Source organism: Channa argus, chromosome 16 (assembly GCF_033026475.1).
Source record: "Channa argus isolate prfri chromosome 16, Channa argus male v1.0, whole genome shotgun sequence".
In the NCBI taxonomy this organism is placed as follows: domain Eukaryota; kingdom Metazoa; phylum Chordata; class Actinopteri; order Anabantiformes; family Channidae; genus Channa; species Channa argus.
This window is the reverse complement of record NC_090212.1, coordinates 12283631-12426246: the sequence shown is the minus strand read 5'-3', so window position 1 is coordinate 12426246 and position 142616 is coordinate 12283631. Positions and strand designations below refer to the sequence as shown.

General features: G+C 38.2%; 9 protein-coding genes, 1 long non-coding RNA gene and 4 other non-coding genes across 24 annotated transcripts; 4 read left to right on the top strand and 10 right to left on the bottom strand.

Moving 5' to 3' along the window:
- Positions 1-25957: 25957 nt before the first annotated feature.
- LOC137101949 (uncharacterized) lies at positions 25958-29199 on the bottom strand. Its single transcript, XR_010911128.1, has 3 exons — positions 29026-29199; positions 28537-28640; positions 25958-27943 (listed from the first exon to the last, which is right to left on the bottom strand). It is a non-coding gene; the product is annotated as an uncharacterized lncRNA (long non-coding RNA).
- A 20717-nt stretch (positions 29200-49916) lies between these two features.
- Positions 49917-53310, bottom strand: rpl13a (ribosomal protein L13a). The gene is made up of 7 exons (XM_067480352.1): positions 53149-53310; positions 52208-52280; positions 51854-51919; positions 51538-51639; positions 50883-50968; positions 50594-50653; positions 49917-50168 (listed from the first exon to the last, which is right to left on the bottom strand). Exons 1-7 carry the CDS (start codon positions 53293-53295, stop codon positions 49959-49961), a joined length of 744 nt encoding a protein of 247 aa, XP_067336453.1. The 5' UTR covers positions 53296-53310; the 3' UTR covers positions 49917-49958.
- Positions 50382-50455, bottom strand: LOC137102003 (small nucleolar RNA SNORD50). Its single transcript, XR_010911160.1, has one exon. It is a non-coding gene; the product is annotated as a small nucleolar RNA SNORD50 (small nucleolar RNA).
- On the bottom strand, positions 51075-51151 carry LOC137102004 (small nucleolar RNA SNORD50). Its single transcript, XR_010911161.1, has one exon. It is a non-coding gene; the product is annotated as a small nucleolar RNA SNORD50 (small nucleolar RNA).
- Positions 51718-51798, bottom strand: LOC137102000 (small nucleolar RNA Z195/SNORD33/SNORD32 family). The gene has a single exon (XR_010911157.1). It is a non-coding gene; the product is annotated as a small nucleolar RNA Z195/SNORD33/SNORD32 family (small nucleolar RNA).
- LOC137101999 (small nucleolar RNA Z195/SNORD33/SNORD32 family) lies at positions 51995-52079 on the bottom strand. The gene has a single exon (XR_010911156.1). It is a non-coding gene; the product is annotated as a small nucleolar RNA Z195/SNORD33/SNORD32 family (small nucleolar RNA).
- A 678-nt stretch (positions 53311-53988) lies between the features above and the next one.
- Positions 53989-56189, bottom strand: atp5if1b (ATP synthase inhibitory factor subunit 1b). Its single transcript, XM_067480353.1, has 3 exons — positions 56031-56189; positions 54797-54909; positions 53989-54295 (listed from the first exon to the last, which is right to left on the bottom strand). The coding sequence occupies exons 1-3, from the start codon at positions 56100-56102 to the stop codon at positions 54154-54156; spliced, it is 327 nt and encodes a 108-aa protein (XP_067336454.1). The 5' UTR covers positions 56103-56189; the 3' UTR covers positions 53989-54153.
- Positions 56190-57065: 876 nt separating this feature from the next.
- Positions 57066-61983, bottom strand: zmpste24 (zinc metallopeptidase, STE24 homolog). Its single transcript, XM_067480256.1, has 9 exons — positions 61319-61983; positions 60318-60464; positions 59952-60155; positions 59662-59814; positions 59323-59464; positions 59038-59213; positions 58692-58796; positions 58388-58531; positions 57066-58312 (listed from the first exon to the last, which is right to left on the bottom strand). Exons 1-9 carry the CDS (start codon positions 61424-61426, stop codon positions 58088-58090), a joined length of 1404 nt encoding a protein of 467 aa, XP_067336357.1. The 5' UTR covers positions 61427-61983; the 3' UTR covers positions 57066-58087.
- Positions 61984-62510: 527 nt separating this feature from the next.
- rlf (RLF zinc finger) lies at positions 62511-74205 on the bottom strand. The gene is made up of 8 exons (XM_067479997.1): positions 73977-74205; positions 71316-71470; positions 70398-70479; positions 69327-69462; positions 68987-69189; positions 68516-68652; positions 68193-68334; positions 62511-67644 (listed from the first exon to the last, which is right to left on the bottom strand). The coding sequence occupies exons 1-8, from the start codon at positions 74154-74156 to the stop codon at positions 63013-63015; spliced, it is 5667 nt and encodes a 1888-aa protein (XP_067336098.1). The 5' UTR covers positions 74157-74205; the 3' UTR covers positions 62511-63012.
- Positions 74206-76226: 2021 nt separating this feature from the next.
- Positions 76227-77861, top strand: znf593 (zinc finger protein 593). 2 transcript variants are annotated; one of them, XM_067480670.1, is made up of 4 exons: positions 76227-76290; positions 76635-76837; positions 77181-77243; positions 77474-77861. In XM_067480670.1, the coding sequence occupies exons 2-4, from the start codon at positions 76638-76640 to the stop codon at positions 77598-77600; spliced, it is 390 nt and encodes a 129-aa protein (XP_067336771.1). In that variant the 5' UTR covers positions 76227-76290; positions 76635-76637; the 3' UTR covers positions 77601-77861. The 2 variants fall into 2 exon arrangements, with proteins under 2 accessions (XP_067336771.1, XP_067336770.1); XM_067480669.1 differs by lacking the exon at positions 76227-76290 and having other exon boundaries at positions 76304-76837.
- Positions 77862-80324: 2463 nt separating this feature from the next.
- On the top strand, positions 80325-86052 carry selenon (selenoprotein N). Its single transcript, XM_067479002.1, has 12 exons — positions 80325-80752; positions 81378-81495; positions 81603-81733; positions 82152-82364; positions 82457-82581; positions 82950-83087; positions 83176-83257; positions 83470-83658; positions 83752-83857; positions 84431-84543; positions 84678-84779; positions 84899-86052. The coding sequence occupies exons 1-12, from the start codon at positions 80564-80566 to the stop codon at positions 85064-85066; spliced, it is 1674 nt and encodes a 557-aa protein (XP_067335103.1). The 5' UTR covers positions 80325-80563; the 3' UTR covers positions 85067-86052.
- A 376-nt stretch (positions 86053-86428) lies between these two features.
- Positions 86429-96364, bottom strand: si:ch211-15d5.11 (oxidation resistance protein 1). 5 transcript variants are annotated; one of them, XM_067478997.1, is made up of 16 exons: positions 96208-96364; positions 95253-95475; positions 94484-94680; positions 94134-94213; positions 93158-93292; positions 92541-92708; positions 91585-91716; positions 91322-91506; positions 90864-91237; positions 90626-90785; positions 89359-89542; positions 89088-89204; positions 87940-88092; positions 87741-87836; positions 87566-87639; positions 86429-87441 (listed from the first exon to the last, which is right to left on the bottom strand). In XM_067478997.1, exons 2-16 carry the CDS (start codon positions 95351-95353, stop codon positions 87306-87308), a joined length of 2292 nt encoding a protein of 763 aa, XP_067335098.1. In that variant the 5' UTR covers positions 95354-95475; positions 96208-96364; the 3' UTR covers positions 86429-87305. The 5 variants fall into 5 exon arrangements, with proteins under 5 accessions (XP_067335098.1, XP_067335099.1, XP_067335100.1 ...); XM_067478998.1 differs by lacking the exon at positions 96208-96364 and adding an exon at positions 95850-95870; XM_067478999.1 differs by lacking the exon at positions 93158-93292.
- A 1370-nt stretch (positions 96365-97734) lies between these two features.
- mtfr1l (mitochondrial fission regulator 1-like) lies at positions 97735-103431 on the top strand. Its single transcript, XM_067479003.1, has 7 exons — positions 97735-97889; positions 98893-99038; positions 99192-99299; positions 99371-99480; positions 99857-100068; positions 100855-101239; positions 101469-103431. Exons 2-7 carry the CDS (start codon positions 99024-99026, stop codon positions 101584-101586), a joined length of 948 nt encoding a protein of 315 aa, XP_067335104.1. The 5' UTR covers positions 97735-97889; positions 98893-99023; the 3' UTR covers positions 101587-103431.
- A 10357-nt stretch (positions 103432-113788) lies between these two features.
- On the top strand, positions 113789-141724 carry stac (SH3 and cysteine rich domain). Of its 6 annotated transcripts, XM_067478992.1 has the most exons (13): positions 113789-113941; positions 115065-115357; positions 116622-116654; positions 118372-118705; positions 125085-125218; positions 129496-129577; positions 129788-129894; positions 130633-130714; positions 131241-131308; positions 134130-134227; positions 137550-137601; positions 138325-138462; positions 140223-141724. In XM_067478992.1, the coding sequence occupies exons 2-13, from the start codon at positions 115244-115246 to the stop codon at positions 140319-140321; spliced, it is 1341 nt and encodes a 446-aa protein (XP_067335093.1). In that variant the 5' UTR covers positions 113789-113941; positions 115065-115243; the 3' UTR covers positions 140322-141724. The 6 variants fall into 6 exon arrangements, 5 of the variants coding, with proteins under 5 accessions (XP_067335093.1, XP_067335094.1, XP_067335092.1 ...); XM_067478993.1 differs by lacking the exon at positions 113789-113941 and having other exon boundaries at positions 114841-115357; positions 118378-118705; XM_067478991.1 differs by lacking the exon at positions 113789-113941 and having other exon boundaries at positions 114842-115357.
- The last annotated feature ends 892 nt before the right edge of the window (positions 141725-142616 follow it).

Below are 142616 nucleotides of genomic sequence, written 5' to 3'. Positions count from 1 at the left end.
CCATTTTTACTGCTTAACATGTTTACCATTTTAATGTTGAAATGCTAGCATCCATGTACAGCTTAGGCTGGTGGGAATGTCCTCAGTTTTGCAGGTATTAGAATTGAACAAACTAAGTTTTATGTGAATATCTCTACAGAATTTCATGGCAAACTTTATGGTGGGACCAGGGTAAAATACCATTTGTATTATTAACTGTACAAGGTGAAAGGGTACAGACACTACATGAATTATACAATACATTGTTTGAGCTGCAGTCTCCTTTTGGCTAGTGGTCCCTAAAGCTCACACCCCAATACCTTCTGCACATATAGTTTTAGTTCCACATGATGCTCAAAACATTGAAAATATTTGAACAGGAGGATACTAGATTGCATCACTCGTGTTTATCGTGTATTTACTGTCAGTGTCCGTCTTCTCTTCCTGAAACAGTTTTTAGCAATCGTAATTTTTCATGTTCTTAAAGTGTGGCGTTTGCAAACCCATCCACTCTCTTCAAACATACACTGTTAGATTTCACAGCAAAAATGATTTGAGGAAGTCGAGGCATCTGCTGCTACTTATTAGCAATCTACTGTAAATAAAGTAACATTTTGATCACTCTTCGATGTTAATAAGGAGGCAACTACATACTTTAAATCGTCCCCACACTTAAATCACAGAGTGTAAGAACAAATAACCTTTTCATTATGAAACATCCTACAAACCTAACTCTCCTCAGTCCGTTGATGAAGGCAGTGACCTTTCATCTTAAACCACTTCCACAAAGATTGCCTTAATAAAAAAGGGCTTCCAAAACCAAATTAAAAGGAATATCTGCCTTTTATGCCATACCACCATGACAACAGACTCAAAAACAAACATTTTGAAGTGAATGTAGAATTAGTATTCAAAGAAATAAAGTGTTGTTTTTATAACACGCCACACCATATATATCAATCTGGGCCTATCACTGGGACACAGCAACAATATGCCAGAAAGCCATCAGCATACATTCTGTGCAAAACTTGCTGTCATGTAACATCATGCTATATCCATCAGTGAATGTGTAGGAGCTGTAGTGAGAGGGGTGCAGCGGGGAACTTGGTGGCTGTCCCCATCTCATTCCCCTGACAGGCCAGAGAGCAGCTTCATTTCCACTTTCACTTTACATCAGAAAATGATGTCTGGGGAATTGACAAAGAAGGGAATAAATGGTCATATACAGCTCCACAAATTTTCATACCTTCCTACAATTTGAGATTATGTTCCAACAGTATATGTGACAGCAAGTGGTGTGAGGAGACGAGTGGTGAGCAGAGGGCAAACTCCTCCGCATATATCTAATTTTCTCATACATACCATTTAATAAATAATACATGGCAAAATTGCTGCAGTGTATATATTCACCCACTATATCCACTCCTCCACATACTTTTACATAGAGGGGAGAAATGAAACTTTTCTAGTTCTTGTTTTATTTCATGTCAGCATTGGTGTGACATATTAATATATTAATGAGAAAATCTTTGATGCATCCCTCTTTTGAAAAAATCCTTCCACAGGTGCACCAGCAGAGTTTTTTAGTCCTCGGCTTGTGCTCAGATGGCTAGCTGTTCTTCTGGCTGATGCTTTTCTTAATGCCTTATCTGGCTCAAAAGCTAAAGAGATGGAGTGGACTGCAGAGCCCCTGCATTTAACCCCAAATGGCATGAACCCATGTCTCCAGTTGCTGTGACAGCAGTCCCTGACAGGAAGCCTTGTGCTGTATGATTTTCTTCCTAAAAGGCCTTGCTCAAATGCTTTGCCTCAGGGATTTGCTTTTCTAGCAGGCCATCTTGCTTCAGTCCATCAGTTTACCAGGTGTTACAATGGTGCTTAATCTTTGGGAAAACTAGAAAAAATTCTCCCAGTTTATGAAAAAATGATATGTGCAAAAGAAGAGGTTTATATAGTGAACCTCGTACAGGTTTCTTGATACCTTCATGCACCAGGAATGCACCAGCTGACTGTGCTGTGCCCCACCTCACCTTTTATCCAAAGCGACTTACAAGTAAGGTACAAGGCAAGCAAAAATCTAAGTCAAGGAGAAAACATCAAAGCAAATCATCAGAAAATTGTTCACAGTTCACGAGATGCAAGTGCGAGAAAGAGCAGAAAGGATTTTTTATTTTTTTTAAAAAGAGATTTAAGTGCATAGGAAGACGCGGAAGAGTTCTGTTTTCAGCACCTTTTTCAATATTGGGAGAGATTCAGCTGAGCGTGCAGCGTTTGGTAGCTCGTTCCACCATCGTGGGATCATTGCGCTAAACACCAGCGGTGTCTTCTGTGTGGTGCTGGGACCACCAGACGTCGTACGTTGGCAGATCGCAGCGGGCGAGAAGGATTGAAAACTTGAATGAGTGAGTTGAGGTAAGCGGGAGCTGTCGAGTTAACCACCCTGTGAGCAAGAGACAGAGCTTTGAACCTCACCTGTCAACAGGTGCATTTATTTTCACACATTTATATCAGTCCTCTGTCATGCAATATGCAATTCAGTCAGTGACACTTACCTCATAAATTGAACATTAACAACAAATATTTATACAGTTACGTTTGGCAGAAAAAGCTCTGTTAGTTGAGGAAGTACAGTTTTTGGGCAGAGAAACCCACCTGGTCTCTTAAAAACTTTACCAACACTTTATCAACACGGCTGGTGTTTCATTCCATTCAAATCTCACTCAAAGAACTTTCCTCTTCCTGATTGATCGCTGTGTGTTTTGGATTTGATCTACGAAAGGGATCAGTGAGTTTCATCTTTTCTCTCTTCTGTTCCACCTCTTATTCCTGTCAGAAACACGTTGATTGTTTTTCCCCAGTCCTTCTTTAATCTCCCGGCGATGAAATGTATTTTCTCTTAAAGACCCTGGTGGCAATCTGTCAACTCAATCCCCTCCAACCTGTGTGTGTGTGCTGATGTGCTTGCTCTTGTATGCCTGAAATCATTGAACTATCCGAGGCCACCCATGATGGTCGCCATCTCTTTTCACAGCTCTGTGAGCTCATCTGCCTGTGAGACTTCTTTGCTCCCTGTAACATCTGCAGGGTACTGATGATAAGAATTACTACATGAGGTTACAACCACTATTAACTGTGGCTGACAGACCAGGAACGGCACTGGGGAAGATCATTATAAAACTCTACAGAGAGGCATGACATGAAGGCATGACATTTATCAAAGCAAAGACGTGAAAGTTAAAAATCTTTAAATGGTCAAAAAAGTGTGTTAAGCCTCACACAACCTCCCCAAGTGCTAAACCATAAAAGTGATAAAAAGCTGCTGCTGAATTTGTTAATACAGCAAATGATTCATGTAGATACAGAGTCACCTTAAGTGATGTGGTCATACAAATCGACAGGCCTGTCCAGAACTAGAAATGTATGAATTACATTTTAGGGAGAACAAAGTTACTCTATAATCCCTTACCACAGAAAATCAGCACTCATGATTGGAGTTGTTCTGCATCTGTGCACATGAATCAGTCACATGGAGGTTGTTGCTATCTCCTCTCCCTGCTCTCCCATCTCTCTCTCTGTTAAACATTTGTTAAAGAATGTAGTGTTTTTGTATATGAATATATCTAAAGTTTATTTTAATCAACAGTTTCAAGATGCACTCCTCTGCAAATCGTCTGGCTTGATTGATTTTTTTAAATTTACAGTAATTACATGATATGATTATCTTTCATTTTTAACAAACTTACATGCAACAGAATAATTGAAGTGTGTTCACTCAGCTTGAGGTTATTTTACCCTTTGTATAAATCTCTGTATAAACTTGTCAAACACAAACCGCAATATCTGTCTGTTCAACCCAAACTGACACAGATACAGTATAGTATTTCCTGTAGGAACCAGTCGCTCTCAACTTTATAAGTAAACACAAAACAGGGTGAAGAAAGAGGAAGACAAGTAGGCTGTGGTATGTAATATTTAGGGCCTTAAATAAGTTGTGTGCAAGTAGAGCACATGGCTTGAAATGTCATGCCCTGTTGCTGATATTTAACATATTTGGTTGTGGAGAATAATAGTTTGCACACCTGCCTTCTTTTAATGTCTGTTATTCAGCTCTGGATGCTCTTTATTCTTTTATTTGAGAGGCACCCATGTCATAAAATCGCACACAAAAAAGAAAAGGTTAATCACCTCTGAGGTCTCACTTCACACTGTGTGTTACTCACAATGTAGAGTTTGTATGCCTCAGATTCCTCTGGGTTTGAAGCTCCCACAGGCAACATCTTGTCTACCTTGACCTATTAACAAAGCAATGTGTAGAAGCGCTGGAGGCCTCAAAGCACAGGCAACACTGCTGCAACACTCCTTTAATTCAGATGGATTGATCTCACAGAGGCTAAAGCACAAGCTCCTTGGACTTGACCTAAACTGAGTCACACACTATTTAATGTGGATATGTATCAGCAGTATTGTTTTTAATGTCTGTTCTATTGAGGATCACATGAAAAACAACTTTTGTTTAAACCCTATTTAATTTAGCTTTACCTACTTCTTTTCAATGAGAGCTTTGACCTATGTGACATTTTAGTTTTCTTGTCTCACTGATTTTAATACAAATTTGAATCCTCACTTTGGTTTTTAGATTAAAGTTACATAAAAGCAGCATTGGCGTTTGAATCAAAATCTCTTCAAAGAAGTGAGCCTTTCTTCTAAAAATGTGAGTGACTGCGGATGAATAAAACTCAAAACTTATTTAATGACTTCTTTTAGGAAAGAAAACTGTTAAACCACAATTGTTCTGCAATCTCACTGTCATCACCTTGGCTCTTGCAGAGAACTGTGGCACTATGGAAGAAAACCTACACATTAGTTTTTTGGGGGGGGGGTTTGTTTTGTTTTTTTGCTTTACTTGATGAATCCAAACCTGAACAAGAATAAGTTCTTTTATCAGCAAGAATATTTTCCTATTACCACTATGCATCTTATAATTTCAAGCATAACTAAACAGATACACCACACCCCAGCAGTGCTTTGATGCCAAACACAGATTAAGTAGGCATTATTATCTTCACTGAGCCTGAGCAATTTGTTTGGTGTCATTGTGTTGGCTCACCTGCATTTTACATCAATCATGACAAGCCATATGCAAATTATGAAAAGATGCAAAGAAACATAAAACAGATACGTAACCTGGATTTACTAGTATAAACTGGCATGTAAACATTTTCCATTGCACAGTTATTGTTACAGCTGGTTTATTGTGGAGCCATGTAGCTTTCTAAGCTGTGAGAATCTAATTAATAAAACCCCTTAAAACAAAACTTGATTTGCTGGTGGTGCTGCAGGACATGGGGATTAAAGTCATTAGGATTTATCATTAGGGAACCATGAAGGTCTAAACAAATGTTTTTCTTAAACATTTCACCAAATAATCCAACATGTCATTCTGCTGCTGGCATTATATGAAAAATGGCTTGTTAGTCAAGTTCATGACATCTTTAGTATGAATCCTCTAGAGGGCTTAAATAACTGTATCAGATCTCATGGGAATCAATCCAATAGCTGCTGAGCTATTTCACAACAAATCAAATATGTTAACCTTTTCGTGGTGCAAGAGGAAAAGCCAGAAGATCACTGAAATCTTTAGTATACATCCTTCAGGCAGCATGAAGGTCTGCACACACTTTCTGGTAATGACACAGAGAAAGCAGTAGACGTCATAAAATGAAAGGAGAAAGCTATTGGTGAGATGCAGGCCACACTCTGCAGAGTTAAAAGTAATTCCCACACTCATGCATTTGTAATGCAGTGAGAAACAGAGATTACACATGTAGAACACTCAGCATGTCTTTACCCTCATGTCAATCTGAGATTGAACAAATGTCACAAAGGAAATTATTATAATTCTAATCTAAAATTGCTCTATTTGATTAGTTTTAGAAAGCAGAACAGATGCTGACCAGCCAGAGCCCTGCCGTCGTTTCCTATTCCGTTAAGTTTGCCTCAAAAGGAGTCCTGATTGTGTAGAGGTAATATTTCTCCTTTATGGTTCCCAAAGTTTGCTAACTGATGAATTCTAAAAGCAACACAAAGCTAATATTGCCCATGTAGGTGGAAACAGACAGTAAAGTGGGACTAATGGGACAAACATAACCCTTCTGTCAGATAAAGCACCATTTAGATTAGTAAATACAGGGAGCAGGGGCCACATCTAGCTTTCTGGTCTAAAAAAATTTATTACTACTACAGTCATACCTCTTTGTTTTTGTCTTTACGGTCATACATGTATATGTTTGCACATTTGTTGTTTTTACCCCTTTCTCCCAGTGCTTCAGACAAAAAGCCTTGTTTTTAAAGTGCACCAGTGTATTTTAGTGAAGAAATTATTAATTACCTAATTAATTTAAAGTGCTGGTGAATCTGTTGAGCAACATGGGATTGGGATTCAAGATTGTCGAGATTTCTCAGCTTGTCATTTCACATGTCTGGAAGCAGCTGCTCTGAGTTCAAAACTGACAAGTTAGAAAAGACTTGGAGTGAGGGAGAAGGTACAGTAAGTTACAGTACAGTACTGCCTTTATTAGGTTATTTTCTTTTGAAAACATATGTTCAGTTTCAGCAATAGCTGTGTCTAGAATGTTTCAAAGTATGGACACAAAAATGTAAAAGGGAAAAGATGAAGAATTTTTCAAACACATCTAGACTGGCAACAATATCTGTCCAGCCTGATTCAGAGTAGGTGTTCTAGCATTTTAACAATCAGGAGTTTAATTCCAGTGTGAAACATTTGCTGTTGTTGTTGTTGTAGCAACCAGCCACATGATGTGTGACACATTAACATTAACATTAAAGGAGTACAGCTTTTTACAGCAAAGTACAACTTTATCATCTTTACTTAGTGCCTAACCCCAACAAACTGCTGTTTGAGTGTTTAGTGCAAAAAGTGTAAAATTCAACACCTATTTCAACTTCAATTTCAATGGCTTATTGGGTCTAGAGAGAAGCTGAACAACATAGCCATGAGCACTAAGGTTGGAGGGCAAAGTACAGAAGAGACATTTGATTTGTCTGTGTGTTTGTGTCTGTGCTTGTGTCTGTGCTTGTGTGTGTGTGTGTGTGTGTGTGTGTGTGTGTGTGTGTGTGTGTGTGTGTGTGTGTGTGTGTGTGTGTGTGTGTGTGTGTGTGTGTGTGTGTGTGTGTGTGTGTCTATGGGCAGAGTTTATGTTTGGAGGGGGGCATGAATATATTTTTAGGGGGGCAAAGCCAGAAAACGGGAGGAGATTGGAGGCTGTTTATAAGAGATGCTCGTTCTTTATAACAAATGTTTAGAATAATTGAAGATCCGTGATAATCTACAGTGAGCAGCATGAAGTAAAATATAAAGCAGCTGATCAGGAAGAGAAACACTCTAAGACTTAGTATCCGTGGGAAATTTAACTGAGCTTCTTGGCAACTAAGAATGATATACAGAAACCTGAACGGCTGTAAATTTGCTGACTGGATGCTGAGAGAAGGAATAAGGACAGAGAAAGAAAAATGAGAGAGTAGGTGCCAGACAGATTCTTCAAAAATGAATGAAAATGAGGAGGTAATTGGCAGTGATTTGTTTATTCTTATTATTGTTCCTCTCTGACCCCATTTTAACCTGTAATGATTTGTACAATCTGTAGTGCTGGCATCTGAAGACTCTTTCATTACCAACACAAACTGTTAAAAAATCCTGTTTTCATCTTAAGTATTAGTAATTGATCAGGACAACTTGTTTTTTTTATATTTATGACAATTGTTGCCTTAAAGCAGCATTATTTATTTATTCATATATTTTTGACTGCTTGAGGCAAATGAACAATACCCTAACAATGTATTATTTGAAAAGTTTTGCAAATGTTTAACAGATTTCTGTTTCAAGATCCTTCATGGGTTTTTTTCATAGCATACTCAAGTGAATGGAAATGAATTATTGCCTGGGAGGAAATCTATATGTGGCCAGCACCATCTACACAACCATCTCATTCCCATAACTCCAGAACATTACAGCAACATCACACCTTCTGAATGGGAAACATTGATATAAAGTAATCTGAATAGAAATGTATTTGCCCCCTGTACAATAACAGAGTTGCTATCTGTGAGTGCATTGGGTGGCGGTGTGATGGTAGGTACATCAACGTGGTAGTTATGCGACATTGATCGGGAGATTATTCTTGAAAAATCACCCTGTCAGCATCATCACACTGAGCATATAATGGCAGTGAAGGAGCTGGTCACTTCGGAAGTGTCCCCTGAAGTGTGCAGCTGGGGACACACTTTATCAAGGAGTCAAGGATTATGTCAGCATCATCATTCATGATCATTACAATGAGAAAAGTCACCCCTACCTTTTTCTTATGATGCCTGGAATAGAAAAATCCAAATGAGTGATTATTTTATGGATTGACCTGAAATGTTCTTTCTAAAACAGCTGATTTAACACTCTTTTTCTGATGGTGCTGACTCCTCCAGCAGGGTGATTAATGATTTATTAAAAGTTGGTAGATTCCTTCTTTACAAAGAACAGCAGATGCTGAGCTCTCCCTGCAGAAGGAGTTTAAAAGAATGAATCAAAAAGCAAGAAGGTAGTGAAGGTGGTATTTTATTTTAGAATAGAACATTTCAGAACTTTTTTATTTATTTGAATATTATTTTTTGTTAAAATACAAAATAAATGCATTATTTTATTGGGAAGAGATTTAAAGAAATCTGAATATGTAACTACATTTCCTTTATTATTGCTTTTTAAAAAACTTTTTCTTTTTACATTTACTATAATAATAAAGAAATATGTAATATTTCTTTTTCTTCCGCATGTTGATTTGGCACACTTTTTACGCTGGATGCCCTTCCTGCTGCAATCCTCCCCAATTTCTACCAGGCTTGGACCGGCTGTCTACAGCTGGGGATAAAATCAATATATTTATAGTAATTTTGTAACATATAGTATGCTAAATTGACTGAGTGTGAATGTGTGAATATGCTGACTTATATTATATACATTGTGTTAATGTTAAAGTTTATAGCATATGCAGGTTTTCTGATCTGACTTGGGAGCAGCTGTGGATTAGCTGGTAAAGCAGTCATCCACAAATCAAAAGGTCAGTGGTTTGATTTCAGGTACATCCTGGCCACATGTCAAAGTTTCCGTAGTCAAGACACTAAACCCCCAAGTAGCGGTGGAAGTACAGGAGCAGCTGTCCACAGCAAATTTCTCCATCAAATAAATCTGTCAAATGTTCACTGCTCTGTGTTTTACAGTTCACATTCACATTCATAGTGGCTACATGGATACATTTAAGTCCCCTTAAGAAACTGAAGTAACTTGCAATTTGTGGTTGAAAACAATCAATAAACACGATGCGAAGTAAAGGCAGGTGTATAGTGGTATCAAAATAGCTACATACTCCTAAATTGGAAGCAACAAAGGCCTGAAGGTTAGTATAATGTGCTATTACTAGTCGGTCCCTTTGCCTGTGTTGGCCTTTCCCTGACAGCAGGAGGAGAGGAATGGGGTGGAAGTTTCTCATGTTAAATGTAATGACTATTACGTGTGGCTGGTAGAAGAATTGCTTTACCTTTCCGATAAATGAAATATATAGACATTTACATCACATAGCAGAAAGAAATCTGTCCATGCAGAAACAGGACCCTAAAGAACTGACTGTTGGGAACATTAAAGCCCTGACAGATTGCTTGTGTGTAGACTTTTCAAACTGTTGTTCAAACTTTTGACAGGTGGGGAAGGGGAAGTTTCCATTTGACTTGCTTCATTTTTATATTCCCTGGCAAGTTTTCAGCGTTCTTGCTTTCTGTGAGAATTTTAATGCCTCTGCAGGGCTGACCCCCTTTCATTGTCAGGCTTGTCCTACTAATAGGGTGCTCTATCTGGGACAGCCCTGGGACCCTGACTTCTGAATCAGGATCACCCATCAAAATACACCAGCACATTACACAGAGGAGAGAGACAGAGATTGGTAATAGACAGGGGTGGGTATGTGTCTCTGAATGATTTGTTGATAAGAAAATAAGAAATGGTTCTGCTGCCAGGTGAACTGGGTGAAAAACAGTGCAGCTTTTATTGACATAATGTCAATCTGCCTTTAATTCTGAGAAAGGAGGGGAGCTAAGGAGAGAGCAAACCACTGTCAGGAAAAAAGCAACATCTCTAAAATAATGAAAGAAACTAGATGCAGCAGCAAATCGATTCGGCATGAAGCAGCCACTGAAAAGAGGCTGGTCAATCTCTTTTTCTGCTCTGCTTTCTCTCTCACACACAAACATACATAGCCAACATGTTTTAGTTCTTTCCAAGTACAGTAGTGTCTCTCTCTGACAGCAGTGGGTCATATTCCAGCTGTATGTTTCCTTATTTATAAATAGAATGAATAATTTGACAGTTTGTCTATGCAACACCTTTGGCTGTCCACATATGCGTCAAACTCCATATCACTGTGCGCTCATGTACTAGGGCCAGTGCATCCTACTCCAGTTAAAGGCAAACAGGCACAGGCACGCAAAACATGTACATCAACAATACATAGTAGACTTTAGCTTAATGCTTTCTGTGGGGTGACACCTCTATTACACAGACAAGTGGAGCAAGTCACAGACCTGGGTCAGCTGAGCAGGTCTATACCTCTCAGAGGCATAGACCTGCCACCAGAAACAGAAATAGAGCTGACATTTCGGGAGAAAGGTCATAAAAATACAGTACGTTTTCTCAGGTGTGAGAACATGAAGAGGAAAGAAGTCTTATAAATGAACTACTTTGGTGTAATAGGAAACCTAACTGTAAGGGGTAGGTTTTACGATTAGACCCAATAACACACCAGACACTAGTGCTCAGTTAAAGAAATGTATTTAAAAGAGAAGATAATTGGCAAAAGCAGGATGGAGATGTAGTAAGCCCTCCGACTCGCTGGATGGTGCTGTACTCCAGTCTAAGAGGAAGAATAAACAGGTGAGTAATTCAGCAATGACTTGTGGGATGTGGAGTATATATTCTCTATGGCAGATGTCGAGGCACGTAACTGTCTCTATGAGCTCCTGGAGAGTCTTAGGTTTAGGCTGCTGGGCTGATGCATCCTTAAGGTGATCTGTTAGCCCTCTGTAGAATGTGTCATTTATTGCAGCGTTGTTTCATTCACTATCTGAGGCCAATGTACAAAAGTCAATGATGTAATTATAACTAGGCCAGAACCTCCACCTCTTGGCCATTCCCAAAGGATTCAAAAGTGGCGTAACAAGCCTCCTGGTGTGACAAAGCAGTTGTTCCCCAAAGGTGGGTACAACCAGTGAGCATGGCAGGATTGAGGCTACTTTGGCTTCCTCCAATAGATGAGATGAAAGTTGCAGGTGGAACTGAACTTTGCATTGTGTAAAAATGTCCTGCAGGTTCTTGGTTCCCCCCATAATGCTCAGGGAGTGGAATCTTGGGCTCCCTCTCAAGGTGAGAGGAAACGTTTGTGGGTGGAGCTGTGGCGGAAGCCTCAGGGGGAGAATGTACGATGGTGTTGGCAGTAGAGATAGATCCTATGATGCTGCGATGATGAGTGACTTAACAAGTAAATAAAAAGAGTGGTGGGGAATTCCCTGAGAAAGATGCTGTGGTCTGGATCCATAGTAATGAAACAGGCTTGGTAGTGAGTGCGTGAGTCACAGCAATGATAAGTATCCAATCCCTGAAAAAATCCCTATAATGACACAGTGGCAACAACTTTGCATAAAGACAAGATTAGTCCTTTAAGTGTGGGCTCCCATGAAATACTACAGTGAAATAAACATGGGCACACATCAAAATCCTTCTGCAACCTCACAACAAATTTCTTGGTACACCAGGAATTTTTGCTGAACTAATGAGATAAGCTGCAATCATTTCAGAAAATGTATGAATGGAAGGATAGTCTCACCTTCTGTTTTCAATTATGTTATAATATACTATACTACAGTTCCACAGCATGTGCTTGTGTTTATTAGAGGCTTCGGATGTGAACAGAGTGCAGATGGCATCATGTTGGCGCTGCGTGTTCCCTTCATTTAGAGGAGAAAACAACCTCCTCCTGAAAGACAAAGCAAGAAGAAACCTGACTGTATATATTCTGACTGTGCATTTAAATGCAGCTCAGCCAAGTTGGAAACATAAATTTAACTCGTCCCTTGAGAAAAACAGCCATTTACAGCCAGTGTACCAGCAAGAACATGTGTGTAGGAGAAAAACATTTGTACCAACAACAGGCTTGAAATCAATAACAGAAAACAACTGTATAAGGCTATAAGTTTTAAATTTATCATTTCCAAAAACCATGTATTGTAATAGTAAGTGGCTCTGCATGTATTCATGTATTGTAAGGGAATTTGTGTGGACGCATGTGTTTTGGGCGTCCAACTCATTTGCGCTGCTCCTCACGGGCTTCTTGGCACTGCTTCACCTCAAATGCTATTAACTCTGTCTGAGCGCAGCAATTTATCATTTGTAAGATTCCCACAGGGTGTTTTCTTTTTATTTTTTAATCAAGGGTTGGATCCCACGCTGAGAACCTTATTCAGCTGTGAAACAAGGCCCTGACGTCCTCGGCTAACGATACGCATCCTTAACAGACTGAGCTGCTCACTGACAAATTAGGTCCGCTCGCACACCAAATGGATTCCAGAAATGAACAATAGGACAGACTTGAAATGGAGAAACATTGCTTGATAGAAACAGAGTCCAGATGGACCAGCTTTATCACATAGCACACCGGTCTGTTTATGCATCACTGAGAAAGTGCAACTTCTGTTTGCACAGCACAATAGCAGGTATTATATTGCTGATTAACCTGTTGGTTATTTTTCAGTAAATCGTTAAGTTTATGAAAGGTTTGAAAATTCTGAAAGTTAAAAACCCCAAGGTCTTACTTTTTTGACAACTAATGTTTCCAAACCCAAGTATTTGCATTGATATTTTGTACACTAGAAATTGGCTATAGGGAGAGCAATGAATGGGCTGTGAAATGCTACACACAGTCAGGCCTTAATCATAGGTGCAAATCAGCTAGAAATTGAATGAATAAAGTTTTGTCTTTTTAAAAAACGACCAAAAAAGTTCATAATGTTGTAATATTTATTTATCTATTTTTGACCGAAAATTGTGCAGGTCTCCAGTAAATGGGGGGTCACTGGTTTAATCCTTTCATTATTCAGTTCAGTCTCTTTTGACTTTTTCCATCTTTCGATGTGTCAGTAGGCATGAGATTGCTCTGGTGACGCATAAGCCAGTGTTTTCCTAGAGACATTTGAAAATGTATGACTTTTGATTCACTAAGGAATCATGAAGTCTTCTGGCTTCAGAAATATTAAACTAGCTTCAAGTAATTATGCAAAAATCCAAGATAGTCAGAGGAGTTGTCTGTTGCCCAGTCTGAGGGATAAAGGAGTTCATGCGTCCAGAGAGCAGTGGACATCAGTTATTTTCTGTGGCAGGTTTGCCACGCAAGACTGAGGCTCTTAGCTGCCAGTAAGACAGTTTGACTGATTCACTGAATGAGCACATCTCAATATGTCACCAAGTTTTGTAGGCCATGATGAGAGCAATCAGCAGAAAACTTGAAATTTATGACACTTGAGGGGAGGAGGAGGAGAAGCCAAGGCCTTCACCATTCCAGTAAATAAACTGACTGCACAAAAATAAATGATCTAAAAGTTAAACAGAAACACGATTTTACACTATCGTGTTTCTAAGACCACACTAATCTAAGACAACACTAAACTTCTATATGTTTTTGCTGGTCCCACTACATGTATGTATGCAACAGAATGAGGTTATAACTACATGTGCTCAATACATTATATTAAAATGTTTACTTTCTTATGATATCTTACATTTTCAAATTCTTCTTGACCAACTAAAATATTAACATACTGCTCTTGTGAAACTACATTAGGAATTATCCATTACTTAGTTAATGCTACTACCTTAACGGGATTTTTCCTCCCAGTGCCCTCTGTTTTCTAATAAGTATTCACATTTCTTTTGTCTCCACCGACTCCACAGGGAATATCTGGTTCCACTATGTTCATAACATATAGTTGCTGACTTTGTCTGTATGGTTTCTTGCTGACTAAGTAGCATAAATATGGTTTTTAAACTTACTTTGTCTCCAAAAAACCACTAGGCTTTGCTGCTGTTATGATGAGACTGGACCAAAAGACGAAAAGAAGAACAAAACAATGAGCTGAAAGATGTTGAAATATTTCAATAATTCTGTATTTATTGTTACTGTAAAGATATTTAGTTGTGGACACACCACACCACTGTAGGCTTAGGCTTTTTGTTGCACTTCATATCATGAAATGTTTATTGAAATGGATGTTGTTGTTTTTTTACAGGTATCTTTGTAAGCTCAGTGTATGAGTTCCTCCAGGAAATAGCCAAATGCTCACGCTCTAAAATTTAACACCTTCCAACATCTTTCACCTTCTAGCTCCTACTTATATTTTACCTATATGTTACCAAACTAACTGGCAACCAAACAACCCTTAAAAACTCACCTAAGTGGCTGACTGACACATTTTCTATGTCAACAGGCAAACTGTAGACTCCGTTAGCTATTACATATTAAACTTAATTCCTGCTGCCTGCAGACTTTACACAGACTAGCTGCTGCTTGATTAAGTTAAATAATGTTTAGTGCCAGTCAGTGTTAAAGATTGTTTTATGTTTTGGTTGAAATTTTGTGTTTTATCATCTCCTAGTCATTTCCTATATCTTCTACTCTTGCACATTTAAATTTGTATATTTTTGTTTATTTTCTGTAAAAATAGCAGACACATTGCATAAACACTATCATCACAGTGGGTACAGTAATAGGGCATAATTCATTTGTGTAATTGACAGCTTAATATATTTGGAAGGTAATGATACATTTGTTGAATTTTTACTGGATACTAGCAGATGTAAAAGGAGTGTTATTCATTGATGATGGTCCAAATGTGTTTATTGCATATTACACTGGATTGTATTTGACAGGTTAATTAGTTAAATATGGTTATTTAGGTTTTTTTAATATAAGATGTCATACAGATCCTTCCAGTCCATGTCAACAATTACCCAGCAGTCCCAATTTTGTTTGTTTTGTTTTTTTCAACAGCTGATTTATACAGCATTGTGTATCTAAAATCTTTCCATAACCATAAAGATATTAGACAGGTTATACATTAGATTCATTAAAATTTAGCAGCTTGTCATATATGATAATTAGAATCATTTATTAATGCTGTTGCTAAAAATGGTTTCACCAGTAAATAAGAATGTTTACAATTTACAGGATATTAATCATCAACAAAAGAATATGCTCTGGTGCACCTGCAGCATTGATTGAGAATCATCATTTGAATAAAGTATAAGCTACAGTCACTGCCCACTTTATTACGTACACTTTTAAACCGTAAATAAAAACACATTGCAATGATTTGCAAATCTGATCAACAGCAGTCCAGAGTTTTCAGCGATAGAAAACATTTGGCCCATCATAAAATGAAAAATCCGGCAACAAAAGCCCAGGACTGTTGAGGAGCTAGAATCCTGGCAATAATGAGACAACATTCCTCTCTTAAAACTCCAGCAACTGGTCTCCTCACTTCCCAGACATTTACAGGCAGTTCTTAAAAGAAGGGGGATGCTACACAATGGTAAACATCACACTGTTCCAACTTTTTTTGAGATGTGTTACTGCCATTAAATTCAAAATGAGCTAATATTTTCCATGAAATGGTAAAATTTCTCAGTGTCAACAGCTGATATGTTCTATTGTGAATAAAATATGGTTTTATGAGATTTGCAAATCATTGCATTCTGTTTTGTGTACATTTTACACATCTTCCCAACTTTTTGGCGTTGAACTAGTTTTGTTTATTTATTTATTGTTTTTTATTTGTTTATTTATTTTTATTTATTGTATTATTTATTTTTTCAGTTGAAATGGAGAAATTACTACAGTATTACTCAACTTCTTGTAACAAACTCACGGCACCAACAATTTATAAAAATACACCTTCTAAACAGAGCTTCATTCAGAACGGGGGTTCTTGTACAATAGCCATCAGGTATAGGACTTATGCACCAGTTCTCTGGGGGAAACTTTCTGAGAGCTCATTATGGTTCTCTGAACCTTATCATTGTGTTGATGCCAGTGGCCCAGGAAAACATGACAAGCTATTGTCCACCAACAGCCCTGTGGCCCTCACACTGAAGTCACATTCATTATCTGTTTGTTGCTCTGGATGAGAGATACAGCTTGATGCTTAAATATTTATGAGCTATAGGAGTGAGCATCAACAATAGTTCTTGTCTTTCTTACTTTTCTCTTCAGTGATTTGCAAGCACTAGTATAGCTAGCTGTCACACGTGGTCTACTATATAGTTGCAGTGTGACACTTTGACATTTTGTGTCAACCTGAAATTTGAGGTTCCTCCCCTTATCTGCATGAAAATGGGACCTACAGTATTACCACAGTTATTGTGAATGTGTTTCTATTATAAAATCATGCTTTCAACATATCATTGTGAGCAGTACCAGGAACTATCAAAAGGCCATATTATTATAACTTGTGTGGTGTGCTACAAAAAACATTCGGGTCAATAGAAATGCTGTTTTGTTAGATCACCCGTGATTCTGAGCTTAATTTCAACACTTAAGCCACAGCAAAAAATTGGCTGTGTAAACCTGCAGGCAGAATGTGAGCTTGTCTTGCGAGATCCAATGAAATATTGATGCCCATGTATCAACGCGTTGTATTAGCAGGGGTCTTCAATAATCTTTGAATCTGAAAAGTTGAACACACTGCATGGTGTTTCGCCTTTATTCAATTCTTCATGTATGTGGGGAGACATGATAGATTTCTGTACTGCGCATTAAAAGAGTGTAACATTGTATCTGCAGTGTTATTATTTTGTCTCTAAAAGCCTTTTGCAGCATTCATTTCCAGTGTGTGTGTGTGTGTGTGTGTTCTTGTGTTAGGGGGGTGTGCAGGGTTGTGTACAATAGTCTGTGCTCTGTTTACCCCTCAGCTAACAGGAAATTAACCCCCTGCTGATCACTGGACACCCAGGAACGTCAAAGATGACTGTCTTATTAAAAATGTGTCAGGTAGTTTTGATTCAGAAACATGTTTGAGCTTGAGCTGAACCGACAGCACATCTTGCCAGCATCTGTTTTGTTTTCAGAAAACATATTTTCCCCCTTTTTGTATAGGCCTTTGTGTGTGTGTGTGTGTGTGTGTGTGTGTGTGTGTGTGTGTGTGTTTGTGTGTAAAACTATTCAGTGATTCAGTGATTCGTTACCACAGTTCAGTCAGCAGGACTGATATCAGCTATACAGGAAGAAATAAGCTTTGCAGCTTCACCTTACTGTTTACCTCTGTCAAACTGGACAGTAGGTTTCAGTTGTCATATAGATATTATTTCATCTTAAATTTTTACTCAGTACGTTTATTATCTTTTTTAACAGCAGGACATATCTGGAAACTGCTCAGTGCTCAACCTCCATCCGTTTTATGGTGAATAAAGCCCCTCTGCAGTTACAGCAAAGCTCTACTGAATCAATAGAAACTGTTTTATTTCACTCAAACACTTCTCCCAAAATTCTTTTTATCTAATCCAGAATGTATTCATAATACAGTGCATGCTGGATATTAGCCCTGTGGGACATGTAGCACATGTTCCCATGTGCTACTCCTTTGCTCTTTAGCAGAGGGGGACGAAGTTAGCCAGTCATGCATTTGCCAAACCAACCGGCTAATTTTTAAAGTCTTTTTTCCTGTAAAAGTAAAACTTTTTTTTATTTAAATTTTTTTTCTATAAACTTACACAGTTTACATTTTAAAACTTAGTTTTACACACTCTGACCTGACGTTTCAATTCCCTTTTCTTCAGTGTCAGTGTTTCTATTGTTTGCCGCTGTCTGCCTTAAAGATAAAGGTTGATTTTTTTTTTTACCCTACAACTGCAGACAAAGACATGCTTCTAAATGCCCTCAATACATAGCAATTGTAGCAATAGAACATTTTTATTTTGTGTCTGCACTTTTCTTCTTTTCCCCTCCCCAACCTCAAAGCTGCCCCTGGCCTGAACTTTTGATGGTTTGCCTTTGATGGTTGAATAAAATTGAGTGCAGTTAACCTTGTGCAATATATAAAGAGTATACAGAGAGTATAAAGAAAGGAGAATTTTAATGTTCTCCTTCTGCTGGTATAAAACCATAATTCTGATTTCCTGAGATGTTATACCTGAAATTTAAAATGCAGAAAATATGAGTGGCTGTGCACATTGTTGCAGTGAGTGGATCTTTTTTTATCACTTTCCTCTGGCCTTTCACAGCAGATGATTCTCCAAAGTATATTATTTAGTTTGTTGTGTGAGGATGTGCTGCCTCAAACTAGAAAAACAATGATAACCCCAGTCACCACTTTCTGCAGAATTCTAATTAATTACTAAATAAACAAGCCAGAAGAGTAGCTGCAAAATAAATAAATGCCCAAGAACGTTTTGGTGCAGTGACTCAAACTGTGTTGACTATAAATTATATATCTACGAGTGACAAAGTTCACTTCCTACACTGTTGTTTCCAGCTCAAATCAAACATTAAATTGGCATTTAATACGATTTAATGGAAAACTTCCCACCTGGTTAACCTGTCAATCATTCTTGTTCAGGACACCAACAATGTTTCAGTGGGTGAAAACAATGATTATGTAACAGCTGGTTACAATCACCACAAAGGTGATTGTAGGCTGCTTCTGCTTCCCACATTTCTTATCCACCTGATTATTCAGCCATCGTGATGACTCAAAGCTTGTTCCATGGTGACTTGGCACAATGTCACACCCACACTGCTGTCAGATGAAAGCTCCTCTTTCATCAAACTTTAGATTTCTGAGAATTACATTTTTTTTAAGTAAACCTTATATCCATAGATTGCCTACAACACAGATTAGCATTCTAAAGCCAGGCCTAAAACGCTTTGAAGACCGACATGAGAATGATGCAATCTGTGAAACACACTACTTTGCTCCCTACACACGTACAATCAAAATACTTCATTTAATTCACCTCAATAAAACGCTTGAAAGCTCTGCTTCCACAATGAATGGCGGCAGTGTTTACAAAAATATTGCCTGTGGCCCTTATGTCAGCAGTCATTAGGAAAATAAATAGCACTTTAAACTTTTCACACAGATCAATCTGATTAATCAGTGGAAAGGATCAGAAACCTAGAAATAGTGTTTTCCTCTCTTTGATGAAGATCAGAAGGCTTTTTGAAGGCTTTTTGTTGCTTTGTTTCTTGACCTCTTCAGACCTAAAATAGGGGTGAAAAAGAAAAAAAGATCTTACCCATCTCTTTCATGTATGTTTATGTGACAATTTATTCTCCATGTTTGTCTGTGGTGCAAACCTGCCCCATTGTGTTCCAAGAGCAGATACAGTACCTGTATCCATCATTTTTAGAGGATTTAGTGGAATTCATCCTGTACTTATTGTGATGACATTATAGTTGACTTAAAAATTTACCGAAATAAGATGTGATCTTACACTATGTAAGTTAATAAAAAAATGTTTTAGTAATGAGAAAGTATCTTGCAAATGTCTGTGAGACACCACAGGTTGCTGTGCAAAAAATCATCAGTAAGAATACATTATTGTCCACACTTTTTGGAGTCCATGATTCCTCCTTAAATGTTCACCGGCTGCAACATAAGGAAGTGCTGCATATGGTCCAGCCTGGAGACTGACAGTTGCAGGCTGAGTGGAGAAGATGTCGGTGTTTGCTTCAGTGTCTGTATAGTGGTTGTCGGTAATACGATTGATTTAGAAAATGAGTGAAGTTATCCTTTAAAGCGCTTGTGTCTTCATAGGTTAGTTAAAATCCTCAGATACATATAAACATTAGTGGACATATGTATGCTCCCAGTGGACTCACTAGCATACATGATACAACACACCCCATCTGTAACTGCCTGGTGAGGATCTTCATTTTTAGGTGTGCTTCTAGATTAAACCTTTCTCCATATTCATGGTTCGTATTTGGTTCTTTGTTGTTTTAATGGCTGCCATCTATTTGCAGTCAAGACTAAGGCTCTACATTTTGGATTCCTTTAGCTCTTTGCTATTCAGAAAAGCAGAGAAGATAAATCCTGCCAGCACAGATAAGTGTATTATGAGTGACTGCCAGTCAAACTTGTTTTTTTTTCCTCCCATGGGCTTATGTAGTGCACAGTGATGGGTCAAGAAAACTCTCCAATTAATAAGAAGTCTCTCTCTCCATGTGACTTTGTGTTTACAGCTGTGAGTTTGAATGTAGACATCCTGAGCCCTGAACAGAGTGACTCCTTTCTGCTTTGCCCAGAACCAAAAAAACATACATATAAGTGTGAAAACTACCACAGATGTTTGAATGTTTCTATATTTTCTGTCTGTGAAGTTCCAGTGTTCGAGGAAGCCAATACAATAACAGATACTCACAGTAGTTTTATCATTTAAACCTGTGAATGAAACAGACATTGTGATTATTGCTCTAAGAGGTAAGAAACTACCGATGAAGATGCCTACACATGAAAAGTCACCCAAATAAAGGCATAGTTTGTGTTTCAAAGTCTTGGCAAAGGCATATTCTATAAAAGACTATATTTGTTCAAATAAAAACACACCTTGATTTGTCTCAGAGATGAAAACAGGAATAACATGCACAAAAATGCACCATGCAAATTGATGAATCTGTGGTCATATTTACAACAGGGCTCAAATAAAAAGAGGTTTCAAAATTGGTTGAAAATGGGTTTAAACAAACATAATAAGAACATAGCTCACGCCTCCATGTGCTGGAATGTGCAGTCTTACTGGCTCTATTTGCAGACATTGGAAAATGTCCTTGGGCTGTTGAAAAAACAGTGTATTAGACATTTTCCAAGACAAATCAAATCTCTTTAGTTTTTTACCAAGCAGTGGTACTGCAAACACTAATGAAAATATTGATATGCTGATAACAAGAATAACAAAAGTTAAAATAGATTTTATACATTTCCTAAAAACGAATCAAAATTGTTCTCTTTATCACTTTCTAAAGTGTGTATGTACAATACATACAGCTTAATTAAGGGATTTTTTTTGTGTCATTTTCAAAATTAATCATACTGTTCACAATCATTTTATAAATGCTAAAACCAAAAATGAATCTCTCAAATTCACATAAGGTTTATGTCAGTTTGCAACCTGGATTAGCTTGTTCATCTTTGTTGTTGAATTCTACTGAAACATTAACAATACAGCAGGCACACGGGTGTCATGTTTCCTCATTCCTAAACATGTGAGATTCCAACACACATGGGGATTCAAGCGCATGAGTCAAGACAGGACAAGAAGTGCAGAAGAAGATTTATTGACTATGAATATAAATTCAAACTTACAGCAGGCAGGCAAAGGAAATAAAACAAACAGAAGACACTCACTGCCAAAACTAACTACTAAAACAAACTAACAAGACTAACTTATGCATCAGGATGATTCTAAAGTTGGTGTTCGAGAAAACAAACAACAATAGGGATAACAGGATACATGGGAGCCACACTAGCAACAAACAATAGGGGTATAGTCCTCATAAAACGAGAACAAATGGATGATTTGAAACAGGTGTGTTGACCATTGCCAGCTGAGGAACGCAAAGCCAAGAGGGACTGGGGACAGACTTAGGTGGAACTGAGTGGTGGGAAGCCTCAGATGGTGGGGAGGAGAACACATACAGACACAAGATGAAAAAACAAAAGACACAGGAACAAATGAAATCTAATTAAAGAAACGAAAAACCTAACTTCTGACAACATGTGAATGTATTTTTTATAGATTTTTAATAAATACTTTCCAAACTGATGCCTGGGTTCTTGCACAAGCACAGTTCACCAATTTACAGCAGACCAAAGTAATGAAGATTTGGAGCAATGGTGGCAACATTTGTAAAAAAAATGTCTTTCACACATTTTAGAATGAAATATTACCCAGTGGAGCATTGGGTCTGGTTGATGTGTTTTCAATTGTTTTAGTACACTAACAGAGAGACTATGGTGCAGGCGAACAAGTTAATCCAGGCTGCACGCTGACAGATACTGAACATGAGTAGAAAAGCTTCATGGTTGGTTTTAGCACCTGAACATGGTTTTAAACTGCACAATTCATTAAGAAATGGACCAAAATTGTCCTTTGACTTTCTTTTCTCCTTTATTCAATTGTACAGTATGGGCTGAGTATAAGTTTCCAGTATGATGTTTTATTCCACACCAAAACCAGTACAGGCAATGCACAAACCTGGTTAAATGTATCGTTTATAAAATGTTAATTTAACTAACACACCACTTAGATCATAGTCAAAATACAATTTCTGTAAGAGCATAAAAATGGTTAAGTACAGTTCAGTTAAACAGCCACTGTTTCATCTAGAGCAGGACATTGATTACTCAAAATCCATTGACTTCAGAACCATATAATAGTAGTTAACCAGAAAAATGTATTTCAAAATATGCAAAAAAGATGTCTTTTTCTTCTTTCCTGTGTTTTCAGTGTATAAGGTTCACTGAATCATAAATGAGATGATAAAACACGCTTAGTCACTTTCAGACTGCACGTCTGTTTGACAGCCTCACACTTAATATCTCTCACAATTACACAGCTCTGGCAAGATCGGCACTGCTGGTGTGAAAATCTCTGAAGGCTCAGATGATATCTCACTGACTTACCCCATCAGACATGACACACATAAACCAAGGTTGATGAGTTTTTCATTCATGCATTTCCATACACACATTATAAAATTTCATCCCTGAAAATGATGTTGTTCACTCACTGTGGAAAATGTTTACACTTACCAATACTCTTGGTCAATGTGAAGGTAAAATCACATTGAATCCTTGTACTATATTGCAGCATCAGTCTGACACTGCCTGTTTTCAGTCTCGTCTACTTTCAGGGTTAAAAAACACATTTCTCATCCTTTCATATGGGGAGAACGTGATTTGCATTTTAAGACATGCTCATTTCAGGATATTTCATGAGCCTGCAGGGTGTCAGGGAGCTCAGGACAGAGGAATAGTCTCAGTGATTCAAACTAATTGGGCAGAGAGGCAGTCTCTTTATTTTTTTTTCAATTATCAAGTTCATACATTTTCTGACTTTTTAAATGTTTCCCTAAAGTTTAAGAAACTTGCAACTGGCGCATGCTAAATAATGTACATGATAGATAATGAGTCAACTACTCTGCTCAGTGTTGTCTCTTGTTTGTTTTATATGTAGTTTAAGAAGCAGGAGTATTGTTTTACCAATTGAAGCACACATTTTAAGTAATGTTGAATAATTTTGTATGCTTTATATTATTTATCTTACATTTTAAAAATATATGTCGTGCAGTGGCCTACTACAGTCGGCCCATAAGCTGTGAGGAGAGGTGTGTCACCCGGCGAGAGATCCTGGCTGTTGTGCTGGCATTTCCACCCATACCTGCATGGGAACCTACTGCACACCGACCATGCTTCACTTACCTGGCTTCTGACTTTTAAGCAGCACAAGGGTCAAGTGGTACTCCAGACCTATGACTTTGACATCCATCATCGACCCGGACAGCAGCATGCAAACGCTGATGCTCTATGCTCTCTCGCCCCTGTGCCTCGGCTGAGTGCCACTCTAAGACTCTCCACCGTGCTGGGGGCCGCTTCTACTGGATGCTGACAGGACATTGAGTGCTACATGCACTGCTGTGACTCTTGTGCTGCACAGAAGGCACCAGCTCGACACTCACATGTCCCCTCTGTAGTAATACTTGGTGGCCCTTTTCCTGTCACAGACTCTGGCAACCCATATGTTCTGGTCGCCATGGCCAAAGTGGCCTGGGGCATATGCGGTGCCAGACCAAAGTGCCACTACGACACTGGTTGTGGAGATTTTCACCCACTTCAGATTGACCAAGGGTGGAACTTTGAGTCTTCAGCGAGGTTTGCAGGCTGCTGAGTGTAAAGAAGACACGGACCACCCCTCTTTACCTGCAAAGTGATGGGCTGGCAGAGAGGTTCAGCCACACCCTCGCTACCCAGCTGGTGATCCTCATCGACTGACAACAGAGAGACTGGCGAGGGCTGACCGAGATTGAATCAGGTTTGTCCGAGGTGGGGCTGCCTGGCGGTGCTGCATTGGGAAACCTCTGTGTCATGTGACTTTGTCCAACAGAATGTCACAGTACAATAAGTGGATAAAATCCTGGAAAGTCTTCCTGTAGCAGTGGAAATATAAAAAGCTGAATTACATTTTGGTTTTCCCTTTGTCCCTCTGTTGCTGCTTCCATCATTTGAATTGTCAGAGAGGATTCAACTGTACATTTCCCAGTAATGTTTTCTTGTAAGACAAGCCGTTATAGAGCCGGATAAATGTAAAAAAGTGACACAGCGGGTTTCCATGTATCTCAGGCTGGCCCCAGTATTCAGCTGCTTTGTATTATTCTTTGTGAAATGCGGAAATAAATAATCTCAAGAAAAAAGATGTTGGTTGGTCACAGAATATGCACTTCTTGGTTGCTCGTTTAAATTAAACAACTGTTAACTTCTGATCTATCTGCCTTAGCAGTGTAATACTACAGTGAGTTTTCACCTTTTTCAAAAATATTTACAGCAGTACAATTATTATGAACAGGCACATATACTCACTGAATTAAAGCTTTAACATCCTTGAAAAAAAATTGCAAACAAACTGATGCACGCAAGTTACTGTATGCACTAGCTGAGGAATTATGATACGAACAGCAACAATCTAAACGTGGTGGAGGCAGTGTCTTAACCCATAGTTTTTGAAAGAATACAGTCTGAATATTTTTTAAAACAGATATCCAACATGAGATCATGAGACTCATCAGTGTTTTCATTTCAACTAATTTCACTTATTGACATCATGATTTGCAAATATATGCATGAGATTTTAAGGTAGTAGATGTTTTTTTCTGCCACCGTATGTGATCTGCAGGAAAACAAAGCTTGCAAAAAGCTTTGGCCAAACAGGCTTCTTGAATCTCAACTTAGTCCTTTAGACTGTCAGAGGCTTTTAAAGATGATTCGCTTTGTTATTATTCAAGGTCAACCAACTGTGGATACTTGTTTCCTCCTGCTAATAATGTATTTATCTTGATTTAGATTTGGTGCCATGCTGCATCCAGAGTGTACTGAGCCTCTGTTCACCAAACGCACACATGCACTCGCTCACACTCCAAGGATACATTAGCAGTTGCATCCAGTTCAGGTCTTCAAAGTGAATCAAAAATTGATGTGATATTTAAGCCTTTGTTGGTCTGAAAGTGAATCAGCATTTACTTTACTGTAAATTGCTATGTTTAATCTCAAGCCAGCCCTCGTCTTGCTTTAGGGTATGTGTGCGTGGTTCCAAACCATCAAAGCGTTTTCTTGTTAACAGCAGCTGCAGTTTCAGAACTCAATTTTCTATCATTTATGTTAATGACAACTGACGTCCTGTGAAGCGAGTGCAATTACTTTTTAACTACTATATTATTGACAGTGAATTATTGTTTTGAGGCAAGTGCTTTTTCTTCTGGAAGAAACAGACCATCTCGCTCTCTGCCACGGCTGCTTTGCAAATCCAGTCACATACAGAAGCGAATAGGAAAGAGGAAAACAGTGAGAGGGAAACAGAGAGAGAAAGACAGACAAGAGAGAGGTGGTAATGAGAATGTCACAGAGAGGAAAGCAATTTGAGGTGTTCGCAATGCAGACCACAATCAGCTGTCATGATTAATGGTCTGAATTTGTTTCTCTCATCTCAATGCACTTCTCTCTTAATGTTCATAGTTTAAATAAATACGTTTCATCACAAGAGCACCAAAGCATCAATAGAGCCAAAGCAACAGCAAAAAAACAACTTCACAACGCATGTAAATGAGCTTCATATTTATGTATTTAATTATTATGTATTTTTATGTATTGAATAAAAATGTAAACAATCACAAATTCAAACATACATTGGTCATTTTCTAAATCGGTTCCATTTCCAACAATGTCCATCAAAGCAATGAGTTGCCTCAAGTGGGTGTCAGCCTGCAACCTGATTAGTTTAATCCTTCATGCTCTGCAGACTCTGTTGTCGTCCAAAAATTTCAAACACCCCGGGCCACACACACAGTTCCGCATGTTTCAAAATTCCAAAATGTTTGTTCAAATTGTCTTTAAAACAAAATAATCTGAATCACCACAGTTCAACCAGAGATCTCACACATGTGCAGTTGGTTGACTAGGGACACTCAGGACACTGGACCCATGAAAACAGAGCGCTATAATAATCAACATTTTTCCTGAATCAATTCATATATCAACATATTCTCACTCTTATAGTTTTACGTTGCCTTTGACATCTTGAAATTATGTAGTTTGCTTCATGTATTCATTTTTAAAAGCTTAATATCCCCCCAGAAATACATTTTAAAATATCCTCATCAGTTCTCGTAGATCTGATGTCTTTCATCAGCAGTAATCTTTTGTCTTTTCAGTGAACATCTTAGTCAGTTCTGTTTTCACTGCTCCATTGTCACTATTGGTTTCTCAATACTTTTCCATCTCAGTCAACCAAAAAAAAAAAACCTTGAGATACTTTATCTTCAGTGTAAATATACAGTCATTTAAATTGCACATTAAATTGTTAATAACAAATACAGTGTTGTCTGTGGATAATCCAGAAATAATAATTCTTAAAAGACAAGCTGCAGAAGCATTTTACTATAATGGTAGCTTGGATTTATGAAGACTCATTCCACTGCAATAAACAAATCAATCTTTGGTCTTTTCTAAAACCAACTTTCTGCAAAAGCCTAAAACTACGAAATGTATTAATCTGAAAGGCCTTCAATTACATCTCTCACTTCTGTGTCTCCAGGCTAGAGGTGAAATCCAATTCAAAGCTAAACATAATAGTGCAGCATCAGCTTTTTACTTCTCTACAGTTTGGAGTTTTCTATGCCTTAGAAAGAAGAAAAGGCCATTAATTTTAACCATTAGGGATTTTTATTCTTTTAAATTGGCAATGCAAAGATTAATGCAAAGGATCTTGAGTTACAGAGCTGCGAGAGAAGAACTACTCTCATGGACCAACTACATTTATATTGTAGTTTGTATTGTTGTATTGTAATTGTAATTTATTCAAAAGTAATAAAGACATCCGGTGGAATTTACTTTAATAAGTCAAGAGATGGCATTGTGTAGGAACAAGCAAAATATGTTTTTTTCTGCAGCAATAGTTCACTTAACAAGAAATGTGCCTGGTTCGTAGCCATCACTCAGAGTTGTTGTGCGTGTTCTGTCAGTGAATTTTCAGATGGAGGAAAGGGTGAGAGAGAGTCAATGGTGTGATTACCAACACTTGTCGTCATCTTGTTTGTTTATGCCCAGACCCTTCAGAGACGAACAATAGATCCTTCAAAAGCCCTCCCTGCAATCCTCACGTCACAGATTATGATTAAAGTCTCCACTGATGCCTGGGGCGCCTTGCTTTTCCTTTTACCTCTCTTTCCTTCATGCACAATATTAACTAAACATAAGTCCTACTTCTTACACCTGATCATTTGATGTCTTCGGGGGCTTTTGACATAGAACTGAAGAAAAAGGAAAGATAAACATCAAATGTTCCGGAGGATGAAGTGAGAAGTGAGAAGTTCGATTTGAAGTTACAGTAATGCAAAGGAGCTGGTTCAATGTCTCCAAAATTTGCCCTGAGTCACAGAGAGGGAGAAGTTTCAAGATGAAATACGCTCATGCCAATCCAAATGTTTCTCAGGCTGAGTTGTTGACTCGCAAGTAACTCATGTCACTGAACTCCTTAGGGTTGTGTCTCCTTCTTAGTGTGTAGGCTGTACAGTCGGTGCTAGTCAGCACTTTCCAGCTTGCAGAGCAATAAATATATGAGAGATTAAAAAATAAAAAATAAAAATAAAATAAAAATACAAATTTTAGTACCCATACAGTCAAACCTGTTAACTTCTCCACTGCACTGCAGTTTCCTGACACATTTGCTCCCAATCCTGAGCTAAATCTTATATAAAATTAGCTCTACGACCTGTCAGGTTCTCCATTCTCACACAGCTAAGGCAATTTACAACTACTGTGGCACATTTGCTGTTATACTGTTTCTGCAAACATATTGCGCATGCGTGTCATGCAGCCAGTATGCTACTATTTTAATAGTCTCGCTATCCACACTACCTGCATATTGGCTAACATATCTCATGCAAAAGTGTTTTTTTAAACTTCAGGTCTATGTATTAGATCAGGACAGATAAAGCACAGCATAGAGTTAACAAACCAAAGTATTTACTGAAAAAAGACAATACGTCAAAAAAACACAATTGAAACACATAATCCTTAACATCACTGCTACTATTAAACATAGCCTACACTATTTTAAGTGTTGTGGCCAAAATTGCCCAAATTCAGACAGAATAAATAGAAAGCAGATGCAATAAGAGTAACTTTCACCTGACAGAGTCCAACCAGATTACAAACCGGTCAGGGGAACGGGAGGCAGTCCAAAACCTGCAGAGGTGAATACGGCAAATCATCCAAGCATGTGGCAAACAGTCCTAGTGGAACCAGTTGGGAGACAAAGTCCAGAAAAACAAAGTGTGAATCCAAATACATAAGTAAATAGTCCAAAAACAGGTTACACAATGCAACAGGGGAAACGGGCAAAATTTGTTTAATCATGCAGCCTGGAAGCTTAACAAATGAACTGGCAAGGACCAAGGAGAAGCTGGCAGGACTTGATACTAAGCAAGTCATCAGGGAGAATTGAACACATGTATGTTTGCAGGTGGAGACAGAGTCAGAAGACATCTGGTGGCAGAATGGCATGACACACATTAACTGGCAGCAGTGGGCTCAGCTTGTTTAAGGTATTAGTTCATAAACACAACAACCACAAAAATGAAAAAGCAAGTTTCTTTTAAACCAAAGGAGTGAACATACCTGATGGTTGCCGGGACAGCAGCTCACAAAAAAATTTAAAAATGAACCTCTTCACAAGTTACATAGGTGCTAGTCCTTATTTATTGACTGCTTTTAGAAAGAGCCTCCAGAGACTGAAGAGTACCTGTCAAATTCATTTTATAAGAGTAATGGCTTTGAGGATGAGGACTACCATTGTGTTTAGCAAATTAAACATTAATTAAAGTAAAAAAAAAAAAGAATTTACCCATATTGAATCAAATTTAGGACAGACTTAATCTGTGATTGGACAGTCGCTCTTCAAGGGAGGGGTTTAGCCAACAACTGCATGCAACTTATATTAAGAGGGAACAAATTGACAAGTTTGCCTGTATGAGAATCCCAATGCTAATGTATTATTTATTGACAAAATCAGCTGATGTGCTTGTATTTTGCTGTACAATCTGTAATGTTTTCTTTGTTCCTGACCTCAGGCACAGCTGGCCTACAGGGAGCTTCAGGCTGACATACCGTTCCTGCTTTTGTGCTTGTTAAGAACTGAGTACTGGAGTCTCAGAGGAAATCCATATAGAAAAGGTTGGGATCCAACTGAGTAAACTGCTGATGTAATGCAAGAGATAAGGAGGGGGGGACAAAGCAGGCTGAATTGTAGGAGTTAGAAAAAAAAACAGATTAATTGTGCTTTGTGCATGCATAAATACCCTTCTGTGTTTATCTCCAAAGATTTGAGAAGGACCACCACATGTAATAAATATGTATCATCTGTGTCAATTTTACCCCAGGTAAGCTTTCAGTTTCCCGTGGGTTTTCCCAGATTTGAAAGAGCTACATTTCATCATGTCATTAGACTTTTAAAGATTCTATTCATACAGCAACTGACACAGAAGAGAGCAGATTGAGACTGAGAGGAAATGTAAAATACGGAGATATTAAGACAGGTTGGAAGTGACACTGTGGCATCCATCTGATTATCTGCTGCTCTCACGTCCTTGAAAACCAGCACTGATTCTTTATTTCTGTCTGTCTGTTAGCCACAGTCTGTGATTAAACAACTCCCTGTTCCCTTATGGTAATTGGATCCAAGCTGGACAGAGGAGCCGGTCACACAGTTGGCTCCATACAGACTTGATGATGCATTTCTTATTCCTCCTAATTGGCTACTTGAGGTAGATACTGTAAGACACCAAAGGGTTGAGGAGAGGGGCTTAGTCCGAGTCAACCAGACACCTTCTGAACTCTGCACATCCCCCAGTAGAGCCACTAAAAGGTTTTTCAGCTTTAAGAGGTACTTGTTTCTTTGGAATTTACATGCCTAAAAGAAAAAGACTTAACAGCAGTGGGACACAGAGGAATCAATGTGGGAATACAGCTATACTTACTAATAACTTTACCTTTAAGAATTTGCATATGAAATTGTTAACCATGCTCTGTGTCGAGGTATTATAGCATCACAACTAATTCTATATAATGTATAATGATGTATGATGTATGTCAGTGAAAATGGGGGGTGGGCGGCTATACTGTTTACGTTGGACAAAACAGGGATGTAAGTTTAATGCTATCCCAGGTACAGTGGGCAGTGCCTGCTCACCCTCTCATCTTCATCACCTTGCCTCTTTCTTTTTCTCTCAGTTTTCTTCTTTAATTAGTGCAGTGACACATAACACGGCAAACACTGACAAAGGTCGCAACCTCAATAGACACAGACACATAAATAATTCAGACAAAGACAAAGGGAGGAATTAGGTGAATAAATAAATGCACTTGGTTAGTCACAAACGTTTACCTAAAGGTATTTGGTTGGGTGGCTGTGTGTCATGATTTAGCCTTGGACTGCATTTTGTCACATTTACCCAGCTACACTTCCTGTCCCAGACTTTTATTTTGTAGCCAGTCTTTCCTGTCCTATTGTGATCTCAGCCACTTCACACACCTCATCACTTCTGATTAGTTTCACCTGTTCCCCTCCACATTTAGACACAGCTCTACGCACAGTTCCCTGCCAGATTCTTGTCATCAATGCTTCTTGTTGTATGCCCAGCTTCTGATTCTGCCTGATTATTTGGTCTGAGGTTCAGTCTGTTTCTCATCCTGTCTCCTAGTTATTTTTCTGTGTGCATGTTTTTGGTTTGCATGTAGTCTCTGTAAATTCACGTATGAATACTCCTATCCACAGTCTTTGACTTACCATTCAGGTTCATGTTAATCTCCTGTTGTCTGAATTTGATTTTTGTCTTGAGCCGTACATTACCTGTCTGCAACCGAGCTAGTTTTCATCCTCCTCGTTGGAGCGAGTTTCTGTTACTCTTACCTTGTCTTTTCTTTCCCTATTGTTCTATAAATTTTGTTTTCTTGCCACAATTCTTTTCGTCTTCTTGCACTTGGGTCGACCCTTAATACAAAACGTGACGCTTTGTGTGTCAGCCTTGGCAAGACTTTAATTCTTGATACTCAAAATAAAACAGCCATTGTTTCATATGTCAAGCTACTATGTTATTTTTCTCTTAGCAGAATGTACTAGTTCCAAATACTGTGCTCATAACTGAAAGAAATGTTTCCCAGCATCTACCTGCTAATGCACCACTGAGAAACCATACTTTGTGATAACTAATTCCAACCCCAGGATCAATGAGTTCTCTCATTTTTTGTCCGCTGGCCATTTTCTCTCTCTCTTCTGTTTCTCTACGAGCTTCTTTTCCCCAAAGTCAAAGCTCCACAGAAATGACGGGGGCAGGGGAGACAGGCTACTGGGAAAGTAGTGATTGATTCCCGGGCATTTCCAGCGGAACATCATGAATAAATTTAGAGTTTGGTAAGCATTCATACGCGGCTCTATGATTGTTCAGTCCTACGCCCATGGAGGAAGAAGAGGGGTGTTACTGTTCAGGGTATGTTCATGTTTTATTCTTGGAGCTTCTCAGGAAAATAATACAGCTTGTATTTTATAGTATTTATGCCATGAAATAGACATCCCACATGGACCATCAGTGTTTTCATTTTTATTTTTTGTTCCAAATTCCTATATATTTATCAATGATAGATCAAACTTAACTAGCTATATACTTGCCAGTATATTATAGGTACACAAGTTTGTCTAATGCTTAAAAATTTTTAGAAAATCTTTTACAAAAATAGTATGATTTAGAGGCCACCTTTTAAGCAAATTCTGTAAATATGAGAATGGGTCTTAGGTGTAAAAAGCATGCATTTGTTCACTAAAAGGTTTTTTTTTTTTTTAGAGAGGTCGTGCAACATTCACTTCATATGATCAACATCACAGAAAAATGTTTCATTTAATAGTAGTTTTATCAATTATATTTAGTGCTCAGTAGAGCAAAAACCCTATCAACAGTGGACGAACTCTTTGTGACCAACACCATTACAACCTGGTAACTTGACACTGAAAAGACTTACAGTTCTCTAGTAATCAGATTAACCTGAGCTCCACTGAACTGAACATTGAATTGTTTATCAGCTTGGCAAACAATTTTTATCACAATCATGGGGTTAGATCACACCAGGTTCTCCTTACAACTTTTACACAGACTTTTATAAAAACAGTGGCTTTAAAGCTTTAACTAGAATACAAGATATTACAATTCATTTGTGGGAACTCTTGGGTTGATAAATTTAAACTTGGTATGTGTGAACTTACCAACTCAAAGGAGATGTGGCTATATGTGACAATTAGTAATTGTCAATTCTGATTTAGTTTTTTGTTTTTCTTTCACAACAAAAAACAGTACAGTTAACACTGTACAGAACATAACAGCTAGTACAAGGTAAGACAAATTCTGTTTTTCATTACTTTCCATCATCGTGTATTGTACATTATAGATCTTTGACACTACAGTAGGTGATCACTATTTTCACATGGTTTTTGCTGATAAATCAGTTATTCATTATTTTCAAGAACATAATTGTGGGATTAATTAATATAGAAAACAATCATTAATTGCAGCCATGAACTCCATATTCATTCATCAAAGTTCTAATTCAACAAAGCCACAATATGCAACAGTTGGATATCAATCCAGCTGTAGCATAAGACTCTTACCATTAAACTAAATCAGTCCACCCAGTGCATCAAATACTGACACTGTGTCAAAGCCTGTGAAAAGGGCGAAAAACCTTCAGAGTGGAATATCTCTGCCTTTAATGTTCTGTGAATCTGTGTCACAAAAGGCATTGAAAGCAACTCTCCACAGTAAGATATGTTATGAAGGATGTTTATATTTTCAATATATGTGCCAAAAGTTACATTATGCAGTTTTAATATAAGACACATTATTCTTGCAAATTGAGTACTTTTATTTTTGACTTTTTATTTTTTTGAATAGTTTTACTATTTTTACTTTCAGCAGACTAAAAATGAAAGAATAAGATAGTATGCAGACGGTAGAACTGCTAAACAAAAGTGCTTGCATGACTTAGTAGGCAAAAGATTTTGAAATGTACCCAACTATCAGCTCAGCGTAGACATCCTTATTCTCAAAAAAACATTAAACATTTCCTCTGGTGTAATGGAATAATCTCTGCTCGTGGAAAAGTCAAATACTGTTAAACAGTTTGATGTGCTGAGGTAATTGGCTTCTTCAATAATTCGCATACTCTATCCTCAGTTAAGGAGTTCCAATTACTTTAGAATGAACACTTCAAATCCCTTTGTCTTTTGCTCACACTCAGCTTGTCTCTCCTCCCAAAGAAAAGAAATTAGACAAAGTTACAGCAGTGATACAGCTCCGTGTGTGTGTGTGTATATATATATATATATATGTGTGTATATATATATATATATATATATATATATATATATACACAGAAAAGTGGGTTATTAATGAGGCTTAAAATAACTCAACAGCAGCTTCGTCATAAGAGGGGAGAATGAAAATGTTTTAAAAAAAAAAAACATATAATGTTGGTTGTTTTATGTAAACCAGTATCATTTTAAATCAACTACACTGTCAAAGTTCATGGGTGTTCAAAGCAGCCTCGGCTGCTCCACTAAAACATACCATGGCATGATATAAAAGCTGTCAAAGTTTCAGCATAACCCTATAAAGTTTTAAAATTAACGATTTTCTTCTAAATATTCCTCATAGCTGCACTCACTGCCCTGCACGCATACAGTACAGATTGGTTTAGAGAGCTTTGGATGGCCTGCAGTGCCGCATCCCCCAGGCAGGTTAGGGTTCAGTGTCTTGCTTCATAGCATTTTAGATGTGATGGTGTTTACTGTAGACATAATACCACCCACAGAATAGACCTTACTGCTCAGAATTCAGCTGCTTTGACTGTTTTTGCAAAGTCGTGTACAATAAAAACAAAGTTATCATTGAAATCAGATAAAGAAAATGCTCCAGAAAGGCCAGTGCACAGGAGCATTGAATTTGCTGTTCCCCTGTTTTAACAAGTTTACAACAAAGCTCCCACCTTAAAGCGGTGCTTTAAACTAAATCCACAGATGGTATTTACATGTTCAGAATGATATAATGTTCAGCAAGTATTGGACAATATTTATTATAGTCACCATCCTACTTAGAATTTAAGCATGTCTATATTTGTTAATTAGAACACAACACAAAGTACGGCTGAGGCTGATCACAATATAAAGTATGGGGAACATTAATTCTGTCTAATCTGTCTTCCGTCCTGGAGTTTTGCCTCATTACATTATTCAATGAAAATCTTTTTCCATGCTAGAGTTAAAAAAAATATTTACTAATGCTTTATAATCAATAAGACATTCAGGCCCTCAGGGAATACTGCACTAAAAACCGACACAATACTGTTGTAGAAATTATTGTATAGGCTCAGGACCACCTCTGAAAATGATGGTCATTATACACAGTTCATAGCTGCCTTCAGAAAGGCAAAAACCTCCAACCAAAAATGCCACAGCCGACTCTGAACCTGAGCTCATTAAAGACAGACTGGTGAAGTGGAAAGTGCCCTGTGGTCTGAGGAATCAAAATTTGAATTTGGGGGTTAAACTTATTCATGTCCAGAACTGTCATCTATTGACAACATTTGGAGCGTTATGAGGCACAAAGTTTTACGAGGTAAAATCCCGTACCAAGCGAGAATGGGATGCTATTACAGCAACTGATCTCCTCAGTTCTCAAAAATTGACCGTGTTGTTAAATGAAGAAATAATGGTCAACATGCTCCTTTTGAGAAATGTTTCTGGCTTAGGTTTGAAATCATTTGAAAATCATTTGGAAATAGGGGTTTGTATTTCAGAGCCACAGAATCCTTCATTAAAGCACAGCCTGCGGCGCTCTGTCTGTTAACCCACCAATGCAATGACGAGAACATTTAAGTCAGTCCTGGATTTTCCTCAGGTCATTGTGAAGCCTGACACTGTCCAGGCTTTAACTGTAAATGATCAAATGAGCAGCTGCACTATGTGGACTCTGTCCACGGGTTTAGAAAGTTTCATAGTGAACACAGAAATACACCCCAGTGTCAAATAGTGTCCAGTTTTCTTAAAGTTTAATCATTAAAAAGAAGCTACAGATTTAACTTGAAAACTGGTTAATGGAACTACTGTGCAGCAAGAAGATGGAAAATGCAGTTCTCTGTACTTCAGGACACAGAGACACTTCTGATCCTCTCATACAACCTGTCATGGAAAGTCTTCAGTTTCATTGGAGACAACTACATACACTGTGTGACATGAGAGAAAGTCAGTACTGAATGTGTCATTTGTGCTTATCATGGTCAATTTACAGTTGCAGGAGAGCTTCTTTACTCTGCTTTATATGTTCTAATAGATGTTCCTACTGGTTACAAATGAAGGAAAATACAGTCAATTTCAAATATATTTGGATAGTGAAACTTTCAATGTCAGGTTCTTTTTAAAGGTTTAGTAGGAAATACGAGAATTATTACGGTCATTTCAATGTATTGATCACTATTTTTGGAGACTAAAAAAAAAATTGGACTAAAATAGTTATAAATTAAATTTTCTGTTTAAAAACTTGTTGCAAATTATTTGCATTTAATGAAGTCTGGACCTCACAAGACCAGATTCCGGGCTTCTTCCCTAGTTCTGCTCTACAAGGCCTTTACTGAGCAGTCTTTAGTTTTTTGCTGGTTTTTGGGAGTGTTTCATGTTGAGTTTTTTGATTTCAGACTTAGCAGTAGATCACACCTTGCAGTAAATCCTCTGCATTTACTGAGTTTGCTGAGTTGTTGGCATTGGCACACAAACATCCAGCTCCTAAAGGGTATTCTTGATCCTGCCAAAGTGTTTTTCCACACTGGGGAAAGAAATCTTTTGTCATCCACCATATGGATACATATGGTGTGAATGACATGTTCAAGATGTTCACGGCAACACTATGTGTGTTTTTTACTTTTAAAAGTGTATAACATAGTTGATTTGGCCACTCCTAATGTTTTTGCTGTCTCCTTTAATGAGTTTGTTTTGATTTTTTTTGGGCTAATGACGTCTTGCAGTTCTTTGGATGTCATCCTAACAGTTAACAACAGATCCAAAATGCAAATGGCAAACATCCCACTTAAAATCAACTCTAAAGCTTTTATCTACATACTTGTAAACTAACTAATGTGGGAAAACACAAACCTGGCCATTGAACAGCTGAGCAGCCAATTGTCCAAATATTTCCAGGCACTCAATTTTGGAGCCTATGAACGCATTTCCTACATGGTTCATCCAGTATTTTTGAACAAACCCTTAAATTAAAGCTGCCAATCTATAGTTGAAACAGCAGTGGTGGTGTACAGAGCCAAAACTATTAAAATCCTGTCACTGTGGAAATATGTACGAAACTAAGTATATAATTAAAATGCACTTTTAAAGTTTTTTTCAGCTCACAGGTGGATGTTTAGCAGTGGTGTCTTACAAGAACACACCACTGTTCTCAAATGCACTGGCCTCATTAAAGAAGTTCATCACTGTGAGGGTATGTAGATTCAGACATCTTTCTATTCACTCTTTACTTCTGTGTCTTTTAAGGTTCCCTTTCAAGCTTTATTCAGTGAACAGGAAAAAATTGCAGACTTTGTCTGCAGCTTAAAGTCAGCTAAACTCTTCTCACGAAACTGCAAAAGCTCTGACTGGTTTGTTTGGCTTCCAAAGAAAAATGCCTCTTCTCCTCAGGTGTTTGGCATCTGATTTGTCTAAAACCCCATACAGGTTGTTATTGGATATCAGATGCCTGGATGTAGAGTCTTTGGGTTGGATTATACCTTTTCAGATTTTAGCAATGTCTTTTCTAAACCAGAACTCTGGCCAAGGACACACATAGACACACACACACATATAACTGCACTTATTCATGAGCTGAATTAGGTCTTACAGCTGAAGTTCATGTAGGCATGAAGCAGTATGGACAGATGTGGAGTTGGAAAAACTAGGCTTTCTGGACAAGTTCTTGCCCTTGGACATCTTTTGCCTTTTATCTCTGAGTTTGCACTTCTGAACATTCTGGACGCAGCCATTCGTAAAAATGATGAAGGCGGTGCTGTAAATCTCCCTCAGTCTAAATCTTTTCTAGATCGGTCACTTTGTATATTTCTCTGTATATTATACCGTATATTTCTCTGGTGGTTTAAGGCAAGACATATGTCAAAGTGTCCCTAGACAAGATAGTTAACCCCCAAACTATCCAATAAAAGCATTGCACAAGAGCTTCTTTCAACTGATACGGACAGAAAGATGTGAGGTCCCCATCCAAATCAGTGGACACAGTTGTGCAAATATCTAACTGCTTAAGTAGAAAACCAATTGCTGTCAACTTGTCTGCAAAAAAAAGGATGTGGACGTTTATCAGTGAATAAGGACATATTTCTCGGACATCTACTGCCTCTCGTGTGATTTCAGGCCATTTCAAAAGCCTCCGTAAAACTATGAACTAACAAAATAACAATTTTACAGTTCAAATTGCAGAGATCAGATTGATTCATTAGAGAAAGAATTTGCTCTCGATCAGCTACATTAGTCAGGCTGGGTAGTGTGTCTCGGTGTCAGTGTCTGTGTCTGTGTGCTCAGAGGTGATTTGGCTGCATCTAAAGCCCTAATAGCTGACATGCTGTGCTGCTGAGAGGTCTGCTGTGTGGTAGACACATACCTAATTAGTTGTTCAAATGCCAGATTTAAAGCCTTGTTCATATTCAAAGAGATTGAAAAAGGCAATAGCGAAACCTTCCAGATGCCCATGGAAAAAGTATTACCTCCACATGAAATGCAATTGTTTCACATAACTCCAAGGTTATGGTCAGCTATGTCGGGGTATTTACTTGAGGCAACCCACTGAATGTGTGAGCTCTGTCAAGTGTAATGTGGCATATATTGAATCTGTTGTTTCATTATATAAAGTTTAATGCGAGAAAATAACTTCTGTCTGCTTTCATAATCCTACATGGTCGTTCATTACTTTGACTGTGACTGCATAATAAATGCAGCTGTGCAGAACAATCAATGATGCCAAACTATTAAATGCGAAAACAACTTGGGCTACTCTGCTTTTTAGCTTGTAACATTATTGCTGAACTCACAAAGGTTTGCCTTGGTCCTTTAGTAGACCATTTGTATCACATTCATTTTCTTCTCAATAATGAGAAGAAATGTGTTATGCTTCATCTTCTGTCATCATCTTCTTTTGCTTTCGAAAACTGAGCTGTGTTTTTTAATGCATTTTGACTGAGACTGGGTCACTACAAATTGTTAGGAAGAAGCCATTTGAGGCACAAGAAGCAAATTAAGTCACATTATTAGTAATCTTCTTCAAAGGTTACATATTTGGTTCAGACTACAAGAAAAGACCAAACGTCAAAAATATCTTTGATTATAATTGAATACAATGATTAAATGTTAGTTGACAGTTTTGGAAGACCTTTAAAGATGTTTACTCAGGTGCAAGGTACATAAAAATTGATTTCACATAAAAAGATCACATTTGGAAGACGGTAAGTGGCTTTTAGAGTAAGAAGTGACAGTACAGTGGCCCTAGTAGACTAGTTCCAAATTAAAGCTCACTTACAGTATGAACACAGTTAACTAAACAGTAGATAACCAGCACTAAAGACAGAAGTTTCCAGTGAACTGAATCAATAATTCTGATATACTCTTAACAACAAAGAGCACATTGTGAACATTCAGTTTTATCACTGCAGTGTTTAAATATATAAGATGATTTTATAGATCAAGGTGCACTTGGACTTTGTAAATAATGTTTCACTAAGGATGTTCTTATACTCCATGATGATAGATAACATGACCTCATAGACAGCTAAAGGAATTCCAGGTGTTGAGTTGTTTCATGCTCAGCATGGTAAAATCAGGTGCTAATTGCCATAGCTAAATATCACAGAGAGATTTTGGGTCAAAGAGTGCAAATAATTCGATATGGGAACTGTTTTCTTTGTGCTTTCCTCTCCGACACTCATGCTTCTTTTACTTAAAGGAGGTGCTGTGTCGACCCTTTTTGCTCAAGGGCACTTTGACATTGGCTGTCATAGTGGGAAAAAAATGTAACCTTTACCCATGTCTCTCCTGGCCTTGCGGATTAAACTTACGCAAAGGTGTGTATTGTGTGTGTGCATCTGTGCAGGCTGCTCTAGCATGACTGAATGAATTAAGTAGCACTACTGTCATTCTAAGTCATTTCAATTACACTTGGAGGTCGGGGAACATAAACGAGGCGCGGACATGCCCTACTCCATTTTGTGTTTATGAAAATGCATCATTGTGCTGCACACCTAGTGCATTCATCATGTAAAAGGGGCTTTTTGGCAGGTACTTATGACCTGCCATCAACAGTTTTGTGTGGCTTGAAAGATGAATGTGTTTGTGTAAACTGATAAGCATGCTCGATCGAAATCTCATATGCATTCTTCTCGGCCTATGTTACTTCGCACTTGAACCATAGTTACCAGTGGGTACATTAAAAAACTATTTCACAATTTGATTAGTTTGAAAAAAAAAACACTAATGATTTCATTAATTAAAAATACATATTAACATACTGACTGTGTAAAAACTATCAATAAGGTGATAGTAAAAGTATTAATGGTTAGGGCTCAGAGGTTACTTCAAGTAAGGGATATGGTTAAAACAGATTTATATGTAATGGATAAATGTTTAAAACAGATAAAGCAAACAAAGGGCAACACTTTAATAAACAGGTTAGATAAAAGTAATGGATAAAATATTCGGCTTCTGTCACTTATAGTAATGATAAACTTGAACAAACAAAGCTAAACACTGACATTTTAGTTGCTTGGAAAGAAATGTTAATATAATATTCAGTTGTATATCATATGCAATCCAGTTTTAAATATTTAAAGATCATCCAAATTTAAATCTGACAGCAACATGGTTGGTTATTTTTTTAAAGTGCTGTGGTTTTTTACGAATTTATATCAGTGAAATGTCATGAACGGGACATCGTTGTTTTGTTCTTGTCCATACACGATCAGCCAGCCAGGTTCCATGAATGTTGTAGCAGTTCAGTGTGTTGGTGCTTTATCACCATATCAAAGTGAAGGAAGAGTGAAGGAAAACGACCCAGGAATGAACCTCATTCATCCATGAGGACAATTCTCTGTCTCTTTCTGCAGAACAGGACAGTCACTGTACATCAGCAGTAGTGTCGATTGTCCTACCACCATTCTGGGTAGAAGAATAAATCTATTAATCTTGATAAAGTACTGTACCTAGTGTATCTGTGGATAAACAATATGAAATATTATACATTCGATTCTTGGGGCAGTTTTTTGTAGAGTAGAAACTGATTTATGAGTGCTCTCTTTTTGGGGGGTTTTCTCATAGGTATTGTACTGCATGTCTGACCAACTCCAACTTTATCTTTTTCTCTTGCTCTTTATCTTTTTTTTACTCTCTCAAAGTCTTTGAGACTGAGAATAAATGTGCTTCCATTCAAGGGTGACATCAGCAGAGATTGGAAAAAACTTCACACAAACTGTTCAAAAAGGGATTCTACTCGCCCGTGGCACTTCTATATAGAGCCACATGCCAAGATTTAGCTAAGTTTGCATCAGGAATGAATTAGATATGTTACACAAAATGTGCACCCTGACATGCTCCTTTTTGCTAATCTGATTTTAAAGCTATCTTTGGTTCGCCAACAACTCAGCAGCATAAGCTGACACAGACAGTGGAAATGAAGCATCACTAAAACATCAAATGAGAGCTTAAGTAACTAATCTGCTCATGTCGGTGCACTTATTAAAGCGTTTTTATCATTCTCATTACTCACACTCATTTTGAATGCACAAGATTGTAGAACATCAGGTTAGCAACAATGAGGTCATTAGCTGTTTCTTAGTCCCATCATTTTTATGGCGCATTAGTAGCTACAGTTCTACATGATTCAAATTTAAATATAAGATGCAACAAAAGAAGTTCATAACATAGGCAGACAGAGTATGCAGGAGCTGCTGAAGACTTGTAAGGTATTGAAGAACATGCACCAAAAATACAGAACAACACAACACATTTGTTCTTCAACCCAGAACCAATGTCTTTGTCCTAAAGTAGTGAGATGCTACACAATGACAGTCAGTCAGCACGCCACAAATGCAGAAGCTCTCAGTTGTCAATCACACGCAGCTGTTGGAACAACCATCTAGATGCCTGAAGCTTGCAAATAAGCTGCAAATAAGTCAAAAACATGAAGTCACATGAAAAATTGTATATCCTGTTCTGAAATTAAAATGTATACAGTTTTTTTCAATGAATATGTATTTCTTGACTGAAAACCTGTGGAAATTTCAAAATGACCTTCCCACACAGACAAGCACTCCCATTCAAAGACTGAACACTAAAACACCAGCCAGTGAGTGGAGGAGGAGGATGTCTATAATTGTGGGAGCCCATAATAGGCTGGGCCTGCAGGAGCAGTTTCAGACTACCCAGGTCTTTTCAATCTGCCTCAGATGGTGTGATTAGAGAGCAATCTACTGCAGGCAGCATCATCCAAAAATCTCATCTTTGAACCTGTCACAGTGATTTCTCCATCTGTTTGCTGGAGACACCACATCCCTCTTTAACGCAGGTAGACGGGCCTCAGAGGCCCCCTGCCTGATCCTCAGTGGGCCGTGCTTTTAGGGAGGGCATGAATGTTTTGCCGCCTTTATACACCATATGCTTTAATGAGGAAGATAACCAACACTTCATCGTCACTAGACTCAAAATGCCATATTACACAAGTACAGTGCCCACACATGTACAATTAATCACTTTAGAACAAGATGCTTAGAGACAGTATTGAGGCAGGTGTGTGGAGAGGTTTTTGTTAATGAATGTGCTTCACTATAAGAATCCAAGTACTACAAATAGACAGGAGCTACAGTGGCTTTGAAGCTGTCATGTTCTAGTATATTAAAAGCAATCCTCCCCACACATGGCCTATTATGGCTAAAATGAGATTAAAAGGAAAGATTGAAAAGCAAAGAGAGGAACCAACATCAGAATGCAGATTATCAGCATAAAGAGAAGTCAGGGCTAATTGGCACAGCATACCGTGAGAAGGGTTTATATATTCAGCAGATATGCAGGCGGATTATCTCAGCAAGTATTTTTATGAACCAAAACTTCACATCCTCTTAGTTTTCTGTTATATTTTGTTTAACCGTTTAGCAGAACAAAAAAGAACAACAACAGAGCTTTATGATTTAATAGCCAGTAGACTATGGGCAACTGTGACCCCTTAAAATTAAGCTTTAAATTTCCTCATAAAGTGTTATGCAAGTTACTAATTGCATATTCTTATTGTACCACAACATCTGGACAACATGGCCAGACGCATGGTTACTCACACTCCAACTCCAACAAAAACAAAGAGTCCTCAATGTTTGCATATCTGTGCCTAACAGCTGCCAGGAAAACACAACATTTAAACAATAAAATATTAGAATTGTTTGGAGTTTGCAGTTCTCCTCTTTAAGTAGAGGCTACCATCTATTTTGCACGTTCAACCATAATCTGGACTGGCTGTAGCTAAGTTGGTAAAGGCAGTCTTCAATGGACCACAGGGTCAGTGGTTTGATCCCCAGTCCCTATATGTCGAAGTGTCTCTGGGCAAGACACTTAACCCCCAAGAGCCCGTTCCCATCCCCAGCTGTGCACTGATGTTCCAAGCCCGGTAGAAATTGGGTTGGGTTGCGTCAGGAAGGGCATCCCGCGTAAAAACTGTGCCAAATCAACATGCAGACAATGTTCCGCTGTGGCGACCCTGAATTTACGGGATAAGCTGAAAGGGCAAAAAAAAAACATATCCTGGACTGGTCTACCCACTGAAGACAAAGATCAGATATTAATAATCCAGCCAACTCTTAGGAACACAGAGAACAAACAATGATCCACAATGTTCAATCTTGATTAGTAATAATTAATAATTAGTAATCATATTACTGTAAAGAGTTGCTGACCAACACTTATTTGTGGCCCCTTGCCAGAAGTTGCATGCAATCAAAATGTTGATTCATGACAGAACAAAAACTATTCTGAAGGTGAAACAATTTTTTTGAGCATTACTCTGAGGGTGTAATCAAGCACAGTGGTGTTGAGAACAAAGAACTAACATCGGGCAGCAACATGAACACAGTGCTCTAATATTGATGGATAACCAATATGTTACCATCATAACCCATAGTGTGTTTTTTAAATGGCTATTTTAACCCAAAGATGGGACTATAAAGCAAATCCAGGGTCAGAATAGCTGCTAAGGTGCAAGTATAACAAAACCAAATTTCATTGAAATTCATCCAGTAGTAGAGACGTTTCAATCTGGACAAAAAGGAGGGACCCACTGTCATCGTCCTTTGTATAGCAGAGCTAATCTTTTTCCTTTCTTTTCGCATTAATCACCTTGCAATGCGTTTGATTTATTTCATAACCTCTTAAAGAGGCCTATAGTCTACATCTGTGGTCAAGGACACCCCTCATTAAAAAAACAGACCTGCCGTTCCTCCTGTTTAATCTTCCAAGGAAACCCAGGATAAAGATAAGAAAAAAAAATGTATTACCTTTTTAACTATTTCTTGTAAAATACGTTATTTTTCCTCTTCCAGTTTAGAAATCCTTCATGTGAAAATGACATAAAAGCTGAGGAACAGAGCCCCACACATAAACCTGCAGCCACACCCTACAGCAGAGCGGGGGCACCAGTCAGTTTTTCTTTTTCTTTATTTTTTAAATACTTCAATGTACATGTATAACACACATGACAGTGCAGATAAGTGAATCACAGTGAGCATTCGTCAGAGCAGACAGAGCTATGGAATCTGGTTTGGGGTTAGTCAATTTACTACTCAATTTACTCTTTTCATGATATTTTCAGCCAACCAAAAAAACAACAAAACATGCTACTCATTTTATGGATCGGATCAATTCATTTCAATTCAATTCAACTTTATTTATATAGCGCCAATTCACAACAAAGTCATCTCAGGGCACTTTACAGAATAAAGTCAAGATTATAAAGATATATAAAGAGAACCCAACAATTCCCCCTGGAGCAAGCCATAGGCAACAGTGGAGAGGAAAAACTCCCTTTAACGGAAGAAACCTCCAGCAGAACCAGGCTCAGGGTGGACGGCCATCTGCCTCGACCGGTTGGGGTGAGTGGAAAGGGGAGAGAGAAAAGAACAGAGCAACAAAAAGCAACAACAAAAAATCGGGCAGATTGGTAGGACCAGTAGCTTCACGCTGGAAGACACACAGCTTCAAAGCCGGGGGACACCTGCAGAAAGGGACAGAGAGAGGGGGACAGAGGAGGACAAAGACAACTACGGGAGAGAACACACAGAGTTAATGACATACAGTGGTGACAATTGGGGGATGAGAGGAGAGGAGAGGAGAGATGGTCAAGAGGAGGAAAGGAGCTCAGTGCATTGGGGGGTGGGTCCCCCAGCAGTCTAAGCCTATGGCAGCATAACTATAACTAACTATATGCTTTATTAAAAAGGAAGGTTTTAAGCCGAGACTTATAAGTAGGGAGGGTGTCTGCTTCCCGAATCTGAACTGGTAGCTGGTTCCACAAGAGAGGAGCTTGATAGCTAAAGGCTCTACCTCCCATTCTACTTTTGGAAATTCTGGGAACCACAAGTAGGCCTGCATTCTGAAAGCGAAGTGGTCTACTGGGATGATATGGTGCTATGAGGTCTTCTAAATATGATGTCTGACCATTCAGAGCTTTATATGTAAGAAGCAGGGTTTTAAATTCTATTCTACATTTAATTGGAAGCCAATGGAGAGAAGCTAGTGAAGGTGAAATATGATCTCTCTTGCTGGTTCCAGTCAGCACTCTTGCTGCAGCATTTTGGATTAATTGCAGGCTCTTTAGGGAGTTACTGGGGCATCCTGAAAGTAGGGAATTACAGTAGTCCAACCTAGAGGTAACAAATGCATGGACCAGTTTTTCGGCATCACTTTGAGACAGGATGCTCCTAATTTTGGCAATGTTCCGTAGGTGGAAGAAGGCTGTTCTAGAGATTTGTTTTATATGTGAGTTAAAGGACAGATCCTGATCAAAAATAACTCCAAGGTTCCTTGCAGTAGTACTGGAGGCCAGACTTATGCCATCTAGTGTAACAATATGGTTGGACATCATATCTCTGAGATTTTTGGGCCCAAATACTATGACTTCAGTATTGTCTGAGTTTAAAAGTAAAAAAATTGTGGGACATCCAAGCCTTTATGTCTTTTAGGCATGCTTGAAGCTTTATTAACTGATTATTTTCATCTGGTTCCATAGATAAATATAGCTGGGTATCATCAGCATAACAGTGGAAATTTATGGAGTGTTTTCTAATAATGTTGCCTAAAGGAGACATATATAAAGTAAAAAGTATTGGTCCTAACACAGAACCTTGTGGAACTCCATAGCTAACCTTTGTGTGCATGGAGGATTCATCATTAACATGAACAAATTGAAATCTATCAGATAGATAAGATTTAAACCAACCTAGTGCAGTTCCTGTAATTCCAATTTCATGTTCCATGTCTCTGTAATAAAATGTTATAATCAATGGTATCAAATGCAGAACTAAGATCTAACAGAACAAGTATAGAGATGAGTCCAGTATCTGAGGCCATGAGAAGATCGTTGGTGACTTTTACCAGTGCTGTTTCTGTACTATGATGAACTCTAAATCCTGACTTAAAGTCTTCATACAAATTATTCCTATGAAGGTGATCACATACTTGTTTTGCGACTACTTTTCAATTATTTTAGAAATAAAGGGGAGATTAGATATTGGTCTGTGATTGGCTAAAACACCTGGGTCAAGACAGGATTTTTTAAGTAATGGTTTAATTACAGCTACCTTATAGGCCTGTGGTACATAGCCTGTTTCTAAAGATAGATTTATGATATCTAATATGAATGTATCTATTAAGGGTAAAGCTTCCTTGAGCAGCTTAGTTGGAATAGGGTCTAGCAGACAGGTTGCTGGTTTAGATGAGGTAATAATTGAAGTTAGCTCAGAGAGATATATGGGTAAAAAGCAGTCTAACAGGGAGTGGGGCCTTATCGATGACTCTAGCACTGCTGTACATGAAGAATTATCTGTAATTTTGGGGGGAAGGATCTGGTGAATTCGTTCTCTAATAGCTACAATTTTATTCATAAAGAAGGTCATGAAGTCATTGCTGCTCAAAGTTAAGGGAATAGTAGGCTCAACAGAACTATGGCTCTTAGTCAGCCTGGCTACAGTGCTGAACAGAAACCGGGGGTTGTTCTTGTTTTCTTCTATTAATGATGAATAATGTGCTGTTCTGGCATCACTGAGAGCTTTTTTGTACATTTTATTTTTTTGGACATTTTGAAACTATTTTTCCAGGCTAAATGAGATTCTTCTAACTTTCTGGAACGCCACTTCCTTTCTAACTTTCGTGTTTCCTGTTTTAAGTTGCGTGTTTGTGAACTATACCATGGAGATCACCTCTGCTGGTTTACTTGCTTTCTTTTTTAGAGGGGCAACACTATCGAGTATTGTACATAGTGAGGCTGCAGAATTATCAACAAGATAATCTACTTGTGCAGGAGTAACATTAAGGAGACTACTTTCCAGTGTATTAACATATGGTGAAGCAAATGATGAAGAAATAATTTCTTTAAATTTGTTGACAGCTTTTTCACTTAAGCATCTGCTATAGTGGAATTTTTCCCTAACTGCTATATAGTCCGTTATTGTAAATTCAAATGTTATTAAAAAATGGTCAGACAGAAGAGAGTTGTGAGGAAATATGGTTAAATTATCCGCTTCAATTCCATACGTAAGGACAAGGTCTAACGTGTGACTAAAACAGTGAGTGGGTTTATTTACATTTTGGGAAAAACCAATTGAATCTAATAATGAATTAAACGCAGTGCTCAGGCAGTTACTGTCAGCATCTACATGAATGTTAAAGTCACCCACTATAATGACTTTATCTGTACTAAGCACTAAATCAGATAAAAAATCAGAAAATTCTATCAAAAACTCTGAATAAGGGACTGGAGGACGGTACACGATAACAAATAATAGTGGTTTTTGAGTTTTCCAGTTTGGGTGTGAAAGGCTAAGAGTAAGGCTCTCAAATGAGTTATAACTATGTTTAGGTCTAGGGTTTATTGATAAGCTACAATGGAAGATTGCTGCAACTCCTCCACCTCGGCCTGTGCTTCTAGGAACATGATAATTAATATGACTTGGCGGGGTTGACTCATTTAAACTGACATATTCTTCCTGCTGCAACCAAGTTTCAGTGAGACAAAGTAAATCGAAATGATGATCACTTATTAAGTCATTTACTAACAGAGATTTAGAAGAGAGAGATCTGATATTTAATAATCCACATTTAATAGTTTTGGGGTTTTGTTCTGTAAGAGGAGTAGTCTTAACTTTTATTAGGTTATTATGATTAACTCCTCTTGTTGTCATATTTACTTTATGTAATTTAGGTCGGGGAACAGACACAGTCTCTATAGGTATGTGGGAGTTGTGGGGGGGTAACGGTTGTAAGGACACTGCAGAGAGGCGTGTAGGACTGGATCTCTGCATCCTAGGCTCAACTCTGGATTGTCATACTTTTGGTTGTTTAATAAAACCAGCCATATTTCTGGATAAGAAAGCTGCACCATCTAAAGTAGGATGGATGCCATCTCTCCTAATCAGCCTAGGTTTTCCCCCAAAACGTTTCCAATTGTCTATGTAGCCCACATCGTTTGCTGGACACCACCTAGACAGCCAGCGGTTGAATGACGACATGCGGGTGTACATGTCGTCACTGGTCAGATTTGGAAGGGGGCCAGAGAAAATTACGGAGTCCGACATTGTTTTGGCAAAGTTACACACCGATTCAATATTCATTTTAGTGACCTCCGATTTGCGTAATCGGGCGTCATTAACTCCCACGTGAATAATAATATTACTGTATTTACGTTTATCCTTAGCCAGGAGTTTCAAATATGATTCAACGTCGCCTGCTCTGGCCCCAGGAAGACATTTGGATCACTGATGATTAATAAAAGCAAGACAAAGAGCAAGTAATGTTGTTGGTAATAACCTTGGCTTCTCACCTATTTTAGGTTGAGGAAATATGGAAAAGTATGGAAGTATGGAAAACTCAACAAAAAGTTGGGGTTCATTTTCTTCCATAATGTCAGTTATTTAGTACAAATGTGCAGCTGAATTGATTAGATTATTTCAAACCACCCAGGAGGAATTTGCATCTAAAAAAATTAATTAAGAAACAAATCTTTGTTTGATTACTTTTTACATTTAATTGAATTGACTGTATTGTCTGGAAGATGACTTAAAACCATATTAATGTAGAGGTAGTCTATTTTAACAGGATCTTAAATTGTTTGATTCATAATTCGTCAATTTTAAAATGACTCGATTCTCAAGGGTAAAACTGAGTCGATTCTCAAGGGTGGTGATCTATTTTCTTCTTTGATTTCAAAACAAGTGAACAGAAAAAAGCTCAAATTTCTCTTTTGGTGTTCATGTTTGGTAATCAGTGTTTTCTTAATGCAAGGCATTTAGTAAGAAGGCTTAAATCATGTTTCCAAATTTACTTCGCACAACACTGACCCCAGCTGCTATAAAGCATGAACTGCAGTAGCAAAAGAAAGTCATTTAAATGCAATTATTTAAATGCACGGTTGTAATTCTGGCGTATAACTCGTCTAAGTAAAATAAATACTACAGCAACCAACTCTTTTTAAGAACAGAAGAGTGAAATTTACCTACAAAAACTGCAAAATAGTGAAACAGATGGAAAACTGATATTAAAAGGTACAAAAAGAAATGTATAAACAGCTAAAAGAATTTAGTTGTTGGTAGCTTTTTATATGGTCTTATTCCTGCTTGACTTAGCTCTATGATACAAGTATTAAAATTAAGGGTTAGTATAACATTAAAAACACCTTGTCTGAAACAATGTTTCCCTTAATGCTTATTTTCTTTGACAATTTTCATGATGTAGATTTTAATCAGGCTACTGAAAGCAAAGTCGATATACAGTATATATTATGTACTTTTAGCTTGGAGTTTGTCAAGCAGATTGTTGCAAATTACCATCTGTGCTGCAACTAAATTACTACGCCGCATTATTGGTACACATTATTTTACTGAAGCTACAGCAGTGAATTAAGTGCTACGGTTTTAAAAATGTGCATTTTTTTAAAATCAGGGATGTGGCAATACAGTTAAATTGCATTCAAGTACATATTAAACCACGTAAAGCTCAACCGTCATATTTCTTGAACACAACTCAAATGTTAATTATATATATTCAAAGCAAAGTCTTGGCAAATTAAGTGTCCCTGCTTAATAACACCAATTTGATAAGATACACTCACTATTAAGATGTGTTTGACTACAAATTAACTCCCGTGAGTGCCTTCAGTGATAATGAATAAGTCCACACACTTTGTATAAACATTTATTTCTTTAATGGCCAGAGAATATTCTCAGACAAGAACTCCATATTGTTTAAGAACATCTGTGTACTTTGCAATTTTGCCCTCGACGTTCTTCTCTGCCTGCTTGGTCAGCTTGATCAGTGTCTTTTTCTTGGTGTAGCGGAGCTTGGCCTTCTCCTTCCTTTTCTCTTCCAGGGTGGCTGTAATAGCCTGGTACTTCCAGCCAACCTCATGGGCCAGGCGGCCAAGGAGGGCAAACTGAAGGGAGTAGAAAATCAGCATGTTTCAATATGAATCACTGACAAAAAGGTTATATTTTCATCACCACCATCTAAAAATCTAAGTTTGATACACCATATATTAATTTATAGACTTGTGACTTTTTGCCAAATCATTTTCTTTAAATGGCATAAAGCTGCATCAAAGTATAAACATTTAAAGCTTCGACTGAAGGCACAACATCCCTGACTTGACTCAGTAATCAGATCCGTAAAACTTCTCATCAAAAGATTATCAGTTTCGGGATAAAGAGCTCATCTCTGTCAAGTAAGAACTGTTGTGGTTAGAGGACCGAAGCATTAAATTTAACAAAATCTGCAAATTTACTAGCAAATTTTTAAATTTTTACTCAGAACTGCGACGCAATCGTTAATTCCACCCTTGATTACATATTTAAGGCTCACCTTGCGTGTGGGCTTCAGACGCACAATCTTAAGAGCAGCTGGGACAACCATGCGCTTCCTCTGTTGAGGAAAATCCAGATAAAAGTAGTCAGAAGTCAGATAAAGAAACAGGACCTAAACACTGATAGGACAGCCTGTCTCAGACATCGTTTCTTTTCAAAGTCATTACTCAAACAAGGTAGGTTAAGGGATAAAGAGCAACATCACAGACAGCACAGTTAAAAGCACATGTATTGGCCACACAGTTTAAATACGATGTGGCCACTGCCTATTATTTGAGATTCATCACCTTGTCATAAGGTGGGGGGATACCATCAAACACCTTCAGCCTCTCCAGAGCAGCCTGTCCCCTCTTGGTTTTGTGGGGCAGCATGCCTGTTTAGGATACAAAAATATAAGACAAAGTTCAATCTATGTTCAAGGACGAACCACTGGAGCTCTATCAACTGTTTTGTCCAAGCACAAACGTACACCAATACTCAACTCAGCAATCAGATCCGTAAAAGTATGTTTCATCAATCGATGATCAGATTTAGGATAAAGAGCTCATCACTGTCAAGCAACTTACACCTTGTGCTGGGACAAATAAATACAGGCACCTGATTTTGCTGCTGATGCTCTTGCACCTTTGTTAGCTGCATCTTTTTGCCGATTTAAAATTAATGTACTTAAGTTGTTCTTTTAATTGATATTTTATATTTTTGTAGGTGTGAGGACTTAAAATTGCACCACTGGATTTCCTTAAATTTTAGCTGTCCTGTCACCACTATAGCAGTCAGCAAGGTGCTCAAGTAGCATAGCAAGTTGGATCTCTAATGTGCCACATTTGCATGAATCAATTTCATTTACAGTAAATGTGTCCACTGTTCATATAACTGTTATTCCATTCTCAATAGAAGATTCTTTTGTGCTCGTGTGAGAAGGTATCCATGCTACAATCTTACCTCTAACAGTCCTCCAGAAGATCCTGCTGGGAGCTCTGAAGTGGTAAGGTCCACGGGAGGGATTGGTGTTCATCCTCTTGCGCAGAAAGGCCAGGTACTTCACTGCAGAAAGAAATTTTAGGAGAGTTATTAATACTTCTGTCATTAAGCAATAAAAAGATTACCCCAGTATGTAATGCTGATGTCTCAGATGGTAGTGCATGTAAGGTATTCTCATGGTCAATGAAACTCGAAATATTGAGGTAAAACATCATTGACAACAAGCATTTTTAAAAAACATAAAAAAGGCTCACTTGAAGACATATGCTGTACTTACACTTGTTGCGGTAGAAGTTGCCAGAGATGTTAATACCTTCACATCTTACCACCACTACTTTGTGTCCTGAAAATGAAAATAATAAAATAAATAAAAATGTAACAATGTCTTAGCAAAAATAGCCATGTGAAAGATTTGTGTTCTGTCTCAGATGGTAGTGCATGTGAGTTTTTTTTTCATGGTCGTTAAACTCAAGCAAGGTGGATACCTGATCATCACAGACAACACAGAAGCTGAATATATGATATGATATGATATGATATATGAATATGGCATTCATGGAGCCTGTATCCATAGCTTTAGCAGAATCTTTACTCAACATTCACAATTTTGGCACATAATTCTAAAACTTACCCAGCAGAACCTGTTTAGCCACAAGGGCAGCAAGGCGGCCAAGCAGATGGCCCCTGCCATCAAGCAGCAGAACCTGCAGGTTTAGAAGAATAGTTTTATTGTTAATGTAAACTCTAACCAATATACACATTTTTATTTTGCGGGACAGGTACATCACCCAATTCTGAAGGATGGCTCAGAGTTTAAGAGTCACGTTTGCCATAAAACGTTAAATTAACTAGGAGTTTAAACACAACGTCAATGCTACTCAACTTATACAACTTGGATAACCGTTACGGATGGTTTAACATGTCATTTGGACTTTTTTTTGTTACAAACGTTTCGCTACTTATCCAAGAAGCTATATGGCTAAGTAGGGAAACGTTTCTAACCAAGATAGAGAAGTCCAGTTGATATGATTTAATATTCGGATAGACGAACCTGAATGACTGAGAATCTTCACTGACATATTGGATAACCGCACTGTTCGCTCCATACAGCTCTACAATACCTAACACACTACTATCGTGTTGCCGGTTGACAAATAGCGTTAGCTTAGCATAAACATCTAACCATGCTGAGACGTTAAGACTAACTGGAACTCAGACCCGATAACGTGGGTAAGCAAAGAAAACACTCATATTTTATATTAAGAATATAAAGCTACGTAAGAAATTATAATAACTTCGCTGATCCGTTACCCGGGCTTAGTTTCATGTAGGTAACACTAGTTTAAGCGAGTAAGCTAACGGCAAGGAAGCTGCCATGATGAAGGCATGTCCACTGTGCTACAGCTAGCAATCTCTAAACGGTTTCAAAATCCACCTTTTTAGAAACGCAGAGCAGAATCACGTTTATAATTAGTTGTCCCACTGGTTTTGCATGTAGCTTAAATATATAAGCCGTTTTATTCTTTGATCAAAATGCCAAAAAGCGATTATTATCCCGCAGCGGTCCCTCACCTTATTGAACCGGTCCGCCATGACGTGCGAAAAGAAAGACAGACGGGGTTGCTCGTAGTAAAAGGCAGGGGCAGAAGGAAGTGACGACATGTACACTTCTTTCTCAGGGGCAGTGCGCAGATATAGTCCGCTGCAGACATGTACCATCGCCACCGCTAGAGTAGTTTGAGACATTATAGTAGCATTGCAGCAATTCCGATTTAGTTATGTCTCAAAATATTGTATACTCTCCATGTTTTTTTTTTCGTCAGCGTTAACTAACTCCAGGCTTTACTTAAACATTAAACTGGGACCTGTTCAGCAGAGTATCTGTGCTGTATTTTAATACATTACTGTATGCTGTTTGTAGTCAGTTCATTTAAGATGGTCTTATATGAACTGTAGAAAGATAACGTTATTTTTGTCCAATTTTTATTTTTTCTAGTCTACAGGAAACTTGTTTGTAAACTTGTTAAAATTCTCCTCATGGTGCTCTTTTAGTTTAGCAAGCTGCCGCTGCTCTGTTCATCTTATGTGCAGATAAAAAGCATTAAGTGTTAACAATGAACACAAAAAATTAACTGTGAAAGAACAGTGAAGGCAGAGGTCAGCATGAAATTATTATTTATAATTTAGGCCTTAGAAAGCCTTACCTGCAAGTTGTACTGCAGCCAGGCCCTGATCAAGGTCATTTCAGCATTATAGTTTCCTATTAAGGCACCTGTCAAAATTACTAAATTATAAATTTAAGCCTATGCATCACACAAGAAGATGTTTACATATAAAGCAATACCGCATGTTGACTGAAAAAGGGGGAAACAGCTGAAAAAGTTGTATCACAGCAAGCAATGAAAACAATAATAATTTTTTGAATAGCTTTATTAACTTTCAAAAGTTTTACAGAGCAACCAGCCAAGCATTCATGACTGGCCTGGTGACACAGTACATGCAGCGATCAGAGAATTCACTCGAAGTGCTCGGCTGTGATGGTGACAAATTTTGGAACTTTTCTTGGGAAGAGTTCATTCAGTCGTCATGTTTAAGCTTCCTAATCTTTCCCTTGTGGCGGTCAATCTCGCGCTGCAGACGTTCAATCTCCTTTTTGTGGTGATCAATTTCCTCCTGGTGGTGCTGTCTCAATGCAGCCAACTGCTCCTGCTCCTTACGTCTTATGTGCAGACAGAATCAACAGGTAATAACATGTAGAATAAACAGGAAGCAGGGGTCAGAAAAAATGTGACTTTTATGCTTGGGTCTGTGATTAAATTTGCAATATGCAACTTAGCATGAGATTCAGAATTAATTGATTCTACTCAGCCCAGCAATTGTGCTTTCTGGTCTGCTTTGATTCATCACTGTCTGCTCAGCACTTAATGCTTTTTATGAAATTACAATAAATGCCCTATAACATACTAATCAAGCATAAATACTTTGTTTGCTTGTTGATTGGTTAGAAGGGCAAATCCTGCTCAAAAATCTTTAGATGCACATATCTACAGTGCAGACAGTGGTGTTCAAAGTGTCCAAGACTGTGACTGCCCTCCATTTCAATATATGTTTTGGAGCATAGTTCTAGTAAAATGCAATTTTTTTTAAAAGTTACATACTATGAGAGTTAAAGTTAACACTCTTTGTCTATAATTGGTTGCTGTGAAAAAAAGAAACTTACTTGAAATACATCTCCTCCTCAGCAGCCTGCCTCTTCCCCATGCCTCCACCTGCTTCTCGGATAGACCCTCCGCCTCCACCACCTTTGCCTGCACCTTTTCCCAGCTCACCCAACTAAAGTAGAACAGATTAGTGATCCAAAGAGAATTAACTTAAAACAGTATATACATTTAGCAACTAGTTATAATTACTCTGTACATATTAAGAAACAAGAGACTTTATATTCAATAGTTCATCTACTGAAAATGGTGGATCATTAAAAATAATGATATCCTAATCTTTAGTAATATTATTGTTATTAACTTACTCTCATAACTTCCTTTTTTCAGACATTTATTTGGTGGCTAACTACTTTGACTTACTTTCAGCTAGAAACAACAAACTTCAAAACGTTCAGCTTATAAAGGACATTATTCCTTGTATACAGCTTTTTAATATCTTTTGTACTTTTTAAGATTGTTATACCTTTATACTTTCCAATTGTGTCATTACATAAAATTATTGCCCTGGCAGTTTTCAAGGGTAACTGGCTTTGAAGTTTGCCTAAGCAGTATATACTAAGTCAGCAACATTTTGTTTCAGCTTATCAGCAAAAGCAAAACTTTCAGCTATTTCAACTGTTTTTTCAGCTTTGTTTTGTGGTATGCTTTTTCCTAGTTATACTTGTCAGCTTGTGTTATCTAGACTTCTCTGTATATTATATACTAGCATCAGTTGATCCCTGTAAAAAAAAAAAAAAGTTTTAAGTTCAAGATTAAGGCTATTTCACAAAGGTGGGGAGATCTCTTCTTTGTTTGCCTGGTGATAATAGAGAGGTTTTGGGATGAGACTACAAAGAGTTCCATAACCAAGAACAACTAAAACCACAGAGGACAAAATAATTCATAAGGCTGATTTACTTTCAGGCTATAATTGGTCTGACAAGCAACTACTGGTGTGCTATGTTGACAAAACATGATGTAATTTAAATGAAACGCAGCTAACCTACCTGAGCATTGTTGCAATTGTGTTCAAAGCTCTACAATAGCATTACAACAGATTATCACTACTGTGTTAAATATTACTAACATTACTATCACCAATGTTACTACTACTGACCTATAATCATGTCACCAGTAGTTGTACGTCAGGCAAAGCTATGAAGCTAACGCAGATTTATTTTGTATTACTGACAATTAAACGCCTTTAAATATTAGTGGTTTAATCGACTGATGCGTTTAGAAGTCGTATCTTACCTGGTCGGATGACATTCTCAGCTGTGTAGTGACAAAATTTCTGATGTTAGGCCTCAAAAACCTCGCCATCATTATCTCTCATATACGAAAACAGCAGTGACTGTGGAAGCTTGCCCTTGTCCACGAAATTACGGAAGACCACAGGAAGAAGCCATTACAGAGATAACAGGGGTGATGACACGAACAATACATTGGTGCAATAAGAAACGGAAATTCTTCAATGATAATGGTATAGTGATTTGATTGACAAAATGCTATGAGATGCATTTTATATACTTCCAAGATTTGAACTAGAATAAGAAGAAAATACAATGCCAATACATTTTTTTTAAAAAAGGGAGGACCCTTTTTTAAAAAAACAATGGTATCGTCTCAAAGAAAACGTGATACCGCGATATTGTAAGTTTTTTCGTAGCCGTTGAGCAGACGTTCATAAGGAATGTATAAATTTGTTATTTACAGACAGAATTTACCTTATAACTGCAATTTATTTGTGATCTTAACAAAATACTCTTCAGTAAACTTCAGTCTATTTGTTAGTTCTTTAATGTAAAACTACAAGAAAAAGCATACGATAGATGCTTTCAACGAAAGATACCTGCAGGCCTACAGCTTCATCTTATTTACAGTATGCATTTATTTATTCTACCAAAGACTTGCTTTTATTTTAACTATGTAAAGCTTTTAAATGTAACCTTTTAAGTCTATTGAGCTTTTTACATAATTGACTGCACATTATTTTTTATCTGTATGTGAAGAAACTACTAAAACATTTCCCTTTGCAAATAATGAATTACAACATATTCACACACAAGAGACCCAAGACAGCAAATTCAGATTTAACTGAAGTCTAAGAAAACACAATGTGCACATAATTAAATAAGAAAATGTGCCGAATTACTGTTATTACTAGCATAAAACTTAAACCAGTCTTGTCACAAAAATACTAAAATTAAATGTCATAAATGGTGTTCTACAAGAAATGCTCAGAAACTATTTAAATGTATATTTTGAAAATAGCACTTAGGACAGAAATGCTTTTGAGAATTTTATTCAATGCTGGAAATAAAAGTATACAGTCTCCTCTTCAAACAAACCAAATGCTGGCTTATGTGGTGAAAGGAACCTCACAGACCCCCTCCAAGTCCTCTATAAATATTTCACTTGCTAGGCAACACTGGGCCCAAAATCCAACAGATCAAACTAAGTAACACCATGTCAACTTAAAATTTCAAATCACATTCAACATTTTTTTCCCCAAAATTCACTTCATATGTTATTACTCTACTAATCAAAGTTACATATGTACAGTTACAACTGGACCCTTGTTGACAAGCAAGTGTTTCAGGAGAATAAAACTACCCCCATCAAGGCATGTAAAAAAAAAAAAAAAGAAAAAGAAATCACAAGTGCAACCTAAATTGATTTTCTGGATTGTTTTGTTCATAAAATATCCATTATTTGAACAAACAAAACAAAAAAAGGATAATTTGAGGCACTCTTTTTACTGATAAAGCATCTACTTAGTTCATCTTGCAAAGTTGAGAATTTGAGTTCATAACTACATTTATATGGTCTCTTGTGCTTGCCTGGGGATACTACTAAAAAAGCCACAGTTGCATTTGAAGGACAAGCCAAGTGCGCTGTGGGGATCTGCAAAAAGCATTGCCTAGAGTGGACATGAAATATCCTTTTTTTTTTTAGATCATTATACTGTAAGCTCAAACAACTCATAAGCGTAAAAAAAATTTGCATGCTCTTTCACAGATGCACTGCTCATGGCAAGTGGACATTAGGTGTCTTTAAATAAAAAGCAGAGACTTCAGGTTAGGCTTACAACTGTTTAGGCTGCCTTGCATTGATATGTTTTGTTTTGGTTTAAAACAAAGGCTAAAGGGAACAAAATGAAAAGTATGGCAAGTGAAGACTAAAACAAGATAAAACAAGATGTGTGGGGGCAATAGGTAGAAAAAGACCAGGGTGGATCACAGAACCAAGAGTGGTCTGCGGAGGCCCTTTGGAGGAGGCAGCGGACGCTGCTCCCCCTTCCAGCCACGTCAGTCCTGCTTCACATTGCCCAGCTCTCTGAGGCGCTCCAGGAGGGGAGGGTGGGAATAGTGCCACATGGAAAACAACCAGTCAGCTACAGGGAAGCCCAGGTTGTCCTTGTTGAGCTTGATGAGAGCAGAGTAGAGCTCAGAGGCTTTGCCCATGCTACGTGCAAAGGCATCTGCCTGAAACTCAAACCTGCGACTCAAGACCGTTAGACAGAAGGACAGGAGCTGCAAAGACAAAATGCAAATATGAAGTTGTGAAGATATGTTGTGATTTGTTGTGTTTCTGCATCCTATACCCACCTCATTGTATGGTGAGAAGATGAACTGGAAGATAATCATCAAGCCTATTAATGTGGGTTGGTTGTCAGTAAAGCCAAAAGCTACAAACAGCTCCTTACGTCCAATCAGGACAGCAAACAGGAAGAAGCACAGGAAGGAATTCATCTGAAAAAAGAACACAGTCAGCAGGTGTTCTCTGCATATCAACTGAACAGCTGAATTTTTATATGTGGTCAGATTTAAAAATCAGGCAAGCTTGTGTGTATTGTGCCAAAATCTTAAAAAAAAAAAAAAAACAGCTAAAAACAAAATAAAATTCTTTCACTTGACTGATGACGATATTCTTGATGGTGTGGCCAAGCTTCCAATGGCCGAGCTCATGACCCAAAACGGCAAGGATCTCTGGGTTGTTGCATCCTTGTTTCTTGTTCTGTGCAAATATTTGAGAGAACAATGTTCATGCATTTAAAGAAAAATAGTACAAAATCAATAAGAAACATGATAGATGATCTCATATTTTGAGCTGAATCATCCATTACATGTTGTGTGTACTGTTAGAGCAAGGCACAAAAGGATTCCCAGCTTAGGAAACAAAAACATGTAAAAGATCCCTGGTTTATATCTGTATATCTATTAAGAACTTTTCCCGAACAATCTCATGACTATGTAACCTTTGGCTTGGCTTTTGACTCGTTGGATGTGTCATCACTCTCTGGCTGCTCAGGCTGTGGCTCTCCAGTCTTGTTGAGAGGTGAGTAGTCCTCCAGCAGCGTATCAAACAGCACAATACGCTTGTTTTTGAAGAACCCATAAAAATATGCATTGCTGTGTGATGATCGCTTGGAACCTGGAAATATGTAAAACATGTTATTTTAAATTGTGTACCTACTGTACAGCAAACTTGTCAGAACATTTTAACACACTGAGATATGGATGCATTATAGGTTCAGCTTTACCTTCTACAACATAAACCTTAGTGAGGGGGAAGCTTATACTCTTGGCCATAGCCTCAATGTCGGTTTTTAACTCTCCTTCTGGCAAGGGAGTAAACTTGTCAAACAGGGGAGCTATGTAATCAGCATAGATGGTTACAAGTACCTGAGAACACAGAAGAGGATATAGTGAATTGGTAGGCTCAAACAACCACCTACAATATAACAATTGATCTTGAGAGTTTGAGTAATACTTTGGGGTCACTCCCTTATAACCAAACTACACATTCTCTATTAGGTAAAAATGCCTTTTTCTTAGTTAACACATTGTTTCACAGCTGCTAATGTGAATGCAACACTGACCAGAGAGACAGCCAGAGTAAACAGCCAGGCATAGATGAAAAAATAGTCTCCACCAATCTTGATAATGTACAAAAGCAGTGAGGTCACAGGCAGCAGGATACACTGGGTCACGACAAACTTCTTTATAGCATCCTTGAGGAAGAATCCCAATGTCTAAAAGGAAGATCATGTAACTAATGTAAACAATATTGGATTATACAAAAGGATATAATCAAGCTCATGACATCTGCAGTTCTGAAGAAGCAAACTACAAATATTTAAAAGCCACATTTCAAGCCTCAAACAGTTACCTGCTGATTAAAGCCATGCTTCTCCTCAATGACAAATGTGTTGTACAAACTCCAGGGAAGGCCAGTAAAGGCACTGAACAGGGTGGCGAGCATTAGGAACACAAGAGACTGTGTGATCTCGTACTCTGAACTGAATCCAAAGCGAGCTATGAGAGTTCCTGCAATACTCCACAGAAACGGGATTCCACCCAGAAGCAAGATCAACTAAAAGTCAATGAAATCTCAATGAATAACATTCCTGGCGAGACAAATACAAAAAAGTGAAGACACTGACAGAAAGGGTTGACCCTTTTGTGGTCAAACAAGGTATCACATTCTCAGTAAAAAGCTTAATTTGAAATCTTACAATGTACTGGTTGTTCTTACCGTCCCTTCAGTCTCAGAATAGAGTCCAGACCAAAAGCTGAAGTTGCTTTTATCTAGCTGATAAAGACGTGACTTCTCAAATGTTTCAGAATCCATGATCTTCCCTAGCTCCTGTGGCACATGTGTAGTTGTCCTGTATATCGTCCTCTGTGAAAGAGAGAGAGCTCAGTGATTGCCCAAATGTTTAATTCAAAAAGCACTTCTTTAGCCTATTCAAGTTTTCATTTTTTCAGCTCTAGTGCTTAACTACAGCTTTGCAAGACATACCCATCGTGTTTTTTTTTCTCCAACGCTGCCTTGCACTTTTGCATGGGGTGTGAAGCAACCTGCTATTAACAATATTGTAATTATTCAAACCTAGTTTATTCTTTTCAGTTACAGTGATAATCTATTTAAATGTACTTACACGTGTAAGCTAGGGCTATTTACCTACCAGCAAATGCCCTGTCTGCACCTCATCTGGCACAGTGAGATCTAGGAAAACATGCAGTCAAGTTCTTGTCTACACACTTGACTAATCCAGTCTAATACTTATACTAATTCTCACTTCTCATGCAGCCTTTTCTGCAATATGTTCTGCCTCAATTCCTGTTTCTAGAGGAAACCCAGCTATTGCCAGTTCACTGCACTTTCACCAAACTTGATAAGAAAACAGAAGAGTTTTGCAATTCAGAAAGTACAGAGTGGCATACTTATTCCTAAATGTTTAAATGTATTATAATTAAGTGTGACACGTTATATAAACTGGATTAAACAATAAAAATCTATATACTATTAAACATTTACTTTGTATAGACATTTTGTAAAATGTACATGCTCTGTATGTAGATATTTGAAAAGGTCATGTCAGTGGTCATAATACCAATGTATTTATATCAGAACTGTAAAACAATGTGTTAAGTGACCTTTATATATTCCTCTCATTCCAACTTTTACAAGATGTATTTATCACTTTGATACTCGTGGATAAATGTATTTTAGCCTATTATTGGCTAACTTACCTGTCTGAAAGAAAGGTATGCCTCCCATAGATACACTGTCCACGAAAACCCCAAAACAGCATAAAATATCTGATTTTCGACCGGGAGGTCAAATACAGTTTCAATCATTTTTACTCCGTTTTTGCTCTATGTCGTTGAAGTAGCTCTCACTAGCTCGTCAGGCTAAGAAGCTAACGGATATATTAACGTTAGACTGACTGGTGGTTTCAGGCTGGTAGCTAACTGCTTAGCTTCCGCTCTACACTACAAAGTTGAATTAAGGCAAATCTTTTCCCACTTCTAATCGACAGATATTAACTAAAAATGTTAACATGGAACTCTCTGCATATAGTTTCCATTACTAAATCAAGGCTTTAAATGCTAATATCATTCCATTCATGCGCATTAGCCAGCCCGTCGGTAAATTGTGGCAACGACTTGTGCCCCAGTGAAACGTCTACTTTAACTTTGGTTCCGTTGCTAATGAACTCTCGTCAGTTAGAATATAATGTAAGCAAAACACGGGTTAATACCAATCCCTGTCATTTACATGTTTTAGGTATAAAATGTAATTACTTTAAACAGTGTAGTCAAACAAACAAGCGTATCAAATCAAATCCTACTCCCAATGAAAGCTTTTAGCGTCAATCGACAAATGTATGAACCCCTAAAACAGTACGGTTTGCGCTTTGTTGACAGCCAACCATTCACACAGTTACGTCACTGTTCCTATGGACCTGTGAATAAAGCATGCGTCACCATTACACCTATTACACATAAAAAACCGGACTGTGGAATTCAGATGGTTTCCAAACATGAGCGCCTTCAAGGGGGCGCTAGAGTCCACACCTCCGGAGAAACAGTACCACACCCTGTTCCTGCAGAATACCTGAAAAACTCCTGAGGTTAAGGTTTACCACTGTATAGTATGGTGTAATGGAAATGAAATCGAATTGTATACAGGGAAAACTTAGCTCTCAGACCCGTTACACCAGGCTTCTCATTGCAGTCCCATGCAGCAAATACTTCATGTAAGTAATGTGATTACTACCTTAATCATTTAGTGATATTCACTATGTATACTCAATATCAGGGAAAAAATTGATTGTTATTGAAGAAATACACAAAATTAGTCAAACTCCACAGATGCCATTTAACACAACTTTATAAATCTTACAATCAAAAAAAAAAATTACACACACTAATCAGAACATTTCACTTATTTACACATTTATTTTATTAGAAAGTATTACATACATGTCTTCCAACATCTGTCCACTGGATCTCAACACTGATTTCATATAAACTGAGGTGAAAAATAACCAAACATATTCCCCAAGAACTTTGTAGTAAGGAAATGTTTTTAGTCACGTTTTCACACTTGTGGAAAGGTCTTGCATTATGCTACGGACCATTTCTACCATTCTGGAAATCTGTACATTTTTTTGAAAACTACAGTATATACACATAATAATGAGTTACAATGTTGTTACCTCAATGTCTTCATAACAGATGTCTAAAAAACCCATAATCTTCAATCTGATGTTTAAGCTTCTTTTTATCTTATGCTAATTCTTATAATGCTTCAGTTTTACAACTTAAAAACAAAACAAAAAACTATACAATTAATCTGGGAGAAAGTAAAGTACTTGTGCACAGCTTGAGAAAATACAAAGTCATTTGCCATAGCCAAGTTAAAAAAGTGCTCAGTTAAACTAACTTCCAAGAAGCAGTTTGCTGTTGGTGTCTGATGGGAAGAGGTCAGGCAGGGTGGTGGTGCACACAGGTCTCCCCAGGACCACCACAGGTCTGAGGTACTGAAGCTGTTTAATGGCCAGGTCCCCACACCCAGCCAGGGCTTTGTCCAGGATGGACTTCAAGTTTTGGACTGATGTGAAGTCTCCAGTCATCGCATGGGGCTTCAACAGTGGGGAATGAGTGCGTCTGCTGCGGGTGTGAGAGATCCCCAACTGGTTGTTCTCCTTGACAGAACAACTGCGTTTAAATGAGTCTCGCCGTTTTAAAGGCATCGCATTTTTGTCCTTTGGGGTCGTCTCTTGTATAAATTTCAGGAACGAGGACTCAAAGCCCATTGGCTTGTAGGCAGCTATGTCAAAAGGGCGTGGAGAAGGGCTTCGAGGCTGAGGGTCTTTCATGTTTGACGGCTGCTCAGACAGCTCGTTCTTCCGTTTAAGTGGCTGTCGAACAGGAGGACTGGGCAATGCTACTGATCCATTCAACATTTTACCACCATCTTTGTTGGTTGATGCATCTTGGAAGGACTCTTCAGCAGTAAAGCGCAGTGAGCATGGTGTTGAGAGGTCAACAGTAACTGGACGAAGAAGAGGTTTGATTTTATCCAAGCTCAGTCTCTCTTCTTGTTTCTGACTGGTCTGTGTTGCGGCAGTTGCATCTTCAGAGTGTCCACCAGTGCTTGGTTCACCGTACAGGACCTCATCTGCATCAACAAGGACACCATTTCTCTCAACTGGTGGTGGCCCTTCCTCTTCCTCCTCTGGGAATTCCAGTGGATCTTGATTATCCTCACCCTGTGGGTCTGCCTTGATGGAGAGCAGGCTCATGGGTGCAGGCTGCCCCCCCGTGTTTTCTGGGTCTGCCTGATACTCCATTTTGCGAACCCCATTAGGAGCACTAGCTCCTGCAACAGTTGGCCTGGCTGACTTTCTCTGAATCAATTCCTCCAGCTGCTCAGCATTAAAAACAAGTTTAACTTCATTCTTAAATAGATCTTCTCTGCGCATGCGGTGAACCCTTAGGTAGTGACGATGTAAACTGTGTAAATAAGTGACAACAGAATCACAATCCTGGACCATGCATGGGTAGGCCACACGCAAACAGCGGTCTTGACACATCTGTAGTGCCTCTTCTTGAGATCTGAAGACAAATCGGCTAAAAGCATTTCTTTTAACTTTCTTTGCTCCTGGCACCTTCTTCTCTTCAAGACACCCGGTGCCCTTTTCCTCTGACTGGGTAGTTACTACAGGCTTGGGACTTTGTCTCTCTGCATGTGTGGTGGTTGAACTTGATTCTTCTTTCTGAGGACTCTGTGGAGTGACAATAAGCTTTTTTTGGCATCCAGTTATTGACTTTTTGTGAGTGCTCTGTAGACGTACCACCAGTGAATCATAGTACTCGCAATGACTATAAAGTGTGTGTTTTTTAAGTGCATCATCATGACTGAACCCTCTTGTGCAGCCCTCATACTTGCACCTTACTAGCTCTGGTGGTTGAGAGTGGCAATCACGAGTGTGACGCACGAGGCTGCTTTTAAGGTGGTAAGAGGCGCTACAGTTGGCAAAGTGACATTTGTATTGGGGCTGAGGTTCATCTGAGTTAGGGAGAGGTCTTTTCTTGGCAGGCTCCTTTCTGGCTTCATGACTGTGATGCACATCAAAATCTTTTTCCAACAACAGTTGAGAGCGATTATAGTGATGTATTAACTGTAAGTGGCGCACAAGGCCTCCCTGGGTGGAAAAAGCTGCATCACAGTTTTTAGCTACACAATGAAAGGGTTTACTAAATTTATCTAATATATAGCAGAGATTGCTTTTGGCCACCAAACGTCTTGTAGTTCTGACCTGTTGTTTGGTACTATTTCCATTTTCTGCCTTCTGCTCTCCAGCTTCCTCCCTCCCACCTGCTTCATCTCCTTCCTCTTCATATTGAGAAGGATTGTCAAAGTTTTGTCCATTTTCACTTAATATGTCTGAGGATTTTTTTTCAGGGTGATGCTGCAACTTAGGAATCTCTTTTGCCTTCACTTTTAGAACTTGGTTTGTTGAATGCAGAGTTGTTTGCTTTGCAGGGTTTCTATTTCCCTCATATCGTACAGATCCACAGCTTATTTTGTCAACAAAAGCCTCACTCAGATTATGTACCTGAATATAGTGGGCCCTCAACACATTTTTTTGTCTGTGACTCTTAGAACAAAGTTGGCACACGTAAGGCTTAAAAGATGTGGTTTTCAAAGAAGTCAACCTTTTGGCCTGTTCAATGGTACGGCCATGTCTGGTGTTATAGTGTCGAAGCAAGCTGTAGCTCTGTGCAGTCCTAAAGCCACAACTTTTTATCTCGCAGATATATGGCTTAGCAGTGGCTAATGATTCAACATTGTCTTCTTCAACAATTGCAGTTGCTTGTTCAGTTTTGACTTTTACTTTTTCCTCAGACATATGTGGAGGTCTCTTATGAAGCAGTACAACGGGAGGTTTTGCCATGATTGCCTGATGAAGAGAGATTTGTGATGCATTAGATTCAGAGTTTGATTGAGAAGGCTCACTGGGCACATTGTAAGGTGATGAGGAATTTAGGTCTAGTTTACGGAGTCCAATAAGAATTTCTTTTAGTGCATCATTTTTTGTTTGAAGGCTTGTGAAATCTGTTTCATTGTTTTTGGGATTAGCAAGTGCTTTCCTTTCTTTGCCAGTTTCCACAGGTTGAACTGGAGCTGAGAGTTCATTTTCCCCCCTTTCCTCAATGTCTAGGTCAGGGTCAGTTTTTATCCCCTTTGACTTTAAGTCCCGGTCTTTGTCATGTTTGTGTTCTTTGTTCTCCAGTTTAAGGTGATCTGGGTGAGCACATTTTAGATGTCTCTGAACATCTCTGGCTCTAGAGAAAGTCATGCCACACTTTTCAAAACCACAGGTAAACTTACTTCCATCAAAACACACAGCCACCAAGGTCATTGTTGCTTTAGGCTCCTTGATGTTGGATTCTTCCAAAGAGGAGGCACAACTCACAGAGGAAGCGTTTGGGACATCTCTATTTACAATCTCTTGTGGCTCTGCTGACTGATTAAGGTGGGGTGTCAATTCTGTAACAGTCTTAAGAAGCTTCTGCTTTGCTGTCCTTTGAGCCTCAAAGTCTTCTTCAGAAAAGTTTATGTTGTGTGTGGATAAATGCTTCATAAATTCTTTTTTGGACAAGTAGTATTTATTACATTCGGCACTAGAGCAGCTAAAGGCTGCGTCTCTGAAATGCTGTGCTTCATGGTGGTAGATTTGTCCCAAGTCAGAGTAAGTGATGTAACAGCCTTTGAGCTCACACTGGTAGTTAAGCTGATAGCCATGGGTCTGTTTGTGTGCAACAAGTTCGTTGGAGGTACTAAACTGAGCACCACAGCCTACAACCACACACATGTAAGGCCGATCACCATAGTGAATCCTTCTATGTTTGCGGTGATGGTAAGCGGAGACAAAATGGCGTCGACAAAAAACACACTTTTCTCGCCTGTCTCTCATCTGATGAAAATGTTTCACATTCTCATCACCAGTGTGCTCTGATTTTAAGTGGACATACAAGTACTTAGAATGTTTAAAAATCCGTGCACATCCAGTTCCGGGACACGGATATTCATCCCGGTTCTGCACTTTGAAGTGCTGGTCTATGTACTCGAATGTCACATGCTCGTCGTCGTCCACCCGCTTCTCTTTCACAGTTTTGGCTTGTTGCACAATGTGGTGCAGCACGTCAGGATCATGTGTGGATTTGTAATAAAGCATTAAAGAGGGGTCAATAGTGATCTCTCCTGGTTCAATCTCATCATCATCTTCCATGAGTTTCTGCAAGTCCTCTTTTTTAATGTTTTTGGAAAGATCTGTTTCACACTGAATGTGCTGTTTCACGTGAGGAACGAGTTCCTTTCTGCTCTTAAACTTTTCCAAACAAACAGGACAGGGGTTGATGTTGTCCACTGCATGTCGTTTGGAGTGATGAATGATCTGAGAGTCAGTGACCGACCTCTTACAAATCTGACAGCAGAATTTGTGTTTCTTTGTTCTGTATTCTCCTTTAATTTCAGGTAAGTTAGAAGACTGTTGCTCATAGCCATCAAGACTTCCATTCGTCCTTGTTTGATGTTCTGATTCTACTTTTACTGTGACTCCATGTGGCTCGTGTTGTTTAAGCTTCTCTTGTTTGTCCACCACCTCCTCCTCTTCCCCCTCTGACTCAGGCATCAAGCCTAGCAGGGAGATGCAGTGATACTTGAGAGTTTTCCAGTCCCAGAATTCTGGGTCAAAAGGCCAATAAGCTTTCAGTGCTAGTAGCAGCTCACAGCGTAGTGAATTGGGAATAACCTCATTTTCCTGGTCATACTTTTGGTCTGGACGTAAGTAAAGCTCTTCAAGGCAGCCAAAGACCTCCTGGCTGGGGCCAAGCAGAAACTCTGTGAGAAGGCAGGCACGCAACACTTCAAGGTCATCTGGAAGAAGGCAGGATACAGTTTTACAGACAGAGATCCTTGTTTCTGAGTCGTCTTGTTTTGGAAGCTGAAGGGCTTTGACACAGAGTTCTACAGATGCAGGTACTCCTCCTAAGCCTTCCACCTGAGAAGAGAGATCCATGGTTATCATTTAACATTGCCACAAAAAAGTCACTTTACATATAATGATCAGAGTCATTTAAAAAGATAAGAATCATACTTCTAAATTCCACACGTTCTTAAACGTCAAAGGTAAAATGTCCATTATCTAAAATGCTCATTCAGTTTAAAGTTCTGAAAAACTGGAGCCAATTTCAGCCATCATAGGGCAAAAGTGAGCTACACCCTGTACAGATTGCCAATCCTCTGTGGTTGGGTTAAAAGGTACAGTACCATTGTCTCAAACCTCTGACCACATTCAATATTATAGCTTGGTGTGGTTGTTGAAGCCAACATCAGCTTTCTCACAAAAAGCATAGTGAATTAGATTACATATTAGTTCAGGTGTTAAAAAGGAAAACATAGTTTCATAGTCCCAGATTATCTCCTGATTATCTCCTGAGGCTCTGTACCTGTTACCTGGAACTATTTGGCTAAAAACTCCCATTAAATGATCACTGCATAAATTCTCATCCAGTATCAAAAGTGGTGAGGATGGTTGTTCATGCTCACCTCTGTCTGAATCACACGGACCAGGTAAAGCAAATGGTGGACTGTTTTGGCAATGGCACCTAGCTGAAGGCATCGATCCAGCAGAGACTGCAATGAAGAGTCAATTCTCCTCTGTAGCTTACTCCACAACAGAGTCAACTCCCTTAAGAAAAAAAGGGAGTCATTTTGTCTTTCTCTATAATGCAGCCCATTTTTGATTTTCTCTTTAACTACCAGACACTTACTAGCAATATAGTCCTTAGTACTCATAGTTCGATTTTCTGCAAATGATTTACTTTTTTACTGTTTTCATACACGCATATCATGTAACAATGAGTACTCACCAGGAGCAGTAAAGGCTCTGCTGCTGAAGCTGCTGAGTCAGAAAAGTTGTACACAAGATGAAGGCTGTATTCTCCTCCCCCTCTGTCTCCAAACTACATGTGATCTCAAGCACATCCTTGCAGTCAAGTCTTGATATCTGTTTAGGTATTACATATGGTTACTGATTATTAAATAACACAAGGACAAATCTACAGGCAATTAGGATAAAGTAAGCTTTTAACATATTTCTTTACATTGAAGCCCAATCCACTTCTACATCCAAGCCAAATCACCCTATAATGCAGTTAACTTCCATAGCTGATGTTTGTTGGAGAAAATAAGCAAACATGCATTGTTAAAAAAGTGCAAACTAAGTGAAATGGTGGTTTGGGAATGGTTCTGGTTTCTGATGCAATTTTCCAACACAGCCCTGACACAAATGCATCTATTGGTGAACAGTGTAATGCCAACTACTAAAAGCATAGTAATACCTCCATGATGGCTTCTTCACTGGGCAGCAAGTGACAAAGAAGGGAGACATATGTCTGACGAAAAGTTGCTTGATTTGAGATAAAGCTGCATTCGGTGCAAGCTTTGGCCAGTACCACAGCCTTGGCAACTTCACCCATCTTCTCCAGATGCTTCACCCGCATCTCCATGAAGCCTTCACCTTCCAAGCTGATGTACGCATCAACTACAGACAAATTGCAAAGACAGCGTTATAAGCAAACTACCATTACAAGGACAATGTGACAAGAAGACTTAAGTTAAAGCCTGGTAATGACATCTCTAAAAACTAAAATAACCTAGATAAGTAAACTGGACTCCAACCTTCTTCTGGGTTGGTGACTTGGCCAGTGAGAAGAGTTGAAAGGACAGGGTTGCTCCATGCTCCTCCCTCTCCTGTGATCTGGAGTAAAGCTTGGAGGTCTGTGCTCCCATACTGCAGCAGGGTATCATGGGCAATCTGCAGTAAATAGAAATGAAAATTAAATAAATCACTATGTTTCTTCCTCTACTTAAACATCAGCAACGTCCATCTAATAGTGTTATGTATTAATGCCACGTGATAATAACTTTCATAAAAAAAAAAAAAAAAAAAAAAAAAAAAAAAAAAAAAAAAAAAGCTCAAAGGCCATTAATTCCTATTACCACAAAACTGACTATAATATGTTTTTCTACTCTACACTCGAGCTCAGCTCAAATTGCAGTAGAAGTGTAATTAATTTTCTTTGCTGACAACACATTACATGTTTTTTTAATTTGAAGTTAACTTCATACAATGCAATTCTTGGACCAAGTCCAGACAGATTTTACAGCATGCTTGAGTCTTTGTAGTAAATAAATATAGTACAACATTCTTTGAAATCCAAGGCCACACAAATCCCCCTATGAGACTGAGATGTCCTTAATCCAGGAACTGCTGCTTTTAAAAAAAGTATACAAACTACCTGTTAGATCATTTAATCCTTATGGACTATTTACATATGGTATTTCAATCTATAATTCATAAATTTGTGTACCTTCAAATTGTACAACCTCCAAACAATGAAACACTGATGGTTTAATCTTCAAATGGCAAAGAAAAAACCCTGCTATTCACAATAGTTTGGGGCTCACTGACTTTTGGTAAAATCCATTGAGGCACAAATGTCCATGCATCTCTAGATCACACTATCAGCACCATGCTTGGCTATGCATGATATTTGCATTGTGGACATCTGCATTTGGTTTACAGCAGACGTAACGTTACCTAAGTTTTACACTTTCCCTGTCCATAGAAACTTCTCTCAAATGTTTCAAGAGATGGCAAGGTGGGTTTGTGACTCTGAGACAAGCCTTCATGCTTGTCTGGGTTAGCAGTTGTAGCTGGGTTACCAGTGTCTTAACAGGTCTTCCCACCTGAACAGAGTGGTGGAACTGGACCCAGGCTTCATATGGGATTTCATTTTCTGGCACTGACAGCAACAGTTCAAAACAGCTCCTGCAAAGTATGAAAACAATATTTCAGTGATTGCTAATTCTAGACAGATCTATTTTTGTCAATAAAGCATTGGCCGGTTTGATATAAACTACAAACATTTTTGAGATGACCTAAATTTGATGCTTTACATCTTCATACAATAAACATGTCAGAAAGCTTTGTTTAAAAAGAACAGAGATTAAAGGTTCTCAGAATGACTCTACCACATTATCACTACTTGTAAATTTGGCAAGAGTATGGCCAAGAAAAACTATGCATGATATTCACCCAGCCCTGGTGTTGACTGAACTTTTATTTGCAAACAAGTCCTTTCAGACAGATGAAAAAAAATTAAATAAAACATAAGCATTACAAGACATTAATAAAATAGGAAACAGTACCAGTCATTTAAACACAGCTGTCCTGTTTTTGGACATTTGAGAACTGGGTGAAAAAACAAATGACAACCTATCCAAATTTGCATTTATCCAGTCAGGCATATAAAAGGGTGCACTCTAATGTCTAAGAGAAGAAAAGAGATTTAAATCATGTATTGGATTAGTCAAATTCCTGAATGGAAATTACTAAAAGCAAGATCAAAATCATAAACCTGACATGACAAGATCAGAGGATTTCAAAAACAAATCTCAAATCTACAGTGACTAACTGACTAAACTTCTTAGTGCACAGTCAAGACTGAAACTCCAAACAGGTGCATGAACTATAGACACACTCTGACAGAGATATGTGTATTTATGTCTACAGGCAGTGAGATGTTTCTTTGGAACCATGTTTAGTAATATTCAACAAAGTCTTGTATACTGTATGTTCTTACAGAAATGATTTTCTGTACTCACAAAGCCAGTCTCTTTAAAACCAGGGCAACTCTGTCAGACTCTGCAGTGAGATGGGATCGAGCTGCAGCAAAGCAGTTTATGGACAGACAGTAGACTTCCAAAAGAGGCAGACCATGCTCCATGGAGTTCCTGCTCCCAGCATAGTGCATCAGTGCCTATAAATACACATACAAATCATAACATGTTAACAATGAAGGTATAGCTTTAAAACCATGATCAGAAGGGGTCAGATACTATGAGACAAATTTTTCTACCACCTGAGGGACATACTGGTCTATACCTGATTGGTCCCAGCGGACACTGTCTGATGTGAGGAACTTTTGATTAGGCCTAAGGGGACTTGACTTTACAACATATGACAACCCAGACCTTCAATAGTGGCCTCAATACTTAACTTTTAATTATTCATCTCAAAGATGATGATTCAACCAATTATGTTTTTTAGTGAATGCAAACCCTTACAACATTTTATCAAAATATTAAACATCAAATGCATTTCTCTGATTTATACTATTTATTATAATTAATAAAAATAATTCTAATAACATACATGTAAAGTAATACATAAAGCACTTTTTCTTATTAATTATTTGCCATTAACAGAGAGTACAGAATAGTTTGTCTTAAATACTGTCTTAACTGTCAACTATCACCAGGCATAGGAGACTCAACCTCAGTGTGTCACCTGTATATGGCTGGCAGGTGTACACATTAAACATCATGGCACTATGAATGCCTCAGGGGTCCCATTTGTCAGACAGCAGGAAGCGAGGTGGTGTCTGCAGAGGCCCTAAATTAATTCCCCTCTGTCCAAAAATAAGGTAGACTTCTCAGACGGAGCTAAGAATAAGGTTTCAACCCTGGAGACCTACATCAGTGCACTAATTACTTTGTGACTACTTCCGAATGGAACAGAAAGTCAACACAGACACAACGACAGTTTTTGTTTTTGTTTTTTTAATACCAGCCAAAAAAATACATTTTAACCAGAAAATAAATAAACAACAGATTCACCTTCATTAGAAATAGAGTTACATGTTCCCATCTACATTGACTGTGTATATAGTTTCCTGTAATTATTTGAATTCCCAGTGCTGATTGTAGACAGGGTACAAAACCCACAGTTCTCATTGTGGGTAAAAACGTCTTTTAAAAAGGGTTAAATGATTACATAGTAATAATTTCAATGTGCATTGGTTGGGTAATTACCACAATATAATCCAGGTCACCGTTCCTCACGTAAAGATACTGACAAACCCTTCAACTGTACAGGGGTTGTTACGGTTTCTGCTCTAACATCTGCCTTGATCTCCACATACTGGAGGATTCAATCAAGAATTAATGCCATAAACCCTTCCACCCTTTGTAGGTTCAGCTTTCTGAGAAAGATACAAATCACAGATTTAAGGTTTCCATCTGATTTCGTCCTGAACAATTCCAAATGACAAAAGGCAGCAGTTCTTTTAGAACAAACTCTTCCTCGAAATCTTTTAAGGTGTGATCTTGGCCTTCCACCTACTTCTTCAGTTTGCAGTCTCGCGTGAGAAGTCAATGTTAACTGGATCTATGTAAACACATGATCCTGCAACTGTATTGTCACTATCACAGGCTGACATATTTTTATCTTGAGAGGAAAATTATTTAAGAAATTTAAGACATACAATATGATAATAAAATATGGCACAGCCCTTGGTCCAACTCAAACTTTTAAAAACATATACATATTACACACACACTTTGTTTATGTTTTTTAATAACAATCCCCTTCCAAACATAGACCATCTATCATAAATATCTGACTGATAAATAACTCTCCTCTACATTCCACTTGGGTGTTACCCAAATGCCACTAGAAGCTCCTATGTGGCTGCAAATCACGTACACTGGCTTGAGTAGAAAAAGGGAGTTTCTAAATTAAGATGGACAGTTAAAACCAATGTGTTGAATATTACTTGTCTCAATAGAAATACTATGTGTGTGTTTATCTGACAATCAGTATGGTGTGACATTAGTTAACAGGCGGAACGGAAAATACAGTGGATTTCCAAAAATACCTGTTGTATTTTTGGAAATCCACTGTATCCACGCCGTCCCATCTAAACGTGACAAAACGAACATAACTGGCAGCACATCGATTCTATGGAAAAATACTGCCAATGTCCAAAATGCCTTTTTGCCCTCGCTATTAAAGCGCCCCAACTAGTAAAATATGGATAAACACAGTGCGACGCCGCCCCGCCCCACATTCACATCCAATTATGCGTGATGTTTCAAATAGGGCAATGTCATGTGTATGCAAACCTCTGTCACAGGTTTCCTGCTCTGCTTGTTTAAAAATAAGACTCAGTTGGTTGCCATCAGTGGAAGTAAAAGAGGCTTATTAGTCAACCTGAAGCAGTAACCTGGGAACGTATCACCCAGTTGCTGCCCAGGTAATCAGCCCAATGACCGTAAATCATATATTTTCACGGGAGATCGTATGCATAGGTACACATATAAAAGAACACCCGCTGTGCTACTGCACCCTGATCATATATCCACACTAAAGTTACATAGTCTAGTAGCACCCGTCGCAGTTAAGCTTGCAGGTTGCAAGAAAAACAATCCCGCCTGAGCTAACGTTAGGCTAACGCTAGCTTCGATGTTGCATGTACACATTACCTGACAGAAGTTGTCGCAGTACTCCGTGGAGGACGCTATGGATATTTCTTGTTGCCTGAGTACGTCCTCGAAGGCTTTCAGGGTGGCCAGCAGGTTTTCCATTGCAACCAGAGTGTCCTCGGCTGTGTCCAGGGCCCGGTCGCTCCATTCGTGCTCTGGTTCGACATTATTCTCCGCCATCTTCGCTGTCCGCCACGGCGCGTATGCAGTGCAGTCTGACGCCGCCTTCAAGTGCCGTCGGAATATTTACCTTTGTCAGTTAAACTTCAACCAAATGACACGAAAACGGGGTGGGAGGGTCGGCGGCTTGTACTATTGCGGTGTTGAGTGGGTGGGTTTAATTATTCACCGGCTCATGTTAATTACAATTACATTATTTCATCTCAGTTTGGTATTTGCCTACTCCTTTGTCCATTCCAGTCTAATGTATTATTTCGATACATAGTTTTTTTTTAAATGCCTAAAACCAATGTTCGAGTAAAAGTTTAAGTATTTAAAAAACAAAAACAAAAAACAAACCCAAACCTCCACTACAAGAAGAAGCACCAATTTAAAATGTTTACTCAAGTAAAAATACTAAATACAGGCTGTAAATTTAATTCTAAAGTTTGTTTAAACAACAATAGAAGTTATTAAACGAGGGGCTGATTCTAACCACTTTGTGTGATAATACATTATTAATCAGTATTTATTAGTTAAATATATATTTATATAATAATATGATTCTGAACAAATAACTAATAACTAAATCTGTAAAATAAATGTAGTGGAGTAAAATACAAAATTTTCCTCGGAATCGTAGTGGAGTAAAAGTACAAATAACATTAAACGGACATTCTCCAGTAACGTATAACTACCTCAAAATTGTACTTGGATACAGTACTTGTATACATTGATTTACTTACTGCCACTGTGTGGTTGTTTGGGGTCTTGTGATACGAAGCTGTCTTTTATTCTTCATGCTTGCTGAGTTTTGCACAGTTGTAGTAACAGTTCGTAGTATTAGTAGTAGTTGAAGATGTTGTAGGTATTTTAAAGCGCCATCTAGTGACAGTCGTGTAGTGTTAACGTTGACAGACGTTCTTGCCTGGTCAAATATATTATCTTGATGAATAAAAATACAATTCTTTAAAAAATTACAATAGATACACTTTTGTTTCAGGTTTCCACACATTTGATGTATTGTATATTCATTTCCGTACAGTCTGTTATACACCTATGATGAAATTAAGCACAAATGACCACAAATGAGCCAAAAGCCAAAGCAAATGGCTTTTGGGTCATTTGTGGTTTTAAAAGACTAAAACGATTATTTTAATAAAAACAGTGTTGCAGACTAGTAATCTGTCGAAAACCTAATGGATTAAATGACTAATCCTTGCGGTTCTACAATTTAATATTTTTTGGACCACAAACGCGTCCATCGAAATGATGGTGGAATTTCCGAAGAGCACGAAAAGGTAACATGTCACGTAGCTCGACAGACGCTCCACAGAGAATAATATCAATTGACACAGAGGAAATGTACAATTCATTTAGACCAGACACTGTGAAATCGTGTTGTTAGATTTTCTCTTGTAGCCTACTTTAAATCTGAAGTACTCATTCCTTGAGCGATGTATTTGCATCTCACTTTATACATGTACATAACAGTACTGTGCATTTTACCTAAATTGTTTATTCCTTTAGATTAAAATGTATCTATTTCTACATGTATATGGGCTCAACAATAGAGCTATATACATATATATATAGAGACGATACGAGAAACTAAATCATGTATTATTTTAAAAAATAATGCCAAAATCTGTTTTAATCGGTAATTGTTGTTTTTTATTTTTAAAATTTCTCGAAATTAACAAATCAAAGTATTAATCAAATCAATTAATCAATACAATTATTAAACTATTGTACAGATTAAGAAAAAGCATTTGCAATTCTTTAGCTCCACCTCAACTATTAATAACCGTGAACTGCCGCTGACAGAAATACAGCAAGACAATTAGAAAAGCACACCATATAAATATATCAGTCACTGGCCTACTTTTTCCATTTAATGCTTTCAGTTTCTGGTCATGCTTACAACTAACATTTTTAATGCAGTACGTTTATTACTGCTTAATATGTAATGTGCACCTTTTATGTCTGAGTAAAAGTTTGGTAACTAGACATATAATCTTTTATAATTTATTCAATTGCATGATTTATTTTTCTGTTTTAATTGCATTTGGCGCCCCCCACTGGTAAATCCGCTTATTTAACTTTTCTCTTGACCCGGAAATGAAATGAGCTTTTTTGGCCACGTGTGTGGAAGGTAAGCAAAGTCTTGAAATGGTTCTGTTTAAGGGGTTTTAGAAATACATCTGTCATGTCCCAAGTTGTCTTGAGCTGAGAATTGATTTAGCACCAGATTGCTTGCCCCGTTAGATCTGAGTTGGTGACAGCGACACAAAATAGCCAGTTCGTTGTTAAAACTTTAAGTTCGTGTGGGAACTATTTGTACTGCACTTCTAAACACTGGTTTTAATCGAAATTAAGCGCCGACTTTATCGCGTTTTGTCACAAGATACAAGTATTCACTATCCCGGTAGCTGCACACCTGATACTTGTCTACAAACAAATTTACGGAGTATCTGTGCTTATCCTTGTTTCAACTAGAACATGGCGAAGTCCAAACAAAAAGGAAATCACAAAAGCGACAAGAAGAAGCACATCGCAAAAACATGGAAGACAAAGCGCAGGACCAAAGACTTGGACCAGATCCACTCCGACATGAAGCCTGAAACCGCGGCCAAGCTACTGCATCAGGATGTGGACTACGATGTGACTGGATGTGCACAACACTACTGCTTACACTGCGCGTAAGTTTATCCCTGTTTGGCATTAAAATTATCAATAGAAAATGTAGATGAGCTGAATTGGGTGCATGTGTAAAGTTTTTGTCTCTCTATCTTGCACTGTCAAATACTATTACAAGCATTTGTTATTGTTGACAATGATGATGAAATTGGAAATAGATTTTGTTTTAATGTTCCACATGCAGAAAATAAGAGATTTACTGTCACATCAGACAAATGGAAAAACAAATCTTGAGGAAACTAAGTAAAAAACATTATTCTGTGCAACATAAATATATGTATCTCTTTCGTTTGCTCAGTGAGCTTAAACTTTTTTAATAACACAGTGGAACATTATGTCTTGCAGGAGGTACTTTGTGGATATGAGATCCTTGAAAGAGCACTTCAAAAGTAAAGTGCACAAAAGACGGTAAGACCTCTATTATGTAACTGGGTGTGCAGTCACACGTTTTGCTGACATTTATCTTAAATTCTGCACCATTGGTGTGCATATATATATATATATATATATATATATATATATATATATATATATATATATATATATATATATATATATATATATATATATATAAAAATGTGTGGTATGATTTAGTCTTTCTACAAGTATTATAGCTTACCTCTTCTTACTCCATCCAGCTTGAAACAGCTCAGGGAGGAACCCTACACCCAGGCAGAGGCAGAGAGAGCAGCAGGTATGGGCTCCTACATCCCTCCAAAAAAGGTTGAAGTGAAGACACAACCAATAGAAGAGGACATGGACTGAGAGCTTTCTACTTTAACCTATAAACTGATTGACCCAATAACAGAAGCGTTAATGACATGGATTATGCTTCTGTTGCCTCCTGCTGTCACAAATGCCATATGCATTGTAAATGCTCTTTGTGACAACTAATGTTAATATTATTTTTTCCTTTAGACTTCTGGTTATCACCAGAATCAGAAGACGTATGTATCATGTACCAGTGTTAATACAGAATATGTGTGGGACTGTGTGGAATGATAATAAATGACAAAATGGAGTGGATTCAGTCAGATTATATGTATACAGAACAACCCAGTGTTGTTATAACTATATTTCTCAGTCTGGGAACCACAGAGAAACCTAAGGGGTTTCATGATGACTTAATATACATGTTACTTTTGTCTTCTTTTTTTTTTAATTCTTTTTTTTTTTTTTTTACCAAGTCTGATAGTCAAACTAAACTGTTTTTTATTTTCCTTTTGTCATTTTTAATGAGAGGTTTTTGGGGCTGGTAAGTCAAGGTCTGAAACCAGGTTTACTTTTTTACTTCTGTGATTGTCTACAAATCAATCTGAGAAACATGAGCAGTTTTTTTGTGAAACTCGATGCAATTCATGCCCACAGTTATGTTGTAACTTGCAATAAGGACGCGCACATTTTAAGCACACAAACTTTCTTTAACTTAAGGGGATGCAAACTAGAAAGGTTGGAAACTGTAGGATTAGAAACTATTTTGTTTGGAGCTTAGGTTGCATGTCTAAGTAATACCGTAAGGTGGGTAGATACTTGCAAGTTGCTAAAATGTCTGCCTGTCTCTAAGGTGCAATTTTAGCCCATTATTGAAGCATAATTGGTCCAGTTTGCTTGGTCGTCTGCTATGTACAGCCTTCTTCATATTTGTCCACAGTTTTTCAAATGTATTGCAGAATGGACACTGGAAAGTCCACAGTAGGGAAGAATAAATGCAACCTGGTATCAGAAAAGGTTAAGCAGAGCTTCCTACCATCAGTCACAAAGCAAAAAAATTAAGAGACAGTGGATCCTTCAACACAGACAATGGTCCAAAGTACGAAAGTAAAGTCAATTCAGGAACAGATAAACAGAAAATAAGTTGAACAAGTCCGTCTGCATACAGGGTTTGTTACTTCTGGTAATGAAATAACGTGTAGTTAAATGTGCATTAAATATTATGTTGTTGAAAAAATTATTTGCTTTACTCTTTTTGCTTTTTCAACATAAGTGATTCAACTTTTTTACTCAACTGTATATGCACCTTTAAAGGATAATTGATTCATACACATTACAGATAACAACCAATACAGCTGGGGATGTTAATTGCTTACAGCGCCCTATCTCAGTGCAGAAAATTAGGCTATACCTAAAATGTGATTATGGTGAATAAATTAGGACTTAGTTGTCATTAAGGGCAGCCCACTAGAAACAAAGCCTTCACTCCAGCTGGTAGACACGAAGTTAGAAAATGTGATGACAGAATCTTTTGGCAAAGAAACGTATAATTTAAGATTGTTAGCAGACATTCCTGGGATGGACAAGGCGACCAATGGCCCAGCTGCTAATTTCTTCCAAGTTAGAAACGACATAGACAATAACATCCTGTCACCACTTTCAAAATAAGACTAACCTTGCTCAGTTCAAACTAGTGTATCAGGGAGAATCCTCCACATCTGTGTTTTAGGCTAAATAAAGAATAAATAAATAAAGAATTTAAATTAATGCTGAAAATTAAAAAAAAATAAAATCTTAGAAATACATTTATATTTTCCAAATGTAAGTAAAGGATATGAGGAGGTCATTCTGCTGGTAGCAGCACTTTTACTTGTGAATTGAGTTAACACTTTTGTTAGAAGAACATGCTGTAAAATATATTTTAAGTACAGATATTGATTGATATTAGATTGTCAAGTATCGCCATTGACAATTAAATATCAGTCATTAGATATTGATTTTTCCAGGTGCCAGTCTGACAGTTGTCCATTAAAAAAAAGTTTGTGAAAATTTTTAATGCTATTGAGTTTAATTATGTCAAGGTGGATGCCAAGTTTGCTCCAGAGTTTTTGACGCTGAGTCTCTTAAGTAGAATGTTTTCAAAAAACGGGGTTGTTAATAATGTACAAATCTACGTAAATAACTCCTGTAAAAAAATTCCTTTAGCATTCATTCAATTCATTCATTTAGCATTTTATTTAAAAAAATAAAAAAACAACAATTTTAATTGCATTTTCAGAATTTCCCTTTAATTGGTGGCAACTGAAAAGCAACTGTTGCTGGATTTTATACAGTGACATGAAAAGGAGAATATCTACATTACATTTACAAAAAACAAAATTGTGAACTAATTTTATATTCAAGGAAAATTGTAACTTATTGAAAAAAATTAACTAGGACCAAAGGTCTTTGTTAGCCTAATTTTAACTATTTCATATACTTCCAGATGGTTAATCCATACAATTCCATTAGTGTATTTTATTTTTGCTGGGGAGTTGCAACATCACCAAGCTGTTAAACGCCAGTGAGCAACAAATAATTTTTCTCTGAATTGCAGTAGAGTAAAACGAGCCTAACATTAATTAAAAATACTGGAGTCAAAGATAAGTGCAGTAATCCTGAGGAGCATAAAGGATCTGCTTTGCACCACTGTAATGCGGCGTGATTTTATTTTGACACACGAAGCGCCAAACATCCGGTTTGTCCTGTCGATGTGTTGCTGGGGTGGCGCATCTTAACCACATCCATATAGTTGTGGATTGTGGGAAATAAGAAATCTGTGCTGCTAGCTAACGTCTGTCGGCAGTAGACAGAGAGTGCGCGGAGGAAAAGACGCGACATCCTCGGCAGAAGAACTACAGAACTGTCGGTAGATTCTCCCCACTTTAAAGACACACGTACAGTGAGGGTTTATTGTCGTTTTTGCACGTTATCCCATGACCATGCCCTCGTCCAAATAGCCTCGGTGGGAGTCGAGGATGGCAGCGGACGTGGATAAAAGAACCCCTGAGAATCAAAGCAACATTTCGCCACAGAAAAAGGATCGGAGTACGGGATGGGGATCCTGGATCTACCGGGGGTTGTGGACCTTGTTGCTAGTCGGTGCTGTTCCTCTTCTCGGTTTCGGGATCAAGTATTACCAAGACGCCCTGCTCCTCAAACGCCATGTAAGATCCATATCTGTAATAACATTTCATACTTTAGTAGAGATCTCCGTCATACAGCATCTAAATCATTGTTCACTAACATTTATTTCTGTCCATAGAAAGTTGGCCTTCTTCTGCAAGGTTTGATTGCTGATTACTTTATTATTGTCCCCAAAATCAAATGTTTAAATATTTGCAGGCGTCCTTGCTTTTAAGCACACATCTGCAGTTTTCCACACCCTGGCGTTTTATTAGATGGGGGTGGGTTTATGCTCCAGCTGTTAAAACTGAACCTCCTCACTTTGACTTCAGAGGGTCTCCGAGTTGTTCCTCTGCCCCCTCCCTCCTTTCCCTCCATTGTATAGACGCTAGTAGGCACGCATCTGTCTGAGAAAGGGTGGTCTGACAAATGCATGCAAAGCATCTGTGGCCTCTGGGCTGATCTTTAACCCGACAGGACTGCTGAGGTTAAACAAATCCCGAGACTTAAGAAACGCACAACTCAGTAGTACTGTGTCATATTTGTGTCGCGTACAATGCAATGAGTCGCTGTCCTAGTTTAGTTTGTTGTTTGCTACATTGAAAATCCTTCAAGCATGTGAAATGACAGAAAGAATGAAGGCTAATGCATTTGTGCCTCCAACAGGAAGAGAGTGTCCGAACTCTGGGTGCAGAGGGGCTTTTTCTTTTCTCCTCCTTAGACACAGACCATGATCTCTTTCTCAGTCCGGAGGAGTTTAAACCTATTGCTGAGAAACTCACAGGTACATTTCTTTCTTCTTCTCGTTTTGTTCATCACCTTCTCCTCCGTAATCTTCTCCTCCGTAGTTGTTTGTCACGTGTAACCCAACGTCGTTTGTGGTTCGCTTAGGGATCACACCCCCCGTGGATTATGAGGAGGACGTGATCCATGACCCCAATGGAGAGACTTTGACCTTAGAGGCCAAAATGCAGCCTCTGCTGCTGGACTCTATGACTAAAAGCAAGGATGGTTTCCTCGGGGTAAGACAACAAAAAACTCAGGTGTTTCTCATACAGATGGGCATATTGATCTTTTTCTTCTATAAACATAGGAGTCACAGAAGAGCCAGGACTAATGCATCAACAGTGACTGTAGTTTCTGAAAGGTTGGATAGTGTTTGGTAAATACATTTAGCCTCTGGAATAATCATTATTTAAAATATTGTAATATCTGTTCTCACTCTGTTTGAGTCAGCACTTTGTGACTGCAGCTCATTCAAAATGTGTAAGCAACAAAAAGATGAATCAACAATGAGAAAACAGGGACTTAACTGATTATCTTGGACGGATTACATTGCGGTTTACAGGTTTTCAAGAAGGTTTCTGCTCATTTTAGATTCAAGCACTTGCCATTTGGAAATTGATTTAATCTCAGTTTTTCTTCCACTGCTTGTTGCAGGTTTCTCACAGCTCTCTGAGTGGGCTACGGTCGTGGAAGAGCCCCTCTGTGCCTTCTTCATCCTTCTCTGCTGGACAGTTCAGGGTTTTCTTACCCCCAAAGAACAAGGGCGAAGTGGGAGACACGTGGTGGGTGATTCCTAGTGAGCTCAACATCTTCACTGGGTACCTGCCTAACAATCGGTACCACCCTCCCACACCCAAAGGCAAAGAGGTATCCTGAAAACATGGTGTCTTAGTCCAGGAGTAGGATTTGGCTGTGTGAGACTGTGATAAGCTGTATTCTTTCTTCTTATCCCACTGCAGGTCCTCATCCACTCTTTGTTGAGTATGTTCCACCCTCGGCCCTTCATCAAAACCCGTTTTGCTCCTCAGGGTGCAGTCGCCTGCATTCGTGCCAGCAATGACTTTTATTATGACATTGCCTTCAGGTGAGGAGGAATCATAGTGGTGCTTATTCATCTATTAGCCCATTAACTTTGAAATCATGCATACTTTTTGTTAGTGCTGGCTTATAGCCAGAGCGTACCATGAATTCTTTGATTAATGTCTGGCAGGCAGCCATTGCTTTTGCTTTTAAATCAGCACGCGGTGACAGAAATGTAAGATTCACTCAATTAAACTGTTTTCGTGGTGTTCCTGCTGCAGTAAAATAAATTCCATTACTGTCTGTAAGGTTTGCAATCAATCTCAGTAGGTGGTTTGCTTTGGAAAATAGTCAGTGGTAAAATACAGAATTTGGTTTTGCTCTCCTAAATTTGCTTCAGCAGATATTTCAAATTTCTGTTCACATCTGCAGGATTCATGCTGAGTTCCAGCTCAATGATGTTCCCGACTTTCCTTTCTGGTTCACCCCAGGCCAGTTCACTGGTAACATTGTCCTCTCTAAAGACTCATCACATGTCCGCCGCTTTCACCTTTATGTCCCCAGTGACAGGTAAAACCTTAGAACCCAGTTTGTCTTGATGCTTTTGTTAGCTGGTGGAGTTTCAGTGTGAAAGTGCGATGTGTCTTGCTGAGACCAGGTCTCTGAATGTCGACATGGAATGGCTGTACGGGGCCAGTGAGAGCAGCAACATGGAGGTGGACATCGGATACCTGCCGCAGGTATGACTGAAGTGATGCGTTTGAGCCACATTAAATTTGTTCAGTCCAATGACTCATGTTTGTTTAGTCCAATAATAATAATTTATTCATTTATAACTGAATAAATAATTGGAGATTCTTTTTAAAATGTAGAATGTGGGTGTATGGGACAGCAATTTCTTCTGAAATTGCTCTGTCTTTTAAATAAAAGACACTCTTTTATGTGTCTGCAGTTAGAGCTGCAGTCCACAGGCCCATCCACTCCTTCCATCATCATGGATGAAAAGGGCAACATCATCGACAGTCGAGATGGCAGCCGTGAGCCGATTCAGTTTGTCTTTGAGGAAATCCACTGGACCTCAGAGATCAGTCAGCAAAAAGCTGCTCGGCGCATGGAGGTTACCCTCTACCCCTTCAAGAAGGTAAACATCCTCATTCTGATTGTTTCCTGTCATAGGCAAAAAGCATTTGGCTGTTTTCAACACATTGTTCTTTGTCATTTCTCTCCTTTGCAGGTGTCTTACCTTCCTTTTTCTGAGGCCTTTGAGCGAGCCGAAGCAGAGAAAAAGCTGGTTCATTCTATTCTGCTTTGGGGGGCATTAGACGACCAGTCCTGCTGAGGTGAGGTCATTAACAAGTGGTTGCATTCACAAAGTTTTATTCCATTAACGGCCTGTGAGAAAAGTAGGATCTGAATGTGAGACTCTTGGCAGCGTATCAGAAGCAACTGAAATATATTCCACATTATATCTGTTTCTTAGCAGTGAAGAAGTGCTTAATTATGGAATATTATGTTTTGGATTTTAAGAAGGATTTCACTTTTCGTCAAAAGTGAAGCTACAGTCAATAAAGTCAAGTTTCCAGACACTGGCTTTGCTCTGGAACATAAACCACAGAGATACTTTAAAACGAGACTGCATTGTATAACTCATAACTTGTATAATAAAGCAAAACACGATCTTCCCCCTATAAATGAAGAGTTAAATTCATTAGCAAAACTTTCTATTGTTCAATACGTACAGCCAAACATGTTGTTTTTTGTTTTTTTTAAGCAGCTCACAGTGGCTAATGTTCACTCACACTAGTTCAGTAATTTTAGCTAAACTGCTGTTTACCGTTGGAAAAAGCAGTTCTGATTTACATATTCAAAGTATTTCATGACTTGACTCCTGTCTCCGCTCTACACCCCTGTAGGTTCGGGGCGAACTCTCCGGGAGACCGTCCTGGAAAGTTCGCCCGTCCTGGCCCTGCTCAACCAGAGCTTCATCAGCAGCTGGTCTCTGGTCAAAGAGCTGGAGAACATGCAGGTGAGCCAAGAGACACCAAGAGACATCAGCCATTAATCAGCTATGAAAATGCCTAATCCTTTAATTACTATAAATAAAAGTCTTTCATTTTCTACTGCTACTTTAATTAAAGCCTAGTTTTTGTCTTTCATCAGGCTGATGAACAGAACCCTTTGTTGAGTGAAAAGGCCCGCTTACATCTGGAGAAATACAACTTCCCTGTGGAGATGATGGTGGCACTGCCTAATGGAACCATTGTAAATATTTTTATACAATTGTCAAGCTATTTGAAACCAGTGCAGGAATGACAGACTCTGTCTAACCATTACAGTAGGGAAATTGTAAAGACTAATCTATTTCTTGTACATGCTTCTAGGTTCACCACATCAATGCCAACTTTTTCCTCGACCAGACGGCCATGAAACCAGAGGAGGAAGGAGCTACTTTCAGTTTCTCTGGGGGGTTTGAGGACCCCTCCACATCCACCTACATCAGCTTCCTGAAAGAGGGTTTAGAGAAAGCCAAGGAGTACTGGGCACAGTAATGCTTGTGTGATAGGGCTAGAGAGACTAAACTGCAGGAAATGATAATAGTTCCTCTGGGTTAATCCGGGACAAGAAAAATCCTCTGACCTTCCGATGTAGAGAAGCTTTCTCATCTGTAATGGCAGCTGAATAAGGTTTTTGCCTTCTTTTCTCTTTGTTACTATTTATTTAGCTGTCTCTTGGTCAGAAATGGAAGTTTTATATACAGTATTTGCATTGTGACAAACCGTACACATACTGTACGGTTGGTATCAATATAGTATATTTTATTGGAGTACAAAGACCTTGCACTGAGCAGTAACAACTGTGGAAACCTTTAGATCTGCTCTCTCTGCTTGTAGCTGCTGATTTTTTGATGTAAAATGTAGACTTGACCATGCCTTCCAAAAGAAAAATGATCAAGCATCACAACACTGCGTAACATTAAATATTTTTCCTATGGTGTTGCATGTGCAATATTTAATGATTGAGAGATTTTTCCTGCAGCTGAGTGCACCCAGACGCAGTACTGTTGTCTCCAGTTGTGTTTCAGCAGTTTGTGAAGACTTTGCCTGAAAGCTCTCTTTGAGCTGGGCAACGCCTGATGTTCTTGCTGATGCTGCTGGAGGGAACACCCTTGTCTGACTCACGGGACACAAGCAGCAGGAAGAAAAAAAACACATAACTGGACTATTGAACATAACATTTAATAATTAAATTGCTTTCTTGTACTTTGAGTTATTATATATTTAGCAGTGTTTCTGTTTAGAGGTAGTTGGGACAAGACCAAAGAATATTATTTTTATGTGTGCAGCTGTTGAGCACAAAGAGGTTCAGTTGCAGGCTCCAATGGAACAAAATGGTTGTATCTTTGCCGTTTAGTTTAAAAGGCACATGATACTGTGTATTGTTGTTATCTTCTCCAGGCTCCAGTCAAAACAGTATTTGCCTATGTGTTTAGCTAAAAAGAAGAAAATTCCACTTATTTCAAAGGAAAAACAGACAATCTGGAGCTACTCTTTCACAATTTGACAAATTTTCACCTGAACATTTTCTTCTTCAAGTCTTAATTTCTGGTTGCGGTTTTAAAAAAAAACATAGAACCTGGGGATGAAGAAATCAACATTGTTGATTTAATAACAATGACTTTTGATACCATTAAATTGGAATGTGATTTTGTAAAAGTGTTTCACTTTTAAGTAACCATGTGTCTGTAGTCTTTAGGGGAAGTCCCTATAAGTCTGTAAATTACCAGTGGCATTTTTACAAAATTAAATAATACAGGGTTTGTACAAACGTTTTTTCTTTCCTTTTTCAAAATTTCTCTTCCTTCTGGTAACATTTAGCACATACTGCAAAGTGTAACAACAAATCATACAGAATTTCTTTTTCTAACTTTCACATTGTGCTTATTTTTATTAACTAATCTATAATAATGTACAATGTAAGCGCATTAGAGGAGGGTTCTGGATACAGCTGAATGACAAAATTGCATTGATTTGAAGTAATATTGGAGCTTTTTGTTTCACATTCATAAACCATAGTGGTGTATGAGTCAGCAAATGAAGTGTTCAGTCATAAATGAGGCTCTGAGGATCCATTGCAAGCACAGATGTTTCTCTGTTAAGATATTTTTCTCAAGTGTTCTTATAGTATTAATTAATGCTGTCTATTATACTAAATGGCAAAACTTCATTACATTAACAGTTCTGAGGAAAGAAAGCTAGTATTTCTGGGACTGTACAGGTGGAGTTAAGAAATCTATAAGACGGTGATTTTGTGTTTCAAAGATTCAGCATGAACTGACCAGTTACATAACAATGAGGATATGAAGTACCTATGATGGTACTGTAGGTGTACCACCATGTTCGGTTACTGATTCACATTAAGAGCAAAGTGCAGTCTCTGAGACACGTGTGCCACTCTATTCAAACCGGAGGACTCAAAAAAATTCCAGTTTCATAACAGTTCAGCACTATTCACTGCAGCAGACCTCAGGTTGGTTGCCAGACCCACAGTCCACTGTTAAAAACCCTACTGGGAGACAGCAAGCGTTTCAAGATCAGCCCATTTCAGTTGACTAAAATCCACAGCACTATATCACATAGACATATCCAGCAGTTTATAGTTAAGGTTTGTTTTTACATGGATGCTACCATGAAATGAGCAGGCAGCGGCATTTGTTTTTGCTCTCTTCATAAAGCTTATCGGTTGTGATGAGGTGAGTCAGGGAGAAACACTAGAGGTCACCCAATGTCCTCAGCTAAATGTCCACACCTCCAGCTCCATTACTCGGAAGTCGTCGTTGTCGGATAGGCAGCAGTTGTTGAAAGTTAAGCAGGGGCTGCTGCGACCCAGGTACAGATTCTCATCCAACCACAGACCAAAGTGACCACTGCAGGACAAACAGAGGAAAAGCATGTGAGCCTGTTTTGAAACTCAGTTTAACTGATATATCCATTATTGTTGTTCAAGTGAAAATGGAATGAAACAGAGAAAGTAGTGAAAAACAACATTACCTGCCTCCACCAATAGCAAAAGAGTCCAAGTCTCCTTTGATGAAAAAGGAGTTTTCTCCTGTCCATCGAAAGCACTGCAGAGACACAGACAGGAAGAAGAGGAAAGGAAAAAATGTATGGCTATCCATCACAGAGAACAAAACGCGCTACAGTAACACACTGTTAGTTGTCTCACCTTGAATCGAGGGTGCAACATGAAGAGGAAGGTTTCTCCTGTTCCATAGAACTTTTCACTGGGCCTCAGAGTGTGAGAGAGGAAGGCCCCAAATATCTAATGAACAAAAGTCACAACAGAACAATAACAAAACACAATTATAATAAAATACTTTACAACATCTGCAGTCAAATTATTATTTGACACAGAGTATTTCTACCTCATCGAGGGCATCCTTGATGACAATAAGAACAGGAGAGTCTGTAGAACTAAGTTTTCTGTAGAGGGATTTGAGGCTGGCGCCATGACGTGATGTGCTGTAAGCCAGCTGCCAGGTGTGGCCAACTGTCCTAGGGGGAAGCTCCTTAGATAACTGTAATAAGATAAAAGGAATAGGGACGAAAATTAATGAAATGAGATAAAAATGAAGGATTTCAACTATATTACCGGAGCCAGATCCTGACATCTAATGCTGAACACATACTGTAGGCACCATCCGTGTGTATGTGTGTGTATATTTTATTAATAAGGGCCACTAAATTAACATCTGTTTCAGTAACATCAGTGTATTCTGCTCTGTCTCAGGAGCAGGTGCACCAGCTGTTCCTAAATTTATTTTAGTGAAGCTGTAGCATTAAAAAAGGAATAAATAAAAATCAGGCTGCACCTCACAAACCAGCTCTGATTCTTGGTGTTAACAGTATTCATTCAACTTATTTCCTAATATTACCATGACATCATTAGGATACAAAGAACCATAACCGATTATAATCACTATTTGTTACGTGTAAATTGACATAGATATACATATGGTATTGGCAGAAAACAGCATTCATAAACACAGTACACTTCAATTTTAATTTCGCTGCCTTCTATAACTAAATCTACACTCTTGGACTTAATTGAAATAAATATTCTAGACTAACTAGAAGTTCACACTGACAGCTGGTGTTGCTGTCTCCAGCCTGCAGACTAGATATTTGGAATGGGCATTAAGAATTATTTTTTGAGTCTAAAATTATAGAGACATATAAAGTCGATTATTTCCATAATTGTGATGTAAAATGTGCTGGTGGAACAATGGAAAGATAGCTTTATGCCACATAATGAGCACTTGCTTTACTTGTCTAACTAAGTAAAATCACAACACATTTGACTTCGTTTTGCTGAATCTTTCGCTGTCATGTCATCCACCTGCCTATTCACTCACAGGGAAACTGTTCCATTTCTGTATTATGTAAAAAGTAAATGGCTCAAAAATACATATAGTAATTTACTGAATTATTTAAATAATCGATTATTCATGCACATCTCTACCGGATATGTGTGTTGGGTTTGTGTGCTGAACGCTGTTTGCACGTCACTCACCTCTCTTACATGTGAGGTTTCCAAAATGTGGCTGCTCTCTACAATATTACTGAGCCCTTCAGGATCCCTGTCAATGACCAGGGTTGGCTTCTCCCCACTATCTTCCATTAACACCATCTGCAAAAATAACAATAAATACATAAAAACACGACCCCATCTGTTCTGAGACATCAAGATGCATTCAATTTATTTTTGTCTGTTTCCATCTGTAGTAACTCTTTAGGGAGGAACACTTCATTCTCCAGTATTATATTTAAGTGAGTGCACTCACCTCCCAGTCGTCTCCTGAGCTGTGGTGCATTTGTAACACCTCTCCTTCATTCTCTTTCTCATCCTCTTCATCCTCGATGAGTACAAACTCTTCATCACGGTCCGCCTCTCCCTCCTCCTCCCCTCCCTCAAATATGCACAAGTCTGGTCGACATTGTGTTAGGTAGGCATACAGCTTGTCAGAGCTACAGAGGGAAAATAATGAGGTCACTCAAAGACTGAAATGACAAACAGCTGTGTCTAAATGGTGGAAATGTTTTTTAGGAATAAATTCTTAAATCAGTAACTCTGTCCTAATGCCATACACATACCATTTTAGAAAGAAAGCTTCATTAAAATGTCAGAGTTTTAACTGAGTTTTCATGTATTTTAAGATAGTTCACCACCTTGGAGAGGATCACTGAGTACAAGAACAACTGGTTGGTAGGGTGTAATATTTAACTCACAGTGGTGAAAGAAATATTTTAATTATTTAATAAAGTAATAGTAGCAAAACCACAGTATAAAATTACTCCATCAAGAGAAACACTGTTTTGTACTGTGCTGTACTGTTCTTTGTAAACTAGTCACACGCTTTATAGGTAAAAAGCTTCATATGAACACCAACTATTAACTGTAGCCACTCAATGAAACTCAACTACACATACGTCACTTATAGCACAATTATAGTTTGGATGCCACGTTTATCCACTAACAGTGATCATAGGTAACTACTGGTAACTGTTGACAAATCCCTTTGTATCTCTACTGATGTCAAAGTAATATTAGTGTTTTGATAATGTTCACTTAGTGATGAGACATGAGATAAGCAGTAAATATTCAACTGAAATTATCAGTATAATCATCCACAATATTATGATTAAATGGTTATTTTAAACTGGGATTGACTGGTGTGTCATCAATTTATGTAAAACCAACTTAACAAAATATAAACACCTTAAACTGATTGTACTGAAAGCCATCATGTTGAGTCTCATGTATTCTATGAAAACAGCCGTTGGGTTTAGATAGAAACCCTGAATTATAAATGGGATTCGTTGGGTTTAAAGCAATTCAGCATTTAGGCAGAGGAAGTCTAATGAAAAATGCTAATCATTAGGTGAATTAGGGGAAATTTCGATGATCCAGTGTTTTAGAAGCGTGACTTATACTAAAAATGAAAAATACCTCTCGTGAGTTTCTCAACTTTATGGAAGAACAATACCAAATTATTGTTGGAGGCATTTTAAAATCACCCGTATTTGGACAGATTTCATTAGATATGGTACCTTTCTTGGGAAAGGGCAAGCAAGGCATCCTTTGGGGGTAAAGTTTTGGCTGACCCCAGATGAAGACCTCCTACAGCTTTTGTTTTTCCTGCAGATGGCTGAAACTTCAGCTGCACAAACATCAAACTCCCAGGACTACCTGCTGGTAACTTTTGAGGAACTAGAAAATATGAAGAAAATTCTTAGTTATGGTAATGTTTATAATAACAGTGAAAAAAATGTTGTCTATTAATGTTACCTGCAGTCTGACTTTTGACATTAGACTTCTCAGTTTTGTTGGCGTGCAGCAGCATCGCTTTCACCCTACTCTCTGCTTCTTGACCTCCACAGCAGAAGCTGGCAGCACTGCTAAGAACAGCTGCTCCCAGACCCCCTACTGACGCCTCAGACAGCATCTCCAAAGGGCTGTTATCAAGCTCCGACTCTGCCTCCGCCATGTCTTTGCTTTCTGCTTCGTCCTCTTCAGAAAAGTCTTTAGTCAGGCCCAGACCCAGACTGAGCAAATCTGATGAAACTGCAGACACAGAAGCTAGAACTGACTCCTCCTTGTAGTTTGGGAAGCTGCCTGCTTGGCTTTTGGTGGTTTTCCGAAAAAAATTCTTTCCTTTTTTCCTAGAAAAAAAAAAAATAAAATAAAACTCTAGCACTGACTTTTCATTCGAATGTGTGTCTTTTGTTAAGTAAATGATTTCTGACCTCTGCTGGGAGGTGCTGAAGTGAACATGTGAGATGTCAGAGGAGAAGGAGACAGACGCCAAGCTGTCAACAGAACATGACAGCAGGTACTCCTCACACCCATGCTCCTTGACCAGAGCAAGTGTTTTACACGGGTCAAAGAAGATCTTGTTAGAGGTAACCAACAGGATGCCAGAAACCACACCCTGACAGAGAGAGAATTAGTTTTTATAGCCTACAAATGTCTACAAGGGTGAAAATTTAACATGAATGTCCACGCTTACCTTTCGGTCTGTGATGTAGCGGCAGAATAGTTTGAGGCATGGCATGGCCTCTGGTCCCTCTCCTTCACAGCACTCTGGTGGCAGAGCCAATAAGCAGAGCTGTCCATCAGGCAGAGGTACGGCCTCCACATCCTTTCATCAACAAACATTGTATCAATGTTCATAAAAATCTCACTCTATTGTTCTCACATGATTTATCATTCTGCCTCATGGATACTGTGACATAGTACATCTACCCTGAAGGTTTGTGATTAAATGTTTACTCATGTTTAAGTACTCAACGCACACCCTTGCTTTGAGTACTTAAACGTGTACTTCAACACCTATTAGTGTTAACGTCACAAAGAAAATAATTATAGAGCTCAGTCACTGTCACTGACTATATCACTTTATTTTAGAAACTAAACTCTTCTAAACATGCACAAACCACTGAGTAATATTTTCTGTCTCCCCAAATTGACTCTGTGCAGCAATGTTTTGTTTACTGTCTTGTTTCTTTCCATGCTAACATCTTGTTCATTTGTGCTCAACTGATCTATTAAAAATTGTGCTCTGCTCATTTTTTGTTACCATAACTATCAAATACCTATAAAATGCTGGAAAGAATCTGTCATAACTTTCTGAATACTGTCATGTCAAAATTGTATTTAGCGTAGTGATTTCATTTTTCAGAATGCAATTCTGAAATTCACCCAACAATAAAACATTTATAAAAGTAAAACATTGTTTTTTTATTTTTTGGAATTTCTTAAACTCACAAAAAACAGTGATTAAGCTGGCTCTTCTAACCAAGTACCTATTGAAGTATAAGGTAGTATAAAAAAAGAATAAATTGTAAAGTAAAATATGTGTATAAGTTACTTTGGACAAGTGTTCTTCACTTAAATTATAAGTGAAGTGAGTCTACGCTAAACTCCTGAACCTACAGTGAAGGCAGTTGTGTTTTCATTACTTACCAGTAGTTTGTCATATTCTGCTTCTGGTGAGGGGGAGTGAGGTGGAGCAGAAAGCATATCTAAAGTGACTTCAGCCTTTTCCCTTAGCTTCTCTTTAGGGTCTAAGTTCAGCTCTGGTTGAGACGATCCATGACTGGTGGAAGTGTTTTTCCCCTTCAGGACTACCAGCTGTGTCAGAGTAGAAGCCATGATAAGAATAGCTCTGACACTGAAATAAATACAGCCCAGTGACAAAGTGACTACTTCCTCTTTCTACACCCCTGCATTTCCCCACTTATCTTATTTCTGCTTCACATTCTAGCTCCTATGACACTTGAGGGCTGTGGATAAGGTGCTAAAAACATTGTTTTACAGTTTCAATTATTCCCATTCTTGGCATTAAATGAATAATGACAATACATATCGATTACATCATCTGAGTCTGCTCATTAGAACAGGTTTGGCGTGCAGCAACATACTTTCTGCTTCCAAATATTTATGGACAGACAGGGGAAAGGTTTTGTTTTGCATGTCAAATCCAGTTAGCAACAGCAGTCAAATTTCTAGCCTCCAGTCCCACGTAATATACACACTTATCACATGTCAGGAGCCATCATGTGCTTACAGCTGACTTTTACCTCTCTGGGGATGAGAGCAGATGGAGAGGACGCATTTGTGGAGGTATAGTGGCCGGTTTTACTCCCATCTATGGAGAATGTACTATTACTGTTAAACTGAGATGAGACGCTAAATATCCTGTCCCCAGGAACACCCTAAAAGACAATCAAGAGAAAGTCTATCATTAGAGTGCCAGATCTAAACTTGAGATGTCAATATTCATTATTTCTGAATAGGTTTTCTGGAAGCAGTGACATTTTTCAAACTGAAGAGAATCTGCTTTTACTGTAATCTCTACATATGCTTTGGGAGAGTCGTCCAAAATTTGAAAATTCCCCTCAATGCAATTACGGTTCAATACGATTTCACCAATTCAACAAAATGGTTGTGGTTTTTTTGGCTGTGTCTGTAAATGTGTGCCACTGTCACAACGAAACAATGAGAAACAACAATGACAAAAAGAAGAGGAAGAGGTGAATAGGAAGACAATAAAACATTACAACATTATTATAAAGACATTTTCCAAGCAACTGTCAAAACAATCCGGGGAGAGAATCTAGTAATAAGGATTACCACCCTTTCCAGATTCGTGGTAACACAGAGCCAAATCACTGACAGACACAAATAAACACAGAATTCAATTTTAACAATTTAGTAGCAAAGTCAAACCACAGCTGACAAATACCTTAGAATAAACGTCTGAAAATGCATTCCTTTGGCTGTTTTTGTTGAAGAGACTCTGAAACAGACTCCCCATGGTGTTAGCTGTGAACACTCTGACACTCATCTCTGAACTTTGAACACCTTATCAAACTATTCTAGGACTATAAATTGTGACCAGTCACCAGCAATATACATACATGCAGCTATCCATGTTTGTGGCTTCGCAACTTCCCATTTCTCTCACCTATTCCCAAACCTGTGCTCCTGTCCTCCTGCTGTGCACAAGAGACTAAATTAGGTCTAGATAGTCAATAACAAAAACATGTGACTCACTGTACTGCTTGTGCTGTCATTTGACAATCCACCCATAGATTCTTGTTTCACTGCAGTATTGTTCACATCCCATGAAGTCCCTGTAATGAAATAAAAAAACACAGTCCATATGAAATTAAGGAAGCACTACTTTATTATAATTTCCTCATAGGATCAGGCAACCAGCCACTAAAGTGCATATTCCTGCTACTCACATTTATGATGTATGAAAATAACTTTATGCAAAGACATAAAATTGCTAACAGGCTCAGTATTAACACTATATCATATAAATTCATGGTCGGGTTTATCTTCTGTTTGATCCTAAAAGCCTGCACCCTGCTCAAGAACACCAAGCTGTGCCAAAGTACCTTGTAGGTAGTACTGTCGCAGTTTGGGGTTTCTGATGTGTGGGATATGGCTACGAGGTCGACCCACAATCGGTTGATGCTGATGCTGGCTGCTGGATGCGGAGTCCTGGATTACTCGTCCCTGAGGTTGAGTCTCCCAGGGCCGCTTAGCAAACTGTGGAGGCTGAGAGATGCCAGGAGGGAGCTTAGAACCCAGCCTGGAAGAGAAAAACCAGATGAAATACCAATATTTTATCAGTATGCTTTATGAAGTATAATATACATCCATTTAACATACATACTGTATGTAGCTTTCAACCACATCTCAAACTCTTTATTAAGACTTCATCCTTTAGCCTTAGATTAGTTTGTTACATATACTGCTCCCAAAGGGCGAGAATCTATTTCAAAAGTTTTAGGGTGGAATATTCTTTAATAATGTGGATTAAAAGATTGAGTTTCTTCGAAGTGTGAATCATTTTACAGAGCAGCATTGACAGTCTAACCAAAGTTATTTATAAGGGAGTGGGAGTTGACTACGCAGTGACAGAGGAAGTAAGTTCCTGGAAAGCTGCTGTAGCTGTCATCCACATGGTGCTCTGACAAAATGTGGATTTTGTATCGAAAACCACTCAAATTGTACAGTAGACAGGCACAAAATGGGCACCTTTTAATGAAAGACTGAGTTATTGAATGCCTAAATCTGAGAGGCAAATGCCAGCCAAACTTGTCACATGTCTGCTTTCTCCTTTGTTTTCTTTTCAGTAATCCACATATTTAGAGGCCTGACCTGCTCTTGACATTGCCAAAGTAGCTGGGCCTGGACTTGTCCCTCTCTGGCTTGTGGTCCATGGCTTCTAATGTCTCTGGTCCCTGCATAGACTGAGCCATTTTCTAGTTTTCTTCGGTCAGACAGTAGCAGCGGTGGCAGATGCAGAAAGATGAGGGGCTCAGCTGGCATCCCTCCTCCTCCTTTTATTCCCCATGCCCACGTTTTGCCCCAGTTACAGCACCTGCATCAGACAGCAAGTTAAAAAATATTGGATGAGTTTACAGGCATCGCCCGTGCAGAGATAAAAGCTTCACTGTATCTGCAGCCACATGACCCCATAAGGAAGTCAGCTAGACACTGAGCAGAGGAATGGAGCCAGCTATACAATGCAATTAAACTGTCAATCAATTCTTTAAATGGTTGTGTAAGTGCGTTTCCAATCAATGTATCTGAGCTTGTGGATTAAGCTTGTTGCTGATGTAGGAATATTTTCATTTCTGACTTAGTTCATATCTTATTGCTATGACTATAGAACAGGTCACATACTGCATTTTCTGACAATAGACAACGCTCAGCTGTATTTAGATATGAACTCAGACTATGTTCATTTCATACCATAAGAATCCATTAGGGTAAATCCTGCTATTTATGCATCTCACACAGCATTGCAAGGCTCACATCCCATGGGTGTCCGTCCTCTCTGAATTACCAGCAACAACATAAGCATAGCTCTGTCATGCAGCATTTAAATCATTTTAAGAGACAAACGACATGGTTCGAATTCCTAGCAATGTACAACATATTGCTTCCTGTAAATGATAAGTGTGCATGTATCACCGTATAGGAAGTAAGCATTTTAGTAGACATTACACAATGATCGAGACAGCCACGATGGCAAATGTTACATCAGCAGCTCGACAGAGACGAAGAATTTATAAGAGCAGCAGGTAAACTGAGCAGGATCTTTACTGACCCGTGTCTTGGCAAGGCATGTAGATGGGTGGCGGTCATATGAGCGCATCTTCATATTGCGGTGTTATGATATCACTGCAGGCAACAGTAACAAGTTCAACATTCAAGCTCCACCCTGCACTTAACGCGTTGACGCGCCGACTGTTACGACGGTTCCCACTCCCCGGAAGCGAACACGGCGAACCCGGAAGTAGGTATGAGCGAATCCTCTTGTCTTTTCCGAACTCTCTCGGTACGCTGATAGCAAGGCGCTATTCTGCTCACTGGATTTACAGTCAGATACATTTCCTGAGTGGATTTCAAGTGAAGCATTTGAATTTTGACTCTGAAGTTCGAAAAACTTTTATGTGCCATAATGTATGAAAACAAGTCAAAGACATCCTATGTAGACGACAGGATCAGGTTTGAATGGTGAATTGGGAAGGTGGTCACAAATAAAAGCCTATATAAGATAAATATTTATTTTTATTTATATTTAACGTGTATTCGTGATTTGTGTGCAAAAGAATGTTGTAGCAGTTGCAACAACTGATTGCTCCTGCAAGTGATGAATTTTGACCTCATATTGTCTATTATTTTTGTATGACTATTTAGAGTAGAACACAAGTACACAAGTTCCGTATTTCGAATTTCCTTCACTGAACAAACATTCCATAAACACACTATTATTAATATACATTTTTTTTTTTGAACAAGATCCTTTAGACAGATGAGACAATGTGAATATGCACAACAAAATGGGAAGAGAGGAGGTTGGAGAAGGAAAGGAACTGCTGAATAATAACCCATTCAGTTATTGCAAGACTTTTTTAAGGCAACAAAGTGTGTGATATCCATGTCAGTGACCTTCATGACCTTCAGTAGAAACCTGATGCAGGCAAAACTGAAGAGAGGGACCTGTCTCTCACAAAAATAACAAAATGATGGAATGTCAACGCAACTGCAAGGACTTGCAACTAAGTATGAAAAATGAAATTTTATTTTGGGATTCTATTAGATTGTCTCAGTTTTTGGACCACTAAAATTCAGGAACTGTGAACACAATTGATTGTAATTCCTACACTACAATATTTTGACAAAACCCTTGGATAAAAGCAGTCACTTAAGCACATCACAATCTTGTAACTTCAAATCCATTGCGGTGGCATACAAAAAGAATAAAATTGTGTAACTGTCCAAATATAGACCTGGCTGTAACTTGTACTTCTAGTCTAAACTCTACATGCTGGGTTGAACTAAGTGGATAACCAAAGCAAGAATACATTAAAAAAAAACTCTTAAGGTTCACAGGTCTTTTAAAAGCTATGTTTAAGTACGTTCAATAATATATTGCAGTTTTAGATTACACAGCTCATACGACGTCTTGTCTAAAATAAAGATCGATTAAAAAGGCTATAATTATTCCAGTCAGTGAAAGTGGTGTGGATAAGTCAGACATTAATTCACCCATACTGTCATGCAGACTGTGTCATGTCAAGTGTCTCGCACGTCCAGTATTGCTCATCTCCACGCCTAGGTGGCGCTCTGCAACCAATCTAGATAGAATGAGGTAATGAGGCTCCGGCCAATCAGATCACAGGTAAAGGGAAGCGCAGCATTTTCGGCCTAAGGGAAAACAACAGTCTGAAAGACGAAGAGGAGAAGCCGCTACTACAGCCTCCGAACATGCGAATCTAACATATCGTAAGTGGTGCTCCTGCATTGTTTCATTGAATTTAATATCCATGAGCCAAAGATGCAGCTTTGGTCTAGTGTGTACTTGAGGGTCATCCAGGGGGCTGCTGTTATACTTGCTAAAGCTAACACACGGTTGTCCTGAGTCTGTGTGATACCCTTAGCAACCGGCTAATAGTGAACCGGGCAAAGCGCTTCACAGATGACCGCGCTTCATGATTTTCAGACGTCAGTCGTCGTCTTTCACCAGCGGTAGTGTTTGTGGAAACGTTAGACATAACGTAATAAACGGTTTTCGATATTAGCATTAGCTTTGTTAGCATATGTGTGACTTCGGATGCTCATTTAATTTTAGCTAGTACGGTGAGATGAAACCGTTGTGTGGGATCAGAGGTTTTGCTTAACTTTCAGCTGTCAATTATTAGCTTCGAAAGTAAGAAAAAAGAAAAAGAAAACGATTGTTATTGGGGTCATAGTGGGTGATGGAGTCGTACTTGACTGTGTCCAAAACATTAGAACTAACGTTAGTTACCTCTTAATGTAATGCACCGTATGACTCCACCACCAACTATGACCTCAATAATAAACACGTAGTAGAGTTATCACCTATGTGATTGTTTCTTTCTGCAACTTAAAATCTCAGACATTATAATCTTAGAAGTAGAATTTAGAATTTTTGCCTTATATTACTGCATTTTGTAGACATATTAAGTGCATTTGTTGGCCTACCTGTTTTTTCTACGGTTCTTGGATCTCTCTTGTAAAAATACCTACATGTCAATGAGATTATTTGAACTCAATGCAAAGCCTCTATTATTAGCCATTACTTGGCTAGTATATAGCTAGCCAGGTAATGATAAATACTTCATAAGGTCGATCAAGGCTATGCATATTACTTATGAAGTTACTAACCAAACACTGTAATTTTGCAACTGTTAATAACTGATTTGTTTTATTTGGTGGTAAAATAACAATATGTTTAAGTTCTTGTTCTGCTTCTTTTTCTCTGCAGGTTCTTTATTTGCTAATTTGTGTCCCAAAAGTTGGCAGTTGCGAAAACTGCAAGGTTTGTTTTTGCAACCACTGCTAGCACTAGACAATTGTGTGCCACCTCCCAGTGAATGAGACTAACCCACCACCACAATGGAAGCAGATACAGTAAGCTTACTTGGTTACGGTTATCGGTGTGTACTTCACACTGTTTAACTCTTTCACACATCACTGTGCAAGAATGGAAATTGTAGACTAAGCTCTGATTTGAAGATGTACTTTTTTATGGTGGAGAGTAACATTGCTTTAAATGTTTTGCAGGAAGTTATTCCAATCTGGCAAAATAAGCCTCATGGATCCACTCGTAGTGTTGTGAGAAGAATAGGTTCCACTCTTCCACTCAAGCCTCCACAAAGGGCACGTTTCCAGGTACAACGTGTTCCTGTTTTGCAGTAGAAATGCTTGTATGAACAAAACTAACTTGTGCCCTTGTGCATTAGGAACTACCAGGCCTGCCCCCTTTTCGGCCTATGGATGGCCCCATGGTTCCTACTTTGGCAGACATAGCCTGGATTGCTGCAGATGAAGAAGAGACATATGCCAGAGTGCGGTTAGTATATAGTCAATCCCAGAGAGATGACTTTTAAAGTTGTAGACTAGTGTCAATTCACTACTCACAGTATGATTCCAATTTATTAGTTAAACCTGTGCACGATAAACGTATTTGTCTATATTGTAAGAGGGGCAATATTTAAAATATAAAAAGTACAAATTGTAGACTTAATAAACATAAGATATATTGCATGACTATTGTATTGCATTCCACTGAACTCCTGTACATCCATTAAAACAATTCAGGGCATTTTATGGGTATCAAGTATAAGAAAGAAGGCATCAGATGATATTTAACATTTTCAAGGCAATCAGTTTTTAATAGGTAAGAGTTGATGTTTGACTTAAATGATCACAGTTTTCTCTGTTTTTAGCAGTGACACGCGTCCTCTAAAACACGAATGGCGGCCTACGCCTCTCCTGGTGCTCCATAGGAACTCATCTGTGCCCAACTTCCGCCGTGAGGGTAAAAGGGTGGAGGGGCTAAGGAAGCCCGGGGTCACAGCGCTAAATCGTACTACTGCACTGCAGGATGAGCTCAGCAGACTCCGTGCACAGATTGCGAAGATTGTGGCAAGTGATTCTGGTAAGTAACACCAGCAAAAACTGTGATAGTCACAGTACTACCGTGTCTACAGTAGGTAATTTAAAGACCTATTAAAAATGTGAGAAATGTTAACCGTTGAAAGTTTACATTCTCTTAATGGCCAACACGTGACTCATAAAGTTACTTGGATCAGTATAGATCTAACATTGCTTTATTAAGGTCATGTGATAGTCTTTATCAGAGAATGAATGTTTTCCTGTGCCTGATTCTTTTATCAGCTGCCCTGATTCTCCTAAATCTCATTGCTACTAAGATGTCTTGGCAAAGTTTGTAGGTCAGTGACTAAAGATAATCTCTTGGGTTCAGTAATGGCTGGGCATCACTCAAATCTCAAGAAGGATGCTGTGAGAAAGTATCAAGTATTAACATGTATTGTGTTTCCATTAATTCAAAAAAATACTTGTTGTCTAAAAAAGACACATAATGAACTTTAGTATTCAGATTTAATCTGCCCCCTAAATTCTGTGGGTTTTGTAAACTGAGACAGACAAAGGACACACGGTTGAATAGGTAATGTGATCTTGGAACATTTGGGCTATAAAGGGCAGTAAATGTCTTTGAGTGATTGGACTCTGACATGTCTCTCCACTTGAGACAAAATGTTTTCTGGGAGTAGAACTACTGCAGGCAGCAATGCGCCCATGCTCATGCTTCATTCACATTGGAAATGACAGCAAAAAATATTATTTTTTTACACTTTCCCCTTTCTTTTAATAACTCTTACAGATCTGATTTTTGATTCCGTCTTTGCGTTGCTTCTTTCAGGTTCCAACCCCCTAACCCCTGATCTGCTCTCCCCAGATGACACTAGTATGAGCTTTTCCATGACGCCTTTTGAGACAGCGTCCTACCAGCCGGCTACCACAGCTGCTGCATCCTTTGTTATTAGTGATGTCACGGAAGAGGAGGAGGAGGAAGAGGAGGAGGAGGTGGAAGATGAGAAGGATGTAGTGTCTGTGGTGTCAGAGCTTGTTGCTGACCCTGTGCCGCCTGTTTTAATGAGTGCATCTGCAACCTTTGACCTGGACAGGCCAAGCATGGACTTCCGGGAAGCAGAGGAGGATACAGTGTCACTATCAAAATCCACCAGCTTTGCTGATGTTATGGACATCTTGAAGGATATGAACCGCATGAAGATGAGCCAAGATCGGTAAATACAAAGTGGCTCATAGGTGGTTTTTTTTTGTTGTTGTTTTGTTTTTTTTTGTCCTAGTTTTTCTATTTAATTATATTTTGTGCCTTTGCAGGGACATGTGTTTATAAAATTTAATACATGATTGAATTCTTATGTGCATTTAAAAACAATGACAGGACCCCCAGAAGAAAACCTGTCATATATTGACAGGCTGTATTTTTTTTGTGTGTGTGTGTCATTCCAGGTACAACAGAGGCTGTACGTCCCTGAGAGAGGAGGATTCAGCCAGTCTAATTTCAGAAGTTTTGAGAAAAAAATTTGTTTTGAAGGATGAAGATACTGCTGCTGTGCAACGGAAGTAACCCAATCCTGTGTTTATCACCACTACCCAATCTTACTGCTGCATGTAAGTCAGGACAGGGTTGTAGAGATTTGATAGTTCTTTTAAGAAATTTTTTAGAATTTTGTATGAAGAATCTTTGATGGCAAGTGGCAGGTCAGTGTCTTCAGTGACAAATGCTGTAGCTCACTACTAGCCTCTTAGCTGTTGTTTTTTTCTCCTTCATTCTCCTTCATCGTTACCGGTGGAATATATATCCGTGATCCAAAACCTTGTTCCTCAGAACCAAGGCAGTAGCTGAGTGTCTGAGTTAGAATAAATAATACTTTCTTAGACAAGTAAAAGCAAATTGAAACTTAACAATTCTGCAGTGTGAGTAGGGAACAGCCAACTTTTTCAGCAATGCTCTTTTTCAGCATTGCATAGTGCATCCAGTCTGTTCATTCTGATAATTTTTTTTTAACTTATTTTCAATATGGACCCAACAGCCTGATATCGAGTAACTTATGCTGTGTTTCTTCTAATATTACCTTATACCTCCGTGCTTGAGGGCCTGGGATCCGGACAATTAACACAAAATGTTGGACTTTTTTTTTTTTTTTCTCCAGTCGGCTTGGAATCAGAATCCTACCGATGAAATTTTTTGTTTTCGAATTTACAACAAATGAGATGCAAATGAAAACACTTTTTCAGTTATGTAAAGAAGTAACATTCTTCATAACACTCTATGTAAAATATAAACGGATCTGGTTTACATGTGGAAAAGTACTGTAGCTTATCCACTGTATGTGGGAAGTTCCTATCTATATCGGATGGAGTCACATTACATTGCTGGGTTGCAAATGTGCAAAAAGTGCACTGCTTCTCTCATCACTTGTTTGTAATAAACATATAGACTGAGTGTCACCAAGCTACAAGACGCACGTTTTGAAACCCAAACTAAAAGCTAGAAAACACTTGATTATATAGATTAAAGATTGAACTGAGTATTGAACTGTAGTGTATAAATGTGTTTGCAACTGTTTGTATTTTTAATAAAGACAAAAACGGTATAAGCATGTACAGGTCTTTAGATCAAGGCTTGCCCATATGTAGGATGTGCTAATTGGTAGATGACACCACCTTTAAGGTGTTTTTCAGTGATATAACATCTAAGAGTTGACTTAATTCTGGGCAGACACAACTCGAAATGCTTTTACATCATTCTGTATGCAGAGCTTTTACAAAATCACGATTAAGATGTAATAGCCTGATGCCTTATCACAGACCTATTGCCTGTTCCAATGCCTGAATTAACATTTTTTTCCCCCTTGTTAGGTCAACGTGCCACAAGTTTGTTTTAATTAGCTCACCCATTAATGCCTGTGCTTGGTTTTTCTTTGTCCCCTTCATCCTCAACGTTAAGCTTTCTGTTTTCATGTTATACAGTATATTATAATTTAAACAACTAATTTTGATACATTTACTTACAGTTCTTGTGTTTCATTTGTCATGTTTATGCAAACACAACTAGAAATGCTTTAGCTGTTCTGCATTAACTTACTGCTAAATCATCTGAATTGAGCAAGTATGGGCCTTTCTGTGTTGTAGTCTTGAGTTAGAGTTAAATTCTTTTTTGTTTGTCATGGCCTTCGAGTGACCTTTCATCAGTCTATATTCACATTCATACCAAGTGCATCACTATCCCTAATAATATGTTGAGTGCAAAGGTTTATAGGAATCTTCAGCAGAATTTGACTGTTTTGAATTTTTTACTTTTTCTGTGTGCTCGATTGAACCTTTCTCACCATTGTACCTGAGCCCACCACCAATATGTTTATTTTTTTGTCATGTAAAGACTATAAATAAAGAAGGGATGTCGTTTTGATACTGTGTTTTGTAGGGGTTATTTTCTTTGTGCATCACCATGCAGTTGGAAATTATGCCACATGATGGCATTGTAGGTAAAAAATTAATTAGGCCTGTTTTTTGCTGCCATGAACACAAACATCTGATTGTACCATTCTAACATGACGGTATGCTGTAATTGATTTGAAATCTAAGCAGTACTTTTACCCAAGTTCTGTAATTTTAAAGTAGTTGTTTTTTACTTGAGCATTTCAATTTCTCTTCCCTCTGTCATTAGGAATTTAGGGCTTTTTACTTTCTTAAACTTGTTGTTTTACATACAAAACAACAGTTTATAAAATAAGATGCCTTACTGATTACAGAACCTATATGAACATAAACTAGTTAAAATATGCTAAATTTTGACCACTTAGTTCTGACTACATATCAATCAATAAAAATGGTGAATATGATGAACATATAACTGACTGGGGGCATTGTACAGGTTTTAAATGTAGTACTTTAACTTGTAATTAGGGTTTCAATGGAGAAAAGTTATGAAAATTAATAACCATATGTTATTTACCACTTCTTTAATATATAACGTGCATATTTAGAAATGCTCATACATTTAAGCAGCTTATTAATGCTGTCAAGATGGATGTAATTTTATTTAAGTAACACGTACAACAATAATTACTTTTTAAATGATAATGTGTTTTTAGTGGAAAACATTTTCCTTAAATATGTATGAATGAACAATTGATATACAATGAAAATACCCAAATAAAGTATGTCAGAATTGTACTTAAGCTGAGTAAATGTACTTGGTTATATCCAACTACTGGTACCAGCATTCGACATCTGGGATCTGAACTGGAAGTTTATTACTGGAAGTTACATCCCCATGTTCTAGCCTATTAAAACCTGATAGGCAGTTGTAACATGAAGTACCTCTACGACTGATCTCACCACAGAGGGCCTGCACTAGTACGCTTGTAATTTCGAGGATTAGTTAACCCACATTCTTTCCCATTTCCTGCTTTTCCCCAAGATGATCCCACTCCTCAGTGAGCCACTGTCTGTTTGCTGGGAGAGTCCTTGGCCTACTTTGCCCCTCTTCACCTCCACAATGGGCTTCCTACCTATTTTAGATACAGGGAGTCTATAGAGAACTCAATTAGGGCTCAGTGTCAAAATGAGGCTCTGCTAAACCTATAAATACAACTCTTTAGTTCAAAGTGACATTGACACATTTTTATCACTATGAGACTTCTGAGAAAAAATTTCAAAGCAGGTTATTAAACATTTTAATTTCTGGAGAGCATGTTTTGGGTTTTGGACTCTCTGACTATAAATGTATGCTGTGAAGGAGCTCTTTTCTGACATTAAATTTTCTCTAAATCTAGAACCCACTTACACATTCAACAGATGATCATTCTGTTGCTAGATAATGAATTGCATGTTAGCAGCATGAAAACGTTCTCATTTCATTTTTAATATTACTATTACTTAGTAATAGTAAACAATATTAAACAATATTATAAGTATGCTAGTATTTGCCTAGTGCAGCTGAGGGAGGTGGGTAAGTTTATCAGATATTTGGTCGGAAATCAGGACTAGAAGTATTTTGACTTTTTGGAAGAAGCAGAAACAAGTTGTAAACATTACCTTTTTAGCTGGTATAATGAACATCTTAGCAATCAGGTGCCTCTTGACATATTGTGCAAAGTGCTGTGTAACTGTTCCGGTCTTTCTGTTTGGTTCTGAAAAGATAGTGCAGGTTTAGATGTTTTTCACTAAAAACATTAGCCAAGTGTGGTTGAAAATGAAAATGAGAGTGATAAGAGAAATCAAAAGAGTAGAGTTAAGTATCTGACAGCTAGTAATGAGTCGAATCTTGCTTTGAAGCTCTGCACAGCTGAGAGGGGCTGCAGATTCAGGTGATAATTTGTTTCTTCACTACAAAACCTCATTTGAGATTGTCAGTTCATTTTCACAGTGTCATTTGGTAATTTTTTATAATAATACAAAATGATGGCAGATTCACATTAATCACCAACATTATTTTGCCCCATCCTGAGGGGTAGATGAATGGCTGTACAGAGTTTTAATGACAATTCATCTCATAGTTGTAGAAATGACGTGATCTGTAGGAAAGGTATTATATCAGTATAAACCACTTGTAATGGATTAAGACTTACCCTTAAGGGAAATTTTTCATTGCAATAACTGCTTCCAAAAATGTACTATAATTTTTCTGCTTAAGAATGAAAAATGATAGGCTCATTCGTTTTGGTGAAAGTAACACAGTGACTTGTTTAGAATTTCAGATGTGCCTGTGTCGTTTGGCCAACTCCAGTCGCGCCATGTGGCAGTGAAGCACACGCACCAACAGGTAGAGTATCTGTCACACTGACTGGTCAGCAGGGCTACTATATCTCCCCGAGGCTCCAAGCTCTTCATCACTGTCTCCTTATGTTGCTGGGAGGTCTTCACAGGGAGATCTGTCACGGAAAACAGAGACTTCCCTCCAATCTAGACATTTTCTCATGTTTCCCAAAGGCTGTCCATTAATTACTTTGAACCAATCCTATTTATACAGAGCAAAACAGCTTTTTAATATCTTTTTATATAGAAAACATGTATTACCAGTTTAACTTTGGGAATTTAAATACTTTTGAACACTACCATCCATCCACCTCATTATCTATAACCACTCATCCTGTTATGGGTCACAGTAGGCTGAAACCTATCTGTCGTTTGGCGAGAGGTGGGGTACACGCTGGACAGGTCTCGCATCTATCTCAGGACCAACATAGAGAGACATACAAAGACAGACAATCATTCACAGGTAATTTAGAATAATTACCTGTATGTGTAATTCACATACAGGTAATAATATTGTTGTAAATCACTAATTAACGTAACATGCATGTCTTTGGAGAACATGCAAACTTCAAACAGAAATGATACAGTCGGCCGAGGATTCGAACCGGGGCAAAATACAATCAACTGTGAATTTTATTTTCAGACAGAGGATTTAATCTCGTACATTTTAAGCATTTGTATGTATGTACACCCATCTAATTAGTTATTTTCAAATCCACGTTTAATTTAATACATTATGGCAAGAAAGTTGGCTGTATTGTGCATTGAGACAAGAATAAATGTTTCACTCTCAGATTACTTTAAAGCGTTATTGACCTTATATTTTTCTAAACGTAACTGTGTAGTGAATTAACAAACCAGTACGTTTGAAACATATTTTTCTCAGTGTGGTTGTGAGGCTCAAAAGCTTTTCCAGATTGAATGTCCTTCAACATTAGAAACACCAGAGGAAATACCGGAGATGGAGTGCACTGAGCTTCATGATGATTAAAACAGCTCTCAGACTCTGTCCTCATCATTATCCACACATGAGATGATGCAACCTGAGAGCACAGTGGGAGCATAAGAGCTCCATGTTTATCCAAAGAGGGAGACTCATCATCCTTTTCACTTGACAGAAAAAGCCACTGTATTAAACATGTCAAACTTAGTTAATGTGGCATTTATGATAACCTTGGCAGTCATATGTTAACTCTCATTAGCAAAACAAGCCTGATTTGACCTCACATCAACTTGGGCAAGATATTTCCATTGTGTCTGAAATAGAAAGACTTTCCAGAATGTGTAAAAACTTAACAGCTTTTGTGTGTCTGTGTGTGTGCCCAGTTTGAGTCATCTCCCATGTTGTATCGTAGCAACAACCAGCTGAATGAAGCTGAGACTGAGTGGATGACAAGGGTCTCGGGGAACACAAGCGTTGCATCTGCAACATGTAATTCTCCCCCAGTGTCACCCACACGTCCGCCCACGTCACAAAAATAACACTTATGACTCAAGACAGGAACAGCTCCACAAGAGCCATTGCAGCTTCATTCAATCCACTTCATTGTTTCTATTTTTGGAGCCTTTTAGTGTTTCTGTCTTATTAGTGGGTTTGCCCTCAAAACATGATTGTTTTGTGATGCAAAGTAAATTGCGTCCATAAGTGGATCTGTTGATAGCACAAAAGTGTGGTGTTGCGCAGCCTCCCACTTTAACACTGTCATGAACCTGTTAGTTCTTTTACAGTGCTGTGTTTAAGCTCAACATGCTAAGCAGATTTAAATATGTATAATTGCATCACACATCAAGCATCAGAAATTACCTTAAATTATGCTTAATCTACCCTTTGTTTTGCTCTTAACTTTTTCTTAGCTCTCTCTCCTGATATTGTAATACAGTGAGGAAATGTGGGTAGTATAAACTAATACAGTATATAGAAAAGCAAATCGACTTCTTAAGTGTCTCAGTCCGAGCCCAGACTTTAACTCAGTAGAATGACGATGAGAGCTCTTTGTTCGACATCCCAAGAAAATGGCTGAGCTAAAGCAATTCTGTAAGAAGGAAGCGGCCTAACTTTGTCCTGATCATTTTGCAGGTCTGATCTGCAGCCACTGGATGTGCTGCAATTGCTGTGTTCAATTAAGACACAAAGGATTCATTGTTTGTGTCTTCTTGGCATTGCACATTGCATCTGTACTTGAGGTAAGTATCTACTGACTTAGACACATAAAAATGGCTCATCTAACTCTGCAAGGAAGCAGTAAGCAAGTGTCCCAGATGTCAATGCACTCTTTTAACTGCGGCCTTAAAATGTGCAAGTAGGATTGAAGAAGTGATACATGAGGGAAAGGAGCAGAAGAAAGGTGTAATTAGAAGGAATTACAGAGGAGGCTGATGGTGATGATCAGTTTTAGGACAGCAAAGCACCCAGATATCTATGTGTTCTAATTTATGATTTAACACTGATAATTTTAGTAAGTCATCAACATCATGGAATTGTTTTAGCCATCTCTTTCTTAGTGGCATTCATCAGCTACCTTAGTAAAAAAAATATATAAATAAATATCTAGCAAGAAAAGTAGCAACAAGACAGATTCATTTATTAGTGGTAAGCTGAACATTGTGTCTTTAATTGCTACTTTTAGAGCCTATCAAGGAAAAAACATTACATATACAAGTTTCTGACTTAAAGGAAATTTGGTGGTGGAGGGCAAACAAATATTCTTCTTTCATTTTTTTTCATTTTCTCTCCCTTTCAGCTCACGGGTCACAGGTTGATAAGAAATTGATGAGAGCTAGTTTGTGGATCGCAGATGGTCCCCCTGTAATATGGCATATGTGGCAGTCATTCATAAATGATGCAGTTTCTGAAGAAAGAACAAATCACAAAACCCTAAAGTGTTTTCTAAGTACTTTGTTTACTCTACGTTTGTCATGTACTATGCACACACACACACACACACACACACACACAGACACACGCAGACACACACACGCACACACACACTCACTCACACACAAACTTTTAGTGGCTAAATAATTAAAAAAGGTAAGAAAGTTATCTAACAGTAATTGCAAATTTGATTATAGGTATATGCGCCAATGGATTCTGATCCGATTTTTGTCATGTAAAGCAAATAAAAATGTTCTATTCTGCAGCTCTCATAAATGTCTTTGAGGCAAATTTAACATTTTAGTTAATCACTGTAATTTTCTAATTGTGTTAATAGATTAAATACTGTTTCATGCTGGCTAAAAAAATTCCATTAAAGGCCAAAACCAACTATACCTTTCTGCTGTGAATTTCCACCAGTAACCTGAACATGAAATAATCCACGGTTGACAGTTGAAAATAATAATTATTAATATAATAATAATAATAATAATAATTGTTCTTGGAGATGAAGTAACATGTGGTAGTCATAGAATTCTCAGCTACAGAATAAGGAGCTGCTAATTCATATAGTTCTGCTCATTTTTTGCTTTCTGCTCTAACCTTTCTGGAACTTTCTCTGATGAAGTGATGCTCTTAGTGAGGCAGTGGATCAGCTGCTCTTCTGTGATGTTTTAAGGATCTGCTCTATCACTAGCACTGGCAAACACCAAGACATAGAAAGGACCTAGTGGAGACTAGATCCGTGGTCACAGGAGTCAACTGTGCATCACCGGATCAAGTTAAGTGATGAAAGAATGAAGTCACAATCTGAACAGCAGCTCTCTCCCTTCAGTCTGCCTCCAGAGAGGAAAATGACAGAATGCTCAACTTTTAAGTGAGTTTTACCCCACTGACATGTGAAATCCGGAGTTGAAGTGTCATAAATAAGCAGCAACCAACCTTGACAAAGATGGTGTTTTTAAAACCATCTGTTGAAATCAATTTGTCATGCACACTAAAACATGCCTGCACACATCTTCGGAAAATTTTGGGACACACATACGCTTCTCCAAGTAGGTGGATACTGCTATCTGAAGTAGCATTTTCTTCATTACTGCAAAGTCTTTTTTGGTTAATCATGTAAAACATCCAAGTTCACATAAAAGCACGGATTGTCATTTATATATTTAAATTTTTATGTGTAGATTTACTCAAAGGCACATAGAGTAAAACTTATTTGTTGAATTAACTTCTAGATGCATGGCTTACCTTTGGACTGAGCCAAGCTTTTCCAGTTTCCAGTCTACTTACTAACCTAATACTAGCACCTATTACTTTCAGTCATAACTCATCAGCTGATCTACAGATCCGTCCAAAGATGACAAAAACAAACCAGCATGTCGAAAGACAACTTGTGGTCGTTTAAATAATGTAACAACACAAAGTGTTTCAATAAAAAAAAATCTGAGTCATGAGTACCTGAAAATATGTTTTACTTTCTGGTTATTTATTGACTCTTAATAGATGGCTGACAAGTATATGTAGACAAGAGTGCTAAACATCAAGCATAAAGAAAGGTCCCTGGCTGGAACCTGAATGCAGCTGTACCCCGTCCACAGTTTTGCTTTTTAGTTATAATTGATGTCACTTCTTTAAACATAGTTACTCCTTAATACAGAAAATTACATTCCTCTTAATTGAAACCATTGTCTCTCTATTTCTCTCTCTCTCTCTCTCACACACACAGACACACACGCACACACATATTCTTATGTCTCATTACTTTGTGGTGTACCCTGCAGAGACTATTCCTGGGATGGCTCATAATAAGATGAGCTAATTAGCCTTGGTTCTTAGGGAATCCATTTGCCCATTACGTTAACACATGCTGGGACATTTGTGTATGTCTGAATGTGTGTATATGTTGTGTGTCTGTTGTATAATGTCAGGCCGGGTCGTTGCTAATTGCTAGGATTTCTGTTTTGCTTTGAGCTAAGGACACAGAGAATAAATTGATGGTGAACACCTACAGATGAGAAGTTAAGAAGAGCCATTTCAACCTTTTAATACCATTTGTGTCTCTGTAGGCTTCCATTTATTTGCAGTCATTATTGACTATATGAGAGCTATGATTGTTATTTGCTGTTTGCTATTAAATTATTCCATGTACAGGATACAGTGATCATAACAACAAGCTTCCATCTCAAACTACATTGCCATCAATTTTAGACAGGGCGGGTAAAAAGTCAGGGAAAAATGAATATTTATTTGCCTTTAAAAATCCGTTCACCATCAGCCATTTTACTTTGCCATGAATGTGATAATGCTGATGACAGGAGTCAAAACTGAACATGTTTTCTTGGCACCATAAACTGAAACGAACACCATGTGTGTGAGCAGTAAACTACGCTCCAAGAATGGTCGGCTGACATTTCATGTCTCCCGGAGCAGCTGAGAACTCACCAGTATGAGGCAAAATGTGGTGTTTGGGACATGCAAAGTGTGCCAAGGCTGGAGAGGGGATTTCGTGAATATGACAACTGTGTACACAGAAATCAAAAGCAAATTATAGTTCAACCACATTAAGATTTGAAGACACTGTTAAGGGCAGAGAAATCCTTGTCACAGAAATTATAATGATTTAACAACAAGCCCCCCTTACATACAACCATTATCCTAAAGAGTTAAATGGTAGATTAATAATGGTGAATGCTGACATTAGCACTGAGCACCAACATGGATGGTTTATGAGAAAATAGGCCTCTTTCTTTTTGTGTTGGTTGTCTATCTTTGTGTTAATTTGAAATATGAACATTAACCACAGAGGCTCCAGGCTTTTGACCTCTTGGGCCCAATGCCTCTGCCTTGTGCACTTGTTCAGTAGTCCATCCAATGAGCTGATAAAGCACACAGATCAGTTTCTGACCTACCCAGCAACGCTTGTTATCCATAGAACAGAGAATGTCTTTCTACAACTTAGATTTTGGCCGTATGTGTTACCTTTAAAACAAAGAGCTACTTAATGTAAAGTCATCAAAGATCTATATGTAATCAGTTCAGTCAACAACAATTGTGGTGATTCTTCTACACTTCCAAAGGCAAAATTTAGCTGAGAGATTTTTTTAGAGTAACATAATTAGGGTTTGAAGCAATGTGCATTTAAGTGAAAAGTGCAAATGTGAAAGTGTCATTATAAAATAACTTTGTAATAATCATTGTATTGAAGGCAAAGACAACTAATTTTCTTATAAACAGGAATAGTAATTCTAAATAAAAAAATAAAGAAACAGTCCTTCAAAAATAGCCACACTTCACATTGGCATTGCCATTCACATTGACAAAACCTTTCATTTGGAATAATTAATCCCCATCTTTCTTTTCCTCTATCCTAGCTTCCTCCATCACTCCATCGTCCTCTGTTGTGTTTTCACGCCCTCCTGCAATGGTCCTGCAGCTCAAGGAGGAAATTATAATGTTCTCTGTCTCTATTTCACACTCATTGCTCTGTCTCCTACTGTTGCTTCCTGTTACAACTGGTCATGCATTTGGCTTTTTCAGCTGACATGATTCACAGCTAACACACACGCTCGCACACATATGGGGATACATGTACAAATGCAACATTGACTCATGCCCTGGTTGTTAACTGTGACTAACTTGGGGGATTAACTTGCACACTCCCCAGGTGCTGGGCTATTGTGTGCAACTCACCATCATTCACAAATGTAAACATCCAGACAAAAGTAATTCATTTAAACAAACATTTCAACAGGTAATTTTCCTGAGGTGAGTGGTCAACAGGTCTTCTTCTTTTGAGTGAGATGACTTAGCTCAGTTATCATGGAAATTGATTTGGTAATATGCAAGCAAGTAGCTGTCTCGCTTTGCTTAAAGGAGCAGTTTGACCTTTCTGTAAGCGTGTTTTCTTGATTTATTGCCAAAACGTATTTAGATGATCAACACTGCTTTTATGACTGTACAGTATGTTGAAGCACGACTAGGAGCGGGTTAATTGGGTACAAAGACTGAAAAGGGGTAAAAGGCTAGTTTGTCTCTGTCTGCCTGCAAGTCCATGATGAGCAGCTTAGTGAGAGTCTACAGCACCTCTTTAACCTTAGCCTGGGTCAGGACAAGGTGCTGTGACAAGACATCTTGACTGATTCCACTTTCAAAAAAATCCTCTCCATCTGCCCTTAGTGACTACAGACCAGTAGCTCTAACATCACACATCATGAAAGGTGCAGGTCGACCGCTCCATAACCTCACACGATTTGTGCGACTGCAGGGATACCTCTGAACTTGAGTACAACTCAGACTCCTGTCACCTGTAGAAGTTCTCTAATGACTCTGCAGTGTTGGGGTGTGTCAGTGGTGGCAAGGAGGCAGAGTACAGATGCTTAGCAGACAGCTTTATAGACTGATGTGGAAACAATCACCTTATCTTGAATGTGACTAAATCCAAAGAGATGGTTGTGGACTAGGAGCAGAGACAACACCATCTCCATTCTGGGAAAGGAGGTAGAGGTGGTGGTGGGGTACAAATATCTTGGGGTTCATCTCAACAACAGACTAGACTGGACATATTGCAATACAGCAGCTGTCTACGGAAAGGTTCAGAGCAGACTCTACTTCCGGAGGAAGCTAAGGTCCTTTAATGTGTGCAATAAACTGAAAAACTGATTAGGAAAGCTGGCTCTGTCCTGGGGACACTCTGGAGACTCCGGAGTTGGTAGTGGAGATGAGGATGCTGCACATACTGTTAAATATCATTGAGAACAGTTCACATCCTCTACACGAGCTGCTGGTCAAACAGCAGAGCAGCTTCAGAAAGAGGCTTCTTTAAATCCGCTGTGACAAAGAATGTTACAAGAAGTAACTCAGAAGTAACAGATGATACATAACGCTCTTGATAAATAGATATAAGAACATTTTTTATTTCAAGTGGCTGAGGAGTCAAAGTAACACATAAACAGGTTTTGGTCAATTACTAGCCTTAAAGCTCACCACTACTGCTATTTTAAGCCTTTATTAGACACACGTCACAATTCAAAAGATTAGCTGTGTTTTTAGGGAGGGAATCCCTTGTGAGCTCGAGCTAAAAACTGATCTGGATATACGCAGACTCCCTTATCTGAACTGTGTTGGTCTTTGAATTCCTGTCAGAGTGAGGAGGCTGCAGTCTGGCGCCTGCCTCCTTCATCCCGCAATATAACTTCAAGGACATCACATCACGAGGGAGGCTGGAGGGAGGCAGTGTGATGTATCACTACAGCCGGCATCACACCTATCCCATCTGAGCCAGGTGAGATGCCTCATATTTCACTGCAAAAGCTTAGGTGTCATAATGTTGTTTATTTCCTGAATAATGGGTTATTGGTGTCTAAATATATGGTACAGTGTCATAGTCTTGACTCACTCTTAAGTGTATTCTTCAGAAAGATACAGCTATAAATACTGGCTAATCCTTGCCTGAAAGTGTGCCATTTTGGAATATTTTTGCTGTTTTTCTTTTCCGCAAATCTGATATTTCTGAGCCTCATAAAAAATATGAATTTCACAGTAATAACTGTAACATGGATGTTAACATAAAGACCATTTGCAGAGTTATTAGCTCAATGAGAAGATTGAAAACACTTACTGTATCTATATACATCCAGAATTTACAGCATTGCTTAAGATACAGACTAAATTATAACACCTCCCAGCTCAGGTGGTCATATATTTGTGTTTGTATACATTAAAAAAACAGGATATGTTTTTATCAATAAGTGTTACAGGTGCTGGTAGGTGCATCCCTGTTATTTATGCACAGAGCCAATGATAACTAAGCTAGATTTTCTCAAGAAAGTCATTATTTTCCACATTTTTTACATACTCTCTTATTAATCCACCACAACATTGACAACATTGATTTATTGTGCTACACCTTAAGTGTCGACCTAAATGAGGAAATTATTTTGAGTCAGTGTTAGGTCAATTAGCCTAAAAAATTAAAAGTATTTAATTGCTAATTTAAAGCCCTGTTTTTCTAGAAAATGCTTTAGATGATATTTTCTCTGCAGCAAGAAACACATAAACTCCTGGTCAACGTAATCCGTTTTATTAAATGAGTTTTTTTTTATATCTGAAATTTGGCAGCACAGGGTCGTTGTGTCATATTTCCTCCTCCTTCTCCATCCTTCCCTCCCTTGATCACTTTCCGCTCTCCGCCCATCAGAGTATTGGCAGTGAGACGCGCGGCGCACAACGTGGACTTGGAGATGTCTTGGCAGCGTTACGCACTACGACACCATCTACGCGAAAGCCTCCTTCACACGGGCAGGACACTTTCAAGCTGAATCGGACTGACTGTCAACTTTTAATCTGGGAAGCACCTGTGTCGCCGCCTTTTCAAGACGTTTTTCTAATCTTTCCCTGTTTTGTAGATGAAACTCGGAGTCGTCCCTTCCTCGCAGCAGCCTCAGCAGCAGCAGCAGTGGATCTGGATGACTTCTCTTATCATCGGGTCACGGTGACTGTAGAGGAGTAGAAACGATGTAAACAGCTGGCAGGGGTAAACAAACTCTACAGAGCAACACGTTTTGGAAAATCAAAGATAGAAAGGATGATCCCACCGGCCAACAGGATTCAGGACGAAAGTGGGGGCAAAGAGGACGAACGGGACCAGAATGCGACTTCAAAATCCCCGACGGCGAACGCCAGCCAGCAGGAAACCAAGGTAGGACTGTCCTCTTTTTATATCTTACATGCAATTAGCCCTAAATAGATGCAAATCCAACTTAATCCAACTCTTGATAATAGAGCAAGAAAAACAAAGTTCTATCAACATGGAGGTAAAATCGACTCAACAGGGTTCAGCTCCAGAGAAGGACAAAACAAACACACCTTCAAACTCACTTTTTAATGCTGAATCGAAGACTGGTTGACCTTTTGAAAAACAGCACAATCCTGATTAAATCCTAATTAAAATTGCGGATAGTAATATACACGTTAGACAGACAAGCTTAACAAAACAAAGCAAGACAAAAACTCACCAACTGTACAAATTTCTATCATCACAGACTCATTTTCCAGCACAACTGACCATCCTCTGTGTGGAAGATTAGAATAATGTCATGATACTGCATCATATAACAACATTTTTATATAACGATGAGCTCAATTAAACTTAGACTTAAGGACCACACATAGTCTTCATGGGTTACTGTGCATTGCTGCACATTTAGAGAAGTATAATGTTTTTTTTTTTTAAATAAGAATCTATAATCAGCTAAAAGGGAGTAAGATATTTAATATGACTGATGTTAGAATAAAGGGTGGAAAACCTCTGTAAGTTCAGGATTATAGAGACAGGGTCATATGTTCTGTAGTGGTACATTAAACCATCTGATGTTAACAATAAATGTATAATAATAATAATTGTCACATAGGTTTGTACTTTCTACTTGTGGCTCACATAGAAAAATAGGCTGTGTGATGGAGCGCCTCAGCTGCCTCGGGCGTTTTGCCATCTATGTGGGTCACATGTTGCCCACACTACTACAGTAAGCAGTACAATGTTGGTGTAGTCACTGGCTCCACTTTCCCATTCCCAAATCCCTCATAAAGGACAGATTAGACTTTTTCCTTTTACATATTTTAAGTCATTTCTTTGTTTGTGAAGATAAGGGTTTTGCATTTGTATAATCACTTGTCAGTCCTGTCAGCTGCAGCTGCCATCTCCTCTGTTACATTGTGTTTTTTTAGGTTTACTTTGGCACGGACGCTCACTGTGTATTTCCAGACTCCTGACTCACTTTTCATATAATTTTAAAGCTTCTGCCAAACAGCCACACTCGCGTCCAATATCAGAGGTGATCAGTGCTGGAACACCGCAGAGAGGAAATGTAATCATTGTTACAGACAGGATCACTAACGTCAGTTTGTTCGTAGGCTGGACGTTTTAAGTAAAGCTGTCTTTGTGTTTTTATTCCTCTTTAAAGAATACTGTGAGGCCTGAACATCAAAAGCGCAAGGTGAGCCTCCACCCTAGAGCAAACTATGGCATATACAGCAGATTTTAGTATATGATAATAATAGCCCATCCTAACTGCATGTACATAAAGATAAAAGTTGTTTCACCGTGCAACTTTTACTGCATTTTCAAATAGATCACTTATTGAAATCAATGCCACACGAGGTTAAATCCATCTTCACCCACGTTTTAAGAGGGCACTGTTTCTTCCAAGGCTGCAAATGTATTTAGATACAAGGATATGATATATAATTGTATGTGATAATCTGTTGTTTGTTTTGAATTAGCCTGCTCAGCCTCCATTAGCCTTTATTGCTTTACGGTAGAAAATAGCTCTTTTAGACATGGTTGCCCTCAACCAAGGCATGTTCTCTTTAATGCATGAATACATCACATCACTGCTGATTTAGAGATTTCTTTGTTTCTTAAGATTGCTTTTTATTTTTACTTATAAGCCACCTCACAGGGAAGAATGCAGTATCTTTTACTATACAGCACATGCAGAATTTACAGGAAACGTGGTTTATCTCTTTGACTTAGTTGAAATCATTATAATTTAACACAGTCTCTCTTTTCAGGGCAGTTAAAAGCGATGCAAGTAACAACTGTAATACTGTACATTTGTGTGCTGTTTTTTAATATCTGTATGTGTGTGAACATGTGTGTGTTTGTTTGTGTGTGTGTGTGTGTGTGTGTGTGTGTGTGTGTGTGTGTGTGTGTGTGTGTGTGTGTGTGTGTGTGTGTGTGTGTGTGTTTGCGCCTGTGTGTGGGTGGTAATGGCAGAGAAAGGGTCCAAATTGATTGTTTCCAGAGTGACCCATAGAACTGATTGATCTTCACCAAGCCAAAGCTGCAATCATGAGCACTCTGAACATTTTGCTCAGACGTGTTTGTGAAAAAATTAGCAGCAATATGAATGTGCAATATGAATTTTTTTCACCTTATAGAGTGTGTTTAAAGCTGGGATTGTACATAAATGTGTAAACAGAATCAGTTGATTCATGTGTGTCTGTGTAATAATAATTATTTTGTAGCTACTGTAACTAATTAAGAAGAGGTTGAATCGATCTGAGCACAGTGTAGAAATATAGTAAATGCCCTCTGTTGTTTACCTGTCTCCAGTTGTACAGGTAGTTCTACACTGTGTGCTAGGATATAATGGGTCATTAGGAGTACTTCCCAAAATAATGATCGCTTTCTTCACTCAGAGACCTCCAGCCTCACACCAGCGTCAAACTAGAACCATAAAATCACATTACAATATCTTAGAGATTCTTTATTACATGTTTGAGCCCAGAACTAAGTGGTTTCCTCAGGGGAGGAAGTATGCACTGTGAGGTTAAATGAGAAGTTGTGAGTGTGGAGTGTTATGAATAGCATTACTGTAAAAGAGGACGCTAATGAGATTGATAGAGGCTGTGGTCAGAAATGGAGGCACAGCGTGTGAGAAATAGTGTTGATGTGATTCATCAGCACAACCTGCAAATCACATTACCTTCCAGGTGGGGAACCTCGAAGGTTTTGCACTAAGCAGTGATAAGTTGCCCCTTGCAGTAGTCTTTTTATCGGACAGTGAGACATTTGCCTGATGGTTTTAGAAACTTTGTAGGACAGCCATTTATTTAGGTAGTTACATGATTTGATTTACTTCACATCACAGTTAGTTGTTCACTTTCCTCATGCAATCTGTCTTCTTCTCTTTCTTGCTCTTATGTCAGCTGCAGAGACTCAAACGCTCCTTGTCCTTCAAGACCAAGAGCATCCGCAGCAAGAGCGCTGACAACTTCTTTCGATCCAGCAGTGACAACAAGACGGAGCTGCTTTCTGATGTGAGCAGCAGCACTGGCCATCTTTGCAACATCGGGATGGCCCCGCCACACACCACCAACCTCCCCATCCCTCCGGTTCCTCCGGCCATTCCCTCTGCTCCTCCTCCTACATCGCGTTCCCAGGCACGCAACCCATTGCAGGTTGACTCAGCAGGACACTGCTTCATGGAACACATCTTCAAGAAACCTACGTTCTGTGACGTTTGCAACCACATGATCGTAGGTACGGTTGAACAACTCTTCTTCATGAGCCTGGTCAGAATATCAAAGAGCGTACAGTGAGTAAAGAGTAAAGAACTTTGCAATCACAGCTTTTCATAATGAGAAATTCATCATGGTAACACATGGAAGCTCAAAGTGAAAGTGTCTTTAGAATAAATATAGAGGATAAAAATATGCATTGACATGTTAATGAAACAGCAGAACAGAGGTTGAAGTATTTAGTTTTTATCCAGCAACAAAAGTTTTCAGAGCATTGACACATAAACTATATCACAACACACACAAAGACTAAGCACCTGAGATTGAGGATCCAACTTGACCTGCTGACATGTGACCAAAGTTTCTCCATCCTCCTTTTTATGAACATTGAGCTTGGCTCCACCATCTGTCTGCTGGGATGTCAGATACCCAAAAACAGCCGTGCCAGCTCCCCTACCTGTTCTCCCCTCACCAGATGTTCCCATTTCTCTGGTTGCCCCTCTTCTTGTTAACTGACAGTAGTGAGGGACCATTAAGTCTTTATATATCTGGGCCTCTGCAGTATTGTAATGAGAAGGGCTGCCCACACCATCTGCTAAACAAGCCCCTGATATTATGTTTGTGAGTAATGGGATTGTAGGCAGCTTAAAATGTGTGCACGTAAATTAGCACAAATATATTGTTAAACTACCAGTTACAAGTTTTGTAAAATGGAAAAACTGTTCATGTGAAAAGTTTGGTTGGCTCTTAGTTGGTAAATTGAAGTTAAGAGCATTTAAAAACAATTAGTGAGTATTAAATTTTCTGGTTTGAGCATTTTAGGCTTTCAAACTCAGCACCTAGGGCTGAGCGATATGGCAAATTAATTTGATTAAAATGAAGACAAAAAATTATCAAAATAGTGAACAGTCCAGAACACTGACTACAAATCCATATCTTATGTCTCTAAGATCTGCTATTAGCATAAAAAATATTGAAATATTATGAAAGCTTTAAAATCGTTCAGTCTTGTTACTCTTATCAATGTTTGTGCAGCTGCGGCAGAGATTTGCTGTACTGAACAGGTTTAGCACCAGACAGGCAGACAGACAGTTAGGCACAAGCTTAAAAAAAGTTTATATTTTCTATATCTATAATCAGTACAGACTAGAGTTAAAAGAAGTGCAAACATCAGCCTTTATTGGGTGGACGCACACAAGACTATAAAATTTGCTCTGTAAATGCAGAATGTGTAAGTAAGCAATATATTTGCTAAATCAACAGGGGATAATATGTCAGCATTTACACAAAGTTCATGTTTATGACCCCCAGGTGCTTTATGTGGGGCACTAAGTGAGTCAAAACCACTGGTCAGAGCTTTGAATAGCCCTCATGTGGTCTGTTTGTAAGTTAAGTGTGGAGTCAGGCCTGCGTCACTGAAAAAGATGCTGCCGTCTTCTTCATTTGTCCTGCTTTAAAGACACGTGTGATCAGTAGTGGAATGCTTGTATGTGTGTGTGTTTATTTGTATAGCTATACATTGTGAGGACCAGTTTGACGTGTAGACCACGAGAGTAAAGACGTTAGCTCACCTTTTTGTAACAATGTCAAAATTATTCTTAGCTTATGGCAGGGGAATGGATTATGTCAATGAGTGTCCTCACAGCTATTGAAAGACAAGCATGTGTGCATGGGGGTGTGTATAATGAGCAGTGATAGTGCTGTCAAGGTCTGACAGAGTCAAAGCAGCACACACATGAAGTAGAGTGGTAGCAGTTGTGGTGGAAGAGATTCAAATTGACACTGGCATATTGTGATAATCAAATCGTACTCCATCCATTAGAAATTTCTACAGGGATATAGAGATAAAATGGTCACCAAACGGGTGTTGGGAGTGCACATCCTAACTTGTTCATTTGTCAGTCACATACTGTATACGCAACCCCCCACCCCCATACCCCCATAGAGTAGAAATTTTAAAATCATGAATGTTTATAAAATCTCATCAGTTGCCTAAATTGTATCAAGAAACATCAACATCTTTTTGCTAAGACAGGAATCCACCGCCTAAAATATTACACTATATAAGGAGATGTATCTTTAATTAAATGTAGTATGCACAAATTTTACCCTCTTATAATCACTTTTACTGTTTTGCTAAAACTGTGTTTGAATCCCATACTATGATAATCCAGCATACATTTACAAATGCTCCGTACACCGATACGTTAATCAGTCACTCCAGGAATTTGTGGATGTTTTTGTGATGGTTGGTTGCAGCCTTAAATGCCTAATTTTGAAAATTAAGCATGTTGCAAAGTTTCTGTGACGTTTTAAATTGCAAGGTCGCACATAATTCACGAGGACTTGGTTGAATTAACAAATTCCTGGAGGGACTGGGTAATATTGCAAAAGGCCATGTGAAAATATTAAACACCCACCTCTTTGCTAGAAAGACTGTACAAGTGTTATTGTGTCATTCATTAGAAAAAAGGTTGAATTTATACTATAGTGCTCACTGACTCATTCATTAGGTTTACTACATGAGAGGGAGATCAAATTAAATAAGTGAATTTTTAATATAGCAATAAACATGTTACATTTTCCTGTAGGTGTTTCGAAATATATAATATGTGAAAGATTAGCTCACACACTTTGCTCAGTTGATGTGAAGTTTGAAGCAGACAACCCGTCTTATTTAGTCTTTCTATGCAGATATTGACCACAAATGAAAATTGTTTAATTGCTTCAGATTTATTCACAACACAACCATATTTTAAGGGAGAGATTTAATTGACGCATGTTTCCACAATTGTGTTTCTTGTATATGTTCTTGCCTGGTTTATCTTATAATTGTTTTATTTTATCAGTGAACTGATCAATCAGGCCTGTGTTACTGTCCTATAATGATCCTTGGAAACAAAACACATATACAACATCAACACACAAAGGTTTTATTAAAAATCTGTTAAAGCAGTTTAAACTCTCAACCATTCAGGCTAGAGAACGTCCCCACACACATCCTGAGTCTACCACCCAGGTGTTTGTTCCTTATTTCGGCTGATTAGGACTCTTCTTAACACCATGTGGGTGTGTTCAGATAGTGTTTAGGTGACAAATTTGTTGCACCTGTTACGGTGGGACAGTTCACCACTGATATTAAATGAAACATAGCTACACCATTGAGCGCTCAGATTAAAAGGAACTTTGTAACCTATGTAAATAAATGCCACATTTCTAATATTTATAGTATCCCAGTTAATCTGGTTTAATTGCATTCCCCTATATCTTTTCCTTTTTTTACACGCTATACACATTATGTACATATACAATATACAGTTTTGTTTCTGTTCATAAAAGAATTTTACTTGTGCTGCCGTGATCAGAGCAGCCTGCTGCTGAAATATTGATTGCAGGTCTTTGCTGCAAATAGGTTATTAAATAAATGTCTGCATGAATGAATGGGAGATTTATTTGTGGATGACAGAAGATGAAGTATAATTTACAAAATGGGGTTGAAGAAAAAATATTTACAGCTTTTATTATGCACATTTAAATTCTGCAAGCAGAGGGTCAATAACCTCTGCTTTTCTGAGATGGCATTAAGTATGAAGCAAATATATAATTGCAAGTGAGTAATAATAACCCGCAACAACAAAAGCATCAAAATTCCAGGGATTAACAAGACAAGAAATAGAGTAATCTGACTGGATTAACATGCATTACATCCTGTAATATTTCCTGGTTTACACATGACAGAAATTTATGGCATTAGAGAGAAATTGAGGTAAATTGACTCGGGGTTATGGTCAGACTCTGCCAGTAGACGAATGGTGGTATAGTGTTAAATGATCCTTTTCTACTGCTCCCTGTATAACGAACAAACTGTCAGCTACACACTTACTCTGTGTAACAGGTGCACGGTAACAGATGAGTTTAACTTTATTTTACCAAAGTGCGTTGTCACATGAAACAACCACTGTGTCTTGTGATGGCCATGCACTTCCACTGATCCTGCATGCATTCATTTTAGCATTATGGACAGCCAACACTGTCTATTGGCCAACACTGAAAATGTCTGACACGCCAGAACACAGTTATAGATTGCATTTTCAAATGTCAAACTTCATGGGTGCTAGTGAGAAAAATGTCATCTGAAGAAAGTCGGCTTATGAAAAGTTACATTTTTGGAGACATACTGATGATTTTGAGTCGGTCTGTCTGCTGGACTTTGGCCTTTACAGCTGATTCTTCTCACTGCTCGGAGCAAATGTAATTTTTTAGGTCAGTATAAGAAAAAGTGTAGGTGGATTAATTAGTGTCAGGTTATTTTGCCAGAAGATCACCAGACGTGAGGTAAGATTAGTGGTTTACGCATGACCACTGAAAGCAGCGTGAACCGTGAGAGTCTGATGTAGGGAGGCTGATGAGGAATGGAAATGGAAAGAGAGACTGTGTGGGAAAAAAAAAGAAACGCAATGAAGAAGGTATGGAAAATCTGGCAGGAGAGTCTTTTACTCTAGTGAATAATGTGCTTTAAAGGCAGAGTAGCCAAGAAAAAGCAAATACCACTGAATGCATCACTGGCACTCACTTTCCTTGTAGCTGTAATAGCTGTAAGGCCTGGACTCTTGTCTGACTGGAAAAGCACCAACGATCTACACACACATATAAACACGCACACTTTTACACCATTCCAAAACCATTACTGTACTAAAGGACAGAAATGTCAGGTTCTTGTATCATCCAACTGAAACACAGTGGTTTCCCCTCATTTTAACTGTTATGACTTAACAAGGAGACGTCTTATTTTCCCCTCTTGTTGGAATGAGTCACCTAAAAAAAGCCAATCAACAACAGCTTGCCAAGAGCTTTATTTGCTTCCTGTCTCTGTGCACAGTTGGACAAGAACTAGTGTCGGGGTGTCTTAAAGGTGACCTAGAGAATGTGTTTGCTGACCTGAAGGAGACGAAACTCAGACGTGCTTGTTAATGATAATTTACTTAGAGTGACCTGAGCATTGGTGCAGGTTGTGCTCATTGATGAGAAGTGATGCTAATCAGTGGCTGATTGGCAAGTAAGGATCTCATTTCTCTCGGTTTCCGTCTATGTAAAACTAACTCTACCAGCTCAGTGACAGCAACTCAGGAGCTTCAAATGGGAAATGGAGATCCAGTTTTCCACCTATTAATGAGCTTCAGGTTCCTGTCACTGCTGCCCAGCACCAGGTAACCGTTACACCAGTTCACATTACGACAAATAAAGAGTGAGCGTAAATTCCCCCTTCTCTGTAAACCACACAGAAGTACACAGTATCTCGTATTTGCTGTCTCGTTCTGGGTTCAGTGTTTCCGCTTGGTTTCAAATTTACAGTTCAGTATTACAACTGCTCCCTGACCCTCCCCAACCTGCTCATCAGAATGAATGTGCTTCAGTTTGAGGATAATCTATCTTTTAGTGATGGAATTTGGATCGGTCAGATTCTATGTCCTCCTTCTGACGCCCGCTAAAGTTCGGTTAAGTCAGTCAAACTGACTGTTGTTTGATTACAGTGTATGTGCAGAGTTGGTTTTCCACCTCCAGTTTAAAATCCACACAGTGATACTGTATTGTGGTCTTCTAAACATTTAAAATACAACTTTTGACAAATAGGCAAGGTTGATCTAGTTTTCTGTTAAATCTGATGACTCTCAGCTCTAATATCCAATCCAAATGAACCTAAAGAAATCTGTCTGATGACGAGTGAAAGTTTGAATTTCTGTTTTTCCTATAGCGTGACGTTGCACTTTCTTACAACCCACTTGCCGCTCATTCATGTATACCTGCCTATTCATCTCTTGCCCTTTTCACATCTTTGTTTTAATCTAACAAAGACACACAGCGACACATAGAGTCATAGCTGTTCATTGAGGATTGAGCTGCAGTAATACAAACTGTCATCACTATTTTATCATGTGAGTCACTGCCAACACCTTTATCTTTACAATCTCACATCATCTTACTAAAGAGTTCTCATTTTTAGTTCATGTATTCGTCTGTCTGTCTTTTTTCTCAGATGACGTTCATTTGTTACTCATTTACACACCACTACATGCTTGTAGTTTCAGTGTTGTGCGACTTTGGTTCACAAATAAGAGAGATTAATCTTTTCATTTATTTCAGGACCTGTGAGTAATGTATTAGTTAGATATGATTGTGCACTATTTGGTTGCACATGGTGGATAAAGCACTGGTTCAGTTAGCGCATGCTTTTAAATGCCTCAGAAACTCTGTGTAATGACAATGAATACATTGTAGAGATGGTGCCTTGAACAATATTTTGCTTTTCTTCTGCTTTTATCCTCATTGAAAAACACATTTTGTGTCCACTTCCTGACATGACAGATCTGAACCTGAAGTTCTTTTCTGTGTGTGTCTGTCAGGTACAACAGCCAAACATGTGGTGTTCCTGGCAGGAAACACAGCGAAGCATGGCCTGCGCTGCAAAGCCTGCAAGATGAGCCTCCACCATAAATGTGAAAATGGCGTGGGACAGCAGCGCTGCATGGGCAAACTGGTAAGCTGCATTACACAGAACGATAAAAAGCTATCATGACATGATACAGCACACATTTAATTTAGAGCTTTAAGAATATAATTACTGATGTCATTACCAACAAGCAAAACAGACATAATCAGAATTGGCTGCCTGACCGGTTCCCACCAGAATGTGCTTATTCAGAAATCACACTCTATGTGTGAGTGTGCTGGTACATCTGTGACCACCATCCATCCTCGTCATCATCCTCATCATCGTTATATCATCGCTCTGTCTGTCTCTGTGTTAGATAATTGTAATGCAGCACAGCATTTACAAAAATGCTGACCTCCTCTTTAACTCTGTGAATTTCTGCTGTCCTGCCGTCAGCAACAAACCAGGATAAATACCAACACCCCGAAGCAGCTTTATAGCACTATTAAAGATGCCACATGTAGTAGTTTTTCTATTTATGCATTTGGCATTTCACTGTCTGATGTCTGTTTCTCAACATGTAAGTAAAGCAATGTCCTTCTGTCTGTCTACAGGCTGCAGTATTTATCATTTTCTCAAGGAATACATTTAATTTTTTATAACACAGAAATATCACAAAAATGGAGAATCTATACTTAATGGTTATATACTTAATATCGAAACCAAATAAATAATATTATGGCTTTGACACACGGCTAATGTTACCAGCCTGTCCCTGTTTTCAATAAACTGCAGTTTCCTTGGTTTGAGACATCTTTAAACGCTTTTGTCAATATTCTAGATGTGAGGCTTTTTAACCCAACTACAACTGATTCCATTTGTTGCTTCACAGAATATAAGCCACTTTTTTGCTAATGTGCTCCAAATAGTATAAGGCTAGAGCTGATAGATCTTTTTTACATGCCTAATGAATAGGGAAGTGTTTAGTTATAGTTGGCCCAATCCGTAAATCAGCTTTTCTGTGTTATTATTTCATAGGAAACTCAAGCTCAAGCCTTTTTTATCATTAATGTATATTGTCTTGCTGCCAGAACACAGGTTCTGGAGGCCTGTCCTTATTATCTGTGATGATAATGGTGATTGTGCTCTATAATGTGATTCACGATTATCATCACTACCACTCATCATCTGTGAACTTGCATTATAATGAGAGCATTTGGTTGTGGTGGAGTTGGTCTTTTATGCTAGGCTGGGTGGGGAGCGTTTTGTCACACAAGTGTAGCCAAGTGCCAAGAAGAGTTCATTGCTTTTACTTCAGTCCAAAGAACTGGCAGTCAGCAATGAACTTGGGACTCTTTAGTCATTCACACACACATCCCACACTGAAGAGAGACAGACTGCTGCACTCTCGGGTCATATTATGTGTGATTTTTTTACCTTGTTCTTCCACGATATTTGCTACACTCTTCCTATGAGATTATTTGGCTGGAATCAGTTGAGGAATAACCTGGTAAAAGTTGATGTCATTTACTAATGTTAAGCGAATACATGTCATACAGAAATAATGTGGATATCATACGAACAGTACAGGCAATCTTTCCAGTTATGACGGCTTTTTGCTAGATGCCAAAGGGATGAAGCTTGAAGATATGATCGGCTCTCAGGAGTGGAAAATGAGGTTGAGAGGTCAAGCATAAAAAGGGAAGTTTCCCCAGAGGAGTGCAGCTCTAAATCCAACTTACTCTAAACTTGGACGCTTGTGCAGGCTTGCTTGTTTCTCTTGGCACAAGAACACTTTATTACGAAAAAATCAAATTACCTCATATTCTGAATCTTCAGTTCGTGACTTAGTGATAATGTCCCTTTAACAAATGTAGCAGAAAAATCAATGGTATTTGGGCCTTTGTGGTTTAGCTCTTTGGTTATGTAACGTTACTTTACTTGTGTTTCTTACATCAGATAACAAAGCTGCACTCCAAGAGGAAACTTAAACAATTTCTTTGTAATTGGCAGAGAGTCTGTAAAGGAACAAATGTTTTTGCTAGAGTCAAACACAGCTCTTTCTTTATGTACTTTATTATGCAGGTCACTAGGCTGGCAACTCACTAGAAAAGATGTGTCCTCTCCTGATAATTATTTGTTAAGATTCTGTCTTGACAACACCAATTTAATTAGATTTATGTGAGACTTGCCAATTGGTGTCAAAACATGATTAATAATCAATATGTGTCAGTTATTGTGTGACTGCTTCAAAATCAGCTGACGGCCCCAGTCTGTAGCCAGTGAGATTTGAGCTCTTCTACACAGCGTGTGCTGTAAATATTGCATTAGATCTGCTGCAACAACACAATTCAAAAGTTCCACTGATCCAAATGTTACCTGTGATACATAAAATAATTCACTCATCAGGTTTGGAGCAGCAATGCTTAACACTCCCACATAAACAAAACACGTGTCTGCATAGCAAAAAACACAACTCCTTGAAAATTGGTTAATGTCAGTATCAAAGAACAAAATTCATAAATTAGGAAGAAGTACTGCTCTACACAGCTACACTGTGTAAACGTGTATAGATTATAGCTCTCAGTGAAGTGCCTGCTGTTATTTATGTACAGTGTTGATACAATTGCCAGTTTCCTGACTAACAAAGGCAGTATGTGTTCCATAGTCTTGGCAGATTAATAGGAATTTAATAAACAATAAAGAGCCATAAGGATGACAATATAAATTGCTATTTAATAAATTAGTTGTTCAGGCACAGACACTGTGGGGCAGATTATCTGCCTTAGTTTCAAAATTGTTAATGCAAGGTTTGTTTTAAAGCTTACCTGAGCTTAGTAGTTTGTGTTGGGAGGAACGGTGTCTGAATGAAACCTCACTGCATGAAAAATAAAAGTAAAGGAAGTCACTGACAGCGACAGTGAGTGGTGAGTCTGTTGTTAAGTTGGTTAAATATGTTTCCAATGAGAATCTTATGATCTTTTCTTTAATGAGTTCGTCCCTGTGTCTCAATTCTTCAGATGAGTCTTGAGAGGTCTGTGGTTGTTTCAGCATGAGAAGTGTCAAATGAAGAATTAATCACGTCTGATTAGCAATGCAGATTTCACCACCCGCGAGTTGAATATGTCAAATGTAAACAAACAGGGAAAAAAGCAGCCATATGAGCAAGATGTAGGCTTCCAGTTCTGATCCTCACATTCAATCAAGAATTAGAGTTGTTGTAATGTTGTCACAAAAAACGCTTCTATAATTTATAACTCGCTGAAAAATGTGTGGATGTTTCCAAAAATGAAAAAAGGAGAGAAAAAAATACAGATATACATTAATCACGACCCATTGAGCTGCAGATGACATAATGTCTGCAGGGACTGAGATGAATCTGTCCTTCAGTGAATCAGAGCTGATGTGGAGTATTGATTGGATAGGACACAAGCAGATAATGCATATATAAATGATACATTTTTAAGGGCTTTGGGAAGTGAGAGGAAGACACGACAGACACATAAATGAAGACTGGGACTGTAAGATTGCTCAGTGAGTGGCAGTGTCCCATTGTTGTCTGTGTTATATGTCCTGACACATGTTCTCCCTCTGCATGTTGACAACTCAGTTCGGTAGATAGCAAACAAATGATGTCTACAATGGTCATCCACCGTACAAAAATGTAATCGTTGACATTTTCTCCCTCAAATACTAAATTACATTAAGGGAAGTTAATGTTGCGGATCAGTCTCCAGGCGGTGCGGTATTGAGTGTGGACCGAGTCTGATGTGATTTTGTAGAGCTGCATCCCCTGCAGCATCTGTGATGTACTCCTCACTCACACTGTCCTCCAACTCCAAAGCTCCCTATCACTCTCTGTTAATTTTCATTTCATCCCCTTTTTGGGGCTGCTGGTTGCGTTCAAGTTCTTATTGAATAAAGACATAACTTTGAAACTTTGTTTACAGGTCACGTGTTGTGTAGTGATAGCCAGTATGATGCACAACTGCAAATTATTCGCACATTTAAGTCATTTTGTGAATATCAGCTGAGATTGAATAATTTACTTTCATTTATTCTAAACATTCAACTATAAAAGCACATTTATAGACAGCACAGTGTTGCATAGTAGACTGTGTGCCACTATTAGTTAATGTTTTTATATTCCTCTGAAACTGTACAGCCTGCTCTATCTGCACTTTGAAATATACTTGTGCTTGTTGTGATATAGCAAAATCGAGTAGGGCAGAACATTTTCTCTGCAAGAGAATGTCCGAGCAAACAGAATTATGTGCAGTGTTTCAGTGTCAGGGTGGTTTACTGCCTGCAGCCCTGCACATCGATTTGTGTCTAATGTCTCTCTCTTCTCTACTTTTTCCCCTCTGTCTTTCCCTCCACAGCCAAAAGGCTTTCGGCGGTATTACAGCTCCCCATTACTGATCCAGGAACAGTATGGCTGCATCAAAGAAGTCATGCCCATTGGTGAGTGGCTTAAATCTCCGTAATAATGTCAGTTCTGTGTGGAATGGGATGCTCCAACGCTTAAATAGTACTCTGCTCTTCTATAATGACTGTTCTACTTGAGCTATTCTATAAGAATCAAATGGTTTTATACTACTGTAAATAACCACTTGGCTGTAAATAACATCTGTCATCAACTTTTATTATGTCTTTTATTATTGTGTTCCAAAGCCTGTGGCAATAAGGTGGACCCCGTGTATGAGGCCTTAAGGTTTGGGACATCTCTGGCACAAAAGGCCAAGAGGGCCAGTGGCTCTGAGTCTCCACACAGAAACTCTGTAAGAAAAAAAATATTTACGACTGGTTGTGTTTGTTTTGTACTTTGTGACACATTATACTATAGATATCATTTATTACAAACACATTTTCATTCAGAAAAGCCTGTTTGTCCTGTTCCATCTCTGTTCTTTTCTCGAGGCTATAATCTACTGGACATACAGACTCTTGTAAATTATCCCAGTTCACTTCAGGTATTTTGCTTGTTATATTTTGTCCCATCGCACAGACATACTGTAGCTGATGTTCTAAATAGATACTGCTACTGCAGGGCTGTAAACACTACCAATAAAGGCAGTGTGGTCCAGGCAGTCATGAAGGGACATGTTGGTGCAAACACTTGTGTCACAGCTCAGAAGATGGACTGGACTGACTTTATAGCCACAGTCCTTTCCATTTGTGTTTAATGCACAAGCAAATCTGTTTTTCATAGCTTATCACGTCTAATGTAAGCTAAGCTGTATGTGTCTGGGTACCTGCCTCTGTATGGTGACAGCTGTTAAGTCTGGGCCACCCAGTTAGTGAATGTGTGTGTGTGTAGCTATCTATCCATCTCTATATATCTCCATATGTGTCTTTATCTATTGTAATATCTCTATCAATCTCTTTGTATCTTTATATATCCCTATCTATCTGTTGCTGTCTCCTCATCCCTTTTTTTATTATCTCTATCTAATTCTACTTTCTAACACTTCGTCTCTTTCTATCGCTTTTTATCTTATGTACCCTAATCTCTGCAGACCAGTGACTTGGATAAGGTTCCAGAGGAAGTGGTGGCTCATAGCAGTAGGCAGGAGCTGTCGAGAAAACACAGTGATGATGGTGAGTATCAGTTGAAGTACACTGTGTGCATCCGGATCAAAGCCACGTGGGAAGAACACTGTTTTTTTGCTGTTCCCACAAACATAATCTGAGAAGGTTGCAACATCATATTCTCCTATGAAACATTAAATAAGGTTGTTTACTATTTTCCACTGAGCTGAACTCCTTTTGCTGTGTTTGCACACTTAAACTAAAGAATATCCTGTGGATAAAAAAATGAAAGAAATGTTCCTCTCTTTTTTTTAGTTTGTGCATTCAGGGGTTGCTGCTGAAATAATCCCTACAGAGATTCTTGACAAAAGAAAAAATGAAAACATGTAGTTCAACTTTGATTCACAAACACCAAAAGACAAGTCACTATGGTTTGGGTGACACATTTAGCCCCAACTAATTTGACCTTTTTGCCACAGTCCTGATAAAGCTATAAGATATATGCAACATGAAATCCAGCATTAGCTGAAGCTTTTTTTAATTTAATTTAAAATTTAACTGAATATTATTAAATGATTTCACTTTTTTTCTTCAGTATTCACAGTCATTGAGAATGGGACAGAGTATTACCACCAGCCAGAGAGAAAACCTGATGATTTGCAGGTAAAAAAACGATCCATCCATTGGCTCTGTAAGCAGCTTATGCTTGTATTTAATTGCACTGTATTTTGTTACATATACTGCTTTGACTACAGACTTTAAGGAGGAAAAAGAAAGGCTAAGCTAAATTTATTATTATTTTAGAGTTATACCTAAGACAAATAATATTAATTGTCTATTCAGCAGTTTCACCATTCTGCAGTAGTCAGCTTATTACCGAAATTTGATTATTTGCATAGAATAAAAAAAGTATGAGCATTTTATTCACTGACAACTCCTGAAATCCTGGTTATTCTGTGGACTGATACCCAGCCGGTCCATTCTGCAGGCTACACTCAGCCCCTCTCGTCTATCGTCACTGCTGAATTTCCCAGGACACTGAGGGAAAACTTTTCTTCCTGCTGTAACAAATCATACCCGAGCTGACACAACTGCTGGCCTGCACTGATAGGGAGAAGCCTTGACCCTAATGTTTGGATCTGCAGCTCTGGGATCTGCACTATTTATTCTCTACACTGTAGATGCAGTGCAAAATTAATGCCAGCGAAAGAAAAAGGTTAAACCTCTGTGAATATCTTATCACCCCCTGCAGAGCAACGATGAATATTTCATAAGCAGTTTTTGAAACTGCTCTTCATGGTGGGGTTGGTGGGAGAAGTGCTTTCAGTATCATTGCTCTTTGTAAATTTTTTCAATGTGCAGCCATCTATCCTGTTTACTCTTATAGTTTAACATGTTTATCTCTGTTGTCAACAGTGGAAAAAGAACCACAGACACTTGGACAAACACAAAAATGAACAAATAACCAGACAGGACAAGAAAACATAGACATGCGCACACCAATCCACCTCTTTTAAGTAATACAATCTAGCAGTCCACTTGTCCGTTTCAGGGAAGACACTTGAATTGCGTTATCAGACTGGATGGAACACAGCTGGCAGCGAGCTGTTTGTCTGTCTGTCGACAGGTCCATTAGCTCAGGATGGTGGACAGACAGATGGAGGCTCTGCGAGGTAATGAGCAGAGAAAAAATTGTTCCCCACTAGAGAAAGATCCTCCAGTTTGAGATGAGAGGTTCACACGCACACATGGGAACACACGCAATCACACACAGGATCGCCATCTGTTCACACTTTTCAGGTTTGGTGGTAAACTTCCCAAAATGAAATGGCAGAAAAATGGCCTGGCTTATCCTATAATTTTATTTTTTATTGTTTGGGGAGTTTGATTTTACATTAGGTGATGCTCATTTTGTTTCGTTTGTTCATTTACAGTACTTTGTGTTTATTCCAAACGAAATAGCTCATGCTTGTGCAACTTTAAAGGCTTAAAATCAAAAAATGTTTTTTGCTGAAATAAAAAAGTTAAAAATTTCAATTAAAGCCGCACTTGTCAGCAATTTAAATTAAAGATGGATTAAACCAATACTTAACAGTGTTTGTATTGTGACAGGGATCAGTGTTTGCAGTTCCTCTCAGCTCTGCAGATCATTTTAACACCTATTAGTTCATTGTTCTCAATTTCCAACCAGTGTTTCTGCTGTTTGGCCCGCTGTTAGTGCTCTTAGCAGCAGACAAACAATGAATGGCAGCTAATGACCCAGATGTTTTTCTCAGGACTTGGAGGAAACCAAAAACAGAGTTAATAGGTAAAAGAATATTCTGACTTGCATACAACACACCTGCAATTGAAAACTGCATGTGCACATGCAACTGTCGGATGTGCACATGCAACTTTCTAAAACTGTTCATCACATTAAAATTACAAAATGATAATATGTCAAAGTTGACTTTAAAAGTTGTTTTACTACCTCCATGTAGCCAAAGAATCAATCACTGCAGAATTAAAGGAATTCTCACTGAGCTATATTTTTTGTTCTGCTTTTTGTCTTTTACCACATTCCCCCTAGGTCTTCAAATGCTGTCTTCATTTCAATAACTCAGTTGTAAAGGTTGCTGCCCTTCCCAAGTCTCATCCCCTGCTCGGCACTTCCACAGAATCAAAAGCTTCTCAAGGCCAGTCAGCTGCTTTTTGTTAGCTGTAATGGATTGCCACTGCTTGATGTTATTTTCACACAGAGGCCACAAAGACTGTTTGCCTTGTGGCCACAGTTAACTCGGCTTATCCATCAAACTCATTGCCAGTCGGCACGGGTGATGCTCAGGGAGCCACAGAAGACCAAAAGCACTTCTCTTCATTACGATACAGCTCCACAAAGAAGACATATTCTCATACTCTCCTGCAAAAAAATATCCATTAGTTTGTCTTAAAAATCCATTCTCTCATCTCTTGGCACAAATTCCCTCCTGACACCATGCAGGAACTGGACAAGTTATCATTTGGAGGAATTTCAGGGATGTAGCAGGCTCAAGGTATTGGTGTTGAAACAGGAAGATGCACCCAACAGTTTCGTGAGCAGGTGTGAAGAACGCCAGAATGGCAGCATATCTTCCTGCTAATTGTGTTAACACCTCTCTGAGAACTTCCTTTCTCCCACCCACAATAATACTGTCCGGTTTTAACTTCCTGGGCTTTCATAGAAAACCTTATCCTGCTTCTCCCACTCATGTTGATGGTGGATTGGAAGGAACAGATTGCAAAACAACTTAAGCAGCTCTACCATCTACCAGTGTGCTGTAAACAAGGGCATCGCCTGCTTATGTGAAACAGTGAGACACTTAAGATGTGACTCCGCGTAAAAAACCTTACAGAATATGTCCTTTGTGTGTAATGTGTCAATTGCAACTTATTTCAAATGATTTTTTCAAGTTCTTAAAATCCACATTTGTGTGTTTATGTTTTTCTGTGTGTGTTTGTTTTCTAGTTGGAGCAGTGCCGGTTACAAAAAGACATCCTTAAACTAAACACCTATGTGGCCTTGTACAGTTTCACTGCCCAAGAGACCCATGACCTGGAAATGAGGTTAGTTTACGCACATCTACACACACATCTCTTTAATAAAGTTATACTAACACAGTCATTACTCTATATAGTGTATGTTAAGGTACTGCACATGAAGACATGTCTGCAATGATTCCTGCAATATCAGTCTTCTCCAAGCTTCATTCAGCTTCACTGTGAAACCACATTTAAACCTTGTAAGCAAGATAGATTGAATAATGATTAATTGATATCCAGAGAGGTCACCTGCAAGAAAAACATCTAAAACACAAATAGGTTATGCTTCTTGTTTCGTTTTATTCTAGTTCTGGGTCCTAAATATTGTAATTACTTTTTAATTATCGTTAGTAGTTTGAATGACAGAACTCATTTTTGGATTTCACATTAGTAACCCCATTCAGCTACAGCAATACGGAGCAGAGGGTGTGTTGTCCTATTTTTAATAGACTTTAATATCATAAAAAATTGATTATCTGCTTTGCACGCACAGCCACTTCTGAATGTTATTGACTTCTTTTTCCTATTGTGGATGAATGAAGTTCCCATTAATCATGCATGTATACAGTCAGTCAAAGTATTTAAATGTGGTCTGTACTACCTTGTTATTTAATGTATCATTCCAGGGAAAATGTATTAATCTGTATTAATTTACAAAAATAGATTTACAAAAGGAACTAATTAGGCTCCCATTTCCACATAGTGGTCCTCAAAGATTCATTTAGTCAGAGTGGCCTCATTAATGGTACCTGTGTGTGCTGATGGTCTATTAATATCAGTCAATTTTACGTCTTCAAGATTTATCCTAAGTGAGACGGACGGTCTTCAAGTCGTTCATTATTAATTGAATTTATAGCCCCCACGAGGTATTGACAGTATGCCAGTGGCGAAGACAGGATATGTTGTTTTAGTAACAATTAGCTCTTCTCTTTTGTTTAAAATGATACCTTATTCACATTTTCACATGCCAGAACAGAAGGAGATACCTACTTTATTTAGAATATGGACCAGCAGCAACGTGCCAGCGCTCTGTAGCTGTGAGCCAAATAACTCACTTCACCCATTCACTGTTTAAAACATTTCGCTATATGCTGTAAAATATTCTGTTATTAGCAATATTTTTATAATGTACTGTGTCAGATGACAATGTGAAATCAATGTGGTACTGTGTAAGGGATTGCTTGTAATAATTAACCTTCACAGATTTATCATCCAAATCTTAAGCTCCCCACAGATTTACACAACTAGTCTCAGCTCATTTTTAAGTGATCTGGCCACAACCTGATTCTCCAACAAACACCATTATGGACTGGGGTTGAACATAGCAGAGCATTTCAAAGCAAAAAGGCCAAAAATTTGGAAATATTTATCACCTCATGTTCCACACTAATTGTGCAATGGCCAGACCAGAAATATCCTTTTTTAACTCATACAGCTGTGTACCAGTTCTTTTCTTTGTTAGGTCATAAGGCTGCACGGTTATTTACCGGTTAGGTTACAGCTCGTTTACGAACTTAAATCTATGAATACAAATTATTTATAATTGTGTATCTAATTTAAAAAAATAATAATAAAAAAAATAATATAAATAAATAAATAAAAAAAATATATATATATATATATATATATACTGTGAATGATCACTGTTTAATATTTAAATTACACTCATCCTGCAGACATGCCTGTTATACACATACAGTAATTATAAAATAGACACATTAGTCAACATGTTTTTTTTTTCATTGTGATCTGAAACATGGGCTAGAGAATTTTTCCCCTGTTTAACCATGATTGATTCACCATCACCTGCAACATACTTTGAAATAGGCCCTCATTCATCATGAATAGTCCTTCAGCCTAAGTAGCCATTTGTTCCTGGCTCTCACAGAAATCCTCAGAGGATTTACCAGACATGAGAGTGCACTTGTTCTCTCCCTCTCTGTCCTACACGTTCGTGAGAGTTTCCTCTCTGAAACACTGTCTCTCGGCTTAATTTTGAAATTCGCAGGCCTCCTCTCCAGGACTCCCTTTCACATTTCTTTTCCTATAGAAGCCTACATCAGTGTTTTTTCTCTTCATTTATTAGTACGGACAGTACATCAAAGCACCAATGGTGGAAAAACAGAATCCCCAATTTTCATTTTAAGTAAGAAATCAGGTTTATGATTAGTTTCAGCTGCCGCCACATGCTCTGATTGCATGATTGCTTTCGACTATGTGGTGATTGTAATGATGATGAGAAATGCATTTTAAACACAGATTCAGAAAACCCACTGCTCCTTTTTGTTGTTTAATGGACAAAGAATTCACCAACCTCTTTTTTCACTTTCCTGGCTTGCCTTTTTATATTACACTGAATTGCACAATATTCAAATGATATGCTCATACGCTAAATTTCTTGTTCTTCCAATTTGAACCTGTACCTTCTTTGTTTTTGCCACTTTGCTGAATTTTACGATGTCAGGTGTATGCTGTTTTTCACAGAAGATAAACAATGTTTTCTGACTCATGGTGGTTACTACCGAGAAGTAAGGACAGTTAGTGCCGTAACTGAATCACAAGAGGAAGGAAAAAGGAAATTACGTAAGCCAACGTTTAGCTCAAATGTGCCTGTCCTTTTAATTTTTATTGGCTCTAATTTAGCTGACGGCTTCAAACAGCTGCTAGTAATTATGGCACATGCAGCGATGGCGTGCAATGATTCATGCAGTTCCTGGACAAAGAAGAGTTACTTACAGCAAACCGAATTATGGGGGGGTAAATATGTAATTTAAAACAAAAATTGCAAATATCTATTCTCCTGGTTGAATTAGCAGCGTAATCAATTGAGACATTGTTTTTACTGGGAATGGATAAGCTCCCTATAAATGACTGGCGCTAGTCCCATGGTAAAAAAGCAACATCCTCACCAATTGTGGATCCATATGGAAAATGTTAATTTGTACTGGAGGTGATTTGTGTTGTGTAAAAATTCTGATGTAGTAGCATCTTGGCTATATGTGGATGTGCTAGATGTGTTGGCTGTTAATGTAACTCAAATTGTAACTTAAACACAATAATAGTGCATTGGATTTTAGACTAAAACTTGAGCTTCACCTGAACAATTATTGCTCAGAGGAGTCGTTTGGTGAACAGTCGGTTCAGTCATGCTGCTCACATTGCAAACTGGAGACCCAGACCCTCACGGCCCCAGATTAGTTGTGAGCTTGATTTATTGCAGAATACATATAAATAAATATAAATATGCACCACTGGGCCTAATGATAAACTGGCAATGTTTATGATAATACGGATTAGAAGAAAGCCACCACACCTTTTTTATGAATTGCTCCATTTTGTGTTGCAGAGCTGGTGACAGGATCTTGGTGGCTGACGACTCCAACAATGACTGGTGGAAGGTAGGAACAAAAGCAGCCCATTACACTTAAGTAATGACATGGCCCATCTAAACAAATTTTTTGTTTGTGTAAGTATTGAGGATAATTAACCTTCACATAATTGCAAGTTAGCATATATTGTTTCCACAGGTCCAAAATATGTTTATGTAAGAAAAGTAACTGATGAATTACTGAAGTCAAGATGTAAATTATAGGAAAAAGGCAATAGGCCACCTCAGGACACAAATGCATGTCAGATAAATTAAGAAGACAAAAAGGCCAAAACGTGACAGCACAGAGGCAGCCTGCTGCCACCAGACCATGAAGAAACTCATTACACATTTTAGCACTGTTGTTGTTCTCCACAGCCTGTAGATAAACAGAGACATCTGGTCTGTTTGGTCTTTAGACAATGAAATGCTTTAACAGTCAAGAGACTAACGTTAGCACTGGATGTTACACCGGTATACCATCTTTTTTCTTTGTAAATGAAAACACACACACTCTATCTTCTTTTATTTCAAATATAAATTTGTATAACCTAAAATAAAACTTTATACAGGTATTATTTGCTGTAACTAAAAGAAGCCCTGTTGTTTCCCCCCCCTTTTTTTATAATTTAGAAATTTTAATTTAGTTTTAATCCTCTTAATATCCTTTGCGGCCCTTCAAAATGACAGCTGTTTATATGTAACATTCATGTATTATTATTATTATTATAATGGGTTTTCTTTATTTTTTTAGGGTGTGATTGAGGACAGGATTGGTTTCTTCCCAGCAGCCTTTGCTTATCAGGTCCAGGCTGGAGACCAAGTGTTCAGGTGTAACAGGACGTTCATTGGCTGTAAAGAACAAGGCCAGATCACCCTAAAGGAGGGGCAGGTATTGATGATTGTTTCGATGATGCTGATAATGATACATAAATTATGTTTATTTTCACTTTTAACTTGAATATACAGTTTGTCTGTTTATTATTTTACTGGGAAAGTAGGCTTTTTCTAAGAAAGAAACCTCTGAGATCCTTTGGTGAATTTTAAAACTTCAAGCTGAACAAGTTATTAAGTGTTGGAAAAGAAGTGACCTTCATCACAGACATTAAAATTTCCATGTAAGTTTACACTCTAGCCATTATAAGAGTAACATTATCCAGCAGCTCTTTAGACCCCTTATTACCCTCCTTCAGCTCCTCTTACCTTTTGTGGCTCTTTCATCACACTTAAAGCTCAACTGTAGTTCAGTGACGCAAGATTCCTCTCTGGACTTTCCATTAAATTTGCATTTTGGCATAAAGGCTGGATTTTTTTCCCACAATGCTTTCCAGGGTATGTTTGGACTCTGAGAAGGCTTAAAGTAAGAATCCCCCCAGTGGAGATGAAACCACTGAACACAAGACGAGTCCATGACCTGCTGCCTTTCTTTTCCAGACGCACAAACCCAGGGGAAGATATTGTAGAGTACTCAGAGCAAGCATGAAAATACCATGTGGTCTGCTCCAAGAAGAGGGTTGGTGAATGACATTAGGAAATGGAAACACAGAAAAGTCTGATAACATTGTTGAAAAAAAAATGATTTATTTCTTCCTCTCCATCTTCTTAAAGTGCATTGTCATTTGTCAGAAATATCTTTGTTGAATCCCAGTATTAATTGCATATAAAGCATGGTCTGACATGATAGTAGTAAGTAAGTGAATCAACAATCTGCACTTGAACTATAACTGAACTGTAATATTATATATTTATATGGACAACATATAGATTCTGTAGCACCATCAGCTTGTTGGTTCAGTTACAGGTGACTAACAATTAGTACAAATAAAAGTAAAAAATAATTTGAGACTGCACCAAGATAAACACAAAGATAAGAGCAGGAAGGACGAAAGGGAAATGTTAAAGTTGAGTGTAAGTATTTTCAACTTATGAAAACAAGCTTTATAATAGGTGTAATTTGTGCCCATTTTCTTGTCTGACAGGAATAAATCTGTTTTAGCAGGAGACAGTTTGAATTTGTTGTCCTGCAGGTGCCATAGTAGTTCAGTGGTCTAAAACACATACTAAGATTTATTTATTGATCTTTCTTTTTTGTTTAAATTAAATCTAAGGAGAATAACCTAAATGTTCAAACATTCTAGACGACAAGTCAACATTTGTTATCAACAGTTAACATTGCTAAATGCTGTGTCTCTAAAGGTACAGCATGTGTCCATGTTGTGGATAATAGTTTTTATACATCATGCACTTTATGGCTATATTAAAGGACAACTTCAGTCACTTTTTAAACTACTCATATTTTCCACATTCCCCATACAGACAATCATCATACTGTTAGTCTGCAAACAGGATTAGTTCATTTGTCTGTGCCATAGATCCCCACTGTTTTCCAAAATATTTAAAAACACATCATCCAGACACATCGTTCTAATGAGTGACATACTTCATATTCTTCTTTACTTGGTTAAGATTTTTTTTAAATGTTGCCTCAAAATGATCTGAATAGAAGAGTACATGTGCTGCATCTCCACAGTGGAATAATAGCATATATTTATATTTTGATATATATTTTTTGTCAGTAATGCTATTAAAAGTGCTCGGCAAAATTGTTTTTTTTCACGTGCTGTTAAACTAACAAGTCTTTGGTGCTTCCAGATTTGTGTGAGCAGTGAGGGCGAATGTGGCGGCTTCATCAGAGTGGCAAGTGGAAAGAAGAGAGGCTTCGTGCCCTGCGACGTTCTGGAAATCATCTGAGACAAACACTCAGAGATGTGAAGAGACAGAGAGAGAGTGAAGGATCACCCACCTGGATGTCAGAGGAGGAGGAAAATAAACCTGCAAAAGACACCAGCCATAGAGGTACCGCCAGAGGAAACTGGAGTTTGAACTAAAAGTGAAGCAGGTTTTGTCACTGAGGACGCCACTTTGTTGCAGGTCAGAGTATTGTACCTTCCTCAGTCCTTCTCAGCACAGAGAGAGAGAGAGAATTATGCTGAGACGACAAACTGCTTTTTGTTTGCAGGGAGATGAGAAATCACTGTATCACTTGATTTAAGTTATAGAGCCCATGTGTATTTTTCCTCTTTAGTTCCATTCTGCTACAATCTGTTTATTTTCTAAAAGTGGAGCTGCTGGCTGAAAAACACTTTTGACAGTGATTATTTTTCAAACCTTCATTATATACAGTGCTTTTGCTTTAACAAATAGTTTAGTTTCTCTTGCGTTTACATTATGTTACAGGCAAAACATTTAACATACATTAGTCAAGACAAGGCTCTGAAATGGAAAAGGTGCCCAAAATGTGTTGGAGTAACGCAGTGTGCTACAAAACCAGATGTTTTACCTCTGTAAAATTCTCTAAACATCTGAAAAAGAATGTTTTGTACTTCCTGTATCCTCCAGTGTACAATTACAGTCATATAACAGAACTACAAAGGTTCCTGTGTTGCTTGTATCAGGTGAAAAACTACAAAGCAGATATGGTACAATACTCCCCCACAGGACATGTGGGGGAGTGGGGGAGTGACACAATCACATCTCTCTGGTCTTACAAAAATATCATCCTCATGCTCCCCAGGTTCAGTGTCTTTTACTTAATTATGATGGTTGAATCAAAAGGATAGAAAGTCAAGTACTAACTTATTAGTTAGTGCTACAGTACATTTCTCCTTAAAAGATTACTCTAAACATTTTGTTTTTTACTGATTTAATATTTTATTAAATTGTTTTATAGTTGTTTTCATCAGATTTCAGTCTTCATCACTATAGCAGAGGAGAGTGAGAAGATCCAGATAAAGTATAACCAGGACAAATATTTTTTGGTGAATTGATGATCAAACCTCATATGATCTACTGGTAATGAGCTATGGTGCCTGTAAGGCAATGAAGCATGTGAGAAAATGACACATTTCTTCGCAACGTGTTAACTTTGAATGTGATCACTCTTTTGTGGTTTTGTCTGTCACAGCACAGACCCTTCTGAATTCTTGATCAGATTCTAGTTAAGTGCATTTATGACAAGGTGTTGCATCATAGTAGATATAGTATATCTCTTAAAGGCTGTTCTGCACTGAAACTTGGCTTTATTGAATGTCCAAGAATGTTATATTGTACATAATGTATGTAAAATTAAAATTACTTCTTTCTCACAATAATAACACATTTACTAGGATGTTTTTTGTTTTTGTCTCACATTTCTTTCTTTGTGTTAGGTATTAACTTCAATAATATAATATTTGGACATTTACTAATTCTTAAAGTCAGAAACATAAATTTCCATGCTGGTTCCCTTTCCTATAATGCTCAATAGTTAGCTTTTTACATCAAGCTCATTATTTGCTAATTTCCTAAAAATTATGCATTATGCAATTATGAATGCTGGGATGAGAATTGTAATTGGATCATAAATCAGGTATTCTCTATGCAAAAGCTAAAATCCAGTTTTAGTGCAAAAAAAATCTAAAGAGCAATGTTAAGACGATGAAAAATAAAAGTAAAATTTTTACTGTGATGCCTTTTAAAGTTTAAAATGTCACTATTGTTCTTCAAGTTTTGATGGAAAATGTAATGTTTGTAATTAGTTATTAAAAGTCACACAATCAGGATTTAAAGAACCATATTCATGCTGTCATAATGTAACATTAATCAATATAGAATGCATTGGTCAATTTAAAATATTTTGTAATCCACCATGACATTATCTGTGATGATAAAATCCTGTTTGCTCATAAAGTGTAAAGCATCGTAAATACATTTCAAGATCATTATCGATAGAATAAAGAGTTAAAAACGACTGTGGAACATTAAGCAAAACCTGATGAATGCGTTGTGCCATGAGTTCACTGTACTGAAATTATTTCTCAATTCTGATTACACTAAAGACTAATTAATAATTATCGTAAAACAAGAATACATAAGATTTCTTTGCAATGCGCACGTTTAATTGAATTTAAAGCTCCAGACCAACACATTTCAAAAACAAAACACCAAAACACAAATAGGAACTTCATCCAAGCTGTGCCCATATTTGGGGCTGACAGTCCATTCTTG

Excerpts from the sequence above, each read along its gene's own strand:
- rpl13a (XM_067480352.1), bottom strand. The coding sequence starts at position 53,295 with ATGGTACATGTCTGCAGCGGACTATATCTGCGCACTGCCCCTGAGAAA. Across the intron at positions 52,281-53,148 it reads TGGCGGACCGGTTCAATAAG|GTTCTGCTGCTTGATGGCAG; the intron begins GTGAGGGACCGC and ends CTAAACCTGCAG. Across the intron at positions 50,654-50,882 it reads TCCCCCCACCTTATGACAAG|AGGAAGCGCATGGTTGTCCC; the intron begins GTGATGAATCTC and ends TTTCCTCAACAG.
- atp5if1b (XM_067480353.1), bottom strand. The coding sequence starts at position 56,102 with ATGATGGCGAGGTTTTTGAGGCCTAACATCAGAAATTTTGTCACTACA. Across the intron at positions 54,910-56,030 it reads TGAGAATGTCATCCGACCAG|TTGGGTGAGCTGGGAAAAGG; the intron begins GTAAGATACGAC and ends GTTCTACTTTAG. Across the intron at positions 54,296-54,796 it reads GAGGAGGAGATGTATTTCAA|ACGTAAGGAGCAGGAGCAGT; the intron begins GTAAGTTTCTTT and ends TCTGCACATAAG.
- zmpste24 (XM_067480256.1), bottom strand. The coding sequence starts at position 61,426 with ATGATTGAAACTGTATTTGACCTCCCGGTCGAAAATCAGATATTTTAT. Across the intron at positions 60,465-61,318 it reads CATACCTTTCTTTCAGACAG|AGGACGATATACAGGACAAC; the intron begins GTAAGTTAGCCA and ends TCTCTTTCACAG. Across the intron at positions 59,214-59,322 it reads TAAGGTTTATGTTGTAGAAG|GTTCCAAGCGATCATCACAC; the intron begins GTAAAGCTGAAC and ends ACATATTTCCAG.
- rlf (XM_067479997.1), bottom strand. The coding sequence starts at position 74,156 with ATGGCGGAGAATAATGTCGAACCAGAGCACGAATGGAGCGACCGGGCC. Across the intron at positions 71,471-73,976 it reads ACTGCGACAACTTCTGTCAG|GCACTGATGCACTATGCTGG; the intron begins GTAATGTGTACA and ends GTGTATTTATAG. Across the intron at positions 69,463-70,397 it reads AGTTCCACCACTCTGTTCAG|ATTGCCCATGATACCCTGCT; the intron begins GTGGGAAGACCT and ends TATTTACTGCAG.
- znf593 (XM_067480670.1), top strand. The coding sequence starts at position 76,638 with ATGGCGAAGTCCAAACAAAAAGGAAATCACAAAAGCGACAAGAAGAAG. Across the intron at positions 76,838-77,180 it reads CACTACTGCTTACACTGCGC|GAGGTACTTTGTGGATATGA; the intron begins GTAAGTTTATCC and ends TATGTCTTGCAG. Across the intron at positions 77,244-77,473 it reads AGTAAAGTGCACAAAAGACG|CTTGAAACAGCTCAGGGAGG; the intron begins GTAAGACCTCTA and ends TACTCCATCCAG.
- si:ch211-15d5.11 (XM_067478997.1), bottom strand. The coding sequence starts at position 95,353 with ATGGCTCAGTCTATGCAGGGACCAGAGACATTAGAAGCCATGGACCAC. Across the intron at positions 91,507-91,584 it reads GCTACATCACAGACCGAAAG|GGTGTGGTTTCTGGCATCCT; the intron begins GTAAGCGTGGAC and ends TCTCTCTGTCAG. Across the intron at positions 87,640-87,740 it reads TGTTGCACCCTCGATTCAAG|TGCTTTCGATGGACAGGAGA; the intron begins GTGAGACAACTA and ends GTGTCTCTGCAG.
- mtfr1l (XM_067479003.1), top strand. Across the intron at positions 99,481-99,856 it reads GAGACATATGCCAGAGTGCG|CAGTGACACGCGTCCTCTAA; the intron begins GTTAGTATATAG and ends CTCTGTTTTTAG. Across the intron at positions 101,240-101,468 it reads ATGAAGATGAGCCAAGATCG|GTACAACAGAGGCTGTACGT; the intron begins GTAAATACAAAG and ends GTGTCATTCCAG.
- stac (XM_067478992.1), top strand. The coding sequence starts at position 115,244 with ATGATCCCACCGGCCAACAGGATTCAGGACGAAAGTGGGGGCAAAGAG. Across the intron at positions 115,358-116,621 it reads CCAGCCAGCAGGAAACCAAG|AATACTGTGAGGCCTGAACA; the intron begins GTAGGACTGTCC and ends TCCTCTTTAAAG. Across the intron at positions 118,706-125,084 it reads TTGCAACCACATGATCGTAG|GTACAACAGCCAAACATGTG; the intron begins GTACGGTTGAAC and ends TGTGTCTGTCAG.